Here is a 144,179-nt window from a genome sequence, read left to right as displayed (position 1 = left end):
AACGAACCACACATCATTACCAAAAAGAATGCATGTCTCACTGCATGGTATATTATTAAGAAATGCATCAAAATAGAAGCTAAAACAAAGTTTTTCAAGGTCTGGAGAAATTGTTTTCTATCACGAAAATTTATGCAGAAAATTTCATATATTCATATTAATTTATAAGAAAAATCAAATTCCAAGTAGAAAAATTGTAAAATGTATACGTGTAGTATTTTAGGATTTACATAATGCATGCATAGGCAGCTGGTTTTATCTGTGTATAATTTCATATATGTCATTACATCTTTTAAATAAACTTTGTGAAACAACCAAAATTTGAATACAATATTTAATTGAACTTTTTTGAAATATTAGATCCATTGAAGTCATGCTTATTCAAAATATACAACTATGGCAAGTTTTATTTATTTGTAAACTTCTTGAAGTTGTTTGAAGCAAACCTTAGCCTAATGTGGATAAGAAGGTACTCTTAATATGGATGAATCATGTGTTTTTTAGCTCAAAACCAGTTGGGTTTGAACCATTCACTCCCACTAGGATCTCTCAATCTCTTCTATTGTGCAATGGGTTAAAACAAATGTGCGTTAGCTTGTCATAAACACATGGAATTGTTTAGTCAAGCAAGTCCTGTTTTTGCTGCATTCCACACGATCAATATTTTTTAGATTCTCAACTAAAGCTCTATAGGATTTATTTGAGCACCAAATATATATGAAATTATGAAACTACGTAATACAACCGTCTACATAATGCCTTCCGACAAAAATTCAAACCATGATTATGAAGTTAGAATAGCAAGACAATATGACTTCATACCTGCCTGGGCCCTTTTGTTGAGAAAGCATAATGTTGGCTTAAAAGGAGAACTCCACATCCTGTTCTCCTTTTTTTTAGAAAAAATCTTTATAAATTTTGGCATAAGTCCCATAGATAGCTTAAGGGTAGTGATAAGTAATTTGATGGGCCACACTGTACAATGCAAGTTTGTTCTTACCATGAAGCTAGGATTCCAACCCCAACTATCATTTTTATATTGTTCATTGCCTTTCATTGGTTCTTGGTATTTAATAATACTTAGCATTGCTATTCATAATTTGCAGTTTATATCTAAACTAAACTCAGATCTAAGAATGTCCCTTTATGCACTGCAGCAATGGTCCTTTAGTTCAATGCATTTTTCTTGAAACCAGCACACCGGCACATCCCTTGCCATGGAAGTATATTTAAATACGTTCCTTAAGATAATTTATTTCCCATCTTATTGCTGTAAAAATTATTTGCCCTAATAATTTGGATGAATTTACAAAATAAAGGATAATAGTGAATTAATTTTCCAATTTCTGAAATAGAGATTAGAGAGGGATGATTAGATATTAAAGATTGAGAGTAAAATTGAGATAAAGGGGACTATCCATATTATTTTTGTGTAACAATTTTTTTTGTGAGTCAAATAAATTCCATCTATTGGCAAATTTAACAGGCCCACAAGAACACCCTCCGCCCACCCCAAAAGAAAAAAAAGCCCTGGCACTCTTTTTAATATATGTATGTATGAGCACTTGTTCTTAAATAGTTAAGTCTGAAACTAAATCAACAAAGTTATTTCATACGTATAGAGTCTGATGTATCCTTCATTTTATCACAACATTGTGATGGTTTAACGTTGATTTTCATAGAAAGAGTCAAACATTATTTCTATGGCCTGGCCCTTCTGACGGGGCATGTGCTATACCATGCTGTCCTAGTGCCTCATGTGCATGGGTATTGGTTACCAAGGTTTTAAATTGGTATATGCTGTTGCAGTACTGCCCTGGCACTATCGACATAGCATGTGCTGTACCATTCCATCCTGGTGCTTGGCATTCTTGGGTATTGGTTCCCTTGCATCTGGGTTGGGCATTCAGCCAAGCCACATGCTTGTTTGGCACTGGCATAGTCCATGTTGTCTAGGGGATTGGCGTCCAATCTTGAGGTTATTATCTGGACATTGCCCAAAGTTAGTAAAGGTTTTTCATTACCTAACTACCATTGTAGCAAAATGATAAGCATATATTTCTGCGCAACCAATACCCACTAACTAGTTACATTTGAAGAGGAGAAATATTGTAAATCGTAACAATAGTTGGCGCCATTTGAAACTTCCATCGTTAGCACCTTTGTTTTTTGTGAGATATATTAGTAGATCTCATTTAATGTGTTGATAATTCACGAGTTTTTTTGGAGGGCAAGCCCACAACTTTCTAATCACGTAGAATGAGGAACAAAATGACAATAGTGCATCTCATTATTTTTAATGCAGGAAGAAAATCATTGGGTTCCTGTGTTCTGCAGCTTAAGTAAAGCTGCTTTTACTGACCATTTGGGTGACATGTGCATTACTTCTATCCATGGTCTATAGCTCATCTCATTGTTTTTAATGCAAGTTGCAGAGTTAAGGGAAACTAGTGGTTTCTACTTTTGTGTGGAAATATGTGCATATCTAGGGCCAGATAGGAGATGTGTTTCAAGGTTTCACATTATGGTAGGAGATTTAGCCTGGTTTGCTGGGTAAGCGAATACTGTATTCTCGGTTATTTGGAATTCTGTATTTCATGTTATTAAAGATGCTTGTTCTGCCAATTACCAGATGGAGAACTTATTTCCAACCTTAGGTTACCCTTGAGTATCTTCTTGCAAAGGTCACTGTTTCGACCATAAAGTCCACTTCCTATTTGTGTATGTAGCAAGTCATTTGGTTCTAGCCACAGATTTTAATTGGTTATCGGTTAGACCCTGTTGAGGTCTCCACTTCTACATGTATGTCAACAAGAATTCTTTAAGCAATTCTTCGGATTCATCATCCATTTCTTTGAGCATATTTTAGCAAAAACATACATTCTTTTTTTTTGTTGTTGTTGTCTTTAAGAACTTCTACATCTACTTAGTTGACCATGAAATTTTTATTTATTGAACTAGTTGTTAATCAGGGAAATTGGAGAATAAACTGGAAAGCGGGTTTCTTGCATATAGCACCCTGTATTATCACATATTTGTGATAAACATGCTCCCTTATTTGTATTTATATAATGACTTAGAAAAATCTATAAGAATTCAAATAAAATACCCTTTCTGGTAGAACCATTTTTAAATTACTGGAAATTTAATTGTTGGCTATGGTTTAAACAAGTATGGGCATAATAATACAGTTTTACCCCTTTCCTTACATATATAAATTAACCTGCTTTTATTGTACTTATGTAAATTCAAATCCTACATGGTATTATATGAAAATCCAAGGTTTATATGTAATTTTCCTTGATAAAAATCATGCCACGTAAGTTGGAGCAAGGGTAAAATGCCTTTTTGCACATGGGTCATAGGTAAATTCTGTGTAATTAGAGATGGAGCTGGTAGAAGGTGGTTTTTTTTTTGAGTTATTATGCATTTTCCAGGGTTATGCTGGGAACATGGATAAGGGTGTTTCCTGTAAATGTGATAACTAGGTGTGTTGTGTTGTATGCAAGAAACTCAACATAAGAGCATTGCTTGATTTGTTTTGTCATAAATAGGTTTTGTTTTTCAAGAGGATATGTACACAAAAAAATCCTTATGGGGTTTTTGTGTACATATTCTTGTAAACATTAGAATTTGCATGAATATCCTTTCAAAAGTGATATTTGTATATATACTTTCATAAAATACTTATTTGTGTGTATACCCTTCTATTTTCTTGTTTTTACACATATACCCATGTCATCTAACATCATTAAGAAATTAGCACTTTTAAAATTGAACTGATCGAAATATCCTCAATGGGTACATATGCAAAAAGAGACATTCATGAGAGGGTATACATGCAAATAGCAATTTTGCAACTATTTATGTAATTTTATATATTTAGGAGGGTATATATGCTAAAAAAATCTTTAGGTTTTTTATGTGAATACCCTCTTAAATATTGGATTTGTATGAATGTCCTTTCAAAATTGATATTTGCATGCAATACCCTCACTATATATTGTTTTGGCATGAATATCTTTGACATAGCAGTTCAGTTGATGTCATTAGTCTAAATTATATTTATTTAAATTAAAAATTAATTAAAATTATGAAATTACTTTTTTTTTATTTTAAAAGTGGATAATAGGTTAACAGTCTCATTGGAAACTTAGAGTGCGTTTGGTTACACTTTTTGATTTTTGATTTTTCAAAAGTACTTTTTATTTTTATTTTTTGATTTTTGTTATTGAGTAAAAGCAAAAAAGCAAAAAGTATGTTTGATAACTACGTCGCTATAAAGCAAAAAACAACGTTTAGGGATGGTAGGTGAAGAGCTTGACGAGGGAGAAGGGTTTGGGAAGGAAGAGAGAAGGGGGTGGGGAGGTGAAGAGCTCGACAAGGGAGAAGGGTTCGGTTTCTTTACTTTTTGGTTTGGCGTTTTAGATGTGGGGAAGCAAAAAAAGAAGAAAAGCAAGTTTTAGAAAGAGAAAATTTTTTAGTTTGCATAGAAAGCAATTATTTTGATTTTTGCTTTTTGCTTTTCATGGTGTTACCAAATATTGCTTTTTGATTTTTGCTTTTTAAAAATCAAAAAGCAAAAAAGGTACTTTTTTAATGGCCAACCAAATGCACCCTTATCCAACGAGTTGAACTTCTCTTCCCAATAATAAAATTTTTTATTATTTAATTGTCAAATCAATCTTTTTTCGAGTAATATTTTTGTAGAAAATATCGATGAGCAATAGGGCTGAATCCAGTTCGGATATGGATTGGGCACCAGCATATCTATATCTATATTTGTTTTGTTTGACAAATACAAATATATGGATATTTTTCAAATGTAAAAATTTATATCCATATTGGTTTTAAACGGATATAGATATAATTCGGATACTGAAAGTATGGATATAATTACGAATATAACTTAGATAATTGAACTTTATGACTACATAATCAAAGATATTACTAAATAGATGATAAATCAAGTTAATAACATATTTATATGGTTGTACGATTTTCTTAAAAATATATAAGTGCTATCTAAAATTATATAGGGTTATATATATATTCGGATATTTCGATACGGATCGGATAGTTGTCTATTCATATTCATTTTTTTTTGCGAATAGTCGGATCCTCAAATTTCTGTCCATATTCAGATTGATTCGGATATGAAAATGGATTCAGATGGATAATATCTATACCACTTTCACATCTAATGCGCAAGCACTAGATGAGTCTGAGTGTTAAAACAAATTGAAATAAATAAAAATAATTATATATTTTTTTTAATGTGAATAGCCTTCTAAATATGTTAGATTGCATGAAAATCCTCGTAAAGTTGCTATTTACATGTATATCTTTATAAATATTTTTTTTGTGTGTTTACCTAAGGTATTTCAGACATTTTAATTTTAAACAACTAGTTTCTTAATGGCACTAATGGAATGAGTACATATGAAAAAAAAAATTCTAAGAAAAAAGGGCATATATGCAAAATAAGTGTTTTATGAGAGTATACGGGTAAATATAATACATGCAAATTTTAATATTTGGGGGGTTATGCACAAGAAAACTCTTACTAGTAAGAAGTGGGAGTTAGGTACTCCATAGGAATGGGACAGCTAAGCTTCATGGGATTATATTTTGCTTCCTTTCTATGGAGTGAGGCTCTGATGCCAGTGACTGGTGTAATTTTCCTTGTAACATCTGCAGAATATCCGTTACATCTGTGTTGCAACTAAGAAATTATTTTTTAATTTTTCTCATATGATGTATACTTGTCCTCTGTATAATCTGTCTCAAATGTTTAGTGTATCCTTCTTCCATTAGTTATCTCTAATTGGACAATGCTTTTGCGATGGATCTATTACTGATTCATGGTATTAAATCTTTCTCCTTGTTTGATGTATTCACAGAAGCAGCGCTACACATTGCCTGAAGATTTTATTGAGAAAAAGAGAGCTTACTTTGCAGAGATTGATTCCTTTGAACTGTCTGAGGAGGTCGTCTCAGAGAGTGAACTGGAATAGAGCCTACTTTAGAGATATCAATACCTTTGAACTGCCTGAGGAGACTCGCGAAGAGCATACTGGAATAGTAGGGGAACAGAGGCCTAGATCGGGATTCTACTTTACGGTAAGATACCAGCAGAGTGCTAACCCGGGGGAAGCATGTACGGTGATATCACCATATAAGAGGTAACTGGGGATTTTGGCAAGAATTTAGTTGCCACCCCAATGAAAAATTGACCAGTGGAGCGCTTGCCTATTGATTGTAGCTACTGTGAATTAGATTCTAGCAGCTTGCTTCACTAGAATTACTAACCTGTTCTGTGGCCGTATAAAAACAACTGATCAACTTTATTTCTTTCTAAGCTGAGTTCCATTTATTGGGCATTGCCCTAACCGGGCCTACAAGAATGTAATATATGTAACAATGATAGAAACAGATTTGTGGAAAATAGCAGAATTAGCTCCGACTGAAAAGATAGCAGAATTCAGTATCTCCAATAGAGTATGGCATGGAAGGTTAGGAAAAGTACGAAAACTATATTTTGTGTTGTGGTAAAAATGTCATGCTAAACAGAATCTCAATAATTTTTGAGGTTTGAACGTCTTGTTGACAGTCATTACGTGGTGAGATTTGTAACAAAGTTCAAGGATGCGTCCTTGTTATAAAAGCTTATCCCTTGTAGCTGCAAAAGTTTGCTCCTAATGGTCAAACATCTATTTGATAAAAAACCATCACGGATTGCCATGCAAGGGTAAGGGACCATTTGGACTCGTAGTTTGGTCATTGCTCCGGTGGGTTGCAGTCTTCTTCGGGAGCATCTGAATTGCTGGTTGCGCCATAAATGCTTATACGCTAGCATCGTCGCTGGGAGATTTGCCAGCTTTAGGACTGAAACTGATGGTGGGCTGGGATTGGAACTGAGCCCGGATGGGTCTTAGGCCTATTTAGATCAGATTTTGGATTAGGTTTGAAATAGTTTAGATTGGATTTGGAGAGTTCATTTATCTTTTGCTCGGCCCAAGCCCAAATCCAAAGTCCAATTTGTAAGAGCCCAGTTGAGTCCTCTCTCCCAGGCTTTCGTATTGCATGCACCAGGTGCAATTGGACTGAATCAAACCCTACAGTGGATAACACGTCATGCTATCCCTTGTATTTCACTAATTTTCAATTGTGCGCTATTTATTGTGCATATGCTTCAGGATTTAACCTAGTCCATTTGGACTTGTACATGCAATAATTTTTCCTTCTCCCTTCTCACAATCCTTATTGACCCAAGCCCTAGCCTCCTCAGACCTCCCTGAGGGCTCCAGTCAAGAAGGCAAGGTGGAGTGTGTCTGCTTCAGCAAGGAACTCAGTGCTCTCTAGCTTACCGCTATTGATGGCCATCGCACCACCGTCGTCATCCCCAACAACCTTGACCTCATCGACATCTTTGCCATGAACGGCGTCGACATCTCCGCCTCCGACAGCGATGGCGATAATGGCCTCTTCACCTTTATTGATAACTAACGGTGTAGAAAGTCTGGTTTAGTTTGAGGATATTCTTAAACCAAATTAGTAAATTATGGTTTGCCAATTTTACAAATCAAATCAGACTATTTTATCACTCAAATCATACCAGATCAGACCGTTGAATTATGGTTTGATCTGGTTTGATTAATGATTTGACATATTGCAATATGAAAGATGAAAAATCTTAAGAAAAAATATATTCTAGCTAAATAAAGACTGAAATTATCAGTATAGCTTTCGGATCAATATATAGCTCCAATTTCTAAAATCATCAAAGTAAAGATTACGCTTGTTGGAGAAAATTTTGCACGGGTCAGTTATATAAAAAGGCCAAGAGCCCAAGATGACTGTGTTCAATAGATCCGTCTACTGGAACCCATCGCCGACTCCTAATCAGCCACGACTCCTGTCGAGTTAGTCTTCTGCAACCGCTTGATTGACGCATGACATCCTGAGCAGATAGGTCATGACCGACGATTGCTCGATGGTGCGCTATTGCCGACATATCCTCCTCGGCCGATTATATCTGGTCGACTAGTCTTGCGCCAATAGACAGATCTCAGCCCAGTACGTCCCTATCCGATAGTGCTTTGAGGCAACTGACTCTTGGTCATCGCTGACCAATTTTTGTCTCGACAATGCTCGGTTGGCAATTTTATTCAAAACACAATACTCGTCAGGCAATAGCTGTCACTGGACTCATAAGGTAACTATAATCATCACATTCTGAATATTTCAAATGACAATCTTGTGCCCCATGAATCATGTCCTGATCATACGGGATCACGCCAACTACTTACCAACTGAAGCTCTAACTCTCCGCTATAAGAGAGACTCAAAAAGGACCTCCAAAAAGGTACATCATTATTCTTCCTCTCACATTCTCTCTTTTGTTGAATGAGAGTTCTGACTTGAGCATCGGAGGGTCCTCATCGGAGTTACCTCTGATTAGAACTTTTGTGCAGATCATGCCCCTGGGAGGCCCATCTTGCCGTCAACTCCAGCGTCTCGACACTAGATAAATTCTCGCACCAATAGATTGGTGCTTGAGGAAGGATCCTGACTCACTTGGAGGAGCGTAGATTGAGAGCACCAAGACATCATGCCCCTAAAAAGAGTTTCATTTCATCACATCAATACCACCGACTCTTGGCCGGTGGAGAGCCAAGCCAATAATTAGATGCAACCGTCGGTGACGGAGACTCTTCCACCAGCCCAGTCGACATTGGTCACAATGGACCAATTTAACCTGCTCTTCCAGTAGGTTCAAACTTTGACGGCTGCCGTTCAGGTGGTTCAAACTATTCTTGCACCTCCACCGATGGCACCGTAACCTGATCAAGCTGTCCCCGCATCCCTTTCGGCAGTGCCACCACCAAATCCGGCTTCACAACCACCGTCACCACCAGAACAACCATAGGCACTTCCGCAGAGTCTGGAGAGGAGGCAGACCCACCAGAGCTGCTTCAAAACTCAGGAACTAGGAAGGCGGCGATCTCTGAGTCTCTGATCAGGGCATGATTCAACCCCTGATCGGTGATCTCTGTAGCATTTCGAGGCTTGCACTGCCTGTGACCTTGCTATTGAAAGATGATTTTGGGAGATCGATGAGTGGATCATTGCGATTCGCCACACACTCTCGGCACCTTATGATGGGTTCAATAATGACCCTCCCTTTACTCCAAGGATTATGCAGGAGCCTCTCCTTTGGCATTTCAAGATTCTATAGTTTGAGATCTACGATGGGATCATCGATCTCGTCGATCATCTTGAAACTTTTAGAACGGCGATGCTCCTCCATAGAGCGATCAATGCCATCTTTGGTCAAGCTTTCTCCACTACTCCACTGCAAGAATTCAGACTGTGAGCTAATAGTCCACATGCCATCGCTAATAACCTCGTCGTTATTAATTTCATTATAACAGTCAATCTGAAAAAATTTGATCGTTAAATATCCTTATCAGTGATGGAAACTCTAGCTGTCGCTAATAAGCTATTAGCGACGGCTTTAACAACAAAATTTTTTCATCGCTAATTATTTTTTAAATTAAAATTTTAAAAAAATATTAAAAAAATATTAGTGATGATATTTTCGTGGCTAATGCTGTCTCTATTTTTTAATTTTTAAATTAAATAATTTTTTAAAAAAATATATTAGCAACAACATTATCGCCGCTAATGTCGTCGCTAATAAGTGTTAGCGATGACATTTTTCGTCACTAATACCGTTGTTAATAATTAATTTTATTTTTTTTAAAATTAATAATAATATTTTTTAAAATTTATTTTAATTAATCATAATGAATTATAGTTTCTAATACCTATTATAATTAAAATACAAAGATAATATAACAATCAAAAATTTAAAACTAATTATATTATATTAAAAATATAAATTATATAATTTTTTTATAAGCAATATCAAAAAAAATATAATACATCAAAAAAAAAAAGATTCGATCCTTGTTGTCATCCGCCTCCTCCTCTTGCTCCTCTCTAGCAGCTGGTGGATAAGAGCCAGATGTCCCAGCATCCTGTAATGAAAAAAATAAAATAATATTAGTAAGTTTCGATATGGAGGCGTATCTTTTGATACGGAGACATATCTTTCGGTATACTCTTTTGATTCTTGAACAGATTATTTCTATACATTTCATTCGATGATACAGAGCTATAAACACCTCGATCCATCAATTGGATGATTAGATTGAATTCGTAGCTCCAAGATCTCCTTTTCAGACTCAAACCTAAATATATGAAGCTTCTAAATATGAAAACTTAAAATAAGTAAAAGAATTTAGTAATATAATTACCTGATATAATGGTTGGGATGACGAGCCCAGTCGATCGTGTAGCTACGATTCTCGAAGAAGCTCCATGATCGTATCACGGATGGCATCCAGGAGGCTCTAAGATCGCTGGCTCAGAACCTTTGCACGACCTCCTCCATGTGCACATCGCTTCAGGTCTGAGACGTCAAGGTCTATGAGGATGCCGAAGGGTATCGAGCCGATGGATGATCAAAGTTGTGGCCGAATCCTATGATCCGGCTCCTACTCACCCTCTCTGATGGTGCTGAACCATTTTTCAAGATCAAGGGGGTTGAGAAGATGGGTCATCACCATACCTCTTAGTAACGTACGTCGCATAATGCATCTGTACAGTTCAGAAATACATTAGCTTTAATATAAAAATCAGATCCTATAGCAACTTAATTAGTAAATAAAGTTTGAAGTTTTTATCGTGATTTATCGTAACATAGAATCTTAATAGTTACCGATCCTCCTAGACTGGTGTGTGGCCCGCCACAACTGCAGCTGGTCTGATGGACGACCCAGCTGCCATGTCTACAATAAGTAAATAATAAAATTAAATTAATTAAGATATGGATATAAAAAATTTTACAGTTCTAGTGAAGAGATTTGATATAAATTTCTTACTAGTCCATCAATCATAATTTGTATATCGATCGCACCGTCCGTGTGTCTGATTGGATCCTGCTGAATGGCCTGATTCTGTTAGGCCCTCTGTCACCTATTAGAGTACTCCTTACTGCTCCACTGGTTGCAGAGGGCCTATCATATGTCTATCCATATCCAGTGATCCATGAAGGACCTCCAGTCCGATGGTGAGTGAAAATCGGAGTGCTGAATAGCGTACTGCTTGAGGTAGTAGAGGCCATCATGGAGCCTCCGTGTTGCCGATCAGGAGGCATCGGTGAGGTAGGAAAAAGTCAGGAAGGAGGAGAATGAGAGAGGATTCGCGGGAAGGAGGAGAATGAGCATGGAATTTTTTTTTCTCCGATGGGTTGGGGGTATTTTTTGTCGGACTATTACTGACGACAATGCGATCGTCGGTGATACGATCGGTAAAACTCCATTTTACATGTCAGGATATCAATGACGGTAGTTTTCGCACTAATACCCATCCACCATCGCTAATACTATTAATTTTTTTAAAATATTAAATTCTAATATTAATTTTTTTTCAAAATTTTTAAAATAATATTTTTTAAAATTATTAGCAATGGTAAATTATTCCATCACTAATACCATCGCTAATACTATTAATTTTTTTAATATTAAATTTTAATATTAAATTTTTTTCTTCTTGGTTATTTTTTGGGTGGTTAAAAATTATTTTTGGATCTTATTAAATTTTTAGGCTTAATTAATTTATGGATCAAGTCCTAATTGAGTTAAATCAGATTTAATTTAGTTAGGTTTGACTTAATTTGAGATTAATTAGATTTTAATATTTCAAATAAGATTTGGATTTAAAGTCTAATTGAATTAGGTTTGACAGGATTTCGAATCGGATTAGAATTGGATTCGAATTGGATCATAGATCAAGTCCTAATTGATTTAAATCAAATTTAACTTAATTAGACATAACTTAATTTGAAGTTAATTAGATTTTATAATCTAAGTAAGATTTAAATTTAAAGTCTAATTGAATTAGATTTGATAAGATTTTGAATTAGATGCGAATTGGATTCGAATTAGATTCGAATTGAATTATTGATCAAGTTTTAATTAATTTAAATTAGATTTAATTTAAGTAGGTTTGACTTAATTTAAGACTAATTAGATTTTATAATTCAAATAAGATTTAGATTCAAAGCCTAAATGAATTAGATTTGACATGATTTTGAATTGGATTCAAATCAAATTTGAATTGGATTCAAATCAGATTTGAATTAAAAATTATTTTTTTAATTGATTTAAATCAGATTAAATTTAATTATGTTTGACTTAATTTGAGAATAATTAAGTTTTATAATCTAATTAAGATTTGGATTCAAAGTCTAATTGAATATTCGATAGAATTTTGAATTAGATTTGAATCAGATTCGAATTAGATTTGAAATGAACTCAAATTAATTTTTTTTTTCTTAATTGATTTAAATCAAATCAAATTTAATTAGATTTTATTTAATTTTAAAATAATTAAATTGTACAATTCAAGTAGAATTTAGATTTAAATCCTAATTAAATTATACTACAAGAAAACTGACTATAAGAGCTGTCGCTAATATTGCTAATCAGCGACGGAAATACCTTCGCTAGTAGTTTTCTAATTTATTTAATTAAAATTTTAAATAAATTATTAGCGATGACTTTATTATCGTTAATATCATCATTAATAATTTTTATTTTTTTAAAAAAATTATAATTAAATTTTTTAAAATCTACTTTAATTATAGTAACAAGTAATAATATTTTTTAAAATATGTTATAAATAAGATAACAATTATTTAATAAAATCATAAATATAAAATTAATTATATTATATTAAAAATATAAATTATATAATTTTAAATATATTTTCAACCATCCGTGTGCCTAATTGGATCCTGTTGGGTGGTCCGGTTCTGTCGGGCCCTCTGCCACCTACTGGAGCACTCACTGCTCCGTTTGTCTTAGAGGGCCTCCCATACGTCCGTCCGCATCCAGTGATCCCTATAGGACCTTCAGTTTGATGGTGATTGGGAACCAAAATACTCGATGGTGGACTGCCTAAGATTATGCCACCCATTTCGAATCAAAAATCAAGTCGACTCGACAGACGTGCCAACCATAAAAATTTGAAAGTTTCAGATCATATGAGCCTTCTTTTAGTGGTTCTTCTTTTCAATTCATGCACGCACCCCTTCTACCATAGTCCTTTATGGCAGGATGGCCTTTACTATGAATTTTGAAGAGTACTAGGCTACTCAAAAAATAAACTACACTACACATATCATATATGCATATAAATAAAATCAGATCTTGATTGTATTACATAAAATATCAATAAATCAAATTAATTTTATTTCTGATTTATTAGATGTCAGATTTATGTATTTATGTTCATGTCAACAACCTAGCTCTGATACCACTGAAAGTTTGCAGGTAGTTTCATGCATGTAATTTATTTATTTTTTTGAATCTTAACATAGCAGAATGAATCTTATCAAATACTTCAATCTAGCATGCATTAGATCTAATCTAAAAACTACCTAAGTAAGGATTTTATGACTTTACATAACATGCATAATCTAAAATCTAAAATCAGAAACATAGATCGTATCTATAATGTAGATTATATCTACTATGAAGTTGAGATCGGATCTCTATACCTAAGCGTGGGTCGATATACACCGAGCTGATAACCATGTATTTGTTATAAAGTTCTTCAAGGCGCACAGCAGCCGCACAAATGGGATGCTGGCTTGGGGACGGGACGCCGGCTCGGAGAGGTGACCGCAAAGTTGAGGGTGCAGGGATGGGTCCGCGAGAAGGCGATGTAGGTCGGTGTCGAGGGGTCAGGCCGGTGGGGCAGGGGCCGTAGGGTCGGGGCTACGGGGTCGAGCTGGTGGGGCAGAGGCCGCGAGGTCTGGCCAGCAGGCCGCAGGGTCGGGGTGACGGGGCTGGGGGTGGTGGGGTCGAGAGGCTGTGGGCGGTGGGGCAGGGGCTGTGAGGTCGAACCGGCGGGCTCAAGGAGGCGGGGGGCGACTAGGGACTCGGGAAGGTGGGAGGTGGCTGGGGGCTTGTGGCTAGGGGCTCGGGGAGGCGGGAGGCGGTTGGCAGCTCGGGGAGGCGGGAGGCCGGTGGGGGCTCACGACCAGGGGCTCAAGAAGGTGAGGGCAGTCGGGGGCTTGGGGAGGCGACTGGGTGCTTGTGGCTGGGGGCTCGAGGATGTAGGAGGCAGCCGAGGGCTCAAGAAGGTGGGAGGCGACCAGGGGTTCGGGGAGGCGGGAGGCGGCTTGGTGCTCACGGTCGAGGGCTCGAGGAGGTGGGTCGGGGAGGTGGGAGGCGGCCAAGGGCTCGTAGTTGGGAGCTCGGGGAGGCAGGAGGTGGTCGGGGGCTTGAGGAGGCGGGTCGGGTGCTTGGGGAGGCGGCTGGGGGCTTGGAGAGGCAGAAGGCGGTCGGGGGCTCGGGGAGTCGGGAGGCAGCCTGGGGCTCGGGGAGGTGGTCGGGTGCTCGTGGTCGGGGCTCTGGGAGGCGGGAGGTGACCGGGTGCTTATGGTCGGAGGCTCGAGGGGGTGGAGGCAGGAGAAAGAGGGGGTGGGGGAAAACGAGAGGGGGTGGGAGGGCGTGTAGAAAAAAAATGAGGGCGCACGAGGGAAGAAATTTTTTTTTTTTTTTTGGATAGACTATTATTGATGGTATTTTTCATCGTTAATGCCACTACTAATACTATTAACGAACGGCATTCCCATCTCTAATACCATCACTAATAGTTTTTAATTTTTTTTAAAAAATTATATTTAAATTTTTAAAAATCTATTGTAATCATAATAATATATAAACTACTACTATACAATACATGACAACAGTTGCTCAACCACTGCGATAGACCTATAGCAGTGGTTATTACGCAACCGCTATTATAGAGGAAAAATATAATTTTTTTATTTTTTTTAAATATGATATAATTTTAAAATTATCTTTACTATTTTTTATCTAAATAATTATCATTAGAGTATTGTAATAAAAAACTATCTCGATCCGATAGCCCTAGCTATGTCGATCAATAAAATTTAATTTTGATGGTCACAAACGATCGCATGATGATATGATGGATAGAGACTACCGATGGATTCAAAAATTTATAACAATAATTTTGATGATATTTATAGCATTCTATCAAAATTTTACTTCAATCGGATATCATTATCATGTTCAATTTAGTACGGAATGATTTCGACTGTTAAATAAAAAGTGAGTGATCAAAAGGCTAAATGACGTTCGATTAAAATAATTTTTTAGATAAATAATTTTTATTATTATTTTAATTATTTATACGATGGTGATTATTAATCTAAACTATACGTATATGAATCATCGATGTTAAGCAGATCTTACAAAAGCACAAGTATAATAACTTAAGGAATTTAAGAATGAGTATCAAGGGATATATAGTTTTAGATGGTTCATATATGTACGGTTTGAACTTTACGATTACAATTGTATAAATGATCAAAATAGTGGTAAAGATCATTTATCTAAAAAATTATCTGGTAATCGAATATCATTTGGCCTTTTGATCACTTATTTTTTATTTAACGGTCCAAATCATCCCATGCTAAATTGACCATGATATTGATATCCGATTGAATTAAAATTTTGATAGTGTGTTACAATTATCATCAAGATTATTGTTGTAAGTTTTAGACCTACCGATGATTTTTATCTATCAGACTATCACACAGTCATTCATGACCATCGAATCAAATTTTATTGATCAACATAGCTAGGACTATCAGATCGAGGTGATCTTTTGTGATGATATTTTAATGATAATTATTTAGATAATGAATGATAAAGATAAACTTAAATTTTAAAATTATATCATATTCTGATATATCTTAAATTTACCGCAAGCGCACGGTGTACAATATAGCACATCCGACGAGTACGAATCGATCCCATAAGAAATTGAATTTTAAACTGTATTCAGATACTTGCTCAGGCGAGCTTCAAAAAAAAATAAGAGAGATTGTTTGTTGAATTACAAACTACTAAAGCAGTAAACTAATCAAATATAAAAGATAAATTATCTAAAAGATCTAGGATTTTTAAATCTACTAGACCAATGAATTAGAGAGCCTTCATATGGTTTCTCTTATAATGTCTCTTGATTAAGGTGTAAAACATGAATAAGCATAGATCATGAAGAGATTTAACTTAACTATGATCCATCAAGCATTTTATTTTCATCCTAATTAAGAGACTCTTCCTTTCTTCATTTCTCTTGTGTTGTCCAAGTATAGGTTATGAAGGGATTCTGACCCAACTATAACCTATCAAGATTTTCATAAGAAAAGAGAAGAAATGGTTTAAAAAATTGTGAGCCTTCTACCAATCATCCACTTTTGCGTCGAACCAAATATGGACTATGAAAAAATTCTGACCCAACGATAGCCCATCAAGTCTCTTGACAAGAGAGATGAAGGGAGAAAGATTCTAAAATTACAAATTTGAAAAGAAAAATTTAAAGAAAAAAGCTTCTATTCATGGTTTAGCTTTATCGTAAACCCCAGAGGGATTACTTAGTCAGACATAGTTGATTTGAAGCTCAAAAAAAAATTAAAATAAAATCTAATTCTACTTGCTGAAATTTAACTTGCAAAAATTAAAAATTATAAAACTAAAAGATACAGAAACTTAAACTATCTTATTTCAAAAAATTAAAATTATAAAAAAATAACTGATTTATTGCTGAATAAAAATTTTGATTATAAAAATTTTTAACTCCTAAGCCATTAATAAAGCTTGGACTTAGAACAGAAAATAAAATTTCTTACAGAACCTAGCTTCTCTCCCTCTTCTAGCTTGGGACCAACCTCCCCCTGGCTAACTCTCCTTCTCGTGTGTTGGAAGGGTGGAAGAAAGTGAGAACAATGTTGCTAAAAAATTTAAAAGGTGGATATGTCTGCCTGTCACACAGACCTCCTACAAGAATTATGGAGTGGAGAGAGATATCTTCAATAAGAAGGTGTAGAGGTTTTTTTATAGGTATGGGTAGAAAAATTTTTTTTAGTTTTTTTAGATGTGGGACTAAAAGAAAGAATACATCCTAAGAGAATAGATGGTTGAGATTGGAGTGATAAGGAGGTTTGGATGGATGGGATCAAGGGAGAGGATGGCGTGAATAATTTTTTCTTTTCTATGTTGTGCATCCGCTCGCTGCTTCTTCCGCATCGCGCCCGCAGTCCAGACATGTCCGTGTGAGACCGTTCTGCTTCTAGTTCATATCCATGCTCTAAAACTTATTCAAATGCTCGGACCAAAGCCAACGTGCGCCAGCTGCCTTCCACTCTCTTCCCTGTGTATTAAATGCTCATGAGCCCACCATCTTCTGGCTTTGAATTTAAATTCATTTTAACTTCATTTTTGGTCTAATTTGATCCTTTTAAGCCTGCAAATTGGGCTCTTCATATTGATGCATCTCTTTTCTATAAAATATACCAAAAAATATCAATTTTAAAAAAATAAAAATAATTTAATCTATAAATTAATATTTTTATAGATAAATTTTTGAGCTTATCATATTCAGAGAAAAATAGAAAAAAATTATATTCTTTGTTCAGTATTATACCGTCGTTAAGATTCTTCCTGCCATCACTAATAATTTTAATAAATATTTTTTTTTATTTTTTACAATGGTGGATGCTATCACTAATATTCTTTTTATCATCGTTAATAATTTTAATAAATATATATATATATATTTTGCAATGGTGAATTCCGTCGCTAATAGTGCCGTCGCTAATGATTATTAGTGACAGCCTTGCCATCTCTAATACCATTTCCGTCATCGCTAAAACTACTATTAGCGATGGCAAAAATACTGTTGCTAATGGCCATCGATAAAATAATTATTCATGATAAAAAGTTTACCATCGATAATACCGTCGCTAATACTTCCTATTAGCGATGGCAAAAATACTATCGCTAATGGTTGTCATTAGTATCTTAATTTTTTATAGTGCTCTAAAGGGGGTGGCTCGGTATTGGTATTCCAGCTTAAAGCCAGCTTCGATCCATTCTTTTGAAGAGTTGAGCTGGTCTTTTATTGGCCACTTCATTAGCAGTCGACAAGAGCAAAAGCGAACTGACTACCTCCATACCATCAAGCAAAAAGAGGGAGAGCCGATCCGAGCCTTTGTTAGCCGCTTTAATGTGGCAACTCTGAAGGTCCACGACCTAGATCAGTCGGTCGCAATATCCATGATGATAGATGGATTCCTGAAGAACGACCTCAAAAGGTTGTTAATAAAGACCTACCCTCAGGATTATCTCGACATATTGGCTCGGACAGAAAAATACGTCCGCACAAAGGAGGTCTTCATCAAAGATGGTACCCCTGCTAGTTCTATTATGGCAGGGAGGCAAAATAAGGAGTGCTTCCCAAGTTGAGAAGAGAGAACTTGTCAGCATTCTGGATTTTCATTCCAGAGCCAAAAAAATAGGGTCCCTCCTCAGAACCGCTGACCCTGAAATCCTCAAAGAAGGGATTGGCATGCCTCACCACCAAGGAGGTATACAAACTACACTCCATTGAACGCACTGAGGCCTCAGATGCTAATGAAAATAAGGGGATAGCTTTTGGTGTCGAGGAGGCTTCGAACATTCTCAAATAGGAGGAATCCAAATAAGTATTGTCTGTACCACGGTGACTATAGTCACGATACAGAGGAGTGTATCCAACTCCAGGATAAGATCGATGACTTTATCAAGCATGGGTGCCTTGATTGGTTTATACTTCGAAGGCGAGATCTAGAGCAGCGAGAAATACGATGGCAGAGATCCCTTCGACTGATAAAGCAGTCATAACAGACAGGGCCATAGGAAGACCAACCCCCAGTCGGCATAATCAACACCATTACTGGGGGGCATGGAGCTGGAGAACTTGGCGAAGATTAAGAGGCAGCAAAGAGGTAGAGGGCTGGAGAGCTGATAATCTTCATTGAGAAAAATACCCAAGGAATTCAGTGCTCACACAATGACGCAATTGTTGTAACCTTAAATATTGTAAATTATGATATACGCCACATCCTAATTGTTGCTCCTAGATTGATTTTGATGATTACAAAGCAGATTGAAGGGATACAAATAATTTTAAAATGAAAAAGTCCTTATGCTCTTCAAGGGCAAAATCATAATTTCACTAAAATTCTGATTTGATAGTATCATTTGATAGAACAAATGATTTGTAAACTATTGGTGAAAATTTCATTGTATTTGGACTTATATTTTTGAAGTTATGAATGTTTGAAGTGCATGAGTCGACTCATGAGTCAACTCATGGCACTATGAGCTGATTGGCACGCAAAAAATTCTCATGGCACGCTGGTTTTTTGGCTTGGCACGACCTGTGAGTCGACTCATGAGTCGACCCACAAGGCATGAGTCGACTCATGAGTCGACCTCTGCTGATTTGAACCGAAAAATCCAGAAATCAGACCGTCTGGTCTGTGCAACAGAAGTCGACTCATGAGTCGACTCCTGATGCATGAGTCGACTCATGAGTCGACCCCTGCGACGGGAAATGTCAGCAACGGCTATTTTTTTGCCCGTTTTAATTGCCATTTATGCTTCCTAAAATTGCTCTAACGGCTCTTTATCTACCTAAATTATTTTCTCTTGCTTTTAATGCTACAAAATGCTTAAAATGGTGAAAGAAATTGCAGATTAAATAGCAGATCAAACGTGAAATCAAAAATGAGAAGAACAGAAGAGAGGATCCAAAATTTGCAAGAAAAAGCCTGAGATCAACGAAAAATCCAAAAAGAAAAAGAGAGAGGATCCACAATATACCAGAGAGAGTGTGAAAGAGAAAAGCAAGAGCTTTCAAGGAGAGAATTCTTCACGCCTATTGTTTCAACCTTGATCTAGAGATCGTTCAAAGCTTTCAAGAGATCTTCAATCAACAATCAACCTCTTCTCAAGCATTCAAGCGTTCATCCACTTTGAGAAAATCCGAAAATGGGGTTCTTCATTTGAGTAAAACTTTTATTGTTATATTCGCTCATTTAAGGAGCTGTTATTGTATTAATCTGTGCTCAAAATTTTCTAACTCTTTGTGAGTTTTTGTTCTTATTTTTGGAGGATTTCCAAAACAAGGAAAGGTTGATCCGAACCTAAAATCGGAGTGTTTTGGGTTTACTTGTACCCAAAAAATAAGTGATCTAGCTTGGGATAGCTAGTGTCGGAGTTTCCGATGTTTTGTATTCGGGTTGAATACAAAGGATAGTGGATTGAAATTCCCAAGTAGGATCTTGGGGAGTGGATGTAGGTGCAAGGTTAGCACCGAACCACTATAAATCTTTGTGTTTGTGGTGTGCTTTATCGCTTCACTTTATTTCTTTATATATTCTTGCATTCCTGCTTTAGGTAATTAATATTGAATTAAAGTCTTTGTTTTGTTCTTCATAAGTAATCTGTTGGGCTTAAATTTTTTAGAAACCCAATTCACCCCCCCTCTTGGGTTGCATAGCTGGGCAATAAGTGGTATCAGAGCCGGTGCTCTAGCCCTTCTTTGATCTAATAATCAAAGAGCCAAAGATCTATGGCAACCCATGTTGGTACTTCTCTAGCCGAGGGGCAATCAACAAACCGACCTCCACTTTTCAATGGGTCTAATTACACCTATTGGAAAGCTCGGATGAAGATTTTCATACAAGCACTCGACTATGATATGTGGAGTATCATAGTGAATGGTCCTCACACACCCACCAAGATTATAGATGGTGAGGAATCAACCAAATCCGAGAAAGAATGGGATGAGGTTGACAAGAAATTGGCACAATTAAATGCCAAAGCCATGAATGTTCTTTATTGTTCACTAGATGCAAGTGAATTTAATCGCATTTCTACTTGTGCATCTGCTAAAGAAATATGGAATAGGTTAGAAGTAACTCATGAGGGAACAAATCAAGTAAAAGAGTCTAAAATAAACATGCTTGTACATAAATATGAATTGTTCAAAATAGAGCATGATGAGTCCATAACTGCTATGTTTACTCGTTTTACTGATATAATCAATGGTTTAAAGAGTCTTGGCAAATCTTATACTAACAGTGAACTTGTAAGGAAGATTCTCAGGTCACTGCCAAGAACTTGGGAAGCCAAGGTGACTGCCATCCAAGAAGCAAAGGACTTGAACACTCTACCTCTAGAAGAGCTTCTTGGATCCTTGATGACTCATGAACTTAGTATAAAGCAACATCAAGAGGATGAAGTCAAAAAGAAAAGAACCATTGCCCTCAAATCCACAACTTCGCCTGATTATGAAACGGATGACTCTGAAGATGAAGATCAGGATGAAGAGATGGCTCTCATCACCCGAAAATTTAAGAAGTTTCTAAGAAAAAGGAAACAGGGGATGAGAAAGAAATTCACAAAAGGGGATCAAAGCAAAGAAAAGGAGAAAGATCAACCCCCTATATGCTACGAGTGCAAGAAGCCAGGACATTTCAGATCCGAATGTCCACAATTGAAGAAAGGTCCAAAGAAGTTCAAAAAGAAGGCAATGATGGCGACCTGGAGTGCGAGTGATGACTCAAGCTCCGACGAGGAAACCTCAACAGAACAAGCCAACCTATGCCTGATGGCACATGAAAATGAGGTAACTTCTGAATCCACTAGTGAATTTACTTTTGAAGAATTGCATGAAGCTCTCTATGATTCAATTGAGGAATTAAAGAAACTAGGGAAGAAAAACAAAGAGCTGAAATTGAAAAATCAGTCCTTAGTGAAACAAGCTGAAAATCTTTTAATTAAAAAATTCACCTTGATTCAAGAAAATCAAAACTTAAAGGATGAAATGAACAAGCTGAAATCTATAGTAGATAAGTTCACCTTAAGTTCAAACAAACTAAATATGATCCTTGAAAATCAGAAAGCTATATATGATAAGGCTGGACTTGGTTATAAACCCCTGAAGAAATAAAAATTTCTGAAGGATATTTATGTAAATTATTCAAGTAACAAGTCTACAAATATTACTTGTTTTAAATGTGGAAGAATAGGACATAAATCATACACACGTCTTATTAACAAATATGCAAACACAAAGAAAATATGGGTTCCAAAAGGAACCATTCTGACTAACCTGAAAGGACCCAAGAAAGCTTGGATACCTAAGACAGAAACTTGACCTTTGCTTGCAGGTGTGTCTAGCATCCCAAGAAGGAAACAGAAAATGGTATCTTGATAGCGGATGCTCGAGACACATGACTGGTGATGAATCACAATTCATCACGCTTGATGCTAAGGATGGAGGGATGGTCACCTTTGGAGATAATGGCAAAGAAAAGATCATCGAGATAGGTAACATTGGTATCACTCCCTCCAAATACATTGAGAATGTTTTATTAGTTAAAGGTTTAAAGCATAACTTACTTAGCATTAGTCAATTCTGTGATAAAGGGTATAAAGTAAGTTTTGAATCATCTGTTTGTATTGTGACGAGTCCTATTAACGATGGCATTAAATTTATAGGACATAGGCATGGCAATGTTTATATGGTAGACTTGAATGATTTAACTAAATTAGACATGCATTGCCTAGTTTCCTTAAATGCTAAAATAAATGAGACTAGTTGGCTGTGGCATCGTAGACTTGCACACATTAGCATGCATTCTCTCTCAAAATTAATTAAAAAGGATTTAGTTCTCGGTTTGCCAAAACTGAATTTTGAAAAGGATAGAATTTGTTATGCATGCCAATCAGGTAAACAAACTAGAGTATCATTTAAATCCAAAAATACTGTTTCAACTTCTAGACCTTTAGAGCTCTTACATATGGATTTATTTGGACCAACTAGAACCACTAGTCTAGGAGGAAAACGATATGGATTTGTAATAATAGATGATTACTCTCGTTTTACTTGGGTTTTCTTTTTAGCTCACAAAAATGAAACTTTTCAAATTTTCACTAAATTTCATCGAAAAGTCACCAATGAAAAAGGGTTTTCAATTCAAAATATTAGAAGTGATCATGGAACAGAATTTGAAAATCATGACTTTAAAAATTTTTGTGATGAAAATGGAATTGGCCATAACTTCTCTGCTCCTAGGACACCCCAACAGAATGGGGTAGTTGAAAGGAAAAACAGAACCTTAGAAGAAATGGCCCGTACCATGCTTTGTGAAAGCAACATTCCAAGATATTTTTGGGCAGAAGCTATTAACACAGCATGTTACATTTTAAATCGTGCTTTAATTAGACAATTTTTAAAGAAAACCCCCTATGAACTGTGGAAAGGAAGAAAACCAAATATTGCATATTTTCATGTCTTTGGTTGCCGATGTTTGGTTACTCCTCCACTAGTAAAGCATTTAGAGTTTTCAACAAAAGAACTTTAGTAGTTGAGGAGTCCATACATGTTGTTTTTGATGAATCTAACGATCTTCCTTCAAGGAAGAATGAGGGTGTTGATGATGCAGATCCACTAATAGAAGGTATGAAGGAGATCACTCTGAAAGATTCAGCAACTCCAGAAGACAAGGATCAAGAAGACGAACAAAATGAAAAAGGTGAAGAAATTCAAGAACAACCCCAAGGTACAAATGACTTACCCAAGGAATGGAAGTATGTTCACAACCACCCTAAGGAGTTAATAATTGGTGATCCTATGCATGGGGTAAAAACCCGTTCTTCACTAAGAGATGCAGTTAATCATTGTGCTTTTGTATCTCATCTTGAACCTAAAACTTTTGAAGAAGCTGAAAATGATCATAATTGGATTAATGCTATGCAAGAGGAACTTAATCAATTCGAAAGAAATAATGTTTGGACCTTAGTGACAAGACCTAAAGATTATTCAATAATTGGCACAAAATGGGTCTTTAGAAACAAATTAGATGAGCATGAAAATGTAATTAGAAATAAAGCAAGACTGGTTGCTAAGGGATATAATCAAGAAGAAGGAATTGATTTTGATGAAACCTTTGCACCTGTTGCTAGATTAGAAGCCATTAGACTTCTACTTGCTTATGCTTGCTTTATGAAATTCAAACTATTTCAAATGGATGTTAAAAGTATATTTTTAAATGGATATATTTCTGAAGAAGTATATGTAGAACAACCCCCTGGATTTGAAAATCATACTTTTCCCAATCATGTCTTTAGATTAAATAAAGCTTTATATGGTCTAAAACAAGCACCTAGAGCATGGTATGAAAGGCTAAGCAAATTTCTACTAAATAATGGTTTCTCAAGAGGCAATGTAGATACAACTCTATTTATTAAAAGAAACCAAAATGATATGCTAATTATACAAATTTATGTTGATGACATAATTTTTGGGTCTACTAATGAATCCCTTTGTCAAGACTTTGCTAAGCTTATGCAGGGAGAGTTCGAGATGAGCATGATGGGAGAACTCACCTTCTTCCTCGGACTCCAAATCAAACAATCAAAAGAGGAAATCTCCATCACCCAAAGCAAGTACACCAAGGAACTACTCAAAAGATTTGGAATGGAGAACTGCAAACCAATTGGCACACCAATGAGTCCCTCAAGTAAGCTTGACAAGGATGATGAAGGTAAAAGCGTAGACTTAAAATACTATAGAGGTATGATTGGCTCATTATTATATCTAACTGCAAGTAGGCCTGATATCATGTTTAGTGTTTGCTTATGTGCTAGATATCAATCTAATCCTAAGGAATGTCATTTGAATGCTGTTAAAAGAATCCTTAGATACTTAAATGGTACACAAACTATAGGGTTATGGTACTCTAAGGACTCACAAATTAATTTGTTAGGATATTCAGATGCTGATTTTGCTGGATGTAAATTAGATAGAAAAAGCACAAGTGAAACTTGCCAATTTCTTGGAGTTAACCTAATCTCATGGTTTAGCAAGAAACAAAATTCGGTGGCACTGTCTACGGCTGAGGCCGAATACATTGCAGCCGGAAGTTGTTGTACTCAAATCTTGTGGATTAAGCAATAACTCGAAGATTTTAGAATCAAACTTAATGAAACACCAATAAAATGTGATAATACAAGTGCCATAAATCTATCTAAAAATCCAATACAACACTCAAGATCCAAACATATTGAAATAAGACATCATTTTATAAGAGAACATGTTCAAAACAAAAATATAATTTTTGAATATATTTGCACTGAAAATCAATTAGCCGATATCTTTACAAAGGCCCTTAGTGAGGATAGATTCTGTGAAATTAGGAGAAATCTAGGAATTCTAGATCCATTTGCCTAAAATTTCTCAATTTTCAAAGAATTGATTAGAGCTCAATTTTCAACATCCATCCTGGTCCCAAAAGCTCAGATTTATCACTCTAAAAACTTATCATTGAGCAAAATTCCTTCTCCCAAAATTTTAAATTTTTTGGAATTTATTTATATTTTTTCTGAATTTTTAAACTTCATGAGTCGACCCCCATGAGTCGACTCAATGGCAAACTTGTAAATCCCACAAACTTCCCACGGGCTCATTGTTTTTAAACGGGAACCCTGTTTGTGAGACGACTCATCTTATCATCGTCTTCCTTCCGAAAGCCGTTCTTTTCAACTCTTTTTTTGCTCCAAATCCAAGGATTTATCTCGAGGCAATTCTCCCTCCTTCTCTCCACCAAAAATCACCTCCTTGGAAAAGAGATTTCTCGTGCTTTCTCGCATTGCTTGGCACGGTTGGAACGTGCCCTAGCACTTCACCGAACTTTCAAAATCCACTTCTTTTCTCCACTAAAATTCCTCTTTACTCTCTTGTGATCCCTCCTCCTCTCAATTCAAGTCTTCTTGTCTGCTACTTTATTGGATATGGCTCCAAAGATGAAACTTCCCCAAAGAAGGAAATCAATCCGTGAGCCTGAGGAAATTGTCCGAAAGAAAAGGCATATTCAGTCTTCCAGTGTTCCCACTCCAGTACCTGCTCAAGGTCCCTCTCAATCCTCCATAAGCCCCAGTGTAAATCCTCTTTCTGATAGAAAAGTAGAAATCGGGAAAAATATAGATTTTCGGTTCTTTGAGAAAGAAGGCTTTACTTTTGCTACCAAGATCAAAAATCAAGGATGGGAACTCTACTGCTCCCTTAAGGAAGTCACCTATGTTGATCTAGTTAGAGAGTTCTACCAGAACCTACATTATGGAAACGGGTCAGTGACTTCAACAGTCAAGGGGATTGACATTTGCTTGGATTCTAGAATATTGGGAGATATACTTCAGTTGCCTAGTGAAGGATACTCATATATGGAACTCCCAATTAAAGAAGAATGGATCAGAATTATCTTAGGAGAAACTTTTTCAGGAAGTTTAAACAAATTGGAAGCAAAGCTATTATCCATTGAGATAAGGGTCCTGCATCAGATTGTAACAAAACTCTTCTTTCCTAGGAGTGGTAGGCATGATCTACTATCTGGCAGAGATGTATGTGTCATGTTTCATATCATCACTCAGACCCCCCTAAACCTCCCTGCACTTATGATAGAGGCCATGAGAGAAACTTTGAACAGATCCAAGGCACACTTGCCTTATGGTATGGCCCTTACTAGAGTATTTAGGAGGTTTGGAGTTAGCTGTGAAGGGGAGGCATCTACCAAGCTCTCACATGTGGATACTTTCAACCAACACAGCCTGCACCGAATGAGAATTATAAAGACTGTTGGTGGTTGGATCAAGGGCTCTGAAGAAAGAACTGAGGATAGAGCTGAAACAAGAGCTGAAGACAGAACTGAAGGCAGAGTAGAAGAAGAAGGTCCATCTTCTCCTGTACATGACTTCAGGGCAGCATCACCAGATACCCAGTTCATTCCTGATACTGAGGCTGGCCCTTCAGAGTTTACTAGGATGCCCACACCAGTGTATCAGCCAGAGAGCAGAGCACCTCATTCAGAGTTCAGACTGGCTGACGATCAGATCGAGCATATATCTCAGCGTGTGGCTTCTTTGCTGTCTAGCCAGTGGGATAGTACTTCTTTTGCACCTGGAGCCACCTCTTCTGATCAGACCATTACTCCCCACATCTCCACTGTGTTTCAGATGATTTCAGATCAGTCCATCAGGATCCAGCAGCTTGAGGATACAGTCTAGAGACTTACTGACAGAGTTCTTGACTTGCAGGGGCAAGTCCTTGCATTGGCCCATCCCAAGCCACAGGAGTCTACCATTGAGGTCACAGACCTCACTGCAGAGGCTGGCAGGCTCAGAGGAGCACTAGAAGGTGGATATGAATTACTGAGGAAAGAGATCCGAGGATCGAGTGAGCATGCTACCACCCAGTTCACTGCTCTACTTCAATCTGTTTCTAGAGCACTGAACGTACTTGATTCTATTAGACTCACCCTTTCTGTTCAGTCCCTAGCATCTCAGCGTTCTCAGCCACCCAGTTCATCTCGCTCTCCTGCTCGTGGCAGAGGCAGACGGGGTAGAGGACGCACTTCTGATCCATCATCTCCTCACCCTATATCTGATGACTCCGATCATTGACTTATCTTGATCTTTACTAGATCCTAGGTGTTAGTGTCTTGTTCTAGGATCTATACCTTGGGGCCATGTATTGACAATTAGCTGGTTGAATTTTATTTTTAAGAACTATGTATTGAAACAATTATGATATTAATGGAATCATCTTTTACCTATATTTCTACCTCTTTGTAATGATCATATTTTGGTTATATATTTTCTTCTTGTTGAAATATTGTCTTCTCCTTGTTGTTCTTTGCTGTTGATAATTGCTATATTAAGGGGGAGCAAACATCTGTGAAAAACTCTAAAGGAGAAGAAATTAAAGAATGTTTCAGAAAAAGGAAGAGTTAACTATGTTTGATGATGTCAAAAAGGGGGAGAAATTAAATAAAAATAAAAATAAAAATTAAACAAAAAAAGCAAAACCCTAAATTATGAGAAAAAGGGAGAGAAATTAAACAAAAACAAAGAATTGAAAGATTAAACCAAACTTGAGAAATTAAACAAAAATTGGAAGATTAAAAAAAAATATTGGGAAACAAATATTGGAGAAATTAAACAAAACTTTGAGAAATTTGGTATCGAAATTTGGTATCAGACAGAAATTAAACAAAAAGCCATCCATCAAAAGCAAAATCATAAGTACAATGCAAATAAGTATTTTTTTTATATGCTCTGATATATTTTAAAATTCAAACTTGCTCTGATACATCTTTTGAAATTTTATTTACCTTGATACAACTTAAGAAATTTGATTTACTATGATACACCCTAAAATTTCTTTTAACTTGCTCTGATACATGATAAAATTTGTTCTGATATAGTGTGAAATTTTCTCTGACATTTGATCTGATACAGTGTGAAATTTTCTCTGATATATTATAACATTTACTCTGATACATTATAAAATCTTTTCTGATATCATTGTAAAAATTATTTTTCTTGCTCTGATACATTGCAAAATTTATTTATCTTCTCTTGCTCTGATATATCTTAAACTCAAAATGATCTAATACCCTTTTCAAATCTTTAAGAAAATGGACAAACTATTTTTGCATTTATATTACATGCCAAAAGAATCATACTCTTTTCAAGCATAAACACCTATAATGGATTCTTTTGAAATTAATGCATTAACATAAATATTTTTGTTCAAATGTTTTGTCATCATCAAAAAGGGGGAGATTGTTGCTCCTAGATTGATTTTGATGATTACAAAGCAGATTGAAGGGATACAAATAATTTTAAAATGAAAAAGTCCTTATGCTCTTCAAGGACAAAATTATAATTTCACTAAAATCCTGATTTGATAGTATCATTTGATAGAACAAATGATTTGTAAACTATTGGTGAAAATTTCATTGTATTTGGACTTATATTTTTGAAGTTATGAAGGTTTGAAGTGCATGAGTCGACTCATGAGTCAACTCATGGCACTATAAGCTGATTGGCACGCAAAAAATTCCCATGGCACGCTGGTTTTTTGGCTTGGCACGACCTGTGAGTCGACTCATGAGTCGACCCACAAGGCATGAGTCGACTCATGAGTCGATCTCTGCTGATTTGAGCCGAAAAATCCAGAAATCAGACCGTCTGGTCTGTGCAATAGAAGTCGACTCATGAGTCGACTCCTGATGCATGAGTCGACTCATGAGTCGACCCCTGCGACAGAAAATGTCAGCAACGGCTATTTTTTTGTCCATTTTAATTGCCATTTATGCTTCCTAAAATTGCTCTAACGGCTCTTTATCTACCTAAATTATTTTCTCTTGCTTCTAATGCTACAAAATGCTTAAAATGGTGAAAGAAATTGCAGATTAAATAGCAGATCAAACGTGAAATCAAAAATGAGAAGAACAGAAGAGAGGATCCAAAATTTGCAAGAAAAAGCCTGAGATCAACGAAAAATCCAAAAAGAAAAAGAGAGAGGATCCACAATATACCAGAGAGAGTGTGAAAGAGAAAAGCAAGAGCTTTCAAGGAGAGAATTCTTCACGCCTATTGTTTCAACCTTGATCTAGAGATCGTTCAAAGCTTTCAAGAGATCTTCAATCAACAATCAACCTCTTCTCAAGCATTCAAGCGTTCATCCACTTTGAGAAAATTCGAAAAAGGGGTTCTTCATTTGAGTAAAGCTTTTATTGTTATATTCGCTCATTTAAGGAGCTGTTATTGTATTAATCTGTGCTCAAAATTTTCTAACTCTTTGTGAGTTTTTGTTCTTATTTTTGGAGGATTTCCAAAACAAGGAAAGGTTGATCCGAACATGAAATCGGAGTGTTTTGGGTTTACTTATACCCGGAAAATAAGTGATCTAGCTTGGGATAGCTAGTGTCGGAGTTTCCGACGTTTTGTATTCAGGTTGAATACAAAGGATAGTAGATTGAAATTTCCAAGTAGGATCTTGGGGAGTGGATGTAGGTGCAAGGTTAGCACCGAACCACTATAAATCCTTGTATTTGTGGTGTGCTTTATCGCTTCACTTTATTTCTTTATTATATTCTTGCATTCCTGCTTTAGGTAATTAATATTGAATTAAAGTCTTTGTTTTGTTCTTCATAAGTAATCTGTTGGGCTTAAATTTTTTAGAAACCCAATTCACCCCCCCCTCTTGGGTTGCATAGCTGGACAACACTAATCGATAATGAAAGCTCTGTCGATGTCTTGTTTTATAATGCTTTCTTAAAGATAGAGTACCGGATGATCGGTTTGGAAGGATGGACTCCCCACTTATCAAATTTATTGGAGACTCTATCTCGATTGAAGGAGTCATCATCTTACCTGTAAAGGTCAGTCAATTTTTCATCCAGTCTACTACCCACATTGATTTTCTGATCGTCCGAGCACCCTCGACCTATGACGCCATCTTCGATCGGTCAGGTCTAAATATGCTTCGAGCTGTCGGGTCCATATATCACCTGAAGATGATGTTTCCAATAGCAAATGGATTTGGAGAAGTCTGTGGAGACCAGAACTTGGCACATCATTGTTATAGCATCGTTCTCCAAAGAGGTCGGCCCATCAAATCATACTTGGTCAAGGGGTTGGATATCCACAACAAGTTGGTCGAGGAACGTGGAAAGCCTGTCGAGGATCTTGTCTCAATCCCATTGGTGGATGAAAATCTGGAGCACACGGTCCAAATCGGGTCAAATCTGGATCAGATAATGAAAGACCAGCTAACCTCCTTTTTATAGGCAAACTCGGATGTTTTTGCTTAGACACCAGCAGACATGTCAGAAATTGATCCTTCAGTAATCATGCATCGACTGAATGTGAGTCCAAACTATCGTCCCTTCAAGCAAAAAAAGAGGAGCTTTGCACTGGAGTAGCAGAAGGTAATAGCTTAAGAGGTGGACAAATTATTTCAGATAGGTTTCATCAAAGAGATGACTTATCTGGAGTGGATAGCTAATATAGTTATGGTAAAGAAAGCGAATAAAAAATGATGAATCTGTATTGATTTTACTGACCTGAACAAGATCTATCCAAAAGATAGCTACCTCCTACTAAGGATCGATTAGCTGGTCGACGTCATATCGGGTCATGAACTTTTATTCTTTATGGATGCCTTCTCCGGCTATAACCAAATTTGTATGATACCTATAGATGAGGACAGGACATCTTTCATTACTGAGTGAGATTTTTTTTGTTATAGGATCATGCCCTTTGGTCTGAAAAATATAGGTGCAACATATCAGTACCTTGTGAACAAAGTTTTCAAGGATCAGATCGGATGCAATATAGAAGTATACGTGGATGACATGCTCGTCAAGAGCTAATCTATGAGAATCCACATTAATGATCTTAAAGAAGCCTTTGCCATCCTGCGAAAATACAAGATAAAGTTGAACCCAGCCAAGTGTTCTTTCGAGGTCACTTTCGAAAAGTTCTTAGGCTTCATGGTCTCCAGCCAAGGAATAAAGGCCAATCTAGAGAAGATTAAGGTTGTGCAGTAGATGACTCATGCTAGGACAATCAAGGAGGTATAGCACCTCATAGGGAAAGTCGCTGTCTTGAATCTCTTTGTTTCAAGATCAATTGAGCGGTGTTTGCCCTTCTTCCAAGTCCTGAAGTAATCGAAAAAATTTTAGTAGTCCGAGGAATACCAAAAGGCTTTCGTGGATCTTAAGAACTATCTTAGCTCTGCTCCACTACTCGATAAGCCTGACCTCGATGAAGAATTATATTTATATCTTATAGTTTTGCTTGTTGCTATGAGCACAGTGCTAGTCCAAGGGTGGAATAAAATTCAAAGATCAGTCTACTACATCAGCCAAATCTTAAGGGATGTAGAGACAAGATATTCAAAGTTAAAAAAGCTGGCTTATACACTCCTCATCGTAGCTCGAAAGCTGACTATACTTTCAAGCTCACACCATCATCCTCCTGATTGATCAACTAATAAAAGACATCTTCATTGGCCCAACACATTCGGACGGATCTCAAAGTGGGCAGTTGATCTCTCAGAATTTGACATCCAGTACCGACTCCAACCATCCATCAAAGCTCAGATCTTGACCGACTTTATGATCGAATGCACCACTCCAGACGAACCAGCTAGGTAAAAAGAGGCATAGCTGCATGTCCCAACTGATGAAGGCCCTTCGGAAGCTAATGGTGATTCTTAGGCAATGTACATGGACGGCTCATCCAACTCTATAGGATCTGGGGTAGGGTTGATCCTCACGAGTCCAAAAGGAGCGATAGTCGAGTACGCCTTGTACTTCGAGTTTTCGACAGCAAAAAATAAGACTGAGTATGAAGCCTCACCCGTAGGGCTTTGAATAGTCAAGGAGATGGAAATACTTAATTTAAAGGCTTTTAGTGACTCGCGGTTAGTTGTCGGGCATATTTAAGGTCATTATGAAGCCCAGAGGGATAACATGATCCAATATCTCTAGAAGATCAAAAACTTGGCGTCTGCATTTAATAAGTTTGAAATTCTGCAAGCACCAAGTGCGAAAAATTTGAGGGCAGACCTATTGTCTAAATTAGCGACATCATCATCAACTGAGTTACCTAGGACAACTTTTTTTATGGTGATGGATCAATCGAGTATTGAGGAGCCGATGATCGTATTGTAGATTGATGAGGAGCCCTCTTGGATTGATCTGTTGGTCGGCTATCTTAGAGACAGAATATTGCCTGCAGATTGAAAGAAAGCTCGAAAGATCAAGTATCAGTCATCTAATTATCTCCTTCACAAAAAAAAAATTTATATAAGAGGTCCTATTTATTGCCTCTCCTAAAATGTCTACGACCATCTGAAATCGATTATGCGCTCAGGAAAGTACATGAAGGTATTTACGAAAGTCATATTGGCAAGAGAGTACTGGCCTATAAACTCCTCAAACAGGATTACTACTGGCTGACCATGCAGAAAGATTCTGAAGATTATATGCGATAGTGTGATAAGTGCCAAAGAAATTTCAACATACAACGACTGTCTGCCGTGCCGATCACTTCTATTTGCGCCCTTTGGCCATTTATGCAGTAGGGGATGGATATCCTTAGCTCTTTCCCACAGGCATCGGGTCAGCGTAAATTTTTGCTCGTTGTCATAGACTACTTCACTAAATGGGTAAAAGCCAAACCACTGGTCCGGATTATAGAAGTAAGGATAGTAGACTTCGTCTGAAAGTCGATCATATGTCGGTTCGACCTATCTCTAGTATTGATCATCGATAATGGCCACCAATTCACAGGGGTTAAGTTTGAGAAATTCTATGAGGAGCATGGGATATCACACCACCTTACTTCCATCGTCCATCCTCAAGCCAATGGTGAAGCCGAGGTAACAAATTGCACTATTTTGTAAGGGCTAAAGATAAGGTTGGACAAAACCAATGGGTCTTAGGCCGACAAACTCCATCATATACTTTGGTCATACAGGATGATGCCAAGAGTTCCAATAGGAGAAACTCCTTGCAGCTTGGCTTTTGGGATAGAAGCAGTAATACCCATTGAGATTGGAGTTCCATCGACTCGTATTGAGAATTTTGATGAGCAGGCCAACTTGAAAAGGTTGCGTGCTAACCTAGATCTACTCAAAGAAGCCAAAGAGAGGACGCACGTCCGTATGGTGGCTTATCAGCATAAGATTGTCTGGTATTACAACAACAAAGTTCGAAACAAAATCTTCATGGTCGATGATCTGATCCAACGTAAGGTGAAGAAATCACAACTTGGAGAGTCAGGCAAACTGGCCTCAAACTGAGAGGGCCCATACCAAGTGGATGAGGTCATCAAGCCAGGAACCTACTGACTAAAATAGCTGAATGGGACAGTACTCTCCTGATCATAAAATTTGGAGAACTTCTGAATCTACTACCAGTAATATATCATATGACTCTCCTCAATAAATTTTTTTTTTCTAAAAACAATAGTCTCTTATCTGCTCATTAAAAAATAAGACAGTCTTTAGTCAGCTTAATCATTACAAATATAAGATAGCCTTTGATCGATTTAGTCATTGCAAACATAAGACGGCCTTTGATCGGCTTAATCATTGAAGACGTAAGACAGCCTATGATTGGCTTTGTCTACTGAAATCAAAAGATAGCTTCTAATCAGTATAGTCAATTGAAGGAGCCATTGATTGACTTTAGATTTGAACATGATGATCTCTAATCGACCTAAAGAAAGGATAATCATCAAGCAGGAACAAACATACACCTACGACACACAAGGAAGAGGCAAACTAACTTTTTATTAAAATATATACAAAAAGTGGTGCCTTAAGCACCACCCCCCTCCAAAAAAAAGAGAAAAGAAGGGAAGAAAAAGGCAAAAGGGGCTCAATCCTCATTCGAAGAAAAAGCCTCCACCTTCTCGTCACTGTTCCTGAGGAGGAGGTAGTGGAGGTCCAGCTGCGGCATCATCTGCCATAGGTGGGCCTTATAGTCTTTGAACCCGAGGACAAGGTGGTAGTGGCGATATCGATGGCATCCTTCTTGAACATCGTAGAGGCCTTGTAGTCTTTGATGCAGTGCTCCCAGATGGCGTAGGGGTTCCTCCTGGCTTGGGGGGCACCCTCACCTTTAGAGGATGGCGAAGATCGCAAGATGGACGACATCGTGTGAGAGGAGGACTACCCGAGCCCCCTCGCCTCCGTCTCAATGGCCCTCCTCTCCTTGACCCGATCCTTGATAGCTTTCTTGGATGGCATCATAAGGACAAGAAAAAAGAAGAGTACTTATAGAAGCTACGGGAAAGAAGGTGAAAGGTGAAGTCCTATCGGCCATCAACCTCTATATATAGGCACCAGCTTCCACACCAGCATCCACATCAACTATCAATCAAATGCAGCCACCCTTCGAACCATAAATGGCACGTCTTTCCAACTCTAGAAGTAATTCAAGCGACGCTTCATGAACCAGAATACCACCACATGGCATGCTCTCACAAGCCTGACATCCTTCCCGAAATATTACTCTATTGAAAAAAGTGGCAGCCATAATTCCCCACAGCCTTCATGCACTCTGGTCAAATTTGACTTAAATATGTTGGAAATTATGAAATGTTGGAGGATCATCCACAATGAATGCATGGGAGACCCGATGGAAAAGGTACTGAGAAGTCCTCATCTGAAACAAGAGGTCTTCCAAGCAAAGGTCGACAACGACAAATGACATCGCACAACAAAGAAAAGGATGACACAAGTTGAGCATTTGCTATTGTGTATACATAACTTATTATGATTACAGAACTAACATCATCTCAAGAAGATGATGTCAGAGAACGTTATATTTAACTATGACGAGCTCCAGTCTCTAAAGCTTTGTCGGATACCTTTACACAAATCTCCTTGCCATCGGAGCTGAGCTTACAAATCTCAAACCCCCTGGACCTGCCCTAGGGAGCGAAAGGTTTCGCATCACCGTCTAAAGAAAAATTAAAGAGGTCGAGCCTTGGGAAGGCCATCTTAATCCGGTTCCGGCATGTCCAGAATCCAGCCGTATAGCCTGCATTGAACATGCACTGGACTATGTCATTTGGAGATGTGAGATCACCCAATCCATATCCGACCAGGCCTCGGGTTCTCGTGCTTGTCCGCCGATTTTTTCTTGGCCTACATTCAGCGACCACATTGTTCAAGTGCTCAAGCTTAGAGATTTTCTCTTGGGCAACATGGAGTTCCTTCTAGAACTGTGCCATATGATCGGCGAAACGTCTTTTCACCTCTTTGGCAGTAGTCTCTGACAACTCCAGTTTTAAAATCCTGTTCCAAAACCAGCGAAGTCAAAATTGAAAGTCCTGCTGCTTGACAGCAGTGGCCCAGATGGTGTCCTCTATGAGCTTGGATAGTCTTGTGGACTCAGCCGCCAATCGAGCTTTTTCAATAAAATATGTCATGACACTCCGATGGTTGATCGTCCTCAATCGATCAACTTCTGTCGAGGCCTTGTCTAGGGCTTTCCTGATCTTTGACAATTTCTTCTTTCGGACAGCAACCTTCTTATTTAATTTTTTAATGCTCATTTTAAGATCACCTAAATGGGACTTGATCCTTGTTATAGATGCCTCCGATAAAATCTTGGCAATAGGAACTGAAGAGGTACACCTGACAAGAGCGCACGAACATAATTGGACAAACGAAAGAAAAGCGACACAAATTTAGGAAGATGAAATGTTGTGTCATTAATAACTACTTCCTTACAAAGATAGAGAAAAAGTATAGGTTTCATTTTTCGACCTCGTCTTGAAGATGGAAAGAGTTAGGCGCAACTCTTGAAGGACCTTTTAACATCCTCAACCTAAGGAAGACAGATGTACTCCCTTCGTCTGACTAAAGTCAGACTTGAGAGTAGGGAAGCATGTGTTGGAAGAAATTTTGCATGGGCCGATTACATGAAAAGGCTCAGAATCCAAGATGACTGTACTCAACAGATCCATCTACTATAACCCATCACCGACTCATGATCGCCGCGGCTCCCACTAGTTAATCTTCTGCAACCACCTGATCAACACCTCGTATCTCGAATAGACAAGTCATGGCCGATAATTGCTCGACGGTGGGCTATTACCAACGTATCCTCCTTGGCCGATCATATCTGGCCGACTAGCCTCGTGCCAATAGACAGATCTCGGCCCGATACATCCCTATCCGATGGCACTTTGAGGCAATCGACTGCTGGTTATCGCCGATCAATCCTTGTCTCGACAATACTCGTTTGGTAATTTTATTCAAAATACAACATCCGTCAGGCAACAGTTGACATTAGATTGATAAGATAACTACAACTACCGTATCCCGAATATCTTGAGCGACAATCTCGTACTCTACGAATCACGTCTTGATCATACGGGATCGCGTCAACTACTTGTCAACTGAAGTTCTAACTCTCCGCTATAAGAGAGACTCAAAGAGGACTCCCAAAAAGGTATGCCATTATTCAGCTGTCTCTCATGCTTTTCTTTCTGTTGAAGAAGTGTTCTGATTTGAGCGTCGGAGGATTCTTACTGGAGTCATCTTCGATTAGGACTTTTATGCAGCTCATGCCCTTGGAAGGCCCATCTTACCGTCAACTCTAGCATCCCAGCGCCAGACGAATTCTCGCACCAACAACGTCTATAACCAACCAAAAGCTAGACTCAATTCTAGAGTTTATATGTTAGTATATATGTACACACACATATTATGATTTATGGTTTGATCTGATTTAATATTTTTATAAAATCAGAATAGACGGTTAAACTATTTTTTATGAAAATCATAAACCAAACTAGGTCATTTTAGTTTTCAAATCAGACCATATAAATAAAAATAGTTTGATCTGGTTCAATTTAACGGTTTCAACCATTTAGTGAACATCCCTATCGGCAACCTCCTTTTTCCTTTTATCATCTTTGCCGATCTTTTCTTCCTCTTCTGCCATGCTCAAGGGGCCTGGAGGCAGCCCAGGGGGCTTCGGTGGCCTTATGGACTTTGACCGCTCCAAATCTAAATTTTAAAAGATTTCGGAGTCACCTTCGCTGATGTCGCTAATGCCAACCTCCTGGAGGTCATCATCATTGCCGGAGACCCAATAGTCATTGTTGTTGTGGCAGAAATGAGTTAGAACTTTTTTTAAAATTTTTTAAAAAAAGAAAATCTGATTGGATTGGCCTAATTGGGTTTGGACTAGGCTCAAATGAGGTTCGGATCCGATTTTTTCAAAAATTTTTAAACTTAAGTCTAGCTTGAAGCCCCCAAAAAAAAAAAAATCGAGTTGAGCTCGGATAAGAATATGGCCTGGCCCGGCCTAACCCACTTCCTGCCCTATTGAGGGCGGCCTAAGATTAGCTCGACCGACATTAGAATTTTTATTGATTTCAGCATGGATTTATAATTGGAGGAGACCTATCATTTGGTGGGTCTTGCATAAGTCTAAGAGACTATAATTTGTCAGATCAAAATGGATCAATTCTAGATTTATCTGACAGGGTTCAATTTACAAGATCCATCGATTCCCAATCTGGTTGTTTAAGAGGTGTGACACATGGATCTTAACTTCAGGTATGGTCCGTGCAAAAGCCAGGCCATGTTTGGGTCAGATCTGGGTCATGCGAGTCCATTGAGCATCTGGAAGCCCGTGTAGTGGCTCTAATTCAAATATTTTCCTATCGTCAAATTGGAGGCGAAGACTTTCTTGTAGTACTCTTGGCCTCATGCCCTCAGATGTCAAATGACTTAGCATGCGAATACTCCAATTCTCACGGCTGACTAATCCTTAATGCGGGCAAGGCCAACCTAAAATAAGTATCTAGGAAGAATAAAGTTCACTAGGTAACTTGAAACCTCTCGCATTATGGGGGCCCCGCATTGCAATTATGACTATTGAAATTTGTCTCAAGATCTATACTTTGATTACGCACGCATAAATTTCACTCGGTGAATCCTTTATGAAGTGGGATGGGCGGATTGTATTGCTTGAACGAGAAAATGAGTGATCCATACCGACCCAACAGGTTGCCGACGCTCGGGCCCACTCTTAAATTTGTGAGCCTGGCTTAAAATACGGATGTGTTTGGTTCGGAATTAGAATGAATTAGAATCAGAATCAAATGAATATATTTTTTGATATATTTTATCTATAATCGAAATCAGAATCAGAATTAAAATAAAATTTAAATACTAAAAAAAAATATTGATTAGATTTTAGAGAATTTGGTCATTTTCATATCATCAAAATCAGAATAGAAATAGAAATCTTCCTAATCAAACAGCTATCATAGAAGTCATTCATTTTTATTTCCATTCCCAGTCCAACTCTCTCCACCAAATTTGCTCTAAACATAGGCTTTGTTGAATTAAAAAAGATTGAAAAAACAGCAGACATGATCCTAGTTGATGGTCATTCGATAATGAGGATTCGTGAAGCCAACCTTAATTAATGGGGACAAGATTGAGCGGCTATGTATCGGATGGCATAAACCCAAAGTTGTTTGATCCATCGCCCCTCAACGTGACATAGAAGAGGTTGGTGAGAACGGGAACCTAAGACGTCTGAGGTTGAGGTCAGATAAGAGTCAATAAAAGGGAAACATGAAGAGATACAATTAATAGTCAATCCACTGTATATAAAGAGCTTTTCATGCATGTGATAACGTTTTGCACTTTAATGCATGTCAAAGCTCAGAACAAATCTTCCTTGGTTTTTCTTTTCTTTTTTCCTTTGCATGAAAACCAATCTTCCTTGGTTACTTGCATGGGGGATAACTAATCTCCAACATCAGAATGGAAGAAAAAATTTAAGTAATCTTATTTGAAAACAAATACCGCTGTCAACAATCGTAAGAAGGTTCGAAGTTTGGGGGAATGCAAACATTACTCATAGTGACATACAGCTAGCACGAGTGAAAAAGCGGCGCCTAATTCCAAGTGGCTTAGTCTCCCAAATCAACCACCCCCAATTCCAGAATAATTTATGTATTCCTATTACTTTGCATGCCCCTCCCTTCTGATATAATAATTCAAGCAACAATGACACTGGAACAGTATGTAATTTAGAATTAGCTAGAATAACTAATTAAGCCTGCAGAATACAATTTAAACGACAGGATCTAAAGAGGTAGCCATGAATCAATGTCTAACTAGAGACTAGTAAATTTGTTGACCAAGGAGATTTCTGGTCATTTTTGTTGGAGCTAGACTTACCAACGTCATCCATTGATGCACATGCGATAATTGATCGGGAAAATATTCTATATACAGCACCTTCTAGATACTCATATGTGCAAATATAATAATCTATTATGATTTTCTAATAGATCTACTGATTAGAAAAGTAAGATCTTTACCATTAAAAGCAACTTCTATCACACAAGAAACCATCTTTACATGTTTATGATAGAAACCTTTACGTGTGTTTTAAGTATGGAATGTAGTGAGATGAATACGACCACGTAATTCTTATTAGTAGTGGTTCAGGTTAAGTCGTTCAAACTAGTGTTCAAACTTCACCCATAGCATGGAAATCTTTTGCTCAGTAGTAGTTCGTATGTAAAGTTGTTCAGGATTGATATAAATCAGTAGTGGTATTCAAGCTCCACGAAATTTTCAAGCCGTGAAATGTTTCTTATAACCCATGAAATTATTAATATGTTTAGTTTAAATTAGTCTCCAAAGGAGAAAATACCAGTTCAAACTTCTCTCAAAAGCGGCTCTAAAATTTTGAAATTAAATTATTTTTTCAAATCGGAATTGGAATTTTTTTTTCATGAACATATTCTTCTGATCACATCTGTTTTTCCGTTTCTAAAGACAAAAATAAGGAGGAATTCCAACTAAAGGGCTCAAATAGATCAGCCTTTTTAGTGTGAGAATGTTATTATTGTTTTTTTTTTTTTTTTTTTCTGAAAGGAAGGGAGGCTGTAAAAAGGAACAGCCATCTGTCATTAATTGTTAACTGAAGCTATTTACAGGGGGTGGGTTTACAGAGAGAGAAAAGACTATATGGAAGGGCCTGTCTTTAACCCAAGAAAGGAGAATGTTATCATTGTTGCCGAGACCTAATTAAATATCGCGGACTGAATCATTGGCCTCTTGTTGCCACCTTAATAATACTTGACCATGTCTTCTAATCACTTCGAGTTATACACCACTTTTTTTTTTTGGTAGAGAGTTGTACACCACATTCATGGACAGAGAACGTTTGAAGCCAACCACCCGTCTGCCTCCTCCCTCCACTTTAAGTAAGATGCAAGCAAACGACGTGGAAAAATCAACTTCTCTCTCTCTCTTCTCGTTTTTTATTTCTTGTTGGACCAGTTCGATGTCTTGGACTTCTTAGCAGTATAATAATGTGGTTATCATAGAACAGTTTTTTTTTTATATTTTTGATGAAACCGGAAGGGTTAACCACCCATTTGTTTATTGATTGTTAGGATTCTTATATGCAAGAAAGTTACAGGTTGGTTTTAAATACACATAACCGTTATTACCCAAAAAAAAAAACACATAGCCGTCCGCACCAGTGCGAGTTAATTAGATCAAACGCAAGAGATCGGAGTGAAAAAAAAAAAGGGAAACAACAAAGGGAGACGAGGCTTGGTGAAGAATGACAGCGTAAAACTCGGCAAGATTCCGGAACTAAAGGGTCGTGAAATGCTGTTCAAATATATATAGCGCCTTGAGAAGAACTTGCACTGGTGCCTGGTATTTTCCAAGGTGGCAAGAAGTCCAGCTACGAAGCAAGAATAGGCGCTGTTGCACGACTAATTCTTCCTGATAACCTTGCGTCCAATCTAAATGCACGATTATTCTTTTTCTATCCGAAGATTCCAGCAGATTGTTGATAGAAAGATAGTTCCAGCCCAGCTTCATATTGCTTTCTTTTGGATGCTTTTCCGCCAGCTGGTCCAAATCTCCTCCAGATTTTCCTTTCTATCATTAAATAGATACTGACCGAATGGTTAGATATGAAGTAGATGTCGTGTGGGGAGTGATTGGTGGAATAGGATATGGCTGGTCTTGCGGGCAAAACAATCCATCACACCCTCGCTCTCAGTTCAACAAGAGGTCAAAAATGGCGTCACGTAATAATCGAAAGGTGATGGTAGCCTTGATTGCCACCCATCAAGGAGTGACCTGCAGCGTAGTAGTAGACTCACTTATTCTAGAAGGAACGCCGCGAGGTTATGATTACTGTGTTTAATTAGTATTTAACTATTTTTGTAAATCTGCAAATATTAATTAATTACTATGTGAAAGTGTTAACTAGCCTTTCCTGGAATTAATGTTGGCTGGCTTTTCTGGCCTACCTTTACATCAAAAAAAAAAAAAAAAAAAAAAAGAAGGCTTTTCCAGGAACGTGGATTAGTCCATGTAATAATTAATGAATGCAAGTTGGCATTCATTAGGAAGTGCACGTTCATGAACACATGCACAAAAGTTCACAAAGCTGGATGTCGTCAAATTCTTTTTGATGAACAGAGCTGGAGGTCGAATTGATAGGTGTAATTTATGTTCACTGCACCATCAAAGATGATATTCGCATTGGGTCTGAGCATGAAGCATGGTGGACTTTTGTCATCGCTATCCTTTTCAAGAAAATAAAGGAAGAATGAGTTCACTGTATCATTTTCAGAGTAGAAATTTGATTTTTCTACTCCATTGGTAACCTGCACCCCTAATACATTGTTGGTCTACTACTTATTCTTTCCAGGAAAAAAATTGTCGGGCTTAATGAAACTGAACGATCCTGTCCTTCGTTTGGCGTGTTCATGATCGGTGAAAATCGACAAAAAGATCATGATCTTGGGGGAGATTTTTTTTGACTTTTATTATTGTATATGTCGATAAGAAGTTAGGTAGTTTATGACTTTTCATTGTGGAACATTGTTGTCGTTGTATAGGAATTTTAGCTCTAAGCACCAGGTCTCCATGCAACCAAATTTGGAGTCAAATGACTCGGTTATGGTAAATGTCTTCGGAAAAGTTAGTTAAACTGGGAAAATAATAAAATGCTTTGCAATGGCAGCACGAAACACGGACAGATGAGCACATGACTTCAAAAATTAAACTGTGAGATCAAGATCTTTCGAAGATTGAGGTTAGCCGGAAAAAAATCTACAAGCATGTATATGTCCCATTTGTATAAAATAAAACTTTTCTGGATTTTTTTTTTTTTGGGTAGATCTCATCTCACTTGAGGTTGTTTTGGCTAGTGTACTTTATAAGAAAGCACCTATTAGCAAAGATTAGGATTTAAGCTGTCTACTAATCTAAAGTAGTTTTTTTTTTTTTTGGTTTTTGATGCCTCACCCAATTTTATTCAGTAGTAGAAAAAACAAAAGGAGCAGACGAAGGAGAGAAATAAACTAGAGGGGGTCACTGTGGGTTACAGAAGTTGAAAGCCCTTGATGTGGATGATCTTTCAGAGTATGAAACGAAGAACAAAACCCAAGCAAAAACGGAGTCCAAAACAAGCCCCAAAGATTAAACATCACCGGTGACAGAGACTCTTTTGAAGGCTGTAAGAAGGAGAGTGGACAAGAAAGATGCCCTTTCTCTCTCCTGTCTCGCATATCAGGGGGAAGGTCCTACACTGTACCTTTATTTTTGTGTGAAGAGCGTGGCTAAATCTATGACACTGGAATTGATATCCCAACAAACAACAACACAATCCAATTTCCCTTTAGTTTACAATTTTTGAGTCACAATCTTATTTCCCTTCTACGTGTTTACTTCTTAAGCAAGACATTGTTGGTACATGGATCTTAATTGGTCTGGAGAGCAGTGGAACACCTGCCGTTGCAAGTTTGTCCAAAGAACCATTTGATCTGTCCAAGGTCAAGTAACTTTATTGCTCAATTGTGGTCAGGCTGGGACTTATCTGGATTAGGTTTATGTTGCGTTTATAGCCAATAAAACTTGGGTAAACTGGTCAGCACCTACTCCAAAAGTTTGAGAGAGGACTTGAGGAAAAATAGAAGAAATGGACAGCCTAAATAAGATGATAGGAGGAAAATGGAACTGGAGGGATCTTTCAAGTTACTGATCTCATAATCTCAAAAAATTTAGACCATTTCTCGATTCGTGCATGAGACATCTCTAATAATAATAATAATCATCTCAGAAATTTTAGAAAATCTGAATTTGCTCATATTGATGGGTTCCAGTATTTCGAGAAGCTTGAGAATGCGGGAGCAAAGACCTCCATCAGTTACTCCAACCTTCTTCATTTCTCCACTTGGTAATTTTCAGATGATGGAAATACTTTATAGATGGAACCATTAGGCACTTGAGGAGTTGACTGAGTTCCTCAAGCCTCCACGTATTTTCCTTACATTTTCCCCTTCATCTCCAAGTTAGGCAATAAATTATTCTGTAGATGTAACCTACTGCTAGTAGCATGCATTCATTCCCGTGTGTTGCTTTTATGTGACCCTTTGAGAAGGCCTTTTTTTTAACAATTCTACAGGGGGAGTTCAAGAACACCAGCATAACATCAAATTATCAATATAAGTCGCACAATTGAGTCACAAGAGCACTGCCCCGGTCTAATTAATCCCCACAAGACAACTAGCTTTGAGCAAGTCAAGCAAAGAAAATTCCAATTGAAGAAAGCTCATAACTAAGATGTTGTGCACGTATAAGATTTATATCTTCTGTCTTTAAGAGCCTCCATTGTCAAACAAAGAAGGATTCAAAAGTGTAGAATAGTTCTCATGTTGCAAGGTTCATCTAGTTGGGAATTAGTTCTTCCAAAAGAAAATAGCTTTATTAGTCAATACTTAGATGCATACTAATGAAAAGAATGCGCAGTTTGTCTTATCTGCATGTATTTAAAGCCATTGACCAATGAAGGATGATTAAGTGACAAAAGCTTGTAGCAGCCTAATTGCAAGCATGAATCATCTTTCTGTCCCTTTCTTAGAAGTTCAAACCTCACCATCTCATAAAACGTATTAATGAATTCAAACAGGGATGATCAATTGTTTGTTTCCCTTTTCAACTTTCTCTACCGAAAACATACTAAACTAACCCGTATGTTTTGACTAGACAAATTAAATAGAGTTGGATATCTACTAAAGAAGAACAAAGACTGCCTACTCCCAAAGTTGCTAAAGTAATTCGTAGGGGTGGAGGTGGGGTGGAGGTTGGGCAGGCAATTTAAGTAGTTTTCATTTGTTTGTGTCACATCATTTCCAAAGGCAAAAAGACAGACAACTGAATCTTTTTTTGATTACAAGGGTGTTAGTCTGCCCCTAATGCATATGGCCTTCACAAATGATCATGCTTATCTAGACACCAACCCTGTTACCTCAGAGTTGTTTGTGAGGGTTGTGTGAGCAAATTTCTATAGCATTGTGTGTCCTTTTTATCTTTCTAGCTAAGCATTGTTTCAGATCTTTCTTCCCCATATTAGAAGAGGTTATTTATGATTTTTAATATGCTGAGACACTCTAGAATAAACTAGAAAATTCCAGCTTTTCCAGATTTCTAGCATCTCCTGTTTCCTGCCTTACAAGAGTTTTACTCTTGTAACAATTAAATCCGACTAATATGAGTTCAACAGCCAGGTTTTCCATGTCTGAATATATATCCTCATCTAATGAAGCAACATGCCCTTAATTATCCTTAAAAGGACTTTTGCTTTTTCTTCTTTTTAATGAAAAAAAGGGAAGAAAAACAATATCAACCAATAAAAGTTAAAAAATGTTGTTATTGTTGTTAATGCAAAAAAGGTTATTACTGTAGAACTTGTTTTTTGAGTTTGTTAGAAAACTGCTCCCCATGTACTTAAAGCACTGGCATGGCAAGTGACCGTATTCGTATTCGTATTCGTATTCCTCTTTTTTTGTCTTTCTCCTTTTTTTTATGGTCTCCCTCCTTTTCTTTTTCTTTTTTTTTTTCTCATCTTTTCCAAGAGAACAGAAATATCTTCTTTTCTTTTTAAGACAATGGACAACAACATCTTGCAAGCTGGCGCATCTTTTAATTTTCCACAGTGGATGGTTGGTCTATCACTTCATCCCAAATAATTATGCCATGATGCTTCCAAAGAAAAGAAAACACTTCCTTTTGAGGAGAAAATACACACGTCTTGTTCTCTTTTTAATGTCTATATACCTAATGTCTGTGTTTTTTGTGAGATAGGGAACCACAAAGCTTATAGGGTGTTATTTATTTGTCATCTATTATTTATTTGCTAAGAAGCATCATATTATTATCATCACATAAAACAATGTGGCAAAACATCAACCCCTGCTTTTCAGTGCATTTTTTTTTTCTTTATATAAACTGTATTTCAATTGCACAGGATATGTACGTCGCACATCACATTGCATGTTACAAGCACCAAATTCTCCAGTATTACTCCACTATAATGAAAGTATACCCCTTAGAAGTGTGCATCAAGTGACACTACAATATAGTATGAATTAGGTTTCCTCACGATTCTTCAGGACAAGACATCCCAACTAATCTCTCTTGTGGCATTTACCTTCACTATTTATTTTGAACCCTTGCTCTTATCCTAACAACTCATGAGACACCAATTACTAAGAGCAATCCTACGATAACTCAAAAAAAAAAACTACTCAAAATGGTCACTCATTGCATCAATCGCACAAGGGACCAATGGCACTACACCAACCAATTAAGTGATTTTTTGAGTTACTTAAGCGTGTTCTAATTAATAAAAGTATTAGATATTCTTCAACACCACAAAAACCACCATCTGGAGATGGTCCAACACTACTTTTGGCCACCTATCAGAAGAGACCTCTCCACCACAAGAAAAGCAAATAGGCTTCATCCGAGCCGACGCTCCCGTTGACAGTTCCACCCCCAGAAGCCTAACTCCAGTTGATGATGGACCCTTTCAAGGCCAACAGCCGACCATCTATGTTGTTCTACGTTGATTCCATATCTACTACCCAGTGAGTGCATGCAAACAAGTCTTGAGGGATTAGGTAAGTTGGACATCAAGTTAATGATCCTGCCAAGATCCAATCAAGCCCCACACCCTCACACTTCTATATAATGGGCCTAGTACTTGGCATGGCCTTCCTCAAGCCTAGCACGCTCCTATCCTTCCAATGGCTTTCTCCTCCACATTAACCTTGGCTCCTCTAGCACTCGTTCTTCTCCTCCTTGGGAGCACCTCAGCCCAGCTCTCCACTAACTTCTATGCATCATCTTGTCCCCAAGTCTTCAGCGCTGTGAAACCCGTCGTTCAGGCTGCAATAGCGAAGGAGCAGCGCATGGGTGCCTCTCTTCTTCGCCTCTTCTTCCATGATTGCTTTGTCCAAGTAGTCATCTCACCCTTCCTAATATGTATCACTTAGCCTGCTTTCCTTTTTTTTTGGGTTTCCAATGCCTTAACTTTTTGAGTAAGCTCTTTTAGAACTTTATACCAAGTATGTTACACCTTTGTTATAGGGTTGCGATGGATCCATACTATTGGATGACACACCCACTTTCATGGGGGAGAAGACTGCAGTACCAAATAACAACTCGGTGAGGGGTTTCGACGTGGTGGACAATATAAAGGCCGCAGTGGAGAAGGTTTGCCCCGGTGTTGTTTCGTGCGCTGATATCTTGGCCATCACTTCGAGGGACTCGGTGGTCATTGTGAGTGCCGATCCATCCACTGTTCTTTTGGTCTTGTTCATTAACATAGTCTTTTGATTAACTAAATAAGAGAGCTTGTCTTGCAGCTTGGAGGACCAAACTGGGATGTGAAGTTGGGGAGGAGGGATTCAACGACAGCAAGCTTTTCTGGAGCTAACAACAACATCCCTCCTCCTAACTCCAGCCTCAGCAATCTCATCTCTAAATTTGCAGCTCAGGGTCTTTCCACAAAGGACATGGTTGCTCTCTCTGGTATGAAAACCAAATCATCAAAGTCATTCACACATTACAAGATTAAATAATGCAAACGTATTGTTATGCATTTTAATCAATATGGTTGGCTGTAGCACAATGTTCTCTCCCCCAGAGTTTCCCTCCCCAATTAAGGAATGAGTGGGGCGATCACCTTGACTTTGTGTCGTAGGAGAAAGAGACATGAAAAAATGTTTCTAATTTAAAGTTCATAACCTACCAACATTTGTTGCCGTATGTGATTAATTGACTTTTCTTCTATTCTTTTCCATTTTGGCAAGATATATGTCCCCTATATTACTTTTCCAATTGTTTATTGGAGAGTATAATACCGGCTAACTACGATCCTCTACTCTGTATGGACCACACCGTAGAGTACTATACATCTCTTAAGGGTCGCTATCAAAAGATGAACAATCATTACATGCTTGTGGATCATTTTATTTGATGACCATCTATCTTCTAATGACTTGTTACCGTTCTAGCATATCCTGACCATGTGGAATTCTAAAACTTTTACTTGAAGTAATAGTGTGTAGGTTACGTGTCAGCTACCAGCATCACACAAATGTCTCATATGAACTGACACCATCTGCATCAATGACATCTCTAAAACGTGACATGTAATTGAAAAAGAAGAGACACGCTCCACGTCCATTCAAAAAAAAAAGGAGACATGCTCCACATAAGAAGGTACAACATCAATTTAAACGGGTAGCAGCATGAAGTTGATATCCAGGTCGTATGTAATTACCTGCTACCTTAATAATAAATTATGCAAGTATTAGTGGTCCTACATTGTGCTATGGACAAAATAAGCAATACAATGATCAAATTAACTTATCCAATAAAAAAAACAGTCAAATTAACTTAATTCCAAGACTGGTAAGTTAATCTCATGGTTAATGACCATGTACATATCTTAATCATATTCTAGTTTCTTAAGAATCCTAATTATATTTCTGCAGGTGGCCACACCATTGGGCAAGCACGGTGCCTCAACTTTAGAGCCCACATATACAATGACACCGATATAGATAGTTCCTTTGCCAAGACAAGGCAGATGAATTGCCCGAGCACCTCCGGCTCCGGTGACAACAACTTGGCACCTCTAGATCTCCAGACTCCGACATGCTTCGACAACGATTATTATAAGAATCTCATCAACAAGAAGGGCCTCCTCCACTCAGACCAAGAGCTGTTCAATGGTGGATCCACCGACTCCCAAGTTATGACTTACAGCAATAACCCTAGCACGTTCAACTCTGACTTTGTCACCGGCATGATCAACATGGGAGATATTACCCCCCTCACAGGAAGCAGTGGTCAGATTAGGAAGAATTGCAGGAAGGTTAACTAAGGGGGACCAGTGGCACTTATGAATGGTTATACCACCTATATTAGAAAATGATAGCAGGAAAGGCGTTTAAAGTCATGAGATTGGCTCTATTTTTTATTTGAAAACTACTGTTGTATTTCATATCTTTGTGTTTGCTTTCGTCTATCGTGTATTAAAAGTTCCACTTTGTTGGTCAGGTGTGTATTAAGACACTGGTTATCGAAGCATAAGATATTGATTGTTGAGTTATAAAAATTAATCAAAGTTATTACTAGTCTCGATGTCTCACCATCTGAATCAATAAGCTTTCGAATAAATTCATTCCTTGAATGAGTGTTGAGCAATATACCTGAATTGCTAAGCTTCCGAGGGGTGGTCCGGCCCGTTAGTGATTTATTTTATTGACTTTACTTATTTTATTTATATTTTTTTATATAGCTTTTGGGGTATACAAGGGAGGCAGGACCTTAGGGAAAGAAAAATACAGAAGAGGAAAAGGGGTCCCGTAGGCATCAACGGCCAAAATCAAAACAGGGGCAGGTTAGCTTCTGCATCACAATAAACCTCACCATCTGAGCCTTGATTCGCCGCCGGTTGATTCCTATCTAAAGATAGGTATGGCTTTGAATGGTAGCAGAGTTTTTCCGAACTGCCAGGTATCTTTCAACAAGAGATTGAAACTGGGAGCATTAAGTATAACCATTAACCCAATTGATTTGAGTCTCCCTCCACCCAAATTTGTGAAACTTTGAACCAGATAACAGCAGGGCATAAGCCCTCCGATACAGCTCTCAATTCAATGTCAGGCATATTGAAGAAAAAAACCTCGTGATGGCAATAGACCAGATATGGGTCAGATAGATCATTATCTATAACCATTCCATATTTGCCTTAAGGCAAGGCAAGGCAAGATAAGATGAATAGAGTCTCAAAGCCGGATGGGACGATTAGAGTTAAACAAGACAGGTCAGATAAAATTACAAAATCAATTTTGTTCTTTCTTTTGCGCTAGAGAGGAAATTTATTGAAAAACAAATATGTATCTAGATTGGGTTCGGAGTCCAACATTAATCTATTCCTGGTCGGTTTTTGGAGTACCCAATGGGATGGAATAAATTGCCATATCTAGAAATACCAGCTGCATAGATAAGCCTGCCTATATGATCTCTAATTAGGAATCTTCTAACATAGTTGGGGAAGTTAGACTCTGTAAGCTTTGAAACTGATTAAGAATCCACGCGGTTTGGTGAGCTTTGAGAGCAAAGGGACGGAGCCTGGGTTGCCTCCAGCCTATTGGAAAATGACATGGCCTTCCGTTGAAAAACTTCTGAACTTCTCAAAAGTTGGGGAGTGAGTACATGATATTAAATAACGACAGAAAGGTTAAAATCTATATCAAGTGACTTATCGATGAAATCATCCAAAGAAGATGCCATGAAGCTGACACCAAGCTCTATTGTTTCTTTGCTGACTTCTTTTTTTATTTTAGTTTCCTCCTTTGGTTTTGGGTTCTGATGAAATTGCTGAGCTCTAAGATCAACTACACCAGCAATATTAATAACACCCGGTCAAATTAGGTACAGCCATTTGGTCATCTTTTGGATTGAAAAAAAGCTTTAAAATAGTTTCATATGATCACCAAAAAAGATATCTGGAAAGCATATTCAGTGCAACAGGTTCTGGTGCAGATCTATTAAGATACAAACCCACCATTAGACCTTTCCCTTGGCTCGTTCTGAGTGCATGGTTAGGTAACCATGAACCATATGACCGACCATTAAACATGGTCAACAAGAATAAATTCCATACATATATATGGATTTATCATGTCCATTTCTTTGATTTGACTAGTGATTCACCAGTCTTTCTGCCAACCAGAATAAAAAAAACAAACTATTGTAACACACGCTGGTTGCTAACTCCTTTATTAACAATATCAGAACAATAGAATAGCTTCCAAATGCTCCCTGATTGGCTGTTGTGATAGAATAACATCCATTGTTTGACTAGTCCAGCTTTAATTAATTTTTTGTGGAATGAAATAATGGCTCCTATAATGGTCGTTGTCAGCCGTTATAGTTGAATTACAGGCAAAACTCTATAGCTCAATGACACGAGTTATATAAGAAACCCAGTGAAGAAAAAGAAATGGGAAAACAAAAGAAGCAGGACTTCTATAATCTATTGGTCAAGTAACAGCTTAACAAAATTTCTTGTGCTCTGGGCCACAAATGGATGGGCTTCTTATCAAGCTATCCAATATTTTTGTCTAATATGGACTCGGCCAGGCTATGCTCAAGTCTCAAACATCAAATCCAAAACCAATGGATAGTCAGGGAATTAAGAGTTATTGTCCATGGATCCAGTCCAGCCCAAAGCCAACCAATGACTTAGGTCAACCATATGCTAACTCTTTAAGCACTAAAACCTAAATATGATGGCAGTTAGAAAATCTACCAACAACCATCGTATGATACTCCCTGTAACAAGACTTAACAAGGGTGCATCATACTGTACCATACTGTGGTATTTCAAATATTCAAAAACCAAAATAGATACAGGGGTGCGTACCATACCAACATGGCCGGAACACCATGACCCGACAAAGGAGTAGGAGGGCAAGGTTATAAGTTTAGGAAATCATTGAAAAATTGAAGAAGAATGTGAAAAACAAAAGGATGGCTTTAAAGCCAGAACGTATCAACAGAAGATATAGTTAGGTACAAAAAAAGGGGCATAAAATTTGCACAATCTTTCACTCAATACAAAGTTAGAGTGTATCTTTACATGCATGTGAAATACTCATTAAAATTTCCTTAACCTATTGCATCATCACAATTGGAATTATTTAACATGACCACATAACCCACTGCATTTTAATATAGCAAACTTCTGGTCCCCAATGATTGAGAAATGTTTTTTAGCTTCTGACTGAAGCAGAGTTATTGACTCTAGAAAAACACTCATAATTATATGTATTTCTTAAACTTCTAAAAATTCTAATTCTGACAGAGTGCTCTTGCATCTCTTAAAGTTACCTTTCTAGGATTTTCTGTTCACATCTCTTACAACCATATATAGAAAAAAGTGGCATATTTTGGATATAAAATGGGTTTGGTGCTCAAAATAAATGATCTCCATTAGAGATTTTTGCAATATCACCATTCATATGAAGCTCATAACTTGTTTCCCTAGAACACAGAATGCAATCCATTTTTAAGAAAGATATTGACAGTGAGTGAGATTATATACTGGCTTCTCCTTGAACTATCAAATTTAAATTATGGAATTGGGTAGGCCCTTTGCAGCACATACGAATTAAGCTGGCACAAGAACAGATGTTAGCTTATTGGGTTGCAGTCAATTTAGGTTCACTTCTTTTTATACATTTTATAAAACAAAAGGCAAGGCAAGTGCTCCAATAGTAATAAACAATTCATATACTCTGAAATGTGGACATTAGCAGCAGAGATCCTATCTAAAATAAACACATTTTATATGTGCGTTTCTCATATTAACTTGGTCTTAATTAACAGGTATATAAGGCAGGACATTTTAGTTGTCTATGCCAAGTCGATATAACATGCGAGAGATTGTCTTTGCATCTAGATGCTTCTCTTATTCTATATCCATTTTAACTAAATAAAAACAACACTACCTGTGCTGTTAACATGACTCTCAGATTTGGCTTGGATGGGACACATGCTCCTGTTCTCACATGGACTAACCAAAAATTGCCATCTGCAGCTCAAAAAAGCAATAAGATATAGAGTAGATACAAGAGATAGCGACATTATGAACTAAGCATGCAACTTGTATTTGTAACTCTAAATGTTAAACCGTGCTGAATTAAACTCAATGATATAATGATGCAGGTACTGCAACAGCTTGCAGCCCTTGGCCATAAATCAGGAAGGAGAACTGAAAAGAAATATCTGGATTTCTACTCTTTACTAGATAATGACGAATGACACTCTAATTGGGATGCCAAAAGTTGGGGGAAGACAAGAAGAAGAAAAAAGAAAATAAAATAAAAGAAAAACCTCAAAAGAAAGCGCACTTATGTTCATTTTTAATCTACTAAATATTTTGCAACCGCATCTATATATTGTTACACTTCCACCAAAAAAATAAAAGAAATCCATCTATATATTGCTAAATCTTCTGGTCTGACCAGATTGACCATAGTCAGGTTACAGCTAAGTCATGCAATCGTGCCTGGACCTCATGCACCACAAAAGCAGCACGTGTTATCCATAGCAGTCTACTTGAGCTTAATGAAAAATTCAACTGTTATTCTACTCTCATCCAGGTTTGGTACATCATTTAGTTGCAACTGTAGTCCTGAATTCCTATTCTAACTGCGTTGCTGACATCTCGAAAAGCTGACCAGCACTAAAATAACATTGGCAGCAGATGAGATGAAGATGGGTTGTATTCAGAAATTATGCATTTGATCATTCCTCTGCAGCAAAAAAAAAAAAAGACGAAAAAAGAAACTACATATATGATCATAACCATAGGAAAAACAAAGGCTGTTTCTTTTTTCTGCACTTGCAAAAAGATCATTTCCAAGAGGCAATGTTTTCCACTGCCATTTGCTTTCTATCACCTTGGATAACTTTTGAAGCAAATGTTTCATAATAAAAGATAGGTTCCACGACATTAGAGATGATACACCCATTTCTCTAACCAAATGAACAAAGTGAAAACATTTATTCACACACATTTTAGATACTAAGTTAAAAAGAAACAACTTAACAATATTGTAAGTAAAAAGACCATCATATTTGATTTGCATAATTGCATGGCCCATCAACATTTCATTCAGTTCAGGAAATGCAATATATCACAGGGTCAAATTGCAGGCACACCTTTTGCTTATCTAAAAACGGATGGCAGAAAGGACGAAATTGAGTCATCAAAAGGCAAAGGAAACAAAGTAACTAAGATGCTGGAAGAAATTATAGATTTTCAGTGCTTCAGTATACCTAAGTGTAGTAGCAGAATCTGCATGATGGAGGATACAGTAATGGAGCTGGACTACTTCAAAAATGAAAAAAAAAAAAGGATAATGAGCTAGACAACTTACAGATCCTGATGTTCCTCTTTGTGCTTATACTCACAGGTCTAATGTGGCTACAGTCATTGTTAAACAGAAGTCAAATGAGAAAAATACCAGGTCACTTAGGTTGGCCACTAATAGGACAGAGCTTCATCTTTGCATCAGAGTTTTCAAGCCCGCCTAACAGTAATAGTTTCATAAAAAAGAGACACCGTAGGTCAGTACTTGCTAAGAAGATCTCCATCACTTCTAATAACATATTTATTCACATTTCATTGTTTTTTTTTTTTGTTTCTTTATTTTTTATTTTTTTTACTTCTCTGGTTGTGGCCTGAAACCAGGTATGATAAGGTGTCCAAAACGAGTATCTTGGAAGATTCACTGTCTTCGTGATTGGGAGAGAAGCAAGCAAGATACTTTTGTCCAGAAAAGATGTAGTAGTGAGGTTGGCATTATATATATATATGTACAGGGAAGCAAGTTTTGGGGCTCACAACCTTACTACAAACATATGGAGAAGAACGGGAAAAATTAAGGAGACTGATTGCTGATCCACTTTCACTTGATGCCCTTAACGAACGCTTCCAATTCATCAATAACTGACCATAGAGATATTGGATGGATAAGCTGGAACAGTTTTTGTCCTTGAGGAGACATGCATGGTGTGCAGAGATACATTGCACAAGGTTAACCTTTTTTAAGTTTCCAGACCTCATTAATGGCATATAACTTTGGATGATGCATTCACTTGCCACTTAGAAATCCAGGATTTACATTCCATTGCAGTTTTAAGGTACTACCCAAAAACAATCAAATGTATGCACCTTCTGCCAAATAGCCTTATTATGCATGGCCAATCAGTTATGATTGAACATACTAATGTTCTGGAACCATAAGAGGTGCTTCACTGATCAAAATGTAGCCAAAATAGCCTTTCTATGGGGTTTAACATGGTTGGTGGTCCCAGGTTCAATTGTTTTATTAATCAAGGAAAAGAATAAATAATGGCATGGCACAGTGAGATGTTACCCGAAATTTCAGAAAAATAACAAAATGGCAATGTCATATTTAAGACAGCATCTCAGCAGCATTTTGAGATTACATGTGAAAATAGTCATATATGACTAGTAAGCAGCAAGATACCTAACATTCCTGACCACTATTTCAAACAAATTAGCTTTTAACAACAGCTTTTGACTGGAACGAGCTTGGAACAGAATGTACTCCATGTTGGATGCAACAACATCCATAATAAGGATGGAAAGGCTATCCATGATGTTTTTTTATAGTCTCTCCTCAAAAGATGTTACAAGTAGATAGCAGAACAAGATAAGGATGATAAACTTACAGGTTTGCAGATGAAAGACAATATCTTGACACTTCTTGTTGAAGGTCATGATGCTACAACTGCAGCTCTTATATGGCTCATCAAATTCATAGGAGAAAACCCTACTGTTTTGCAAATTCTCAGAGTAACAAACTCAGTTATTTTTGAATATTAATAATATTAACATAAAATTGCTGATACAAGTATCTTTTTTCTTTTTTTTTGGCAGGAAAAGCACAGGGTTATTCAAGGAAGGAGTAACAAAGCATGGAACCTTACCAGGTATGAAGTCAATAATATGCCCTATACCAACAAAGTCAGCAGTCTATACTATACAATTACAACATAACCATCAGCAAAAATGCAGGTGTCAAGACTCTGCTGCAAGGCTCAGGTTATTAATGGAACTCTTCGGAAGGCAACAGTCTTACCCTGGTTTTCTAGGAAAGAAGCTCAGGACTTCTAAATTGATGGTGTGGATCCACAGACTTCAACTTAAGCTTCACCAATTCTATAAGTGTGTTTGGGGCTAATGCTAGTTTATTTTGATATGGTAGGGTACAGAATTAAGCAAGGCTGGCCAGCTAATTTGGATGTGTTCCTATTCCACCATGATCCAAAGGTTTTCAAAGATCCTGAAAAGTTTTGATCCATCAAGATTTAATGCGAATTCATGACCAACTGCAAAATTCTTTTTTTTTTCCTTTTGTCATGTTGCTTGCAGATGGCTTATGATGTCTGAGTGCAGAAAGCCAGAAACCCTTGAAAACATTGAACTTCCTGGGTTTTGGTAGTGGGCCACACATATGCCCTGAGATCTGTGCCTTTATCCATCACCTAGCATGCAGATACACATAAAGGTGACTATGAACAAAAGATATCTGCCATTTTATCTAAAGAATTACTTTAATATGGATACTGTGATTGCAGGAGGAGACCTCTAGAGAATGATGACCACCTCCAGCAATTAGTTGTTTGAATGCACAAAGCCAAACATCCTAAGTAGTAGAACCACTGTACAATTCTTGCAATATCTATTTCCAAGTAAAATATATACATTACAAATAACACATACTTGCATAAGCAAGAGGTGTTTTGGTTACCAAAAAGCTGCATGTCTCAATAAACATGCATAAATATAAAACAATGTTGTACAGTTTTAAATTTTGATGTTTCAGCTTTCCTGCTTGTTTGGTAAATCTAGATAACTGCATACTGGTTTCCATTATATTGTCCTATTTTTGGGATGAAAGAGGCCTGACTTCATTAAAGACATATTTTCTAAGATAAGCAGCGGGATGTATCTAAAACTAAAGAAATGGCATTCACAATTATTTTGGCATCATATTCACCGAGTAGTAATTGTTAGTTTTCTTTCCATTTAGCAATGTAGTTTCGTATGCAAAAATAATTTCTTTATTGGTCACGACTAGCACTGATTTATCAATTTAAACTTTGTGAAATACATTAGACGGATTTCAGATGACCCTTAAATGAAATATATAAAGATTACTAAATGTTATAATAAATCATTTGTCATGGTTATGACTGTAGTTAATAATCATTGCCCATACAAATTGGAACAATCACATGCTGAAAATTCCTAAGATATTTCCTTCTATTGCCTTGCTTTTCCATTGACTCCATATCGTCCAAATATTTATTTATTTATTTAGAAGGTTGTAGCAGGCTTGTACATATCATCCAAATATGACATTTATTATTTACCTTTTCAACTCCTTATGGCATTATCTGAAATTGATTAAAAAAAAAACATTTGGAATTTTTTGCCAAAATCTAAAATATAGGTCATCACGAAAAGAAATCATACACGAGATGCAACGTATCAATTCGACACGCATAATATTCGAAAAAAAAAAAATTTCACAGAAAGGAAACAGAAGTAAGCACTCCAGAACATCGACAGAAAAATGGGAAAAACGTGAAACCTAGCAGAAACTAGGACTTATATTTTACCATTTTCCCTCTTTGGCCCATGCATTAAAAAATGAAAATAGAATCCGCCATATTCTACTCATTAAGAAAGCTTGTCTATAACATCAAATCTACGGTAAAAATTTGAAAAGAGTGAAGGAAGGAGAACGTACAGATTTTACGAAAGTCAAACAAATTTGCTCGTCCACTGCTTGCGATGCCGTCTCTGACGATGGAGGCCTTTGCCCTAAAACTCACTTTTTTACGCACCGGACATAGCCGTTGCTTGCATGCACCAGGTGCAATTGGACCGCGCAAATCCCACGGTGGATAACACGCCACGCGAACCCTTTATTTCACCGACTCTGGATTGCGCGCTCTCCACCGTGCATGTGCTCCAGGATTTTTCATGGTTCACTTGCACCTGATGCATGCAATAATTTCTCATGAAGTAAACGATGGGCTTTGATTTTAATTGGGTTAAATTATTGATCTCAGAAGATTAAACCCAATTTGATGATTAGATCTATATGGTGCTGAATTGAGTTTGGCTCGATGAAATATAGTTTAATGATTTGAGTTCCACTCCGACACTAGACTGGACCTGGACCCTCCAAGCAATCATGATTCGGGAGGGTCTGGATCGAGATAATTAGACCGGCAAGATGGACATCAACCCAACTTACACAATACTTCTAATAGCCACCAAAGTGCAGGAAGGTTAGTTATGATAAGAAAAATGATCCCTAAGATTTGCAATTGTATCTACGATGTTAGGATTTGACGCCTCGAGATTCAGCCCACATTGAGCCCACAGCGAGGTTCGCGGCGAAAAACGGAGTCCAACGAGACCAAGATCACCTGAAACGGAGTTCGGATGGAAGAGATACGAGCTTTTGAAGTCGGCACGAGAATCGAGGCGGTGGGGGACCGCCGGCCACCGGCGGCGAGAGGCAGCGGCACGGCCGCAGGCGGCGGCGCGCGGGACGCGCGTCCCAGGCCCGCGTGGGACGCGGGACCTAGGCCCACGCGGGACGCGGGACCCAGGCCTGCTGGCCCCTTGCCCCGGTCCACCGTGGATCGGGTGGTCCACGACGCGGCCTGTGGACCGCGTGGGTGTTTCCCACGCATTTCTCGCGGTCCACGGCACTATTCCGTGGACCGGAGCGCGATCCAACGGTCCAGGTGGCTTCCGGTCTTGATCCGACGGTCCAGGGGGTTTTTTGGCTTTGTTTAGGACTCCTAATCCTTCTCTAATCAAGGTTTAAAGTCCGATTAACCCTTTAAAAGGGCTGTGCGTGAAACAGAGAAGTGAGTGCTCGGGTTTTCTAGCCGCCGTACGAACCAGAGGAGAGAGAGAGGCGTGAGGCGCTGTGAGAGAAGGAGCAGGAGGCTCCTGGACAGCGGTCGCCAGGCTCTTCAGGGGTTCAGGGGGTCTCCAAGAGAGAGAGAGCTTTTGTGAGGGGAACTTCATGTGAGAGAGAATTGGGTGTACAAGGGTTGAGGGTGAGGTCTCCTCTTGTAAAATTTTCTTTTCATAGTGAAGTTTGCATGCCCCGTGGAGGCGAGTCCTTTTGTGGCTGATCCACGTATTTTGATTGTTTTTCCTTTTGTTTTGTTTCTTCTTTCTTCCTGCTGCATCGCGTGGTACTGAAAGGATCTTGGGAGGTGGTGTCCTGGCCAGACATCCACCCAACAAGTGGAATCAGAGCAGGGACGCAGATTGCAGTGGTGGTGAGCAAGACTGAAGATGGAGAAAACAGGAACAATCAAGATGGAGATCAACAAGTTTGATGGTAAGAGCAATTTCTCCTTGTGGCAGGCAAGGGTGAAGGACGTGCTCATCCAACAGGGGTTGATCGATGCTCTCTTATACGATGAGAAGCCGACCACCATGGAGGTGCGGGATTGAAAACGGCTACAGATGCAGGCGGTGAGTACCATCCGTATGTACCTGGCGGATGAGGTGGTGATCCATGTGCTGAGCGAGACTTCCCCGACGGTGCTGTGGTCGAAGCTCGAGGAGTTGTACATGGCGAAGTCTCTCACCAACACACTTTTCCTCTGGAGGCAGTTTTACCAACTGCGGATGACTGAGGGACAGAGCGTGCAGGAGCATCTGAGCCACTTCCAGAAGATCCTCACCGACCTTCTCAGCGTTGGCGAGAACGTTGAGGAGAAGACCAGGGCGCTGGTTTTGCTGGCGTCGCTTCCTTCTTCGTACGAGTCCTTGGTGACTGCTCTTCTAGTGGGGAAGAGCACTATCAAGATGGACGAGGTCACCGCGGCGATACTCCAGAACGAGGTTCTCAGGAGGGAGAACCCAGCTTCGAGCTCAGGTGGTGATAGCTCAGCTTTGGTGGCTTCTGGAGGTACAGGAGGCGGTAGACGGAGCGACAGGAGATTGCAACGAGGGCGGTCTAAGTCCAGGAGGGACTTGAGCAAAACTAGGTGTTACCGGTGTGAAGAGTTGGGGCATCTAGCCAGAGATTGCCCTCAACTGAAAAATCGGACGGTGGCTGCTGTAGCGACGGCCGACAGCGATTCAGATGGAGATGTCCTGGAGATATCTGATGAGGTATCTACTTCTTCCCAGCAGTGGATATTAGATTCTGCATGCCCCTATCATGTGTGTTGCAGAGAGGAGCAGTTTGACTCCCTGGAGAACAGTGAGGGCACTGTATATCTGCCGGATGGATCGAGCTGTGCGATCAGAGGCATTGGGACGGTCAACTGGAGGACACATGACGGTGCAGCGAGGAGATTGGGGGAGGTCCGATACATACCCGATTTCAGGCGGAATCTTATCTCACTTAGCAGACTGGATTCGAGAGGCTACAGGATGGTAGCTGGTGGAGGAATCCTGAGGGTGCTACGCGGCGATAGGATTGTGCTGGAGGGGAAGAAGGGGAGCAGAGGACATTATTACCTGGCAGGGAGCCCAGTGCGAGGTGGAGCATCGGGAGCCAGGTGGAGCCCAGAGCGAGGTGGAGCTCCAGGAGGTGGATCGGGCACGAGACAGGAGACTCGGGAGGACGAGAGACGACGTCGCAAGGTAAGATTCCTATTGTGGCAGGATGATGCCCCGAGCAGGTCTCAGGTCAGGAGGAGCACAGCATACGACGAAGATGGGATCGAGCAGCCTAGCTCGACTCCCATGTTTGCCCATCCATGATCAGCAGGCGATTGCCCCAGGGCATAGGGGCGAGGAGATCCAGAAGCTCTCGGAGTTTGGAGGAGGCCGAATATCGAGTCGAGGTGGAGATTGTTAGGATTTGATGCCTCGAGATTCAGCCCACATTGAGCCCACAGCGAGGTTCGCGGCGAAAAACGGAGTCCAACGAGACCAAGATGACCTGAAACGGAGCTCAGATGGAGGAGATACGAGCTTTTGAAGTTGGCACGAGAATCGAGGTGGCGGGGGACCGCCGGCCACCGGCGGCGGGCAGCAGCGGCGCGGCCGCAGGCGGCGGCGCGCGGGATGCACGTCCCAGGCCCGCGTGGGATGCGGGACCCAGGCCCAGGCGGGATGCGGGACCCAGGCCTGCGCGGGACGCGCGACCCAGGCCCAGGCCCGCGCGGGACGCGCGACCCAGGCCTGCTGGCCCCTTGCCCCGGTCCACCGTGGATCGGATGGTCCACAACGCGGCCTGTGGACCGCATGGGCGTTTCCCACGCGTTTCTCGCAGTCCACGGCACTATTCCGTGGACCGGAGTGTGATCCAACGGCTCAGGTGGCTTCCGGTCTTGATCCGACGGTCCAGGGGTTTTTTGGCTTTGTTTAGGACTCCTAATCCTTCTCTAATTAAGGTTTAAATTCTGATTAACCCTTTAAAAGGGTTGTGCGTGAAACAGAGAAGTGAGTGCTCGGGTTTTCTCGCCGCCGTACGAACCAGAGGAGAGAGAGAGGCGTGAGGCGCTGTGAGAGAAGGAGCAGGAGGCTCCTGGACAGCAGTCGCCAGGCTCTTCAGGGGTTCAGGGGGTCTCCAAGAGAGAGAGAGCTTTTGTGAGGGGAACTTCATGTGAGAGAGAATTGGGTGTACAAGGGTTGAGGGTGAGGTCTCCTCTTGTAAAATTTTCTTTTCATAGTGAAGTTTGCATGCCCCGTGGAGGCGAGTCCTTTTGTGGCTGATCCACGTATTTTGATTGTTTTTCCTTTTGTTTTGTTTCTTCTTTCTTTCTGCTGCATCGTGTGGTACTGAAAGGATCTTGGGAGGTGGTGTCCTTACCAGACATCCACCCAACATACGAGGGGAAGCTTGAGCAAATTGTGCTTCTCAGGAACTCTGGACCTTTTGCAAGTACGAAGGGAATCGGTCATGTTTGGAGAAAAGGGAGCTCGTGAAGATATCTATATGGGTGGGGATGATTTTGCCTAAATAAATGGGAGTGGGATGAGAAAGAGTGAATTATTCAACAAGGCCCTAACACACTTTAAAGGATAATTTTCAAAAAAAAAAAAAAACTCTATCAGATGCAATGTTTATCATCCAATTATTGCTAGGACAAGAAAAAACTACATTCAATGGAGTTTGCGCTTATATATCTCAAAAGTAGTCTGTCCCTGTAGAATAATGGACTTGATTGTGACTCTGATAGTCTGAAAGAGTTTCAAAAGTAGTCGCATTGTGGATAAAATGGTCAGATATATATTGTGTCAAAAAAAATTGCCATTGTCTCAATAATGATATGAAATTATATGCATGATGTTGGGCAGCAATAAGATTATCGATTCACATTTGGGTTGTATGCAAACCTCATTTAACAAAACCTGTCAGATATGTTTTTTTTTTTTCTTGTGCACTATCGCGTTAGTTACTGAGATCAAATACGGGGGTGGATGCTGCATACAAACTACTTTTGGAATATCTTATTCATTGACAGGGATATGAAGCTGGCGCCCACGCTCAATCACCGTAAGAGCCATTGAAGCTACGCAATTCTAAAATTTTGATATAAAATTATCTTAACTCTTGGGCTAAAACCTCTTTCTACATATTGGAAATATGAGCATGAGCTAGGCATTGCATGTTTGTGCTGGAGAATTCATAGCTCAGCTGCCAAGCCAATTCACATCTTTGGAAAATGAAGATACAACGATAAGAATAAACCACATCCCTCCTAATTCAATGATCAATATCAAACCCACATTAAGTAGAAGATATCTATTGGTCAACATATATGGAATCATAAAATATGCAATTAATTTATTTATATCCATCTAATGATATAAAGTAGTGTTGGGAAGGACCCCTCATAAGTGCGGAATACGGATCCCCCGTCCAAAATCGCTAACACAGATGACGATATTGATACCGCAACAAAAAAAAAAGATAAAAGTACGACACAATCAAATACGTGGATCAGCCCAAGGCCTATTTTTACGGGATATGCAAGCTTCACTATGAAAGAAAATAAATATTAAAGGAGATTACACATTCTCAACTTTCATAAATTTCTCTCTTTCAACAAGAAGTACTCACCCCTTACAATACTTTCAAAGAACCTCAAGAAGGACTCTCTTGCAGCTGTCTGTGCTCCATAGCCGCTACATCTTTCTCTCAGCCCGTGTATCCCTTTTCATAGGGCCTCAAAACTATTTTGGATCAAAATCAGATTTATATCAAGACTCAAGAAACCACTGTAAACTCCCATGGCTATCCAATCGCACCTGCAATCTCTCCTGACACTCAGATCGTACAAAAACACCTCTGGACCGTGCATGGACCGTTCCTTGCGTGAACCATGGCCTCTTCATGCTTGCCGCATGTTGCGCATGCACGTGAGCCGTGTGAAAATGCATTTGGACCATGGTGGTCCACAGGGAGCGTGTGGACCACATCTCCTCCCGTGGTCTATGGTGGACCGCATCATGGATTGCGTGTGAGCGCGCTTGCACACGCTTGGGCCACGCGTGCTGTAGCAGGCCTGGGTTTCCGTGGGCTACACGCTATAGGCCTTTTCATCTATCGGTCTTGTCCGTCTTGGGCCTGCATCCGTGGGCTTCTCCGCGTCTGAGCTTCGCTATAGTGGATCGAAATCGAGACGTCAAAAATTCAACAATCTCCACTTTGACTCGATATTCGGCATTCACATAACTTTGAGAGCTTCTGTATAATCTCGCCCTCATGTCCTGGGACAAATACCTGGCTGTTCATGAATGGATAAATATGGGAGTCGAGCTAGGTTACTCAATCTCATTTCCATCACATGTTATGACCTATCTGATTGAGACCTGCTCGGAGTAACCTGCTCGGAGTAGCCTCCTGTGGCAGTACGAACTTTATCCTGCAACGTCATTTGTCATTCTTCTGAATCTCCCATCTCATACCCAATCTATCTATATCTGGAGCTCTACCTTGCTCTAAGCTCCCACTAGCTCTTAAAGCTCTACCTTGCGTTGAGCTCTTTGTTAAGAGATAATGTCCTCCATACCTTTTTCTTTTCATCACAATCCTACTGTCATGTATGACCTTCAAGATTCCATCCTCAGCTCTCCACCTGTAGCTGCTTGAATCTAATCTGTTTAGTGAAATTAGATTATTCTTAAAATTGGATATATATCAGATCTTACTCAACTTTTTCTCACTGCTCCATCATGTGTTTGTAAACTGACCATCCCGATGTCCTTGATCGCATAGCTCGATCCATCTGACAAATGAATAGTATCCTCACTATTCTCTAGAAAATCAAACAGCTCTTCTCTGCAACAAACGTGATGCGAACATACAGAATTTAAAATCTACTGTAGAAAAAAGTAGATACCTCATTAGTCACCAGAAGAACATCAATACTCACTACAATAAAATAGGTTATTAGCGATGAAATATTTATCGCTAATTATTCGTCATAATTAATCGCATCATTGATAATATTTGCGATGAAAAAAATATTTCATCGCTAATAAACGATATTTACGATGAATAATTTTCATCATTAAAATATTTTCATCAAAAAAATTAAATCATAAAAAAAGTATTTGCGATGAATTATAACATCGCTAAAAAATAAAATATTAATAGTGAAGAAAATTTTTTCATCGTTATTAATTTAATTAAAATATTTTTTAAAATAAAATTTTTAAAATTTTTAGCGACAAAAAATTTTCGTCGCAAAAAATATTTTTTACAATAAAAATTTTTCATCACTATTAATTTAATAAAAAAAATTTAAAAAAATAAAATTAAATAATATTAGTGATGAAAATCTTACGTCATAAATAAGATAATTTTTGATAAAAATTTTCATTGCTAATAATTATTTACGATGAATAATTTTTCATCGCTATTAATTATATGTAAAATTTTAATAATTTTTTATTTATTAAAAAATTAAATTATTATATTAAAATATTTTTGATGACCAATATTTTATCAAAAATAATTCCATCACTAATAATTTAATTATATTTTTAAAAAAATAATATATGAATATATTTTTTTAATTTATATCTATAATATTTTTTATAAATAAAAAAATTAAAATAAAAAATTTACACAATAAATAGATAAATAAATTTTATTATTTTATTATATTAAATTAAAATTATAAAAGATTTTAAATAAAAATAAAAAATTACTTAAAGAAGCCATCAAGTGTCAGCATCTGGAAAACGAGCTGGAGAAGAGGAGCGCTCGAAAGAGCTCGGACCGACCTGTTACTGCTTCATCAGCTGTATCGTTTGCTCCATCTGCACCATCTACTCCATCATCTGGATCTGGAGCTGCTGATACTCGTCGACGCATGCAGCCAACTCCTGAGCTCACTGCTCAGCCTGTCTCTACACCTCCATCAGTCGAGCCTCGCACATAGAATGGATGTCTACCCTAGATAAGTATGACGATGAGGGAGCAGTGATCTCATACCATAGACCTCTAATATTACAGGATCTCGTACCAAGTACTTGATCACAGATCTCATCATCTGTGGGTACGATCGAGCCCTCAGAGATAGACTGAGATCTCATATCTATCATACAGTCTTGAAAATTAAAGTTATAGTTATTTTAATTTTACAATAAAAATCAGACTGTGAATGAAAAAAATAATTAAAAAAACTTACAAAGAGATCTTAACTCTCTGTCGTCCACTCTCCTAACCATCACTGGTGGGTCCGCTGGTAGATATCGATCCTATCAGGAAGCTCGTCACTCTCAGCATCTCTCTACAATTTAAGAATTAATTAAAAATTTTTTAAATAACTACAGAATTATATACTAATTAAAAATTTAAAATTACCTACCATGTACTCCATGTGATGAGCGAACGACCTCGAACTCTCACAATGCGGTATGGTCAGACTCATCCGATTTGCAATGTTTTGAGTATATCTTCTCTGTACAGTTACCAATCAAATTAGTAGATAATAAATTTAATTTAAGAATAAATAATTCAATCATTGAACTCTAAAAAAATAAAAAGTTTGGATGTATAACCTGATATGCCGGATCCTCGTAATACCGGCATATGATGGTCTAATCATCCATAGTGATGCTGTCATAGAGCTGCTGACGTGTTGCCTCCTCCCTATGATCCTGCACCATATAGTACCAATGCTGATGCATGTGATGGCGATAATCTCTGAAATGCAATGATAAATGAGTGTCCATGGCTCGCCTCACACAATCCTCTTCAAAATTAATGATGTTAAATACACCCTGTCAATAACAAATATTAGAAGAATACTATACAAATTAAATATTCATAATATAATTTTTTTTACCTGTAAGTGGGTGTAAAAAATTTCTCTCCGAGCTGGTAGAACGTGACGTCAATCGAAGAGCATCACGAGGATATAACTGCGGCATATTATGCCCAGCTCAGTCTGTCATGGCTCGCACCATCCTCTAATGGGTCTGGTATAGCTGGCTGGTATCTCGATTTGGAGACGCTGTCCCGGATGCTCGCGTCTCCAATGCTCTAAAGCAAAATTCTTCGATGGACCTCGTCCTTGCCTCACTACCGATGAAGACTGGCCTGAAACAACAATAAATAAATTATTAGTATGATCCAAATAAAAGAATCAAATTTTATTATTTTAAAAATATAATAATACACTCACTGGGACCCACCTCACTGAGACCCACCTCACTGGGACCCACCAGTGCAGGACCCTCTAACAGTGGAGCCAGTGCAGCAATGGAGATCGGTGAAGGCATCTCAACCTCTGAAGTAGATTGTGAACGCGAATGTCATCGTCTGTCTCCTGATGCCATATCAGCAATAATTGAGATATAAATAAATATAATATTGAATAATAATAATAATAATTAAATAATATTCTAATAAATATAATTATATCGCATACATTATTGTAAGAGAAGATTGAACGAAGAATATAAATCTACTCATCAATATTCGTATCTTCCTCAATGTGTAGATCCTCCTCTGAATCACAGTAATCGATATATGTATCGTCTTCTATCTCATCGTCATTTATGAACTGATCGTCACCCTCCGACTCATCAAGATTAAATACAAAATCAACTTCAACTTCGTTGGACGGCAGATCAGCCCTATTCAAAGGTGCCATTATTAGTTCTTCCTCAACTAAAAGCTCGGCTAATGTTTGTTCCTCTTGCTGAAAAATTTCTTCTTCATGTAAATTCAAATTTTTCATCCATCTCTAATCAGATTAGTATGTCATATATGCCTCTATGTATTATTTTTTGTACAACATACCAATTATCTCGATACTTTAGATCCTTCAAGTATATTATTTTTGTGAAAATTTCAACAGCATCTCCCTATGGTTCTCCAAGTATACAATGTGAATATAATGCCTACGCACCCTATCCACTATATACTCGAAGAACAATAGACAGATAATTACTGAATACCACATAATGAAATAAAATATCAACTATTAATAACAACAATATTATTACTTTTTCAAAAAGTCTGAATATGGGACATCCAAGATTCGATCTCGATGAAGATCGATTCTTGAATGGAAATCTATAGCTCAATGCAATTTAACTACCATTTTTGAACAAACATTCGAAGATGGATTTCTAATTTATCAAAAAAGAATAACTTTGTATTGAAATTTTTTCATCAAAAATTTCAATAGAGTTTTCTCTAAAATAAAAATATTTTTTATATTTATAATTTCAGCAGCATACAAAATAGCACATAAAATAATTAAATTGTAACAAGTAACAGCAACGTGTATTGTGTTAGTGAAAATAAATAATTAATTAAATAATAAAATAATTTCAGCTGTAATATTAAAAAATATTATACAATAAATATAATTAATCAAATAATTAACCAAATAATATGCATCGCCCCATCGCCGTCGGCCCCGACCCCATCCCCGTCGGCCCAGCCCCATCCCCGACGGCCCCCCGTGCCGCCGGCCCCAGCCCGACTCGACCCAGACCCATTAGCCCTGGCCCCGTCCATGTTGGCTCGACCCCATCCTTGCCGGCCATGGCCCGACTCGGACTCATCCCCGTGGCCCTAGCCCTACCCAAAACCGACCCGACCCGATCCGGCCTGACCCACCCCAGCCCGGCTAGACCCGACCCGACCCATCGGACCGGCCCAGCCCCGTCCCAGTCCCCATCCCCATCAGCCCCCTCCACGCCGGCCCGACCCGGCCCAGCCCGCCCCATCCCCATCCCCGTCGGCCCTAGCCCCGACCCCATCCCCGTCGGTCTGGCCCCATCCCTGCTAGCTATGGCCCGTCTTGGACCCATCCCTGCAGGCCCCAGCCCAATCCGGACTCGAGCAGACCCGGCCCAGCCCGGTCCGGCCCGCCCCAGCCTCATCTCCACCGGCTCGGCCCCATCCATGCCGGCCTGACCAGGCCCACCCATCCACCTCGACCCGACCCAGCCCGCCGCCTCCCCGTCCCCGTCTTGATCGGCCCCGGCCCTGTCCACATCGGCCCGACCTAGCCCTACTCGACCCACTCATCCATGCCAGCCCGACCCGGCCACGGCACCATCCACGTCAGCCCAGTGGCCCGACAAAAGACCAAAATAAAAAATGATTACCGGCAGCAGATGCAGGCACCGCCGGCCCGGCACCATCCCCACCGGTGTCTCCCCCATCCCCAACGGCCCACCGGTGGCTCGAGAACACACCAAAAAAAAAAGACAGCTTACCTTATCGACGGACGGTGACTGCGACGGTGATGGCGACGGCGACGGAGGATGGCAACGGCGGCGAACACGGCGGCCAGGAGAGGGGGCAAAGCAGAGAGGGGGATGCAGGGGGAGCGCACGAAACTGGAGTGGGGGGCATCGGGGAAGAAAATGGATTTCAGATGGGACTTGACGGGATGTGACATATTAGCGACAAGAATTTTCACCGCTAATAACAAATTTTTTTCGCTAATAATTTCAAGAAAAAAATAATTTATGACGAAACAAAAAAATTTCGCCGCTAATAATCTTATTAACGACGAAAATGATTTTCATCGTTAATACTTTCCACCAAAAAAAAATCTCGCTGAAAAAAATTTTCCCCCACAAAAATATTATTTGCGACGAAAGAAAAAATTCCATCGTTAATTACTTTATTAGCGGTGGAAAAGCTATTTTATTGCTAATAATTACTGAAAAAAAATATTTTTTAAAAAAATTTGTGACGAAAAAAGCATGAGCAATGTGATGCTTTCATAGAAAAATAATATATATATACATATATATAATATATATAATAATCTAAAATCTCGTTCAAAAGACTTATCAGATCCTGCTAAATTGATGTGTAGATATATTTATATATATTATATATAAATATAAGTGCATGGCTATTTTGATATTATAAAAAATAATTAATTTATTTATTAAAGTAGATGCACAATCATTACTGCTCCTACAAAATACATAGCTTTGTTTACAATTTTATTGTAAATTACTAATCTTCTAAAAGTTGCATGCAATTATTGGAATATTTTAGTACAAATAACTCTACTCGTTAGAGATAAAATACTCAATTTAAAATGAATCATAATTTAAGTCAATTATTGATAAGAATCATAAAGGGTTCAATTCATATTATTATACCAAAAAATTTAATAATGTAGAAGATTCTTCTCCTTGTACTATATTAATATTTATTTTTTTTTATAGAGAAATAATATCATGTTTATTTTTATAAATATACAACTCGTCTCACCTCAACTCAACTAAGCTATGATCCCAAACTCATTAAGATCAAGTATATAAATTATTTTTTTTTATTTCACTTGATTTAGAGACATTAAATATCAATTCTTTTCTTACCACTTCATCTATATATTGTTTGGTGTATCTCTTTATTTTTATATATAAATCACTTATTTGTACGAACGTATATATACTTTGACCTGTATTCTATATATCTGAAGTATCTAAAATTATCTTTCTCTAAACTTTATCTTAATTGATGTTATCTTTATTTTTTTATGAATAATTTTATTTTAATTTTATTTTTTTTATATTACTACATATTCATCTTAATATTGTACATACTTTTTTTGTGTACATATTATTTTTTAAAAACTATCTAATATTTATTTTTATCAATATAAAAAAATTTACTATAATATATCTAAACATCCTTCAATAACAAAGTTTTTTAAAGTTTTTAAAATTTTTTAAATATTAGTGATGAAATTTTTCATCGTAAAAAAAGGCATTAGCGATGGAAATCCTATTTTTCATCGCTAATAGTCTAGTTTTTGAAATTTAAATTTTTTTATTTTTTAAATATTGATGATGAAAAGTATTGATCGTAAATAAGCAACGATTTTATGATAGATATTCGATTTAATATCGTAAATAGTGGATTATTTATGATAAAAAAATTTTATCATAAATTATCTTTTATTTTTAAATTTTTATAATAGGTATATTAGCAACAGAAATTCATGCTTTCATCACAAATGCGCTTGATGATTTACGATAAAAATTTTTACATTGCTAATAGTATCATTTTTTAAAATTAAAAATTTTTATTTTTTACATATTAGCGACGATAAATATTTGTCATAAATAATCAGTGATTTTTTGATGGAAAACAAAAGTTCTATCGCAAATAATAGATTATTTATGATGTAAATTTATTCATCATAAATATTATAATTTTTAATTTTTTTTATTATTTATAACAAAAAATTTTATTGTAAATAGTAGACTATTGACAATGAAAAATGACTTTCCATCGTTAATACTCAGTATTTAGGATATAATATTTTTATCATAAATAATCTATAATTTTTAATTTTTTAATTTTTTTTTCACATATTAGTGATGACAAACTTTCATCGTAAATAATGGGGTATTTACGATAAAAATTTAATTTTTATCGTCAATACTCTATTATTTATGATGTAATATTTTTATCATAAATAAATTTTAATTTTTAAATTTTTAAATTTTTTTCAAATATTAGTGATGAAAATTTTTTATTATAAATAACTAGTATTTATGATGAAAAATGAGGTTTGATCATAAATATTTATATTATTTACGATGAAGCTATTTTCGTCATGAATATTTAAAAATTTAAAATTAAAATAAATATTTTATTATTTAAGATGATTAATTTTGTCACAAATAATAGATATTTATGATAAAAAAATTTCATCTAAATATAAAGCTATTTACGATGAAAACTAATTTTCGTCATAAATATTTTATTATTAGCGATGAATTTAAATTTTCATCGTAAATAGTCTTATTGACAATGAAAATATTTTCATCGTCAATAAATTCATCGTAAAATTTTTTTTTCTTGTAGTGACTATCTTCTGTATTGCTACCTTGGACTGCCATCACCGCATTAGCCTTCGTCCGATCTTTGAGCTGTGGACAATCTCTGACTCGATATCCTAACTTATTACATTTGTAGCATCTGATCTTACTCGAGTCTCTCATCTCGGACTTGGACCATCCATCTTGCGATCTTTTGCCGCTTCATCTTCTGTCACCACCACCTCCAGTCATCGCCAAAATCGAGTCACCATCAGAACTCGAGGCTCAATTCTTCCGTCTGAGAATTTTATTTTGAAGAAGTACAAAAGTAACCTCATCTATCTTGATGATGCTCTTTTTCATAAAAAGAGCAGTTACTAAAGACTCAAAAGGAGGAAGCGACGAAAGTAAGACCAACACCCTAATTTTCTCCTCAACCTTTTCACCAATACTGAGGAGTTCGATGAGGATCTTTTAGAAGTTACTGAGATGCTCCTGCATGCTCTGTCCCTTACTCATCTGTAGCTGGTAGAACTGCTTCTAGAGGAAGAGAGCATTGGTGAGTAACTTCATTATATAAATCTCCTTGAACTTCATCCACATCACCAGCAGAGAAGTATCGCTAAGTACATGGATTATCACATCATCCGTCAAGTATAAGCGGATTGTACATACTGTATGCATCTGGAGCCGCCTCCAGTCTTTTTTCTCCATGGTAGCCAGCTTCTTCTCACATAAGAGAGCATTGATCAATCCTTGTTGAATGAGTACATTCTTCACCTTCACTTGCCATAGAGAGATATTATTTTTCTTATTATACCTGTTGATCTCCATCTTAATTAGGCATGTCTTCTCCATCTTCTTCAATCTTAATCAACACCATCGTAATCTGGATAATTATGTGTTTTAATATCAATTATTGGGAAGGATCTCTCATGAGTATGGAATACGGATCCTCCACCAAGATCGCTAACACAGGTGACGATATCGATATCGCAACAGAAAAGAAAAAAATGATAAAAATAGGATACAATCAAATACGTGGATCAGCCTAAAGCCTATCTCCATGGGGCATGCAAGTTTTACTATGAAAGAAAATAAATACAAAAGAAGATTACACACTTTCAACTCTCATAAACTTCTCTCTTTTAACAAGAAGCACTCACCTCTTATAATGCTCTCAAAGAACCCCAAGAAGGACTCTCTGGCCGCTCTTTATACTCCACAGCTGCTACATCTTTCTCTCAGTCCATGCATCCCTTTTTATAGAGCCACAAAACTACTCTGGATCAAAATCAAAGTTATATCATAACTCAACAAATCCTTGTAAGCTCCCATAGCAATCCAATCGCGCCCGCAAACTCTCCTGACCGTCAGATTGCGCAAAACCACCTCTGGACCATGAGTGGACCATGCCTAATATGAATCATGGACTCTTCATACGCTCGTTTGCACATGCTGGAGCCACATGAAAATGCATTTGGACTGCGGTGGACCGGTGGTCCACGGGGAGCACGTGGACCGCATCTCCTTCTGCAGTCCACAGTGGACCGCATCACGCATTGCATGGACGCACACTTGGACCATGCGCACCCACGTTGGCCTAGCGCGTAGTAGGCCTTGCCTAGGCTGTCATGCTACTGGCTTTGTTAGGCTGCGTGCACTACAGTGGGCCTGAACCCTCGCAGGCCAGGCCTGCAGGTCTTCACATTTACTGGCCTTGTCCGCTTTAGACCTGCATCCATGGGCTTCTCCATGTCTGAACTTCACTATAATGGATCGAATTCGAGATATCAAAAACCCAATAAGTAGTTTATTCGATTAGCAAATATTATCACATCCTTATATTACCTTACCTTGCAGTGAATCTTTCTAAGTTCTATTTCACAAATCTTCTGAAATTACTAGTTAGTGGGAGGAGTGCAAATTATGTTGGCGTGGGCGCACATATATAGGCTAAATTAAGAATGGAAGCCTTATAACTAGGCCGTTGAGATGGCCGAGTTGGTCTAAGGCGCCAGATTAAGGTTCTGGTCTGAAAGAGCGTGGGTTCAAATCCCACTCTCAACAAATACTTTTTCTCCCCCAAAAATTAGATAAGTTAACGTAGTTTGTTCCAAAATTTATTCATTTTCAAACTTCAAGTTTTTTCCAAAAATTAATTCAGTCTTTTCTCAAAAAAAAAAAAAAACTCAAAATAATACTAGTAGGCTAGTGTTTATTAAAATCTAATACGAATTTTGTTGTCCAATTTAATTCAAAACTTCATGTAAAATTAGTCCAAGGAATAACACTACTATTTTTTTTTTGACCATGTTCACTTTATTTTTTCTTTGTGATTGTTCCTGGCATTTTTAAGTTAAACCCTTATCTTGTTTGAACACTCCAAAATATTAGTAAGATCCTTTTTATATGAATCAGATTATTCTTTTAGTTAAAAGAAAGAAGTTGCAAGTTTTTTATTATTCTCTAAAGGTCTACTCTCTATATTAAGTTGGATTTTTTTTTTCTAGTTAGAAATGGATGAAAATTTTATTTATTATTGTTTTTTTATGTTAGTGAAGTTTAGTCTTGATTAGTTTGTACTCTTCCCCAAATTAAAAGAGAAAAAAATTATAAAAATAGCAAAAATATTTAAAAATGCTAGTTTTAGATATAAGTTAGTTCTTGACTCATAGATTAATTATGTCTTCAATCACATTGCCAAATTCCTATTTGATTTGATGCTATAGCTTTCAAAATTTCAATAGCCGATGAACTTCTGAATGTTATTGATTTTGTTCTCAGAGTTTATATATAATTATTTATAATAGTCAAAATGATCTATATCGAATTTGATAATTTTTTTGAATTAACAAAAGCGTTGATCATCCAAATCACTGTCAACTTAATCCATTAAAAATGTTTTAGCTACCCATCTACAAGATAAAGTTCTTGCTTGAAATTTTTGCTGTGAAACTAATCATACTTGCTCACCACAAAAAAAAAAGAAATAACATTGTATGAGTTGAGATTTTTGCATAGGAGAAAGGAATTTGTATTGATACTAGTAGGCTAGTGTTTATTAAAATCTAATACGAATTTTGTTGTCCAATTTAATTCAAAACTTCATATAAAATTAGTCCAAGGAATAACACTACTTTTTTTTTTTGACCATGTTCACTTTATTTTTTCTTTGTGATTGTTCCTGGCATTTTTAAGTTAAACCCTTATCTTGTTTGAACACTCCAAAATATTAGTAAGATCCTTTTTATATGAATCAGATTATTCTTTTAGTTAAAAGAAAGAAGTTGCAAGTTTTTTATTATTCTCTAAAGGTCTACTCTCTATATTAAGTTGGATTTTTTTTTTTCTAGTTAGAAATGGATGAAAATTTTATTTATTATTATTTTTTTATGTTAGTGAAGTTTAGTCTCGATTAGTTTGTACTCTTCTCCAAATTAAAAGAGAAAAAAATTATAAAAATAACAAAAATATTTAAAAATGCTAGTTTTAGATATAAGTTTGATCTTGACTCATAGATTAATTATGTCTTCAATCACATTGCCAAATTCCTATTTGATTTGATGCTATAGCTTTCAAAATTTCAATAGCCGATGAACTTCTGAATGTTATTGATTTTGTTCCCGAAGTCTATATATAATTATTTATAATAGTCAAAATGATCTATATCAAATTTGATAATTTTTTGAATTAACAAAAGCGTTGATCATCCAAATCACTGTCAACTTAATCCCTTAAAAATGTTTTAGCTACCCATCTACAAAATAAAGTTCTTGCTTGAAATTTTTGCAGTGAAACTAATCATACTTGCTCACCACAAAAAAAAAAAAGAAATAACATTGTATGAGTTGAGATTTTTGCACAGGAGAGAGGAATTTGTATTGATACTTTTTTAGGAGTCCGGCTTTAGAACTAATACTGCTTTCACATTGACCAAATAAGTAAACTACACTATTTGGTGATCAATGAAAGCGTTACCAACCTATAGTCCATCAAGAAAGTCCGAACAACCAGTCTTATTTTTTATTTTTTATTTTTTTTAAAAAAAATCTCGCTTAACAACCCTCCTTTAAAACTCTATCATAAACTTGGTCGCATGAAGATGGAGTTGAGATTTTAACCAGGAGAAAAAAGAATTTGTTATAATACTTTATAAGATATTGGCTGTATAATTAACTATTGTTTTCGGAATTAGAGTTGAGTAACGACAAACTATGATGCGACCACTTCAAGCAACCACGACGGTAGACCAAATCCCGTCACATCCATGGAAGTACCTCTTCTCAAAAATAAACAAAGAACAACAGGGGAGGGGAGAAAAAAAAAAAAACAAAAGAAAAGTTGGGAGATTGTGAAGTCATGCAGTTCCCAATAAAAACTGTAGTGCTGTCAAGTGTTTCTTCTTCCCCCCACCACCCTGGTAGAACTCTGCACGCTAAGGAAACCTTCCTTGGTTTTAGTAATAAATTAGCTGGCAAGATCATTGACCACCCAACCATGGAACCCCCCCCCCCCCCCTCTCTCTCTTTCTCTCTCTCGGGAATCAATCCCCTTCTTATCAAAAAAAGAAAAGGAAAAAAAAAAAAAAAAAACTTTTCTCCCGAGAGATTACCCACAGATGAATTATAATAGTAATAATCAAAAAACTTTGATCATATGCTTTGCTGCTTGCCACCAATCCATATAGAGTCAAAGTAGAGGATGGAATTTCTGCTTTAATTGGTTTCTTTGAGTGGGTTTATATACAAGAACTGTATTCTTAACACTGCATCTTTTGTTTTGATAAGAACAAACGAGCTATAATTACATGTAAGAGCGTTCATCGGGCAAAAAGAACAGAAATCCACAGCATAGCATGCAGTTGTACCCAAATAAATTACCGCAGCAGCAGTATTTGATATGTAATGGAACAGTAATATATAGAGCAAAAGCAACATTCTATAGCTACGAAATAGTATGTGGCCAACTAACTTCTCTGATGAACATCTCAAGCAAAACCATTGTCTGGGGGACACATGATAAAGTCCGGGTCAGCTTTTTTTGTTTTCTTTTCTTTTGGCAATAGAAGTCGGGATCCCAGTAGCCGTTTTTTATTGCTGTTCATCCACATGACCGATTCTCAAGTTTCTTTTCCCAGCTTACATGGGGAAACAAATCACTCGTACTTTTTGTCCCCCCCAGCTTTAAGTGCCGAGGTGGGTAGCTCAAGTGCACAGACAAACATGTGAGGAAGCCACTAGTTCAGTTAACCAGATCGTACGCGTGCAAGGAGTCCAAATATCCGTCTCTTAACTTTAAGCAAGGGAGAAGCAAGAGGGAAAAAAAAGTTCTTCTCAAAAACTTCATTCCATGGCTAGCTCTACTCTATGTATGACAAGATCTGCACTCAATATTTGGGAGTTTATGGTGTTATCTTCTCAATGATCACAGAAAAATAGTTAAAATGGCTTTTGGTGCATCCAAAAGCCATCTTCTATTTGGTTTAAAACCAGATCCACACGATACATCCTCTTTAAACAGTATGTGTTTCCTCTCAGAAAAAAAAGTTTGTGCTTTGTCCAACCAAAAGATGACTACAGACCAAAGTGTCACACACAAAATTCCACAAACAAACAAGACTTAGAGTAGTATAGAACTTGATCATCCATATGAAACCTTGGAAGAAGGCAAAGAGATAAAAGATAATCAAAATTATTGATCAACAAATTTTGGGTATGGACTTTGGAACATCAAGTAGTGCTTGAATTTAAAGAAAAGGAATTTTTTATTTAAAAAAAAAAAAAAAAACCCCAACAAACCAATATTGCTTTCCTCCTTTATTCCACTTTGTTCATGACTTACAAAATTTTTTGAAAGCTTCTCAGCCAAAGAATGTGACATTTTCATTTGGGTTGATGGAGCTGTAGTCAGCCGAGGAGATCGAAAGGAGGGGTGGTGTAAATGGAAGAGGAAGAAGCAGAAGAAGCCGGACGAGGAGGTGGAGTTGGGATTGGTGGTGGTGCAGCGACCGGCACATCGACAGAGTGTGCAAGCAAAGCAGCATGAGATGTTGGGAGGACACGAACACTAGCTTGCCTACTCTTATGCTTCAAGATCTCAGCTCTTACCACTTGAAGCTCCACCTCTAAGGCCTGAACTTGTTGCTGCAAGTCTGAAACTGCCCCCATGCATCCATACACTGGGTCTCTTAGCCTCATGTTCGCCTCGTAGACAAGGCTATTGGCAGCATCAGCTCTCTGGGCCTCAGGAACCTCCTGATTATATGTAAAGAAAATATGTGCATCACGAGAACTCCATCGTATATGATTTAAAATGGAGAAGATAATTATAAAGGATGGAAGATTTTGAGGAGGGTGGAAATAATATACCAATAGCATCTTGGAGACGTTGCTTGCACCGAAGACCTTATGCACTGACGCAAACTTTTGGGGCTCATGAGGTGGGAAATAAGGAGAGAAGGGACACTCTTGAGCACACCGCCGCCTCAAGAGCTTGCAAGCGGCACAAGGGGTTATGGTATTTAGGGTTCCCACTGGGCCTAGTCGCCTTCCCATCCGATCGGTGGTGACATCAGTTTCTCTCTTGATCTTCTTGCCAACCTCGTCAAATCTCTCCCTGACGGGCATATGTACAACAAATAAAGGAAAAATTTCTCAGAGTGAGGAAAAATTAATGTTTGCATCTACATGCACCAGGGTAATTAGGGTTTTGGTGCATTCGATGAATAGCAGAAAGCCAGAAAAGCATGATTGAGATTTCTAATGTTCCTTTTCTATGAAGCATGTGAAACAAGGTTGGGGATTTTGTGTTATTTAAAAACAACTCATTAATTTTTTTCGGATCTTAAATCCAAGATAAGAATCTAAAGAATATATGTATTGTGTTGCAGCTAAAAATACTGATGGATTTTTCTTGCATTCTTGAAGAGTATTTAATTTACTTTTTCCTACTCCTTACCTTTCTGTGGACATTCAGGCATGCTCCTTGGCAATGGAGATGGAGCTCGGAATTGGAATGAGAGGGTGGAGGGGGGGGGGGTTTGGGAAGAGAAAGAGGAAGAGGCAGATGCGAAAGTAGAAAGACGGAATATGAAGAAAGGAAAGAGTGCTTAAAAGGCAAGATAAAAAAAAAGGAAGGTGGTCCTGAGCTTATATCATAGATAAATACAAAAAGGGAAGAGAACAATAAGAAGATGGTGAAAACAAGGAATGGTGAGTTTGGTTTGGTTGCCGCTGCTGATGTACAAGGACTGGATCATTGGAGAGAAAAGAAGCTTGTAATTGTGGGGGAGCTATGAAAAGGCTTGGAACATCACTCACGGAGAGAGAGAGGCTCTTCTTGTTCCGTGATGCCAGCTCTGGCATTGCTTGCTCACGTGGACTGCCTTCAGATGTTGACTTTTGTGAGGAATCAAAGGAAAGGTCTTGGCTACCTTGGGATAATGGATTAAGATTTTGAAAGGTCTGTCGCATCTTGAGGTCCATTTTTAGGGTTAACTTAACACCAAACACTAGAGATTAGGCAGGGAGAATTTCCCATAAATGGGCAAGGAAACAAAGAATCTGCAATTTACTTATGCATGAACCGTACACAGAGCTCATGGTTATCACTAATTGTAATGTTAATTACTGGTAGTTTGATGTCTATGTCAAAGAAATCGTCATCAGGAACTGTTGCAGAATCTGACCAAAAACAATGTTCTCATTAGGTTCGGTTTGTATCTTCTGGGTGAAAGGATGATTCTCCTTCTTTCATGACATCAACCATTGGATTGCATAATGTTTGCTTCAAAATATGTACAGATAGATGGAAGAAAAAGATTGAAGTACTTTGAAATATATGTACAGTACGATCTGATGATCGATATTATGAAAAAATATTGATCACTCTTATGTGCGAAATATACAACCCAAACCCTGTTGTCATTACCAAATGTTTGTGATTGAGGGTAAGAGGATGCAGCTAAGAGACATCTGTATTTCTCAAAGAAGAGATAGATAGAATATAAAGAGAGAGAGAGAGGGGGTATGCCTGTACATAGTGGGAGAATTTTGATTAAATCTTAAATGATGTTAAAACAAAAATGAATTAATTGGGTGTATTTATATACAATTTGACTCCATGAAGATTTTGCTTTAGTGATTGTGAAGAACACAATCATGCAAACAAGAGGGGCCAATGTAGGCATGTCTAATATTTTGTAACTATTGCATCCAATATTGTTGAATGGTTTTAAGGGCATGAATAGAAGGTTTTTTTTATCTCACTTACTGTTATGCATACTCCAAACCCCTTACTCGGGTCGACCACGTGACGCGGCTACTTGGATGCTAGAGTAGGCCTTAGAGATCATGTAAGACTTATTAAATGACTCTATTATTCGAACTCCATGCTCTAACATATTCAATATTACGCATCCTGCAACTCTATAAGGAAAGAGAGAATTGAGGTTATAAACTTTACAATCCAGTGAGAATCCAATCACATAAACACTTATATAATAATATAATTTAAAAATAATGATTCAACAATAACAGAGAATCATAAGTCACAAAATCTTGTGTCAGACATATAATATAACTCAATAGTCATATAGATATATGTCATGAATTATATATTATAAGAAATCCATCATAAATATCACCAATGGTTTCATATGATTTATCATTTATATTCACTAACATATTCCACATCAATAGTTGTCTTTCGGTTTGGACTAATTATGGTCATACTTCGATGTAAACTATAAACCATACTTTGACCTACGGTAGCAAGTTAGAATATCCATACTTCGATTTGCGGTAGCAAATCTAGATATTCATGCTTCGGCCTACGGTAACAAATCAGGGTGTCATGATTCGACCCATGATTCAATTTCATAAAAAAATCAGACATCATATTTCCATCAATCAAAATAGTAAACATATGATGCATGTATAATAAAGAATCATATATCCAAATAGAGCCAAAATCATCATGTATGGTACAAAAATATATGTATAGATGATTATGTAAAATGATTCTTACTTTTATCATTTTTAGACTCAAACACAATAATCGATCAACTCCTGAACTATGAACTCTGGATCAAGATGTTCTGCTTGACATCTTGTATATATAGATAATTGCATCTTTACATAATCAAAACGAAACATAAAAAGCATAGATAATTATGGATAGTAGAAAATCACGTTAAATGATCCTCACACTATAGGTTTAAAATCTCCTTCAAGATTAACTAGTCAATCTGAGTGTACCTAGCATTTGGATCTTCTATTGGTCTATAGGATTTATAGAGAGAAATCTATAAAGAGAGAAAATTATTCAGAGAAAAACTATAGGGAGAAAGAACTATAGAGAAAAAAAGTCATTAGGGAAAGAAAGGGGATTATTTATTATTTTATTTTTGTTTTTCTCTTTTGTTTTTTCTTGTTTCCTCCTTTTGTCATGAAAAATAAAGAAAGAAGAGTTGAGGCCGACTACGCACCTTCATGGCCTTGACCCTCAGTGGCAGTGACCCTGACGGCTTTGATGGGGGTTGACTCTAGCCTCAACAATCAAAGCAAAATTCTATCCAGCGATGACAACCGCTCCAGTGGAAGAAAAAGAAAAAAAAAAGACAGGATAGGTCTGATCTCCTATGAAATCTAGTGGTTGATGGCTAAATCTGGCCGTCAAAGGCTTTATGAGGTTTGAAAAAGAGAAGAGGAAAGAGAGTAGAAGATTGTTCCTTCAACTTCGATGGTCAATTAACGATAGCTCGCCAGCAATACTTGACGGAAAGAATTCAATATTCTCCATGATTTTGCTGGCGATTGGATAGAAAATTTGGACGATGCATAGAGGAAGAGGATTGGGAGATTTAGAGATGGAAGTCCTGGAATCCTTGCTGGAGTTCAATTGGCTCTAGGATTTCTTTTCGGATCGAATTTGGAAGAGGAGATGGACTCCATCGGAAGTCCTCTTCCATCTCACATGCTCGGCGCACGATGAGGTTCCAAATATTTGTTTTCTGCTTTAAGATTTATGTTGAGGGAAAAAAAGGCCTGGGACTCTTACAAGCTCTAAAGTTTATTCCAGATCTAACTGGCAACCTTTTTTTTTTTTTAGAAACAAGACCTAACTGGCAACTTTGAAGCTGACCATGTTAAGCAGATGATCTAGGGACTACTACATGATAGTAAATCCTACACAATTGCCACGAGAACACATGAGGATGCATGATGCAAGTAATTCAGCAGAGTTGTATGGCTTCACATTAGCTTTTGAAAGCCATTAATTACACACTGGATTTTTTCCTTTTTTTTCGGTGTTTGAGAAAAGATTAGGCAAAGCCCAATCTGCGTACTTGCTTAATTTAAATGATACAGTCTGTCTTGGGGGGTGACAGATGGAGAATCTTATTGTTGATCTTGCAGATATATACATTCCCAGAACTCTCTTCGTCGACGTTTATTTTCATGTGAGATATTACTGTGGCGTATCACCAGATAATGATTACCCCCTTTTAAGAAAAGATTGGGCAAGAATGGAGTAATTTCACACAAATAATTATATTTCACTTCTTCAGCGAATTGTACCACATTGTCACCAATGTTTTTTCTTTAGATAAAACATGATAATTATTTGCCACTACTCATAAGGTTTGAATCCAAGAACTCTCGTTGACAAAGATGGGGTGCCAAATACTTGAGCTACCAGCTAGTGGCACCCATTTGTTTCATTTCATCTTCCCTGCTTTTCCAGCATAGAAGAGCTCAAGAAACAAAAACGTATTTCATGGTTCACCCCCTATAATTACTGAATGAGGGTGATCAGATCATTGCCCAGGATATTTGATGTTGCACCATCTCAGCTGCTTTCTTTCGAAACCTTTTTCAAAAGTAGTTGCTGAAAGCTTTAGTAGTGTCATTTGAGAAGCGATACTATAAGAATTTAAAAGCAAGAAAGCAGCACTTTAAGAGGCTACATAAGTAACTTCTGACTTCTTTTGTGAAATTGCTTCACATCTTTCAAAATATGGTGAGTTCATCAATGAAAGATAGTTATGCAAATATTTGGTCAACAAGTTGGTTGTTCCAGTTTGTTTCCACTCACACAATCTACAGGTCATGGGCTAAGGTGATCAGTTTCCCCCGACTTTGTTTCCCTGCTAAGAGTTTTCTCTTGGGTTCTAACTATGGATCAAATGGGCCGGGACTGGGCCTGGGCCAAGACAAACAATGTGCACTTGAGAACCCAGCTGGATTAATTTAAAACTTTTGATTGGTTGGAAACCAATAAATATAAAATTGAACCACGAGATGGCTCATTTTCATCTTTTTATTCAACTAATACAAATATAGATATTTTATATAGTTCCTATCTTATTAGCATAAAATCCCAACAATTTGGAATCTATTTGTCAAGATCTAAGTCATCAGAAAATTGGACCAATCGATCATGCCAAGAACGTGCTAGGCGAGGCTAGTCAAGCCCCTCAAGTGATGGTAAGAGTTTTAAACTCAACCATGGTAGTTGGAATGTGGGACCCAACGAAAAATTCCCTTCCCCAATTTTTGTGGCTCTTGCATGGGTTTCAGACGGCCATGTTGGTCGTTTTTAATTCTATTTCATTTTCGAAACAAGCCATGGTTGGCCAAATGCCTGGTAGGTCACGAGAATTGCCGAGGACCACTTGAAATGGCATTAATGTCGAGGAGCCCAACTACCACCTGCTCAAATAGCAAGTCTTCCGTGAGAGTAACTACGAATAACTAATGATTCTTGGAGGACACGATGGAGATGGAGATGAAGATGGAGATGAAAATAGAGAGTAGATTAGATGTACATTGATTTTTTTTTTTTTTTCACGCATCATGCGAGGGATTTACATTGTATCTTTCAATACGAAAAAAAAAATGATAAATTTGTTCGCATATAATAGATTAAATATATATTGATTTTTTTTTTATACATTGTATCTTTCAATATGGTGATTGATGCACACAAAGGATCTCATCCGTCTATGCAAACGAGCGATGATTGACACGCACGAAGGACCCCACCCCTTTTTTTTTTTTTTTTTTTTTGAACCCCCCAACCCCCCTCCTTTTTTCTTATTCCACCCGACCCCTCTTTGCGGTGATTAGGTGGTTATGTGATGTTTATCTAAACTGTATAAATAGCATTTTAACTCATATGCATAAACATGCGCGACGATGTGACCGCCATCATTTGTCACATTGTCATTAAAATTTTAATATTAAAAAAATAAAAATTGATAAATCATGAAGATATTTGAATAATTTAGATAAACATCACATAACCACTCAATCACTACTCGTGATGATTGGATCATACATGGGGAAGGGGGTGGGGAAAATAATCTGTGTGCTCCAATTACTATCCGTTCGCATATGCCAATGAATTTACTATAAATTTTTTTTACAAAATATGATTGATCTTTTTTTGCAACGTGAACTATTTGATCGTGTTTAGCATAATTTTCAAAACATCACGAATCTCTTCCATATATCTACAGAATAGATCACGGAACTAATTAACATCATACTTTGAAAGTTATATAAAATATAATCCGCTTGTTCGTGCTGCAAAGAAAGATCAATCATGAGCTCGCTCAAAAAGTACAATTGTGAATCCTCATGCTAGATATATGCAATTGAGCAAATTTTTGGCGTTGCCTGAGTGTAGCACATATATATACATCTAATAGTTATTGCACTCTGTACGCCTAGGCTGAGGGGATAGGAGGATAAAATTCTACTGTCAGCTTTTTGTTTTTTTGCCATTAATTGGAATTCATCGTTCTAATCTTTTGTTTGCCAAATTGTCGGGTACTGCCCCTTTTATGAGTACCTACTTTGTCTCAAGGTCAGTGTGAGAGAAGATTGCATAGAAATTAGAACGCACCGATGTACTACCGCCCATCGGCCCCCTTATACATGTTCTTTCTTTTCTGCCGAAATGGTGGTTGGGTTGGACTATTGTTTCAGTTTGCTCATGGGACCCAATTACTCCTCTCTCTCTCTCACACACACACACACGCACACAAACACACACACACACACTCTCTCTCTATTTAATGATTTTATTTTGCTTTTTTCTTTCTATTTGCCATTTAATATCCTAAATATAGCTGGAATAATTTAAAAAATAACTTAGGCAGTCTCTACTTCTCTTGTTTCTTCATCTAGAACATGGTATATACTCAATTTTTTAGAAGAAAATGTCAAATTTTATCTTATTACATTCATGAAATGAAGAAAGGATCTATGTACACAAAAGAAAAAGTTACTCGAATACAGAAATTTTGTCACATATTTTTATATGAACAAAGCACTTTCTAAAGAAACACAATTCGTTAATTTTTTGTTGATGGAAAATGTCAGCCTTCCATGGAGCAGTGCCGCATGAGCATAAAATTTTGCAGAGGATTTGGCCAATCCTCTCTCCTGCCGACATAGAGTTTACCATTACGGTGGCCTGGCATGGAGCCCCTTCTTTTTCTAGGCTAAAAAAAAAATTTATCGATGAATAGGATTTTCATATCAAACCAGACAGATTAGCTCATCAGACAGATTTTGAAAATTTAGTTACAAAACTACGGTTCGTAGAGCATTTGATACTTGCTACATACTCCCTACACCTTTACCACCCAATGGCACAATGTGGTTCTTGATGTAAAGTGTGTATAAAGATGAGAAACATCAAAGTTCAAACATGATGTAAAAAGCTCCATTTCTTCATGTTCTCTCCCTTTCTTCTTCCTTGCTGTTCATTTTGAGCAAAAGGAGAAGAGGAAGTTCTCAAATCCTCAACTCTCATATTAGATATATACTCATGAGGAAGCTGCACCCTCTCAGTCTCCATTCTTATCAGAAAAAAAAAAAAAGAAGAAGAGGAAGCTGCACCCATGTTTCATTTCTTTTCTTGACGCTGAAAAATCCTCAACCATACTTTTAATATCTGAAGCCCATATAAAAGCTATAAAATGGACGGTTCCAATAAGTCAATTCTATTTAAAAAACTACCAAGTGGACATGACAAATCGAATCAGTTTGTTATAATATCCACGTACACAGCATTTCACATCAATTAAGCTTGAAAATAATGACATAATTATTAATTTCTCGTTCTAGCAACATAAGTACACAAAGTTCACATAGTACTATAACATATTACACTCCATTGCTTTCATTAAACACCACCAAAAGCCTATTATTAAACACTTAATGGGGAAGCTCCTGTCTTAATACAGATCCGAACTGAACTCCATTCCATTTCACATATTGTAAGTATGCAATTACAGGAAGAAGAGAGATGATAATGGCAATAAAAAGAGAAAGCTTGCCATGCTTAATTAAATTCATACAAACAGTGCCCATTTATTCTGAATATACTAAGGTGGATGAGATGTTCTACCACAAACGTGGACACCCTGAACAAGAAGACCTCTATGAGCAATGCCATGGCTAGATCAATGTCTAATGACTCATGACATTTTTTCCTTTCCGATTACGATGAAATAGTAACCTTGGAATCTGTCGCACCTGAAAGCACAAGATCGACCTCGGTCGCTCTTTGTCATAGTCCTCATAGTCCCTTCTTGAAGAGAATGATGACCGTGAGCGCAAGAATAGTCTACGTTGACGAGAAACTGAAGACTCAAATTGAGAAGAGCAGGATGATGATGATGACAGTGATGAGGATGACATCGGTGGCGATGCCAGGTGAGTTTTCCTTGGAGTAAGCCTGAGGAATAAGGTGGTGATGAGGCTAAGCCTTGAGGACGGCTTCTTTTTCTTGGTGGCCTTGGACTTCATGGTATTGAAGTGGGAGGAAGGAGGAGGGGTGAGGGGAGGGAGGGTGGCGGTGGCTACGGCAGCCTTCGGTGTGCCCGGTTCAGACTCCCACAAGAAGGGCACCGATCCTGGTGCCACCCCATAGTAGACCCTGAAGGAAGGGTTGGCCAAGGAGCTCTCCTTGGAGAGGAGCCTTGAATAGAACTTGTCATCTTGCTTGATACGGAGGGGGCTTTGGGGACGACTTGAGGTATTGGAGAGCATCTCTTGGCCTTGATGGGCAGGGTGGTAGAAGATGAAGAAAGACTATGAACCTCAAGACAATTAGTAAATGCCGCCTCCTTTGTTTTGCCATAAAGTGTGGCCTTGTGGGGCTCCGGTTGTTTGAGATATACTTAATAAGGTGCACATGCTGGACTTGGATCTTGGGTACTTGGAATTAAATGTTGGTTTTGTTTTTGTTTTTTTCTCAAGGGTTTGTAACGAGGGATAATATATAATAATGGTTTATTAATGAAGCTTGTTAGTTAAGTATGGCTAAATTTATCTTAGTATGATCAGTGACCCACTACTTTAAAAAAAATTGACCCCCTAACTGCATCAAAGTGGAAAGCTCTAATTTCCGAAACTCAGGGCGAGGAATGACAGTTGGACAAATTATGAAATTCTAACTACCTTGGCAAGACTAGTTCAGAGTTCTACTATAGATTGTGATATGGTGGGGTGTTGGAGATTGCCAAGCTCATTGGCTAGGTTGGAGCATATTGATGTATAATGACGACATCTTGATGGCAGTGTTTTTAGCTTCTGACACAAACTGAGGGAATTGGGAATGGAGATGATCTTGGTACAAGGCAGCTGTCAGAAAATATGATGTTGACAAAAAGAATAGTGACGTGGATACAAGAATGTCTTTGCTCTTTTTGAGAGAATCATCATCTTTTTGATTGTTGTTCCCACTTTTTTTTATTTTTAAGGAAAGGCAAAACCAGCTCCTTTACAAAGAGATTGTGAAGGAAGCAAAGCCTCCTCAAATAGGATTGTTGTGGTAACCTTGGCTTGTGCTCATCTCGATCGACATGACGAATCTATACCACAACTCTGACAAATAGTGTATGAATGTTGCTTGGATCCTTTGTACCCAATCACATATCAGTCATGTTGATAATAGCCGCCATGACCCCAGTGCAGGCAATTGAACAATGAGAACATGGATCAAACAAAAGCCATCAATCCAGTGGCGACGTGCAAAACGGCAGTCATGGTTAACCATCAAGTAGGGGGCTTTGTGATGATATCCTTTGGTGTCAAGTTTTAGGGACTAAGGCTGGCCTTTAGAAAGTGTTGCTAGACAAGTGGTCTTTACTTGACATAAAAACTCTCACAGACGGTATGTTTCTATCCTCGTATTCCTATGAACTATTAATCTATTACCTAGATGCGCGTCATCATAATTTGTTTACAACTTTGATCCAAAGTAGCCAATGAATAGATAGATCCATGTACTTTATTAAATTTACTCAAAAGTCGCAATGTTTGGAGTTTAATTTCCTAAGCAGACATCCTTCAAAAAAAAAAAAAAAAAAAAGGAAAATTTCATAACATCAAGTCAACTTAAACACCATGTGATCTACAGAATAAAAATTTATTCATATGTAATGGTTGGATCTGGCATCCAAAGGTCAATATACGAGGAAACTCCATGGAGATTGTTAGGTTGCTACCAGAAACAACCAAGTCAATGAAACATCGTTATATGTTACGGATAACATACATCAAAGAGTATAATTTATGTCACTTTTTTTTTCGTCCCTTTTTTTTTTTTTTTGTTGTTGTTGTATCATGCTTTCTTAGGTATGTACTACATATCGACATTCATTACATTAAAATTTGTTGTACGTTGGTATAATGTCTGAAACGCCAATAGGCAACGCACAACATGTAATTCTCTAGATGCTCTGAAATTTTTGATCTCAGGATGCAACTAATTCTCAGAACTATCTAATGGTAACAATCTAAAGCGCTCACTCAAGTTGGCAAAGCACCTTTAAGGTTACTTCCAAGGCAAATGGTTTTTCTTTCCGCATAGCAAGCATGTTCTGAAGCCAAAATAAAGCAAGGTCCAATGTGACTTTGGGGCAAGGTATGATGTGAACTTAAAGGTTCATACTTTCTTACTACCAACCTTCTGAATAGGGGTTGATGTATTCACCATCTAGTCTGAACGATTGCAGGAACACAATGCAATAATGAAGGATCAAACTTTCCTTTAAAATGATACACCAGACAAAGATCGATCTTGCTTTCTTCTATAACAAAGAAAAAGGATAATCCAAGAGAGATCAGGTCATAATGCCATGGTAAAGTAATCTTTGGCAAAAGCATAATGGTTGCTTTGCTTAAAAAAATAGCATGATGGTTGCATCCCTCCTTCAAGTGGTGGAAATTTCAGATTTGAAACTTTCAGAGGTGCTTCTCCCAAGTATTTTGACATGAGCCCACCAGTTTGGTAATCACAGAGTTTATTGCACTCCTACTAGGGCCATATACATGGCATCTTTCAATAGAAGTCTCCATGATGGGCAAGATAAAATATTAATGTCTTCAAAAAAATTAAAAGAAAAGAGGGTTGATAGAAGAAAGAAACCTCTAGCATGCAGGATGATTAGGTCACACTTGTGACAATTAATATAAGCATATAATATGCTTCTTAGAATTCAATTAAGTGGTTGAGTAGCTAATCATGTTTTCTTGGCTACGCGCATTAGTGCTTTATATCTGGGACCAATCAACAAAAAATATTATTCCATGCAGATATGCATCAGAGAATCTATCAATTAGTGCTTCTCTTGTGGTTTCAATTACAACCACTTTTTCTGCCTTCAATGTGGCCATCGCCTACCTTTTCAGCTATGGGGAATTATAGCCCTCTAACTTGATTGTGACCACCTGAGTAATTTCTGTCTCAGATGTTCCGATTAAACAAAAGCAGCTCAACTTCATTGAGCTAATTGAGGACCTCTGCATGTTCTTTTCCATCAAAAGTTCTAGGAAATTGCCCTAAATGGAAATATCGAACCACTATAGAAACATATTCTGTGAACAGGGCAATCAGGCATTCATGGGGCCATGACCACCACAATTTCAAATCTCAAATAGAATATTGTCTTTAAAGGATTCAGATCTCTCTAAAGAAAAACTTGTTAAGAGACATCTTTGTTTTAGTGCAATATAGAAACAAAGATGGACATTAGAGTATACTTAGAATTTGAAAGATCATGCTGGAAAGAACTATCAAAACAAGAAGGAAAGAGAAAAGGTTGTGCTGGAAATTATAATTGGGATGGTAAACCACCAAAATCTTAGACTTCCCGAGCAGCAGTGCATTAATCACCATATAGGAAAACTTTCCTTTGGTCTGCACATAAAGTGGTGTTAATCCAAAATTGCTAATTGAATTAGCATAGCAAAATATCATTTCTTGGCACCTCAATTAATGTTATATTCTAAACAGGAGCTTAGCTTCTTTACCCTCCCCCCCCAAAAAAAAGAAAAAGAAGTAAGCACAGGATCCTAGCTTTTAATGCAAGGTTTGAAGCAATGATCTATATAAGTCTAAAAGTTGGTCCTATAACACCACAAAAGCAAAAGTATCACATGGCATGTTTTCATTCTCTTTTTTCTAAAGATTAGGAGAGGCTAATCCTCCCCTCTCTATCTTTATTCCTACCCCACCTTTTGAGGATTCCAACTAGAATCAAAACCTCAACTCCTTAACCAAGTAGCAAGAAACGGTATCATCCAAACTAAGGATGTGTTTGGTTTGCAAGTAGAATTGGAACCAGAATTCATTGGAGTGGGAATCGAAATGACTATATTCCCTGATGAGTTTGGTTTAAAGAATCACCAGCCTTCCATTCATTGATGATGCACTCCTGCTCCATGCTGGTAAGAAAAACAGTATCTTGGTAGTTAAGGCAATCATGTTAATTTTTGAAGAGGCTTCTAGTCTAAAGATTAACTTTCATAAAAATTCAATTTTTGCCTTAACATGGATGACTTAGAAGCTTCTATTTTGCTCATTGGATGAATTTCTTGAAAGAAATCTTCTCCTTCAAATACTTAGGGCTTTCTCTCTACGAGAAAAAGGTTCCAAAGCATTGTTGGCTACCTCTTATTGAAAAGATCAATGCAAGGTTAGCTTCTTGGAAAGAAAGATTACCCTCCTAGGGTGGTAGATTAAATTTGGTTAATTTAATGTTGTCTGCTTTGCCTTTTTATTACATGTCAATTTTCAAATTGCCAAAATAAATTATTAACAAAATTGAGAATATTTAAAGAGCCTTTTTGTGGAAAGGTAAAATACTCCATGAGTAGATTCCATTGCTTGGTTAATTGCGATTCAATGTACAGATCTAAAGAACAAGGTGGTTTGGATATGAAGAACTTAGAACAAAGAAACTCTGCTTTGCTTGCCAAATAGGCATAGAAATTTCTTAAGAGTTCTGATAACTTGTGTACCATCAAATTCAAAGAGCTTATTATAGAAGAAGCAAGTTTGGTATGAGATCAAAAAAATCCCTATCCATATTGTCTCCAATTTGGAGAGATATCTACAAACAAAGTGCTATCTTTTAGAATGGTTTATCCTTCAAGTTGGGAAAAGGGAGGAATATCAATTTTGAGAAAATTCTTAGATTGATTCTTTACCTTTATGTTTACTCCTTGTTGGTTTGTATGACAAGGCAATTAAGCAGCATGCTGCCGTTGGCTCATTTTGGAGTGGGAGATCTCTATCTTAGAGGATTGCTATGAGAGGACCTATGGCAAGAGATAAGATTATATAACTTCGAGAGTTGAATAAAATCTTTTCAAGTGTTAGACCTTCTCGGTTATTTGACACTCAAAAATAGAAGTTAAATCTCGATAGTGGCTTTTTAGTTGACTCTTTTTATTTCTTCATGGACAATAAGCTATCCCTTTCGAAAAGCTATTTGGATATTGGAGATTCTGGAGAAGGTCCACATTTTCTAATGGTTGCCTTTGCACATCAAGCTTCATATCAGCGATGTGCTTGCAAAGAAGGGTTGGCAGGGAATGTTAGGTGTTCTCCATGTGGTAGTAACTCTGAAAATTCCTATCATTTGTTCATTAGGTGCTCATTCCTAAAGAGTATCTGATTCACTATCAAATCTCTACTTAAATTAAATGGATGATCTTCCAACTTGCAAGATCTCTGGTTAAAATGGAGGATCAAAAACAAGAAGCAATTGGTTGGTAGGTGGTGTTCAACTCCTAGCTGCCATTTTGTGATGGAATATGAAGAGAATGGAATAGGAGAATATTCTTGAGCAAATTTTCTTCATTTCATTCTATCTTGTTCAAGTTTTTGATGATTTACCGTAGCTGAAAATATATTTATAGCAAGAGAAGGGAGGATCATGACATGCTGTGATGGAAACTGACTGATCTCGCATTTTTTATGGAGCATTCATTTGGTATTGGTTCATTTTGTTTCTTCCCATTTTGCTTTCCTATAGGTTATTTTTCCTTGATTTGTAGACATTTTCAGGCCTAAATAAAAGTCAGGGGTTGATCTTTCAGCCTCCATTTCTTTCAAAAAAGAGTTTGGTTCATAATTTGAATCGTAAAGTCAATTAAATAAAGGAGTTTTTTAAGAAGGTATTTTTGAAAATTCAATTTTTAAAATTAATCTAAGAGAAAAGTCCGGATTAAACCTGAGGGCTTGGGGATTCCCATTCCCTCATGTAATGGGAATAGGCAGGGAACCTTCCATCAATGCACTTTGAAGACTCCTTGGTCGCTATGCCATGTTGCCACCCTGAAAGTTAAACTAATTATTTCTGGCATGATATGGCTTTGTCATATTTTTTACTGTTAAAAGCTGTACCATGCTATGCATGAATAATAATGTAAAAAATGAAGGCCAAAGCATTTGCATGCATGTCATTATTGCTGGTTATTACTCAACTTTACCCCCTGTCAAATCTGATAATTTATCAGTGAAAATATGAGAACTTTTTTTAATGAAAGGACTTTCTCTTAAAATCTTTTTCCGGATACTTACACAAGAAGTGGTTTTATTAACGAAGAATCTAGATTCTTAATAGCGTTAGAATTATAAAAAAATAAAATAATACTGCAGAAAGATGACCTTTCCAAGACCATTGAGAAAAAGATATCTCCAAATCTCAATTATCTTTTGATTTAGACTTTATACACCGTGACTTATAGAATGAATTCTCACTTCTATTGTGATCCTAACTTATTTAATTTGTATGGTGAATGGTAGAATGATTTTTTTTTTTTTTTGATTTTGAATTGTTTAAATACGAAGAAGATGGCAGTGACTATCGGACCGGTTCCCCGGACCTGGTCCATCTAATAATTTCTCTGGGCCATATCACCGTATGTGTAATTTATCCTACAATTGAGGGTATTTTGGGTAATTCATCACACAACCACACGGTACGCCCTCGCTCGTGAGTTGCGAAGCGAGACAAACTTTAGGCAAGTTCACGGGCATCGCATCAATGTTACTAATACACTCTATACATCCACATAAAAATTCATATGCGGTAACCACAGATTAAGAGCGTAGCCGGTCAAAGCCAGCGACGGCCAGACTTGACGCCCTATTTGGACGGATAGATCGTGTACCGCACTTAAAGGAAATATGAAGACGCGTGCGCATAAAAGTGGCACTTCCAAACAAAAGCTCCTCTCTTCCCCTTCCCGGTGTCTGTGGCTCTGCTACTCTTCCACTTCTACTCCGATCTCTACTTACACTCGGTAAAAAGAAGAAGAGCAGTACAGAGAACAAGAAGTAGAAGAAGGAAGAGAAGGCATTCTCGTACGAAGCGTCGGGTTCTTCTCCAATGGAGGTGGTTAGTAGTGCGGCGCCACCGGAAACCCTTGACTGCTCCTCCTCGGGGGCGGCGGCGGCGGTGGCGACGGAAGCGACGGGGGTGAGGAGATGGGAGGTCGACACGTCGACCCCCTTCGGTTCGGTGAGGGAGGCTGTGGATCGCTTCGGGAGGAGAGCCCCGTGGAAGCCACAGCTCGGGCCGGTCATCCTCCCTCCCGAGGTAAACATTAACTTAAGGTGTCCCTGCTTTTGGATTCCTTTGTACTTTGTTCTCATTTGTCGTTGGATTTTTATGTTTTTTTCCTTCTGTTCTTCGTATTTTTTGTTATCGACTTTTACGTTGTTGCTCAAATTAACGTAGTGAGGTGTGTTACAGATTTCTATGATGATGTAGATTTATTGTTTTGGAAACATATGGCTGGGTTTTGGTCTTGTAGAAAGATAAGGTGCATCAAAGAGTGATAGATTTTTTCTAGCAAAAAAAAAAAAAAGAGAGTGATACATTTTATTTTGATGGGACATGGAGTGCTTGTATAGTGAATTGCGATGCAGACCAACCCTTTAAAGAGTTCATGAAGGCAGTAGAACCAGAAGATGGGGCCATGTAGAATGAATTATGACAAGTTGATATTTTGAATTGAAGTATAAGTTTGAACATCTACTGACTAGGATTGCTTTTGATTTATTTTTGTAGTTATGTTGAAGTTGGAGACATTTATTGATTTGTTTATTTCTATAAACTTATCATTGGTGGCAAGATAATGGAAATTCAGCAACTTTGAGCAAAACGAAAAAACAAAATAGAGGGAAAAAACCTGCCACATCATGCTACACTCTGCATGCATTCCGCACATCCATTTTTCTTGATGCCAATAGACCAAGCAACAGCTAATGCTTGATTAGCTCTTGTCCAGTGGCATTGATATGATTTTTTAGGTCAAAAGGATAGAAGGAACTTGCAAACTTGTGTTGTTCGTGTATCGGTGTCCAAGTCCCATTTGGGCCATAATTTTATATATATATATATATATATATATATATATATGTTGTTTTTCCAAAACGAATGCAGATTTAAAGTAAAGAAAGCCAGCACAAAAAAGGAAAAGTGAAGGAAAATAAAAATCAGGACATGAAATGAGGCTATTAATTATTGTGTTTTGCTTTTACTGAAACTTGTCCATCTGTCCAGGGGGTAATCAAAACTTTACCAAGAGAAACCAAAATAGGTTATTTTTAGCATGATTTGATTAAAACTTGAAGATGGAGTCAGTTTCGAATAGATTATTACCAAAATCTGTCCATTTCCATTGAAGCATTTTAGTTCCCAGTGTATGTAAATGACCATGAATAAAACAAGTGACATGATATTTTGGTAGCTGAAATACGGAATGACAATATTATTTTAAGTTGATGGTGTGAATTATTGAACCACTTTAAATACCCAACCTTGATGGAAGATGAGCAAATGAAAAGATGCCATATATGGCAGGAGTGCAAAAAAGTATTATGGCAAGAATAGATAGTTGAAGCCTTTAAAAGGCTATAGTTTTAATATGCTGAACTGAGCTATGTTGGAGGAATGATGTTCTTATTTTTTAAGTTGGGGGTTTCTCAAGGCAGAGAAGAAGGAAATTTGTTGATATACATAGCTGACCACTTGCTGTAGGCATGATAAACAAAAGGTTGGTGTACATAGTTGACCACATGATGTAGACATGATAAACAAAAGGTATGACTTAAGCCTCAAGAAATTGATTATTAAGAAGGTTATAATTTGGGCAACTGAGACTGCAAGGTGATAATAACAGGAAGTGGTCACTCAAGCTAAGAATGTGGATATCTAGTAGAGGGTACAGCTAAAAGTTGGCACTTGGGCAATCTGTTGAAATGCATCGAGGCAAGGGCAATCATAAGCAAGAAATGTGATGAAAATTTAGGTGCATTATGAAAACGAGTACTACTAAGTGAAGTTAAAATGCACAATGATAAAGATGGTGATTGTCAAGACTCAAGACCTAGGTTTGATAGCTCAAGAAACTTATGGAGCAAAATGGGTCATTGACTCGGAAAAAGAGAACGTTAGTCATGCAAGATGTGCTCAGGCGAAAAGACGTGAGAAAGGTTCAGAGATGTTGTGGGAACCACAACTGCCAAGCATGATCATCCCTGTAACCCATAAATCTTTGAGCTATGTTAGATGATACATCAGTTTTAAATGAAAACATGTATGGTTTCAGATATGCCCACTAGAAATTAACCAAGGGGGCATAAAATATTGGACACCTTTGTCTGTCTTAGATAATAAATTGTAGCCTTCCATTTCGTTGTCTTTTGTGTCCTCTGAAAATTGCTTGGCTATCATCATGTAGTCTTTCAGGTTTGCCTAACTCAGTTATCTTATAATTCTTCAAACATGAAGGTATCTTCTTAACTAACCAAAAGAAAAGAAGGAACAAAAAAAAAATGCAACCTATGACTTGTGATGGCAGGATTTCGTTAGCATGATTAGTTGATTCGCCTTATGAGTTTATATGTATTCTAATTAGATACATTGTAGCTACAAGTTTATGCCAGTTGCAGTTCTTTCATTATTTTTGTTTTTACAATTTCTGATGTTCTGCACAAGCAACGCTGACTTTGTGCCTTTTTCCTTTTTCGTTGTCTTTTAAGGAGCATATTTTTCTCCAGTTGAAGGCTTGTATGCTTCCTTCCTTTGTTCAAATGACTGCATAGATGCTTTGATAGTGGCTCCAACATCTTGGTTGTGGTTTCAACAAACACATTTTTCCTGCATATATTGTTGGTGCATGTATGTGTTTAAATCGGTTCTCTTGATATATTAAGCTAAATGTCTTCTCTGGACTTCATTGTTGTCAGGATCTTGAGCTTATGAAAGTGGAGGAGCAGACTGTAAAGTTAGAGATGGATCTTATTGTGAAGGAAAGAGAAACATTTAATGTGTTGAAAGAACTTGAAATGACGAAAAGGATTGTGGATGGCTTAAAATTGAGATTACAGAAAGAAGCCTCGGAGGCCACTAAAATTCCTGACAAATATTCAGATAGTATTAAGGTACATCCACTTCAAGATACTGAAGAAAAATGGCCCATATATTCTGAGAACCTTGTAGATTCGGTAGGTCAAAATATAGGTACAAAGCAATCTCCAGGATTAATTTTAATGAAATTGAAGCAGGCAAAGTTCAATCTGAACAGGACTACTAGTGGTTTTGCTGGAACACGATCTTCCATAGAAAAGCTAAAGAGGGAAATAAGGGAGGAGAAACATTTGCTTGAGAAAACCCGTGAAAGATTGAATTCAAATACCGATAAGGTCTCATGCCTAGAAGAAGATCTAAATAAGACAGTGAAGGCACTGCAATTATTTAAAGATGCAAAGAATAAACATTGTGAAAAACCTTCAGACACATTGAGTCGGATCAAAGAACTTAGTTCTGAGAAGGAGAAGTTTAAAAGGATGACAGAAGCTGCCAAATCTGAAATTTCAGGATTGACTGCTGAAATCGAACAAACAAAGTCAAGAATAAAGACTGCCGAGGTCAGGGGTCTTGTAGCCAGGAAGATGGAAGAGGCAGCCAAATCAGCGGAAGCTGTTATCCTTAAGGAAGTCAAAACCTTGACAGACAGTAAGCATTCAGCTGTGCTTCTTCAAAATTCTTCTGAAGTCACAGTTCCAGTTGAGGAATATGCTATGCTAATTCGCAAGGCTAAAGAGGCTGATCAAAATTCGAGAATGAAAATTGAAGCTGCTATGCTTGAGGTAGAAGGAGCAAAGCAGTCTAAACTGGAACTACTAGAAAAGGTGGATGAAGCTTTAGCAGATGTTGAAACCAGTAGGAAGGCACTAGAAGACGCCCTAAGGAGGGAAGAGGCTGCAAACAGAGAGAAGCTTGCTGTTGAAGAAGTTTTTCGGAGATGGAGGTCTGAACATGGTCAAAAGAGGCGCTCTGTGATTAACTCTACAAAATTCAAGAACTACTCTTCGACTCCCTATAGAAGAGGCTCGCAGTTGCTTGATGTGAATGGCTTGAGTTTGGTTACTGGTGGGTCAAGAAGCGTGCTAGGGCCGACATTGTCTATCGGCCAAATACTGAGCAGGAAGCTGATGGGCCCTGAAGATTTTGAAATGCATGTAACTGAGAAATTCAAAGGAAAGACTAAGGTTTCTCTGGGTCAAATTCTAAGCAAAAAACATGATTTTTTATCTTCTCCAAGGATAGATGATGGTATCGCTTGCAAAAATTTCTCTACAAAGAGGAGGAAGTTTGGTTTTGCTGGTTTCTCACTTCTCTTGGTGAAAAAAAATAAAAATAAAAAGAAGAAGCAGGCTTGGAATCCTCAACTAAGCTATAATGTCGAGCACAAGTAGCTATTTGTGGCTTCAGCTTTTTCAGAACAACTATTTCTGAGACCAACAATTTAATCTTATTGCTTTTGTTCTCTGTAGATTGCAACTTAGCTTCAGTGCTTGTAGGTCTGAACTTCTGTGTAAATCTCATGCTCAGTATATATATATATATATATATATATATATATATGTAGAAGTTGGTACTTGGACTGTGAAAAGCAAAACCAGTTTCTTGCTCATACGACTTGGAACAAAATGATGGTCTTCTTTTAGTTAGAGGCGGCTACTTTCATGAACAGTTAATACTACTGCAAATGCTTTCAGAATAAACTAGTGAAATTGCATGATAACACTAGTTGAATGGAGTTGATCTTAGAGAATATTTTTGGTAGTACTCATAAAAGTTGAAATTTTTGAGGATCATCTATAAAATATTGATATAGGGCCTGGCAAGTTACGTAATATTCTTGGTTTTAATGGTGGATAAGAGTGTTTTTTCACCCTGCAAAATTTGTTCTGAACATATAATAGTGTTCAAAGGGTTCTGTTTTGCGTTTCTTATATTTTCTGCTTCTTCTCTGTGAGATTGGTAGACTATTTAGGAAGCAGACAGTTTGAAAGATAGTCAACTTTCTTTTTTATTTTTTTTGGGTCGGGGGTTTAAAAATGGACACCTTTATTTTCATGACGAGGAAAATGACATTTAAAGTGCCCACCTACTTCAGGTGTCGGGAGTCCCCAGCCAGGATCGCGTACAAGTTTGTTTGCCGGAAACTGAGGCGCTTAAATGAGCGTCTATGCGCGTTTATCCGTTGAGACGGCAACAAGTGTTGTGCTCGTCTTGGAGCGGGACAAGATAGATAGAGTTAGATGATGGATGAGATGTATAAATTATAAAAAATATTTTTTATATAAATTAAATAAATAAAAAATATAAAAATAAATTTAAGTATTTCATATAATATTAAAATAAATTAAAAAATTAAAATATATTAAATTAAATTATCGACAATACTATAGATATAATAAATAAAAATATTGTCTGCAAGAAGTCAAATGTTACGTAAATTAAGAAAAGCAATCCATTTAAAATAATAGATAAATAAGTATGATGACACGTGATTTTTCACATGTTCATTTTTTTCCATGAATGGGACGAATAGGATAAACAATGGAAAAGAGATTTATGAGAAGTTCTACATATATAAATAAAATTCAGGATTGAGTCTATTATTACCTGCATCTTTTGTGAATCCATTACTAAAAAGATAAAACCTGACACGATAGGATTGGATTGGGTCAAATATGCAATATGATAGAGTAAATTGCCATCCTTAATATAGAAAATTGAAATTTTTTTTAATTGCAAAAATAACTATTTTGCAAATCTTTTAGGAATATCTTGGTTTAAAATTTCATCTTTCTTTAGTTAATGAAAGGCAAAATCATAGTGTTGGAAATTAAAACATATTAACTGTATAGTCTATGGACCTTAGAATGTTGAATATCTTTCCTTTTCTCACTCATTCCAAAGTCAAATTTTGGGGGTAGACTTGGATCCATCTGCAGTTGTGCCAAGCATTGCCATTTTGAAGTTAAATATGGTATTTAATTGTCCTTGGGCGTAAATGAAAGGGTAAATTAGAAGGAAAAGCAAAATTCAGATTGGTGGTAAGGCATGCTCGGAGGTATTTACAAGATAAAATTGGATATTTTCCAAAACAGTAGTCCGCGTCGATATGTCCGAGTGGTTAAGGAGACAGACTTGAAATCTGTTGGGCTACGCCCGCGCAGGTTCGAACCCTGCTGTCGACGCTTTAATTTTCAAATTTTTCTTTCTGATTTTTTTGTTTTTATTTTTTTAATTTTCAATTTTTTTTTCTAATTTCTTTCTTTCTGATTTTTTATTTTTATTTTTTTGATCTACAATTTTTTTTAATTTTTTTTTTCAAAAAAAATATTGTTCGCATTATACAATAAGTGACCGAGCATAACAACGGACGAAGATTCTTTACTTAGAAACGGATGAATTCTTTATATAGCAACGGATGATAACCTTGTTTTTTTTTTTTTTTTCTTTATTTATTTATTTTTTTTAAAAAAAAACTTCGTTAGTATATAATAAGTGATCAGGAGTAACAACGGACGAAGATCCTTCATGTAGAAACGAATGATAACCTTGTTCGTTTTCGTTTATTTAGGCCCACAATTATTGACCCAGGGACCCAGCCCGGCCCATGTCTCCATCGTCTCTCTCCTCGGGTCCTGGCCCATGTCTCCATCGTCTCTCTCCTCTCTCCTCGCAAAATTCCAAATTTTAGCGAGACTGAAAGACCGTACAGGAAAGGCGATGTTGATATAACCCCTCCTCCCAACCTCCCATTCCCCCATCCCCAAACATTCGCTTCTCTTCTCACCTTTATTCCTCTGTTCTCAGGTATTTTCTTCTGCTCTTTCCCTTTTCCCTTAAATCGTTTTCCGGTGATCCGAAATTTGGGTCTCTTTTCTTAATTTGTTTGTTCCACCTTGTGGAATCGGATGCGTTCATTTGGTATTTCTTGATTTATTTCGTCTTGTGGATCTCGGTCAGACACCCGTGGAGGAGCGGATTAGGGTTTGGGAATTAGGGTTTATATTTGTCATCATGTGTGGATTTAATTGACTTTTGGGGTTGATAATTCGTGGACTGCTAACTTTGTCCTGATTGCTTCTTCTAATGGAAATTTGGTCTATTACTTCTGTTTCATGATGCGGGTTTAGAAACTTCTTGTTTCTTGATGCTATCTTGGACATGTATTACTTAAGGGTAGCCCTTGGGATCCCAGTTTTTGATATTAGTATGTGTAGGTTTGTTGTGATTTGGTGTCATAAATTTGTTATAAGAGTCAAGATCGAATCTTGATTTATGTGCAACAAGTTAATCAAGTTGCGCTTTTTTTAGCGACACGAAAGAGGAGGGATGTTAATTTTAGTTGCACATCAGATGGTTTATAGGCTCATTCAAATTAGAAAAGTGAGTCCTTTTTATAAGTAAGCTCAGTGTGCACCCTGGGTTGGATTTATTGTCCATTATGCAGACACGGGCTTGGATAGAGCAGCAGACACGGGCTTGGATGGATGCTCTTCTATTATCTCAGGATGGCATCGTATGGAGTATAACCCTATACGACCTCAAGGAATTGAGAACTGAGACTGGGGGACATAATGATGTTATAACCATGGCGGTGAAGAGAAAGGAATCCCAGGATTAATATGTGTAGATTCAGGAAACAATATATTAGTACTAGTTAAATGCTGTATCTGAATAAAGAAGAGAAGTGGGATATTTCAGGTGCTGGATATGACTATTCTACCCCACTTCCAGCTAATATTTAGTAGCACATGCTCACATAAACGTTCAACACCCACTGCATGAGGTTATAATTGGTGGAATACCGGTCCTTATTAATATCATCAGTCAGTTTCAAAGAGAGATGCATCATAATTAGGCTTCTAATAAATTTATTGTCCATTATATGGCACATCATTCTTCTGCATTTTTCTTTTATGGGTGTAAGAAGCACTTAAATGTATCTTTTCTTTCTTCCCTGATCAGTCTTTGTGAAGATAGTTTTCAAGAAAAAGGTTTCTATAGTGAATGGTCGCAAGTAGTGATGAAGTTTAATTAGCAGCAGCTTAAACATTATGCCAACATGTGCACTATAAGTTGTGTTCAAGCATTGTTCATATTCCTGCATTTTGTATGCAGGAGGAATTTGTCAAAGTTTCTTTATGAGACTGACCTCTTTGCTATACAATTGGTAGATGCACTCATCCCATGGCTTTGTTAAAATTATTTTTTTAAAAAAGTATGAACCAACTGCCCGCATTGTACATTCTCTCAGAAATTGTACTATTGGAGCTTCTTGTCAGAAAAGCTTTTGCTTGTGTCATTCCAAGGCCGTTCTAAACATATTCATGTAGTATGACTGATACTATCATCTCAGATATGGTGTTGTTTCTTTCTTTTGTTCACTTAACAGGATGTATTGCCTTATTATGTCACTTAAGGTTTCTTAGACAACAAATTAAATCTAAAATGTTTTAAGGAGCCATCGTGGTTTAACTGAATTGTAATAAATTTAATGAACACATGTCATAGGTTTGGGTTTAGGGTTCGTAATTGTTCTTTGTGGTAGCAGTAGTAATTTTTATAGAGTTATGATAAGTTTGATCAATTCCAGTAGCTGGAGGACTGCATGATAGCCGTTACTAAGGTTATGGTAAAGTTGTGTAACAGGTGCCATGGGCTTGAGAAAAGGGTTTTTGTTTCTTCTCATACTGGTTGTTAGCTGGTCAAATGCAGATGCCAGGAGTTTGGTGACCTTTGATGTTGCAGGTATTGCATGATGCATTTTCTTTTTTATTTCCTTTTTATATTCTTTTGTTGCCTTTATCTTTATTTTAATTTTGATGGTCAAAATATTCTGCATAGCCATGAAGAGTTATTATTTTGTTTCACAGGCTGTTCTAAACTTGTGGTATGGACGTAAACATAGTCTAATGTATCTATCTATTGTTGCATTTATGCTATTCAGCTCATTGACAGTGTTCAATCCTTTTTGCATCAACTTTTGATAACTTGTGGGATATAGCTTGTCGCCTTGTCCTTTGCTATTAAGGTTCATTTGGTTAGGGGTCCTTTGGCATGGGAAAATAAAGTCCATATCAGATTATCCTGTTTGGTATGAAAAGAGGTTGGTAAAGTAAATGGTGGGTCCCATGCCTATTTTACTGAGAGAGAAGGTAAAATAAATACCACCAGGAGGGTGGTATTTTTTTCTTGCCAGATTACCAAGTGGTGGTAATTTAAAATTGCTATTCCTTGATGGAAGTTCCCCCACCCTTTTCATTGAAACCCACAAATATCTTTTTGTTAATATTGTCTATCCCGTAACAGTCCCTATTCAGAACATAACATCCAGCTGACCATTTACTTAATAAGAAATTGAAAATACTAAAATTTATTTATAATAAGAAATACATTTTCTACTATATGTATAATAAATTTAAAAATATTTATTAACTCATGCAAATATATTTCAATATTTGAAATGGTCCATATTGACAACCTACATGTAAGTAGGCTATAAATAGCCAACAAATGGACTGAACAAAAAAATATCATTACTTGAATTGTTTATTAAGGACATTGTTGGAAATTTGGCAGTATTTTCATATAAGATTACCTCCAACCAAATATAGTAATTTTTTTTCAGTGCCATTTTCTGGAGTAATTTCTCTGCAACCAAATGCGGTAAAATTTATTTTTCAGTTTGTTTTTTCCTGCAATCATTTTACCAGATAAATGATTTCCGGGTATGATAACATGATCCAATGCCTTTTAATTTGGAAGCCATAATGACATCTAGTTTTTCTATAATTATTTTGAGATTTTATCATAGGTGAGCCATGAGTTGCTTTTTGTCTCCCTTTTTTAACCTTTATTTAAAGTTTACTTGTAATTTAATGTTTTTGCATTAAGTGTAGCTTGAAGTGAATAGTGGTTGAGTCATGGTTACGACAAATATTTTTTTCCCAAACTGTAGATCTTTTCTATTGTCATTCGTATACTTTTTCAATATAGCACCATTTTTATGCAATACAATTAGTATATGTAAATTGCAAATTTAGGGCCTACTCATTGGGGGTAAAAAGTTTACCTGAAAGCCTATATTTTCTTGGATAGCGTTTCCCATGCAACATTTAGATAGGAAAATAATTTATCCATACCCTTTTATGCATTGGGAAGTAGCTCTGAAATCTGCTACTTATGTTCTGTTGCATTACTGCTTTCCTGGTTATGTTGCTAAGATCTATCTATATTTTCTATAATTCCCTTTGTCTGTATGTATATAATATTTATAATAATATATAAATAATAAAATATATATTATAGTACTTATTGTTATATAAATTTTATTATATATTATATTATATATGTTATATAATATATAATGTTATTTATAATATATAAATAATTAAAATATATATTATAATATTTATTGTTATATAAATTTTATTATATATTATATTATTTTATATATGTTATATAATATATAATATTATAATAAATAATGTATTATCTAATAATAATATTTTAGGGCTAAGGGTATTTTAAGAATAAAATAAGAAGGTTATTTTACTAACAAATGGGAAAATGACATCCATCACTTACATGGATAAGACTTCCCCGCATGGGAAAATAACTCATCCACTAGAGAAACATGAGAACATGGGTAAGTTGGTCAATAAAAATGTTGATTAACTTTCTCATGATATTTATCTACCAAAAAATGGGCCCGTAAATTTTTATATAGATTCCCTCATTTATACCTATGTAAGCTGTAGGGTTGCATCCCCCATGGTTCCCCTAGGACTTGCAAGGAGTCTAAGCAACGTTCTTTGAACCAGGATCAGAGAGGGTACCGTCTGGTGACCGATTTGGCATGGCATGGATCTATATCGTGCTGTTTGGGGCATACCAATATAGGGAGAGTCGAAGAGGGAGGAAGAGAGAGGGAGAGGGAGAGGGAGGGGGAGAGAGAGGATTCGAAAGCTCATCAAAACAGGGATCCCTTGTTTCATTTCGAAACAAGGGATCCCTAATTGTTTTTGCTGATTTCAATTTGAAATTGGAAGAAAAAAATTGGCTTATGTTTCAAATGGATGGAATGAATCGAACCGGTAACCAGCTGGTTCGGCACGGTTCAATGGACCTTCAGTCTAAACAAGAGGGAGGAATCAGAAATTAGATATATAGATTTATGCTAGTCTTCAGGGAACAGAGACATGATTTTATTTTCTAATTACTATATGATGTTCTGGTCTATATAACAATATTGGTCTTCTGATAATCCTTGTTTCTAGCTTTAACAAGTGATTGTGTTATTATATGTACCAATATGTTGAACAGCCTTGTAATCCTCATGTTCAAATGAAACCTGCATTTATGGTAAAAGTAAAATAGACACCAAAAGATTTGCTTGAAGTGAAAGGTTAACTGTTCACTTCATTTCAGAATTGATAATTCGTTCTTGTGAATTCTGGCACATGTATATGGTAGCTCAGCCCAAAAGTCAATGTTTGTCTGGGATTTCAATCATGTAATTCCAATTGATAGTGGAGGATTTTGCTTTCCAGTTCAGAATAAATGTGCTGCCTGGACTCCATAGATGTTTGCTAGGTGGAATTGAGGGTAGTGATCGTGCTAGTTGCTTCATTAAAACGGCCACCTATATCATATTTTAGTGTTGACCAGCTTACCATCTGTATATGAATCAAGTTTTTCAGTTTTGTTGTTGAATTTCTATTTTGTAATTATACCTATGACTCTTAGTAATTAGAAATTGTTCACTATTATGTGCAGCCTTCCCAATCTAGAATATCGTAAATAGCTGAGATCAACTTTTATGGAAAATACTTTCAGAGTTCATCCGTAACTAGTTAATTGATGTTGTAATTTTATTTAGGAAAAATTACGGTGACATCCCTTGAACTTTGATCATTTATACTTGGATCTCAAAAGAAAAAAATTTCAAATGGACCCTAAAACTTTAAAACATTTGCAAAGAGGTCCAGTTGTCTGTCTCTGTTAGACAACGTTATGATGTGAGGGTGATCTGAGAGATTAAAGTTTATGAAATACCATAAGTGCTCTTTCCAAAAGTTCTTTGGTTTTGGCGCGAAGTGGAGTGGAGAGAAAGAAGAGTCACGTGGCTTAAGTGACTATCTTCTTCCATCTTGCTTTCTTTCAGTATGTGCTTTGTATTCTATGCCTCATCAGGCACAGTGAAGGAGACGACGGAGTAAAGAAGAGGGAGGAAGAATAATAAAGCGGAGGAAGAAAAAAGAAGATAGGGTGGAGGATAGAAAGAAAGATAAACTGAAGGGAAAGAGAGGAATCTGGAACCAATGGATTTTTACGGCTTCGGATTCCATCCTTGATCCATTTCTCGCGTGCTTTGCAATCCTTGATCTCAAGTGTGGGCTCTAGGAGTTAGTGGGTGTGTTCTCGAATGCCACAAAAATTAATAAGCTTGGTGGGGCTCTCCTCCATGTTTGCTTCCTCTCTCTCATTCTCTCTCTATTTGTGTCTCTGTTTTTTTGTGTGCTATCAAATATAGCAACAATAGGAGAAGGAAAGAAGAAGAGATCAAGGAGAAATAGAGAAGAGAAGACATGGGGAAAGGAGGGCTGAGGGGTGCTCTCTAAGGAGATGAGTTGGATAGGGGTGGGATTGGCGAGGACGACATGGGAGGAGTCGAAGAATCTGTGGAGAATTGTTGCATTGGCCATTTTTAGCATGAACGTCATCACCCAAGCTTTTGCCAGCCACCTGAGCGGCCTTGAGCTAGCTGCCATGTCCATTGCCAACACCATCGTTAGCTTCAACTTTGGCTTTATGGTATCCCATCCATTCCTTTCCTCTTCCTTTAGAATCTCACTACCCCTGTTTTCCATCCATCTTCAACTTTCCTTTTTTTAAAAGATGCTCTGGAGTTTTTTTTTTCCTCTGAATTGCTTTCTCATTCAATGACTTCGAGGGAAATTAGGAAGGGGGTCCATTGAATTAAGCTCCTGTACAATTCTTTCATTTGACAATTTAATGTTTATGACTTCCTGCTCACCTAGCTTACAAAATAATACCCTAGCCCATTTTGACTTGTTTATTGGGTTCTTCAAGTGCAGTCATGTTGTATGTATCATGATGAACCTCTTCCTTGCTGATTCTTGCAATTCACCAAGGATCCGAAGGTGGATGTGAATGAATTTCACTAAGCGATTATGACATGTTTTATGTAAGTCTTTGATATTTGAAGGAAAAACAAAAAAAAAAAAGAAGAGACAGCTCCATGCCATCAATCCCTAGTCATAGCTTCAAGTTGAGCAAGGCAAGTTGTCGAAATCCTCCTCGCACTCCACTTTTTCCATGTAAGTCATCCCACTTCTATCTTGTTAATTATCTTTAGTTAAACCTGGATGGGGTGTGGGACATGGAATACAGAGCACGATGCAAGATTGTGGCGTGTATATGGTGACCTTTTAACTAATTGGTCAAGCCACTTATTTTGATCAACTCTTTGAAAATTAGTTGATACATGTGCACTAAGGATATTTTAGTCATTTCATCTTTCCTATTAATGCTGGAGGCCGGAGACAGATGGCTGGGCCTCTTTGAAACTTTTTAAAGTATTGGGGTCCGTTTGAAACTTTTTTCTTTTGGGATCCAAGTGTAAATGGGTCAAAGTTCAAGGGGTGTCGCTGTACTTTTCCTTTTTATTTACTAATATGGGTAGTCCTACAAAAGATTTTTCTTGTATCATTTTTTTCTTTTTTTAAAATATTAGGACTTTCTGCTGTATTGAGTATCATACAATCTGATCAAGGGAATCATAAAAGGTGTCTATGTCATCGTTAATTTGAATGTTGGTGATAACCTTTGTGAGACAGCAATTGTTAAATTAGATTGCTGTATTTGGATAAAATTGTTTGCAACTAATATGAAGGTTGTGGCAAGGAGGCTTATATTGAACTTCAGAACATATTGAACCATAACGATGACCATAACCATTCAGCCTTCCCAAATTTCGGAACCTATTCAACCAAACCAAGGTATAATAAATGCAATAGTAGCACAAATATTTATGTTGATAAAATTATACTAGTTTCTATTCCTAGCACATCTTTGTGTTATTAGAGTATGTGAAAATATGTAGAGATCTTTCCATGGAATTATTTGGTGATTGCAAAATATTAATGAGACTAAATATTACTAGCTTGGTAGTAAAACTGGTTCCTGTGTTTCAGGCAAAGGAGATTGTATGTGTACAATTTTTTAGGTGCAAATGAAATTGATGAAATTAACCGGTATATGCACAAGAACTGCTTATTCTTGTTGTTGTTAAAATTTTTTGATTTATTTCTGGTACTTCACCCATCAAAATCCTTTTTTTAATCATGCAAGGGTCAGAGCTCAGCTTGGTTGGCCTTGCAACCCTATTTCTGCTTAATTAATGTTTCCCCACTATTCTGCACTTGTTACCTTATTGCAGAAATTAAATTATGTTAAGCTGGTAAAAGTTGTAGAGCTGATGATTATTTTCCATTGTTTGTAGTTTCCCCAATAGTCTTTGAGACACCAAGACAGGAGAATAAAATTTCTGAAGCAGTCCTAAGGGATGACCAACTGTGCACACTTTGTGAAAATTTTACTGCACAGGCTGCCAATTTTCTTGGTGAAAACAAGACTCAAACTACAATAATCAAGACCCTTCACCAAGCATGTTCCCAGCTGCAGCCTTTTGAACAGCAGGCAATCTTTACCTTATATATTTGACAATTAGCTGATTGATGCTTGATAAGGATCCTAGTCCATGTAAAAGTCATTCAATGCATGACCATTATGAGTAAATCCTTTGTGCTTTATGTATTTTTCTGGCAGTGTATTTTGCTGGTGGACTATTATGCATCTCTTTTCTTCGTTGAAATTGATAAAATACGTCCAGAGGAGTTCTGCAGAAAGGTGAATCTCTGTGGGAAAATGGTTTCTGTCAATCTGCAAAAGAGTGAGGAGACATGCACACTCTGCCATCATGTTGTTGATGAGATAATCACCAAGTTGAAAGATCCTGATGCACAGGTAATAACCTCCTTGTGTTGCTAACTTTGTAGCTCCATAATCAATTTCTCACTAGCCTTTCAAAACCAGCCTATTGAGTAGTTGCTCTCTTCCTTTTTCTTAAAAGAAAGATGGGAAATCTTTTATCAAAAAAAAGAAGGATGGGAAACACATTAGAAAATTTTATTGTGCGGCTGCTCTTAATATTTAGAATTAGAAAATGTCAAGAATGGTGGTAGGCATATCAAACGCAAAATCTCGTCCTCTTCTTCTGCTGGTTGAACAATATTCTGAGATATTGTCCAGCTCTTTCATCTCATAATACGGTGCATATTCCTTTTTTATTTTTTTAATTGGCAGATGGCTGGCATTATCTCAAGTAGAGCTTCTAATTTTTGTCATTTTTCTTTAGGCTGTTCAACAGTTCTTTTGTCTTCTTCTAAATTCTCCTAATTCACCTTCTTTTGTTTCTCATCCTACCTATATTTCAAATTGAAGATTTTGTTGTTTGTTATGCAAATTATTTGGTTTACTTTACGAAGCTTTGGCAGTAGTATGTGTTTGCTTGGTGTCTACCATTTTTCCTGTCATACAAGATGATTTGGAAACTTAGTCTTGAATTTTTACTCTCTGTAAAGATATCTAGTGTTTTATAATATGTGTAATTCTGATCATTTCTTTGTGCAAACTGACAGTTTGAGATAATTGAAACGCTTATGAAGGAATGCAACAAGATGGACAATTATGCTCAGAAGGTTAGCTTCAGCTTCTATTTGATACTTGATAACTTTATTTTTCTTATAAAAAAAAAAGAAATCAGAAAAAAATGCATGAGCTTGGGTATCTGAATAAATTGAACATCAGTAGATGTTAGTTGGAGGTTGTTGGAAAAGTGTATGATAATGCTGTAAACAATGGAATGTCCATAGTTGGTAGTAGCCCTGGTGGTCACCATCTTCACATTAGGTCATCTTTGTTTGTATGCAGGTGTTAGAAGTGTTTGAACTTGAGTTCATGTTGTTTGTTTTGGAGGACGACAGATGCAAGAAAAGAAAGTTTTAGGCATTGAAATTGTCCATAAATTATTTAAGGGCAGTTATCATTCAGGTGGTGCTTAGACAAACCCATTTGTGAGAAGAGAATGAGTGGAAGGTTATTAAAGCAGCATGCATGCCTTGCTTGCCCACATAGAACTTCACTTTGGAGCCCCCTAGGTCAAAGTCTAGTTTAGTTATTTGCTGCAAAGGGTTCGTTTGGTTTGGAGGAAGTACTGTTCATGGAAAATGCTTGTTTCATGTGTTTTCTAGGGTTCCAAATCACTTTGGTTTTTGGGGGGGCGGGCAGAGACATTTATTCTTGGAGACATGTTAGGAGAACCTCTCAGGTTAGGACACGTTCAAAAGTTTGTAACTCGGAACCTTCTCCAAGTGGAAAGGGGTGCAATATCTGGGCCCTAAATCCAATTTGCAGGCATCTTTACATTTCACCCAAGTATTGTGGATCAACTTCCTAAAGTTTGATATTGCATAGTAACTTGCTGGGTTTGATATCAAGGTGTAACTCTTTTGAGTTGGATTTTGCAATCAACTAATTGGAGAAGTGGGGCTGAGCATGGGTCGGGTTCGGTCGGATTGAGAGAAAAATTTTATTCGACCGAATCCAATCGGATTGAAGAAAACCCGGACCATTTATCATGTATAAACCGTTTGAAACCGAAGTGAATGGTTTGTAGTTGGTTCGGGTGGGTTGCGTTGGTCTGGATTTCAATGTTGACCTAATGTTGATTTTAAGTCCAATATTGACCCATTTAAGTTTATTTACTTTTTTTTTATCAATTTAATGCAAAAAAGGCTTAAGCCTTTAGAATGAAGTCTAAACAAAGTATTGAAGTCTAAATGACGCCGTCCCAAAATGAAAGTGAGTTTATGAAATACTAAATCGGTTGGGTTCGGTTTCATACGGATTAGAAGTATAGAAACCGAATCCGACCGTAAATAATCGATTTTTTACAAATCTCAATCCGATTCTATCTGATTTATATCTTTCAACTGACCGAAATCGATGTTTATTGATTGGAGTGGGTGGGTTTCTTCAAATTTTGGTTATTTGCTCAGCCCTATGGAGAAGTTTTATTTATTTCTTCCTCTCTTTAAACAGTGCAAGGAGCTGGTCTTTCGCTATGGCCCACTGATCCTGGTCAATGGTGAGAAGTTTCTTGAGACTACTGATGTCTGTGCCTCCATCCGTGCTTGTGATGCCAACCAAGTAAATATTGTTGAACATGGATTACTGGTGGAGACATCCTTGAATGAAGCATGAATCTATAGACATCCTTGATGCAGGAAGGTATATAAAATTAACAGAATGAGAGAGGAATGCAAGCAAAAATCAAATGAAAGGGGTTCTGGAAGTGGGGAAGGGAGTGTATTTCAAATGACATCTTATTGTTGTATTCATAATTATCCATCGCTATGTTCATATGCCATACTATACTTTGTGTGATCTGCCAGTGGTTGGAACAAGGCTGCTTGTTTCTTGTGCTCTATTCAGGTTGTGAAATATGTAATGCACTTGCTAGCTTTGTTATTTGCGGGATGTGGATATCTGGGTCCGCCGGTTCATCCAAGTGGCTTGCTTTTGGATTGGCTGAAGTTTTTTATTTTTATATATATTTTTTTCAAATCATATCCTGTGATTTTACCAACTAGTCGACACCCTCATCCTACTAGATGTGTTAAAATTTAACTTGGTGGTAGTAACTTTTTTTTTTTTTTTTTTCTTTGAGATTGATACTGATCTCTTTGAGTCGTAAAGTGTGAGTGAATGATGGACTTGTTGGTGAATCCCATGCAATTTTGCATGAGTAAGAGAAGTTACCGGCTACCTAGAGATCCCTGGCAAGCTAAAGGACGGTGGTTCCTCTTGCGGGCAAGATAATTTAACAGAATATGCTAGGACAAGAGCTCGACTTACTTGGGAAGCCAGAGGTCGATTACGTGTGTTGGCAAAAGGCGGTAAACGATCGGGGGGAGAAACAGAAAATACGCCATGAAGAAAAGCAGATTTGGAGAGAGAAAATTAAGAAAAGTCAACGCGAAGACACCAGATGAAATGGACTAAAAGGAAAAGTGATGCAACCTGCCTCTTCCACTTCTCTCAAAAAGAAAAATTCGATGCCAGAATAACTTCGCTGTGTGTGTATTTAATTGATTTCTATAATCTAATACAGAGAATTAATTGAAATTAACATTGAATTCCTACTCAAAATCAGCATCTTGGGTCTTGCCCTTTGTCAAAGAAAAGGAAAGAACGGTGAAGACAGCAGCTTTTAACGGCAGGCAGGGTGTGGGGTGGGGACGGGTGGGCATCTTTCCTTTTTAACTTAGTTGTTGATGGGTCTGTCAGCTCATTGTCCGATTCATTCGGAATATTTGAACCATTTTCGGTTAGGCTCGCTGTTCGTTTCATTCAAAATATTCGAGCCATTTTCAAGGCATGTTCGACTCGTTTGTTAAATTATAGAATCAAATACAAACAGAATTTTTAAAGTCGATATTTTAACGATCCAAATTAGAACAAGTCTTTGTTTGAATCGATAAAAATTTGATAAAATAAATAAATATATTATATATTATATATATATTTATATATTATATTAATATATTTATTTTTTTATAAATTTTTAATATATTTTTTAATATATATAATGTATACCGTATATTATAGCATTATGTACATAAGTCTTAATAATCACTGTCGGATCATTGATCCACTGGCTAAAAAAGGTGTGTTCGATCTCAAACAGAGTTTCTTTGAATATACACGAACCGAACACGAGCGTGTTCGATCATTTATACTTTATACGAGCCAAACTTGAGTCTAATTCGAACATAACGAGCTTAACAAACTCGATTCTGAATAGAGTTCTCTCGAATACATTTGAATTTGAATCGAACTTGAACTAAATAATAGTTCGAAACAGTCGATCTCGGACAATGATGTATTCGGTCGTGTCCGATTCATTAACAGCTCTTATTGCTGGAGCTTTTTTTGCTCTGACAATGCACCTTTTAGAGTTTTTCTTTGTTAAGAATATCGAGAAAGAGGCTTATTCATTGTGAAACGAGTGCAAAATGAAAGCATCCTTGATAGAGGTCGCTTGAAACTTGCTGCAAGAAAGGTCGTCCAACATTGACCGTCTAAAGCCATAATTGGTAACCTCATCGACCAAGAAGTTCGAGTCCATAATCAAATTGAATGGGTAAAAACACAATTGGAGTGGATTCTTTGTTTTCTAGAAGATACCGAGTCCCAATGGAGAAAGAGGGACGACAGAGCGATAAACTGGGTAAGGCAGTTCGGAGACGTAGCTAAGTGAGTGGAGGACATCGCCGATATGCTCAAGTTCAAAGCTGAGAAGCGACGCCAATGTAAAGGCTTTATAGGTTCCGTTGTAAGGCATGCACGCATCATAAGTGATTTGATCATTCATGATAAACCGATGTCGACACAAAGTGGAGAAAGAAGTAGAGTGATCGAAAGAAAGAGGGGATGGATCCCAAAATTATGATAAGTGTTACTCGAGTTCCTCCCTTCAAGGGATGGGCCTTAACCCCTATTGAATACAAGCAAGCCCAAAGATTTTGATAAAACTTCATGATTGGACGGCTATGCACCAACTTTCGAAAAGACTGCCCTAAAGGATAGGACTTTTTTCTCTTACCAAGAGAGATCCATGGAGCGGTAAGATATTTAGACTGTTTGTGAACCTTACAATTTTGCTATCTGAATAGTTGGACTGAAAAGGGCCGGAAGAGAAAAAACGAATTCCGAACCCCTTGTTGAGGGAGCCGACCAATAGAATGGGACCTGAAATTAGAGAGGGATTTTCTCGACTAGCTGAGAGTCTTTCACTTTTTTAGGGCGATAGAATGGTCACATTTGCAGAGCTAACTGGATGAAAATAAAGAAGAATATCATACTGTTCTCTACTTATTTTGATGAGGATATGAATGTTATTGTAAAGACTCAGACATATATCTATTCCCATGTCAACTACATATTGGATAAATCTTGGATACTTGTACAGGACCATTAAACCAAAATAATACTTTTTGGCTAGTCTTTTTGGATGAGATCTTGGATTGTTATATACGACGGTTAATATAAACTTGAGAATACTGCAGCATGGATCCATTTGGATTAACAATGGACTAATTGTGGGCTTAAATAGAGGACTATGTGAAGACTAGTGCATGTATGTGTATAGTCCCACATTGATTATGCATTAGATAAATCTAGGATCAAAATTAGCGGACTCGGTACTAGAATCCATACCGACCGGCTGGCAGTATAGATTGGTATGGATCCATACCAGATCGATGCGAACCGACACAAGAAAAGAAACAGAACCAGGAGGAGGAAAAGAGAAAAAGAGAGAGAAAGGGGGAAAAAAAGAAAAGAAAGGAGGGGAAGGAGTCGGAAGGACCGCCAGACAGCCTCCAGTTGGCTGCTGTGGTCATCGAATGGACGGTCCATGCGTGCGGCACCGCGAGCATAAAACAGGAACAATGTTTCACATCTTTTTTGATAAAAAATTAGAATTTTTGCTTTTTAAAAAAAATTCACAAAAATAAAGCTAGTAAACCGATTGTCGACTTCATTGTTTTTAATTTTTTTTAAAAAAATCTATTAAAAAATAAAGTTGGCAAATGGTTTGCGCACCGGCTTCATTGTTCATCTCCATTTTTTAAAAAAGACCGATGCATGAACAGGGGCTATCGCCTCAATTCCACATCCACGACTCTATCCGCACTGTTTTCACCGCCTGGTGGCCATGATGACAGCCTGAAAACCTCTGGTAGCCCCTCTGCCGTTCGGTCCTTCCTTCGATAAGTCACTCCTTCCTCTCTCTCTCTCTCTTTCTCTCTCATTTAACAGTCTTATCGGACGAGCCAAGCCGTGAAGGCTTCTGCGGCCCTCCGATGGCCGTAGCTGGCCACTATCGGCCTCCAATGACGTCTTCCTCTCTCTCCCTTTCCTCCTCTATCTCTCTTCCTCTCTTTCTCTCTCTTTTTTCCTCGGTGCCGGCGTGTGCCGCTTTCCAAGTTGGAACCATCCTAATTCTCCACCGATCCGATTCGGGACGATTCTGAAAATTTTTTCTGAGATATTTATATAGGGTCAGAAAACTCAAATGATTTCTTCCGACTAGATTTTTTTTTTTTTTTTGATGAGGTCTTGGATTGATGCACTCATTGGCTTCGGGGATAATAATGAATAGTTTGTATTAGAAATAATAACTTTAATACGCCTTCTCAAGTTAGTATATATAAATCTGTCACATTCAACTTATCTAGCAAATAAAAAGATCGGTTACGTTCCAAAGTCTTGGTAAAAAATGCCAGCATGCTGGTAATTATTTCAAAAAAACTTGATCTGGATTGTGCCTGCTTGTAGTTTTTTTTTGAACGGCATGATAATCTATTTTGATGTATGTTGATTGTTCATTGAATACAAAGTTGGTCACAATATGAAGTGCTGCTTGAAAAATAAACACTAAGAGAATGATAGAAGAATAAGAAAGAGGGGTTGATTGATCAAGAAAAAATCCACTCTCATACCATGAAAAGTTTGCATTAGAAATAAGATTGAAATTGCTAGTTATGTTCATGGCACTTGGATGTTTTATATACAAGTTGAGCCTCTTGGTTTAGGATTAGTATAATATAATATAATAATAAAATCTCATGATTATAGGAAAGATACTAGAGATCTAACGTAGTATAATATATTGATATACCAAGATTCTGCATACAATATATGGTAGTTGTGATATCCAAAATTTCATAATGGGTGAGATTTTGATAACTTTAATAAATAAGAACCGAATAAATAAGAAGTACTTGATCCAACACATAAAAGACGTACTATAATTTGGATGGTGCCCACGAATGGTCTTAGCAAAACCACATTTACAAGGAGTTTATTGGAGTCCTCAAATTCAAAAGCATTTTGACATGCTTCCTTGGGTATCTTTTTCTCAAGATCACAAAACCATCGAGCTGTTAAAAGGCTCTGGAGATCAGAAGGACGATTTACAAAGTACAGGGAAAGAAGCGAAACGTCGATTCTATGACTTATTGTAAGAAAGGAACTATTTGGTAGTAATGAATGATATATGGACAACAGAGGCATGGATCCTAAACTTTTTAAATGCAAAGGATGGCTAATCCAACAGAAGAGTTGGAGGATTTAGCTCGATGGCTTGCAGGAACATGCGGCGTTCTCTGTCTCTTCCACCAGTGTTGCTTAGAGGACTTTTGTCAAGAAGAGACCAGACTCGTGCTGCATGTTTAGAGTTGGCCGGGAGAACGCAAAGGCACGGGAGACGACCCATGATCCGCCGCATCATTACTTTCAAGTCATGTTATGTTTCTTTTACCATGCTTGTTTTCCAGAGGACCCTACGATATTTACATCAAAATTAATTAGGCTGTGGGTTGCCAGGGGTTTTATACCACAGAAAACCAAACTTGCGATGGAAGAAACAAGTAGATGTTACGTAAATTAATTGGTCCGCAGATGCATGCTCCAAGCTGCAGATAGTGTGAATTTAGCTCATGATTGGACTAAGAAGATACACACAGACGGTTTACTGCATGACTAATTAATCTTATCTTGTGGTCCTCCATTGTGGCGTCTACGGAGAACTTGCTACCTTTTGCCATGCCTAGGTGTATTGTCCGGCTATAATTTATATGACCAATATCTAAAAGGATATTTGGTTCCCAATCAGAATCGAAATCAGAATGAGTATTGAAATTGATTAGAATCAGATTCGGAATAGCCAAATCCTCTGAAGTATTTGGTTCGTGATAAGAATTAAAATCGAAATAAAAATTTAAATCTTTAAGAGAGAGTAAGGATTGAGTTTTAGATAAATTGGACCATTCACGTTCTATCCCAAAATCGGAATCAAAATGAGACTCTTCCCAACTAAATCAGTAAACTGGTAGAATAGGAGTTATTCGTTTTCATTCTGATTTCAGATCCTAACTCTTCTCAATCAAACATCCCTTAAATAGATTAAAGTTGTTGTAGGTGGTAGATGTGAAAATTGAGGAGGTTGACGGAGGAAATGAAGGAGATGATACACTATGTTGCTCTTCGACCTATTTCTGGCCAATAGCTGTTCTAATTTGAGGTGACAACACTTGCATATCTATATTGGGAGGCCCCTTTTTCAAGTCATTAATTTGGGTAGGTAGGTAACTTCCCTATAACTATATCAAGGAGAGAAGAATGTACAGAAGAGAGAGGATTATCATGCCTTTTTAAGAAGGCTTTACCATCGAGAGATGGCCTCATTTCCTACTCAAATTCCTATGAATTTCTGAAAATTTAGCAGAACCAAGAGGTTGCCAACTAATAAAAGAACTAGTAGCCTCTGCAAGACTGCCGAAATGGAAGCTTTCTTCTTTAAATACTCTGTGATTTCTCTCCAACCATAATGGCGAACAGATCGGGAACATACATGGTTACATATGTCATGAACAGAATACTCATGATGATTTCCAGATACCATAAAACCAAAGCCATACGGTTTAAATTTTTATTCTACTTTTGTGTTCCATGTACACAAACAGTTCAAGGCACCAACTTGTTTTGTATGATCTTTGCTTCATGTTATGCATGAATACGATACATCTTGATGGCTGGTGGTTCAAAGTTGCTTCCATCATCCGTTTGCTTCTCCGAGTTGTCCTAATGATTATTATTACTGTTGCACATGTATATCATAGTTTATAAGTTTGCAGTTTTTGGACCGTAGCTGGTACGCTTGCAGTTGTTGTAGCTTATAAGTTTGCGGCCCTTGGGCCATAGCTGATACACTTGCGATTGCTAGACCTCACGATTTTGTCCTTTGAATTTTAATCCAAAAGATGCTTCTTGAGGGAGAGAGGGTCTCGTATCTCATATAAGATAGAATATACCTGACTCATAATCGATGTGGGACTAAACCCCTCACAACAGTAGCCTCCAAAATCAGAGGGACTCTATCTTATTGGAGGGCCCTTTAGCACCATTTATTTGCAGTCAGGAGGACTCTTGGGATTTAGCCGACTATCTCTCTTCCTCGCCTTCCAACCGACTAAGTGTGTGATAATTGATTCTTTCTCATCTCTGCACTGACCGACTTGGATCAACGGGTCTTGTCCTAGTTGGCATTCAACCGACTAAGATTGACGGGATTTGACTATCAGCTGAAGACGATGAATCTAATCAAGTCGGTGTCTAGCTGACTAGGTCCGACACATAATCGACGGCTGGCCGATGACTATTCGACATATATAGTCAGTATTTGACTGATTTGATTCTACATGGGACCACAACAAATCGGCGTATGACCGACGATTTATTCGGAGCCATACCGACAATCTAAATTTTGTACGACGGTTATTTGATACATGCATTAATTACACGCGAATGTGGAGTGCAATATTCGCCTATGAGTGCGGCCCATTATTCAACTTTTATAGTAGTTAATGAGCTAACCATCCACTAAATTTTTTAACTCTCACGTTCTGAGTATTCAGGAACAGGGGTTACACAGTAACGATTTTTCTTTGTCTATATAAACTGATAAGCAGTGAGAGACTGGGGATTAACCCTCCACAATAATTACGTTCTTCATGCTATATAAAATATTTCATTTTACAAAAATATCTGTTGATGCAATGATCAAGCCTATTTGGTATCAAATATGTTTTTCCCATGCACAAACTATGCAATTTTCCTTTTTTTTGGTTGTTTCACCGGGACTCATTAATTAGAAGCTGAAACCCTTCAAGGTGGCCTTTTTTTTTCCCTTTCTAATTTTGTGCTTCATTTTATTGGAATTATTATGCAATGTCCTATAAGAAGTTTATTAATAGTGTTTTTGAGCAAATAATTTGATTTGAATTCGGGTGCCTAACTCCAGCCATTGAGCTAGCCTATCACAATATTTTTTTATTTGTAAATATTATTTTAATCAAGATTTTAAATTTTATGAGATAAAGATATCTTGATATTTTTAGAGAATAGGATGTCCCACTTTTCTATCCCGTTTAGGTGTGATTTCAATCATACAACTTGTTAGATATCTTTTATCTTTTTCCTCTTCTTTTTATTTCTTTTTTTTTTATTTCTATTTTTTTTTAATCATTTTTTTTTCTCTTTTTTCTCCCTTCTCTTCTTTCTTTCATTCTCTTCATTTTTCTTTCTTTCCCCTTTTCTCTATCTCCTTTTCTTTCTTCCTTGTTCATTTGTCCTCACAAGAATGACTTTCGAAATACTAATGACGTGTTTTCTCATAAAAATTGGATAGGATGGTAGAGACATCTCCTATCTCATTAGGATATAAAATCTTAATCTTGATTTTAACATATATTCACAAAAAGACCAGATGTTTCTCTGACTTTTGAATTCTCAGCTGTTCGATAAAATGATTTACATCTAAAATACATATGAGACATCAAGCTTTGTCATTCTCAGCCACACATATTGACGTACAGATGCATGAACATAACAATGCTAGAAATGATGCAGTGAGCAACCATTCACAATGGCTATGGCATTAGGTTTTAGAAATATGTCCATATGTTATCAATATCATCCTTCATCATGCTAACATACCTAGTGACAGCTGAGGTCCCACTAAGACAATCTGCATACCTCATTTCCGTGAAATGCAGTTCCATAGATCCCTTCTTGGCTCTAGAGACAAACTGTTACTGTTAATGGGGATACAACCAAGGTTTTCACTTGGGACAAAAAGATAATGGATGATGATCCAACATCAATAAATCACTTTAGATTTTTTAAGCATTTTTTTACTATCTTAACTACCTTTGTCAAAAAAAAAAAAAAAAATTATCTATAAATCTTTGAATAAATCCAAAATTAATTTTAAATCTCTTGACTTTTCAAGTTGAATAAATTTTTTTTGAAATACTAAGAAGTTATTTTTAGATCCCTGCGGTCCACACAGATTGGTTATACAGATCTATGTTCAGGTTAGATAGATTTATGTTTAAGTTACGCAGGTTTATGTTCAGATTACGTAGGTTATCTAGTTTCAATATCTGGTTATGCATATTCACGTTCAGGTATACAAGCATGTATCTTGGTTACACAGAAATAACTTCTTAGCATTTCAAGAATTTTTTATTCAACTTAAAAAATTTAGAGACTTAAAAATAATTTCAGATCCATCTAGGAATCTATAAATAATTTAAAATAAGATCCAAAATAATTTATGTTAAATACTGAGATTACTCATTGAATTTCTGATAGTAGATTTATAATAAAAAAAATTATGATTATTTTAGAAGAAATAATATAAAAGATATGATAAAATTAGAACAGTTATTATATGACGTATTAAACGTCATTGTTTTATTCTATTGACAGGACTGCTCTATCTTGTTGGTCAGATTATCTTGCCAACACCATTAATTCAGTGAACAAAAAATAAAAATAAAAATAAAAATCATGCTTATAGGTGAGATTTCGCTTTGACCTCCCAATTCTCGGCAAAGGCTCCCCACAAAGTCGTCAACCACTGCCGACTTAAGGCGAAGTCGGCAACCACAAAACCGGCTTAAATTAAATAAATTTGTAAGGAACGACGACGACGGTGATGGTTCGACTTATTTCGGAGGTCGGAGCATCCGATTCCCATCTCTCCCTCTCATCGACGTTTGGAAGAAGAAAAAATGGGGATGAGATCTCGCATGGAGGCGATCATCTCTTCGATCGTCCTCGTCCATCCCCACGAGATCTCGGCTCTGATCCACTCCGCCTCCTGCTTCTTCTTCGTAATTCCTCTCCCCAAAATCCACCCCCAATTGAATTCCCCGTTCTTTTTTTCTCAACTAATCGAAGTTTTTTGCAATAATTTTGCAGATCTTGAGCGCCTACTTTGTCATCCTTCCGCTTCGGGACGAAGGGGCGATATCTTTGGGACTGAACAATCTTCCCGGTCTCTTTGTGGGTTCTCTTCTCCTGACGCTCGTCGCTGCTCCGCTGTCAACCTTAATCTTTTCGCTCCCCAATCTCTCTAAAGCTAGGGTACGACAAAAGACTCTTTTTCCTGCTTTTTTTTTTCTTTTAACCTTCTCTTGATGTAAAAGATTTTCTTTTTCCTTTTCATATGCGTGTTTTCTTTTGTTTCTTTGTTGATATTTGGTTTGTTATGATAAAAAACCAAGCAGTCTCTGGAAGAATGAACAACTAATGAGAGAAGGGTGTCAAAGTTTAATCAGCTTTGTCATTCTGTGTACAAAAGTTGGAGAGGGTTAAAAGAGGAATAAAGGATAAAACTAAATCCCAGCACGTTTACTCTGGCTAAATGGAGACGATTAGAAAGTGTTCTTTCCGAGCTAATCTTTTGTCTTTGTTTTTGGTATTGATTTATTGTAAAATTGGGATCAAAGAAAGGCCGATCTGATAAAGTTGCAGGAAGTTGGGACACCTAAGAAGTCTTTGGTGTATGCTCAACAAATTTATAGGTTTTAAGGATATATATTTGGATAAGGGGAAATCATAAAGTAGAATAGCATACAGATAATTAACTATAAATCCGTTTGATGAAATTGCAGTGTGATAGCTAGTGATATGGGCGTCAGAAAGCCTGGGATCATATAGAGTTGCATGTAAAGATGGATTTCTGGAGTGGATGTGGCATGCAAGGTAGAAGACTCTTTGAATAGTGGTGATGGAGTTTAACTTGAATTCTGCAGTCTTGATCAATGACAATTTAGGCAATGTATTGTCCATGTTGGAAGGCTTTCCCCTTTTTTCTCCTTAGTTTCTTTTGTCATCTCATTTATATGGCTGCAGGTAAATTGCAGCTTAGTAATCCAAAGAATTAAAAGTTTGGTAATTTAAGAAATAATTGCTCACATCTGAACAGGCAACTTGAGAGAATTTAGTTCTGCTCAAACTTAAAATTAGAATGTTGCAACTTCCATCAGCATTCTAAGGATTTTCTTTATGTTTTTTTAAGGATCAATTGTTAGATATCAATGTCATGAAAATAATAAGGCAAATTTGGTCTTTGTGCGGAGGTAGCTAACTTTTGATTGCACTCTAGTTAAAAAGAAAAACATGTATAATTTTTTTATTGTTTTCGTGCATCACATAAGTTAAAGATGTCACAGTGTCCTTGTTTCTACAAAGTAAAATTGTTGACTCACCTTGGTGAGACTGACACCAGTTGTTTGTCTGCCAATATACATCAATACAAGGTAGCATTTGATTAGCAGGTGTTGTGCTTAACCAATTGATTTTGGAGATGGCTGAGTTCAGTCAATAAATTTTCATGTTTGATAATAAACTCTCAAGTGTTCTGCCGTATATTTTTGATTCAAAGTTTTGTATCACTTGCTGAAGCGTACCTTTATATAGTCAAAATAATGGGAAAAAAAAACAGCACTTGCTGTCATCTTAATTGTTTTTGACTGCCTTGGTGTTCCCAATTAATACATGTTCTCAACTTTCAGGCTTTGGTTTTGATACACAGATTTTTTAGTGTATCCCTTCTTGTATTCTTCATTCTTTGGCATGCCTCATCGTCTTCACAACTACGTTCTGTCTCCAAGGTAAGAAGCAGCAACTGTATAATTAGGCATTTAAGCCATATGCTGTTGTGGATCACATTTCTGTTGCTAATTCTGGCATGCCGGACCACATTTCCTTGTTTAGGTCTCTGATCCTCATTCACCCTCATCTGAAAATGGAAAAGAAAACATCAGCTCAGATAGTCCTAGCAATTCTGCGGGATGGGGTAACCATGGTTGGTTTTATATTGTGGTCCGAATAAGCTTGTTTCTATGGGTATGATTGTTACAATGACCCATGTAATGCTTGTCTTGTTAATAGCTGAAGACAATATTTTGAATGGAGGTTTTCTTGATTTCTGAAGGTTGCATTGCTTAATCTTGTTACAATTTCATCAACTTGGGCACGAATAATTGATGTCATGGACAGTGAGGTATTTATGCAAATAAAGTGCAATCAAGTTGCAATAACATTTATAATCTTTAATTTCTATTAGTGTTCAGTCAGGCTCAAGATTGTTTGGCTTCATTGGTGCTGGTGCTACACTTGGTCAGCTCTTTGGCTCATTGTTTGCGGCAAGCATGGCTTGGCTAGGATCATGTATGTACACCTTTTACAAGAAAAGACAGGGTTCACGATACCATTATATACCTCCTGACTTTGCTATTTCATGTATTACTTTTTATCAACATCTGATGTCCTCTTAGTTCTGCTCCTGTTTTCTGCTCTCTTAATGGAGCTTGCTGCACAGTCATCTAAAGGAATCAGCCATGATGCACACCATGATCCTGTGGAGTTATCCACCACCGGGTATCAAGTAACTTTTTTTTTTTTTGCTTTTCTGCATTGAATGAACTTTCAAATTAACAAGCAGTATTATTTCTCATTAATGCAAACATTTTGATCAGTTTTTTTCCCTTTCTAAGTTCACATCACATGTTGGACCCTGTAGACTCTAAAATTCATGTGTATTTAAGCATGTGAATCAGAAATCAATGAAGCGTTTGCTTCAAATCTTTAAGCTTGTGAATTCCTTTTATAGCTCTATTTTTTTTAAGAAAAGAAAGCTTCTTTTTTTATGCACATAACTAAGAAAAGAATCAGGGACTATTCATAAAGCATTAATTTGTGTAAAGAATAAATGATATGGTCAATGGGTACATAGAAAGTCTTAACTAGAATCACCCATAAGTTGGGTTTAGTATATTTTAGTGGGAATGTAGAAGAGTTTTGGCTGCACCAAGTAGATCACACATATTTCATCTCATATGGCTCCATCAAACTACATGCACGTATTTAATCCTTGCTGCAATTGGACATATCTTCAAAGAAACACAAATAGAGTAAGGCATGAAAAGAAAGTTAACACAAAAGGAGGAAAATAGAGGCGACTGAAGAGATGGCCTGGGTTAGAATTTGAAGATCCTTAGGGTGAGGAGAGTCAGGTGGAAAGTCTGGGGATTCACGCAGAGAAGCCTAATTGATATGGTATGCAATTCCATGTCACTTAGGTTCCCCTTCCATATGCAACGAACTTTATTTTTTGATAAGATTATGCAAGCCTAATTCCTCTCACCATGTAATATACATGTCATATTTGACATCTACAGAAGATACAACTGGCAAAAAGTATGGTTTTCTTTGTATTCTTTAGTCTTACGGAAGTATTTTGTTGCAAAGTGGTTGACATGGATATAAACCTAAGAAGGAACTAAGGAGAGAATATTAAAAAAATATAGAAGAACTTGTACAAATGTTTACGTGTATATACTAATTGATTGTATTTACTAGAACCACCATAGTAATAATGTTCAATTCTTTGCTTGCCAAGGATGCTGTGGCTTATGTAGGAGATTCCAAAATGGAATCATTTCAGCTTACAAATTTATCATTACAGAGTTTAGTTAGTTTAGATACCATGAAGTACCACATATGAAGCTTTGTTCAAAGATACAATTAGAGATCCAAATTAGTAAACTTCCATCGAGATACCCCCTCTGGTTTATCTTAATTTGTTGCATTTTATGTCTGGATCAACATGTTCATACAAACTTGTGCAGTCATATTGACTCTGATTTCTAGTTAGCATGGTCATGGTGTTTTTGATTTTTTTATTCATATTCATTACTGACCTCTAGGTTTTTTTATTGTTATTCAATGCATCTACTGTCATACTTTCATTAACGCATTCATCTATTTTTAAGTAGAGAAGATATTCAAGATCAACATACTGATTCCAAAGAAGAGATGTCTGCCCTTGTAGAGTCTTCTCCAAAATCACCTGCTCATTCAGTGAAACCTCAGCTTTTTGTCGTGTTGGAAGGGCTTTGGCTGATAATTTCATCAACTTATCTCCTCTATCTGTCTTTATTTCTGTGGCTGAGTGCAGTTGTGTCTTCCTTCTTCTATTTTCAGGTTTGCTATTACATGATTTTAAGATATTAGTTTAAATATTTTCATATATGTTGTTAAATTATGTTCTCATAATATTTGTCTAGTACATGCTCTAGTTTTTCTAGAACGTTAATTATAAGTCCACTGAGATTTTTTTTTGCCCTTTCTTCACTTTTATTGTCTAGATTTTTCGATTTGAGTCAGGTTTTATGAATTAAATGAAAAAATTTGCTTTTCTTCATCATTACTGGTTCTTGATTAAGAGCATGTGTTAAGGCTGAAGAATAGCATGATTTATGTGACGATAAGCTTTTAAGTATGGTCCATATTGATGCATACCAGGCATACTATACCGTACTGATATCAAACCCGTACGTGGTATAAGGGGTGTACTGAGTATCAGTACATTGAACCGACCCGGTACTAGGCATATTGACATTGTACCAAGATGGTACTATTTCGGTTCCAGTATCAATATTGCAAATCTTGCTTTTAAGATTTGGATGGTGTAAGTATGATATATGGTGACATATTCTTTCTTCCTTATCTCTTTCCTTTTAATTTCTCTTTGAAGGTGTGATTTGCATAATCTATATCAATTTAGTGTAGAACAAGCTGCAATTATTATAGTAAAGATTGACATTCCTTAATAGAATAATTGTTTGGGCTCTAATGCATTGGAAAATCGAAGCTCTCATAGTTCAAGGTTGAGTTTTCTGTCACAGCAAATTGATTCAAGCTAAAAAGAGTCATATATATATATATATATATATATATATATATATATATATATATATATATATATATATATATATATTATCTATATCATATTCAAAGTTAGTAAACGAGCAAAATTAAGATGGTCCATGGAGATTGTAGTTTGGAATTCCTTTAGTAATTGCCTTAAGCTTATAATTTTTTGGGAATTTGTTTTCCAACAGGAAAGATGAGTTTTGGTTTCCTTGAGCTACTGGGTGTAAAGTATGGTCTGTTAGAAGTTGTAGTTAATCATTGGAATGGTGAGGAAATGCTGAAAGTAAGATTGCAGTGTGATTGCATCTGTACATATAGGGCTTTATGGAGCCCATACTGACAATTGCTTATTGAATGAAAGAGCATTTAAAGTCTCCCTCCCTCCCTCCCTCCCCCCCCCCCTCTCTCTCTGTGTGTGTGTGTGTGTGTGACACAGATGCACAATCTATATGTATGATATTATTCTTTCTTCTTCCTTATGTTTATACTTTCCTCTTCTTTCTTGTTTTTATTCTCATTCACCCCTTTCTTCTTTCATAACCTGTCTTGCTTTCTGATATTTTTTTCTCATTTGTTTCTCCATCTTCTATCTTCCTGTAGAAGAGAACCTTCTATTAATGTCTTTTTCCTCTCATACTAGCCAAGAACTCTTATTCTGTTTTCTTGGCCATTGATGATATTGAAATATCAAAAACATGGAGGCACTTGAGTGAGTCCTTAATGTCCTTTTCTCCACTTTTGTTGAACGAGTTATTTATTTCTTGCTTTACTGTATCAACAAATTATTCACCTATGATTAACATCACAACTAACGTACATGATATATCATCACATTCATCTATTTGCTTTTTTTTTTTTTTTTTTTTTAAATGGCTGCAAACGAGCCAAGCTGAGCCAAGTGGTAGTCTTCTCAGGCTCAGCTGGCTATATGAAAGGGTTAATCTAGCTCAGATCAAGCTTGGGCCAAGCGTAACAGAAGTTCATTGTTGGCTTTTATGAGGCCTCAGCCAAGCTCGAATGAGCTTCTTACAAGCCAGGCCAAGCTCCTATATATTTTTGCAAACCTTTAACATTCATGCTCATCTCATTTATGAGTTTGAGCTGGGCTAGTTTCCTAGCTGAATAGAACCTAAACAAGCTTCTACCAAAGCGGATCTCAAGCTTTCATGAACAGCTCAGACTACCTTTTTCCTTCTCCACCATAGATCATGGAAAACCATTCTGCAGTAATTAGTTGTATCAAACTCCTAGTCCCTGGACACCTGTTAATCATAAAAAATGGTAGAAAAAAGTCTTTGTAAGTATATGTGAATGGGTGGATGGAAGCAGTAATTTGAAGTAGATATCGTGAACATGTGGACCAATATAACTACCTATGTGTGAAATGTTTCTGCAATCATGTTATACAGGAAATTATGAACACCAGTGAAAAATTGGATTGCTTGAATGTGATGTCTTGTGGCATAATACTGATTTTGGGGCTTCCTGTCTTCATGTTATTAACAGTTTGAGTACTGCTTCTTTCTCAATCTCTTTTTAAATAGCCAAAGAATTGCTTAACCCTAAAGTCATTTGGAAACATTAAGAATTATTGATAGTATTCCCTATATTGTTATGTATTTGGTTACTTTATACTAAAATATGTGGTCATAAGTTATCTAATTCTTTTGTCTTGTTGGCAATGGCAGAAGGTAACAATAATTGCCACGACTGTCACAAGCCCTCTTGCTAGAAGAAGATCTTTTGCACTTATAAACAGCTTCATTGCTGTTTTTATTCTTGCTGGACAACTTACTTTAACGGTATGCTATTTATGCCTGGGGCATTTCCAAGATTCAGTTTCTTTTTCTTGTTGGATGTGTTTAAACTGAATATTATCTAGCTTTTGGAACTGGCTTAGTACAGAATAATGAGCCTGCTTGTACATTTGAATTTGATAGTATTAATTTAATGTTGTGAATTTTAAAAAATTGTGTGCCATTATTTTTCTAGAGTTCATTCTTAGTTTCAGTTGCATATACAAAATGAGTGATTAAGGTTGGGTCTGGGCCAGAGTAATATTTTTATTAACCTATTGTAAGATTGTCTTTATGGGCAAGAAATTAGCATTGAGTCTCCTTTTAAATGGATGAAGCGAAAGCAGCTATATTGACCTTGTCGTCTCCTTTCTGTTGACCCTTATGGTATTCCTAAGATGGAGTGGTTAAGCATGCGAGGATACTCTGATTGATCTTTTTTGCCTTGCAGAGCATATTATAGATATCAAAACTAACCTATTAGGGAAATCTTTGATGTTCCCTTTCTCTTCAGCGACCAACCATATAAGCAAGTTACCATCTCTTTGTTGTCAGCTCTCCATTTCAAGCACCTTCTTCACTTTGATATCCCTATGTTGGTAAGAATTTGGGCATACCGGTTGGTACATGTGGAAACTTAAGAGAAGGGAGTCAATGGCAAATAGTATATATTTGCACCACAATGCCCAGATATTGATAGACATGCAAGGAATGCTGTTTGCTTTATAAAATTAGGATATTGAAATGAGTTTTCATATTGCTTACTTTGCATTGTATGATGCAAAATAACATACAAATCTTTTAAAATGAAGATTTTGCTAAAGCTACATATATATGCTTTTCAATAGCAACCAAGGTAGAAGTGGCACCATATGTAAACCTTGTGTTTTTGCTGACTACTAGTGGTGGTTTCACTAGAAGATGTGAAACTACTCTAGCTGGATCTGACAAAACCATATATATTATAAAGTATTCCTTGTGTATCTGATATCTATTTATGGAAAATTGGTACCATATAGTGTCGACTTTATAGAGCTACTGAAGCATCACAGCATGTCACTGCTCCATTTCAAGCCTTTAGCATACTAAAATGGACCAAAACCATTAGAATCATCCTGTTTCATTTTGGTTGACACTGTAACAGAATGTCAGGAAAAATGGCACTAGAGCAATGATAGGTTCTTTGCGTTCTTAGGAATTGAGAATTCACAAATCTATATATTTAGCTTTTTCAGGTGTTTCAAGTTGTAAAAACTTGGCTCTCCTTTATTGTTTTGGTGAATGTTCTGGCATATTTTTGGATATATTTAATGTTTACCTTTTTTCCTCTGATACTAGTTCTATTAGTATAAAGGCCAAAGGCTAGGTCTGTTCCTAGTCCACTCCTCCCAGGACCCCAGATTGCTGGGACCATAACTGGTAATGGCTTAAAAAAAATAGCTATATTAGCAGAAAAGCTTTACTGCCATTTTTTTTCATCCATAATGCTATAACAGAAGTAGTAGATGAAGTGGCACTTTAGAAATTTGGATCAAACAGCTTGTCAAATTAAATTTACAAAATTTTGATCTATGTCGTCTTGGTGGGTGGAAAAGAAAGCTAGGTCACTTATTTGAGTCAATCAATAAAACCAAGTTGCAAGATTTGCAACTTCTTCACTGGTTATGATTGTATAAGTGCTCAACATAGGGCTGAATTGTGTGGATACTGTTGGTTTTGAGAAAGCATGTGACATGAAGTTGGAGGATTTTGTCTTTTGCTCAAAAGAATGAGTTTTGAAGGAATTAATTCATTGGATGAGGACTTGGATCAGTAAATGCAAACATGGTGGATCTTGTTTTCTGCTCAAAAGAAAGGAATGAATTGGTTGGACGAGGATTGCATCAATGATCCGAATTTGTGAGTTCCTGATGAAGATTCACGTGTCATGGTTACAAAATGAAATCTGTCTGTAGGATTTTTTTTTTTTTTTTAATAAACTAAGTAGTTATTTATCAGCCTCACAGAAAGTTAATCCCCAAAATGAAGAATTATGTATTCATGGTCTATGTTCAAAAAAATGCAACTTATTGATTAGTGAGAGCTGGTACTTACACTAGATAACACACACTATGACCCTGTTTTGATTCTGGTGGTCCAGATGATACCGTGGATGTCTCATAGTCAGAAGCAAAGTCAGCAGTCCAGAGGGAAAAAATTGCCTGATCTAAGAGAACTATAAAATTTGACATCCCTGAATTTTAGAGATACCATAACTCACCTTTTTTTTGGTATGAATTTATTTTCCTAAAAATTCTGGGTTTTGGGATGGCCGGCTTCTCCTAATCCCATGTACTCCAATCCTCGAGAGGTATCCGATGGGTACTGGAAACATGCATCCAAACGGGCCCATGTGTGTAGACCATGATAAGATCCAAAGATAACCTGACATTCTTTCCTGGTGTACCCCTTGAACTAATGGAAGATAAAGGCTTGCTCTTTCTCATTTTCTGATTGAACTGTTTGCAGTACTGTATAAAAATTATTTAATGTTTTTGTCTATTAAGTACTTTAAAAATGCACGTTAATTGAACAGCTTATGGAAACTCAAGGTTTGCATGGTTTGCAGTGCAGAATCTTGATGAACTTGGATAAGTTAGCCTATTACAGTCACTACGTAGTGACAGGGGAGTGATGTTTTATTTTCTTGACATCTTCTGAAATATTTTTCTTACAAAACAGGGTCGCATTCTTACTGTTGCTGGTGTTACTGTTGCTATTTGCTCAGCACCATTCGTCGCAATTTCAAATATGGTTGCTCTGGCTGTATGGCCAACATGGATTGCAGTCACTGTCTCTGAGACTATTAGAAAGGTATGGATTGTAAATAATCATTTCGTTGGACCTGCACAAATTGACAATCCTTTGCCATCTAAAAATCTTCCTAGCAATTGTTTGTTGACATATTAAACAAAATTGTCGTTTCATCAGACCAGTCACCTTTACTATAAGAGGCTTTGCTTCAAGGTTTCAAGTATGGACCTGTACCCGTCAGTGCATGATGCATAGTGTGCCGACCCATTATCATGGCCCATTACACCCCTGTGGCAACACATGGTACAGGTGCTCAGTGACTTCAACAGCATACCATGGGTCGGTTGAGGGGTGTAGTGACCCATACCGGGAAGCTATGGGGACAAGGTCCTATATCGAGACAAAATGTGTCTCTGTATGCCAATAGACCATTTCAACTACCTACTTCCCATAGCATTACTCTGTTTGATCTTGACGAGTAAAATATCTGTTTCATTTATAAATTCACATTCCTCATGGCAAGTTTTATTTTGCTCCCAAATCTGCCAAGTTGATGCTGCTCTTGATTACCTTGGTAGTTAATAAATGAATAATCTGATCAATCAGCCAGCAATACTTTCTACTTGCGAGGATTTACAGATATACCACAGATTTTTGTTGACAGTTGTAGTTACTAATTTCAGAGAGAACTTCATGGTGTTAACCATGACCAAAAGGCCAAGTCCCATCTGTGTGAAAACTTTGTATGGATGCTGAACCAGAATAGGTTAAATCATCACACTTGGAATTACCTTCTTCAAAAAGCAACCACTACTTCAATCAAGGTTATACGTACCAGATTGTACTGGTCCGTATCAAGTGTTTTGTACTGTCCATACCATGAATTGCTTTAAAATGCAGTTTAGCACCTTTGTACATATATACAATGCTGAGCCAAATTAGCGGGATGTATCAAAATTCTTTCCAGTTGTCTTCCCATATTATCATGTTGAGTTCATTATTTAAGCGAAAAGATGTTTAATGTAGATTGCGGTTTAAGTTTCATATGTATTACTTTCCAATAATTAACAACCTTTTCCATGAAAAATTGATATATAAGTTTGATGATTTGATAAGTGACCTAAATGAGATTATTTGCTTATATGATTTTTGATGCCCTGCAGGTAACCACATATGTTGTAACAAGACCAGGAAGGGAACTGTTATTCACTGTTGTCTCACAGGATGAAAAGTACAAAGCCAAGGTAATAGTTGTATCTTTCCGTTAAATGTTTTTGTTCTTTAGAAATAAGATAAATGATGGTACGGAATAAAATAACCTAAAGTACATGCAGTCCATGATTCCCTATTTGGATACCCTTCTATGGTTGAATCTAGATGTTAGAAGGTAGTGGCCGGGACATGGAAATGGAAGCATGGGAGCACTTCAAAGTGAAAGGGGAAGTATGGGGATGGTTTGGAAAGAGGTTTGACACCAGAAATTAGCAATCTGTTATTTTAAAACATGAATGACATGCATAAAACATAAATTTTTGAAAATCAAGAACTCGTTCACTGCAGCTGGTCATCTCTCTAAAAATGCAAAGTGATTTCTGCACAATTTACCAAGGATAGCATGGAAGATTCTCAACTTTAAGATCATATTCAATTTAGTACCATGTAGAATTTAAACAGAGGGCAAATGAATGAAGAAGAGGCATGAGAGGGAGGAGTAGAGAATTTATCAGGCTGGAACATATGGTTGTATCTGATCCATGGAGTTCCCACTATTTTAGTAGGATCATTCTTGTGACCTATGGGTAAATTACTGAGGCAGTTCTATTGTCATGGTTTGAATTGCACTGAGATAGGTGCATTGTCTGGATTAAATAGCAGGAAACAGTAAGGAATCTAGTCTGCTCTTCTGCAGTTTTATTCTTTCTGGAAGTTGTACAATTGTATTTGTATCTTAGTGAGCTTTTGTTATTATTCCATTATAAATGTACAATTGTATTTGTATCTCAGTGAGCTTTTGTTATATTACATTATAACTGTACAATTGTATTTGTATCTCAGTGAGCTTTTTTCTGTTATTATCACATTATAATTATGTTGCTGCAGGTATGCATAGATGTTATAGTTCAAAGACTCGGTGATGCAACTGCAGCTGGAATATACAAGTTGCTCTTTGGCAACCTTAACAACCATACATCTGCAGTATCTCTCTATGCACTGCCAGTACGTTCTTTTCTACAATCTCTAATATAGATTATAGTTCTAGTGTGCAGTGATGAATGTATGGCACCTTGAGGGTTGGGCAAGCCTTCTTCTCTGTCTTGGTTAGCCCACAAACATAGTTACCGTACCAACATTACTGTTTTGTTGGTGATTTTTGTTTGAAGTGGGCCATAATGGGATTTTTGCATTTCTTAGGAGTCGTTCATTAAAAATCCAAATGTTGCTTGTAGTAGATTATGGTTTGCTTTGATGTGCCATTGTACCAATTGGATGTCAGTTGGAGCCATTGATGTACCATCCTAGGCGGCTTCTTCCTATAACAATGGTAAATGGAATTCTCCATTGAATGAAACAATACACCTTTCCAAGTTGTAAATATCTGATCTTAGAACTTGACTCGGAACCCACCTATATTGATACATTAATTTGAACTGTTATTTGAAAATAGTTTTAAGAGCAGCCATACAATGACTTTAGCCATCTGAACTGGATTAGCTCTTGAGACAATATCTGATCAGAAGGTTGTAATCCAATCTGCATGAAATTATGTCTGTAGAGGATGCAAGCAGTGATATTTTAACTGAATGGTCCGTTCATTTATATGCTGCCGATCACCAAGGAGACTTGGTCCGCTGGTTTACCCCTCTCCACAGCTCGGTTGTTGGTGCGAGGTTTTGGGTTTGAAATTGGAAGGTTATGTTCTCGGCTGGGAGAAAAAAAATAAAACATTTATAAAGGTTACCTTGTCTATGGAGGTTGTGTTTTGGGAGGACAAGAAAATTAACATTGTAAAGAAAACTAAAGGAAAATAATGAGGAAAGACTTGCAGATACATATCATATTTATGAAATCAGATGGTCATAGTTTTGGCTAGACTGAATCATTTTGTTTTGATTTCAGCTATGTATCTTGTGGTTAGCCACAGCATTTCATCTGGGACAGCGCCAAACAAAACTTGCTAAGCTACAGGCTGTTTCTACACCTTAAATTTCTTTAGAAAGGCCAAACAGGTACACTCAGCATTCTTTTTAATTACATCTTTGTCCATATATTGATGAATCAGTGAATAATTTCCCTGAAATTTTTTGGTAGACCACTTGGCATAGTGAAAAATGACATACACTGCTTAGATGAAGGAAGACAAACAGCTAGGAGCAGGAATACTAGAAAATTGATGTTGATTTGTGCGCCAGCAAGTCACTTGTTATATACTATTGAAGTTTCTTCTGCCATTGTATATTTCACACATGATCCAAGGACTTCATACATGATCCAAGGCTGCTCTTTCCACAATCCATCAACTAGGTCCACCTTTGTCGGGCAATTGTGTTGGTTGGCATCAATTGAGCTTTTCCTGTAAGTACCTCTGGTTTGTTTGCATGTGCGGATATCCAGAGGGTAAATGATCTTGACCTCTCCGTAAATGAATTCTTTGTTATGTGACCATCAGGTATTTCTTTTGCCTGTTTTAGAATTAAAATATTAGGTCTGGATCGGAGATATTGTACCAAATGATGCAACTGGATTCTCAATGGCTTAGTTTGTATTGTCAAATATGATATGTTATTATCCTCACAGGCCGTGATAATTAAGTGGGCAGTTCAATTTGAGAGGCAAGATGTATGCTTATGTATCTGACTATGGCTTATATATCTGACCATCATGTTTTAGGGTGACATGATGTTAATATTTTAAATTCTCTTCCAAGGATTCAAATTTCTGTGAGTTTTCAAGGGAAAAAGAAGGTGCGGATGGAAATGGTTAAACATCGACGGATGTGATGGTTTGGGTTCTGGACAAAACACGTTGGTTCCAAATAATGAGTTCCATACTCATGTGACAACCTCGTCAGGTTTTGTGCATACCTATGTTTGATTGTCTCTATTTTTCTTTCTTCATGAAAACAATCTCTTTTTGTTTGTTATTCTGGGTTAAGCACCGCAAGAACAGCCTGAGGTTTACATTACACTCAGGCAGCCTTTTATCTCAATTGGAAGATGTAAGATGTGTCAGCTGACATAACTGCATATTCAGGCTCTCGCCAGCGATTGTACTGCAAAACTTCTATTGTAACTACTGTTTGTATACTTGCTCGATCCCTCTGTAATTCAGTATGGATTGGGTGGAGTACGACATGCACACCAGAACCATGCCGGCACAGGGAAGTGAGAGGGGATATGAGGGGGACATGGTAGCATTATTTTTCTTTTCCCCTCTCATGAAGGATTGAGTAATGCCGAGTTGATAATTAATTGGTTGTGAAATTTTGCTTAATTTTTGAGAGTTCAACAAGACTGTTACATTGTTGATCTCATTTGATGGATGAAAACATGTTCATTGTTCTGTCGTCGGGTGGGAAGATTCTATGCAAATATTTTTCCTTTTCTTTCTTTCGGCTGGTGGCTTATATTTGATTAATCATAATCTTGGCTTTCAGGTTTCTGGAAAACATTAGTAGGGGTCCATTTGGCAATATCTTTGATCCAGCAGGATCTGCAGGGAAAATAGCGCGGAAAAGGGGAGAGAGGGAAGTAGTAGGAGAGAAAGATCATTCAGTCTTCACAAACCCACCCACCATGATCACATGAGGATATTGTCAGATAGGCGCCGAGGAGAGTAACTTGGTGGGTATCTTCCTAATTCCAATTAGTTGCCAGCGTGCAGCTGGAGGAAAACCTGGCGAACTTACCACTTCGTTAATTACCGAAACTGATGGAAACAGCGTTTATGAACAATCAGCCAGTTTAAAAGCGAAAATTTAAGCACCCACATCAATGTAGTTTAGACGGGATTGCATCTGCGCATCTGCATTAAGCTTATATAATGATAAAACGTTATTTGATGAAAGCAAATGTCACTGAAGGGAAGAATAGACTGCCGGCCTGTAAATCCTTTAAAATCTGATTTTGATCTCTTTATTAAACTTGTAGATAAATCCCCTAAATTGGGTCTTGGGCCTGCACCTTGTCAGTTAGCAGCCGCGCATCCTAACTTTTTTCATGTTAAATTGACATCGCATCCCCATGAGAAACCTATGTTGTGTGTGACAGGAAGAACGAATTTTTCTTTCTTCAGTACTCATTCTTATTGAAGACAACCATTCACTTCTTCTAAAGCATAATTGAAGACTAGGAACTCTGGTTAGCACTTCAATCTTGGCGTTGCTTATCACTTGCGAGGCTGGTATGATGGTGATGGAAATGGCCCCAACCCTGATAGAAGACCATAAAATTCATCTCATTCTCTGCTAGAATAATTAAGAATAATGTGTCCTTGTAAGACATTAATATGGGAGATGACTCATCGATTTTATTTAAGAAATGTGTTTCTAATTCTGTGGCCGGCAAAGAACCTGTATGAGCTTTGCACCTATTAATTACTAGCACCGAGCATGCGACATGGATGCAAGGAGAAGTATATATGGATGGCCGTGAATTATCATCCAGGTGTAATTAAAATATTTTTATTAATTATCTAATCAACAAAATAATTATCATCCAGGTGACATCTTTCTTCTACTAACATGAGTGAAGAGGGTAAGAAAGATATTATAAAATTATACAAATAAAAATTTCTAAAAATCGGGATTCTTGAATCCCTGCAATGGAGAGAATCCTGAATAGAGGGAAAAGAAGGTGCTTTTGGTGACTCTCTCCCTTGTTTTTGGTTTTGAATTTATTTTTTTTGTTCAATCATGCGCATGTTCTTTTGCTTGTATCTATTAAAAAGTAGAATTGAGCATGTGATTTATGTGTGAGAAAACTTGGAGTGGGGAAAGCCAATAAAGAAAATGTCTTTGATAGAGGCTGCCCATCTCTTTTTTTGGAAAAGCGCGGAAGATTTTGAATAGACTTGGATTTTATTGTAAACATGTTTTCAACCATAAGGAGAAATGTGGCCAATGAGGTAAGCCTCCTTGGCATGGCTAGTAGGAGATTTTCGTTATGTAATAAAATAGATAGGAGTATGCAAAGAGAGTGGAGACTTGTAAATACACACTCAATTTTATACTATATACTTTTTTTTCCCTTCTCTCTCTTTTTTTTGGTGCATCCTTCGCTTGCTTTAAAAAAAAAAAAATTAATGAGGAGGAGGAGGTAAAAAAGACTTTTTGTTCAGTCTAAACAACATGTTCCTAATGCACTTGCAACATGCAATTCTTAATAGGGTTGTTTGGTATAATTCGTGGGATCACCATAACCTCATCACAAATAATTCCAATACTTGATTCTTTGGCCACCATAATTTCGTCACAAATGATTCAAATATTTGGGCTCTTTGGCATCACTAGTTTTTTGAGCAACAAAAAAACATGAGAAAAATTATGATGTCTTTTTTGGCCGAAAAAGCATAGGGGAGTGATGTTGGTTATAGGATTTGAAAATTTTTGCTGTTGCATCTTGTTATTTTCACTCTTTTTTTGAAAATAATAAATTTTGCCAACAAAAGTTTCAAAAATTTTTCAAGCTTTTTTTTTTTTTAAAAAGAAAGGTTTTATCACGTATGTCTTTCAGTTTTATTCATTTTTCGTTCCAGATATTTTGATAACAGAAATGGAAAACAAAAGCAACACAAACTGGCCCTCAGCTTTTTGGTTGATGTGTATTGTGGCCTAAAAGCAGGTGGTTGGATGGCAGGCCCGCAGTGGTCGTGTGGAGCAGCGCCAGCTCCCAGTCCCTCTCACTTTAAGTTTGTGGTGCTTGTTGAGTGGAGTTGCCGTTGTTAAGGGGCCCAAGATGTGGACGGGACAATGGCAACCTTCTGCATTAAACCACCACCACCAAACCCCTGTTCCAGATTCACTTGAGATCTTGATCTCAAATTAAATGCTTGAGTCCATTATTATTCTTGTTGTTCACAAAGTTTGGCACTTCCAGATGTGTGAATGTAAAGGTGGATAATGTAGAGTATTTTGTACCATTGGAAAGTTACTATTATCTAAGTCCTTCCATGTAGAAGAAACAAATTATCTTAGTCAATGAATAAGATAGTTTTTTTCATCAAAGAAAACAGTGAAAAAGATAGGATTTGGATCGACTTTGTAGAACCAAATCCATAAACGAGCTTTCCTCCATAACGATCTTAAAGAATCTTAGTCCCCTCAAAAATGAAATAATACAAAACTGTTATTTGTGTTAGAAATAACCTCTTACTTGTAACCATTAGCCATGCCCGTCATTTAGGTGTCAGCTATTTAACACTCCAGAACAAGTGTACCATCAAAAATGGAAAAAAAAAAAAAAACACCTTCAATGTGCTAGTGTTGGCAATAATGCACTGATGACGATGACATGTTGCATTATATGTATTTGATGGACATCATTGGGCCACAAATCCTGGCTAAGAAATTCTTCTTAATATGATGATGGTGATGACAATGATGACGACGATGACATATGATCAAGGTGATAAAATGAAGAAAGAAAAGTAGTACAAGTAGTTGGTGTAGTTGCAACACCGAGACCAAGTTATGGCATTTTGCATGTATGCATGTTATTCAGTCTTAGGTCTGCCTTCTTAAGATAAGAGTTGAAGGGTTCTTAATCAATTTTGAGCTGATTTTATTTTTTTAAATTGGATCATAGGATTATTCTCAACTCATAATTTTCTTTTTATTGTTCTTGAATTTCTGAAAGGATGTTTCTGATGACCAATATATTTCTTCAATCATTTGGAATTTTGAGCATGTGTCAGTGCATTAGCACTTTATTGATTGGTTGGTTATTTCTTCTGAGTCTCCATTAAAGTATTCGAGAATATCTGAACTACATTTTATAAAGAAATTCTAAGCTACGATATCTTTAAATGTCTTTCTCTATGAAAATATCTAAAAACACAAATAAAATAGAAGAACGAAGAAAAGATCATATGGTTAATTGATCCATCCATGAAACCAATGCCTCAAAAAGAGAGTACACCGTTTTTTGATGATGCATGACAAGGGATGTGGTGAATTAACAGCAAAACAAAATGGCAAGCACTATTGCTTTCATGTATCCCGCTGTGTTCCAAACATGCTGTGCATAAATCTTTGGCCACAAGGCCTGAAATCCAGCATTAGATTTTATTCTCCTCCTGCAAATCCGGGTATGTTGGTTGAATGCCATCAGCAAGTTTTGTTTGCTTTCCAACCCATTTGAATGATGATTAGCAAGGGTCTTCTTTGCCAGCCAGAATTAAGACTACTTTGTTCCTTTCTTCCTAAAGATGATAAGATCTTTCAACCATTGCATGAATGCAAGATCAAAATGAGACAAACTAGATGCATGAATTTTTCTATGTTGATTTATAAGAACTTTCCAAATCTAATGTGACCTTTTGCTTAGATATCCTTTTTCGATCGGTCCGGCTCGATATGATTATGTCACTCAAAAACTAGAGCTTAACTCTAATTATTGCTCAGCAACGTCAACTTACAAGACAGGGTCACATGAGCATGATTAGGTTGGCTGTTGAATCACTAAAGTTTTGTTGCTGAATTTACTCAATTGAATCTCTGAAAAATACATTGCTTTAAACACTAGAGGGCCTTGAGAAGAAATTAAGACTTGAAGAGATCAGCACTACAATATTTGGGCGGTTAGAGCTTTATTCATTTTAGGTTACCCTATATACATTCCTTTAACTAATAAATTAAGCATATATATTTATTTAAATTGTGCTGTTCAATATTTATGATCTATTGTGATGAACATCTTTTACTTTTTGAGTGAGATTTCTGAGTTCTAGGAGCATTGGGTTTTTACTATTTCTCCTAAAAATATGGATGCAAGTGGTTTTTTTAGAGAACGGGAAGGAGAATTGTTGCGGATGAAATTCGTCTCGGGTCGGAGGCATTGGAGCATGATGAAGTCGGTGAGTCAACAATGATCGGATTTGTAAGAAAAATTTTTATCGGAGCCACTTTCGATGGGAATCCTCCGATGCTCAAGTCAGACTTCTCACAATAAAAGAAGAAGAACGAGTATTTTTTGAGAATAGAAGACGTACCTTAGGATTCCCGTTTTACCTCTATTTATATTGAGAGGCTGGAGCCATAAGAGAACATGTGCTGGAGCCGTGGGAGAACATGATCAGTCAAAAAAGTTTTTATCTATTAAATATTCTCAAAAATTGTACCTAGCAATATTACTTCATAGCGTGTGGGAAGCCGTCCGTATTAATAGCATAGGCTGATAGGTAGCGGCAGGAGGGCATGGAGAGCTTGCCCTTCTCATGATTACCTCCACTAATTAATAGAGAGACGTGATGGGCCATAAAAAGAGCCTCCCACAATCATCATGACTGGCTATTAGTAAGTATTTGGAGGTCATCCAAGATAGATCAGTAAATGAGAGAGCTTCGGGCCGTCCACAAATGACTTTGGCATGGCCGAAGTCAATATAATTGGGGGCCATGGGGTTGCCATGGGTGGCCTCAGAATTGCTCGAGGTATTCAGAAAAGGAATCTTGAACTCATAGATCCAGCAAGGCCTAAAATTTTTGAAGGCCATGCACACAAGGAGGGAGTTACAGTTCTTGTGAGTGCAAGTAAGGGCAAGTTCTTTTCCTTTCTTGTTGCTGTCTTTTCTTTTTTCATGGCTCCGTCTTCTTATCTTTTTTTATCCTATTGTGATGCCTCATAAGAGGAAAAAATAAACAGAAGGAAAATAATCAATGCCTTCATCAATGTCTTCATCAATGCCTTTATCAAATGCTCAGGCATGTGGGTAATGGATAACACCATTCGCAGACCCTCCATCCCATGTCTTCGACTGACATGAACATATCCTCTATAGAATATTTATTTTTTTTTAATATTTTATTATAATCACTGACGTGACGTATGATTAGGAGTAAGACTTGATCAACGATCTTCGAGGAAGAATCCTGAATCATGGTATCTTTTAGATCTATGCCTGATGAAACATCAATCAGTCACGAATCGATCGCCTGGTGTCTGATGAAGATTGGTCACACCGTCCCTTTTTATCCCGTCAAGATTTCGTACGATGGGCACTAAACTTTTTTTTTTATTGAATATTTTTAAAATTTATGTATGATTTTTAGATTATCTTAAAATTGAAAAGTGTTATTGTCTTGAGGATATATCCATTAATTATATAGACAGAGAATCAAGTAATTAAAAATGGAAAAGAAGATTTGGCTTCTCTTGAACCTCTTTGATATAGTTGAAGTGTCACTTTCAACATATGCCCTCCTATTTTCTGATCTGAATCGGTGTTAGGCTCAGAAAGTACAGGTCAATAGTTTGCTTCCGAAGATGTGAGTCATAGCTTAAGTTTTTGATCAACATAATGTACTTATCGTACGGTTTGGCCATTTTATAATAAGTAGCCTTGGTTTTTCCCCTAGATTTGATGTTTGTTGGGACCTTTGTTAGGTCTATTGCCCCATTATTTCTCATGAGTGGCCTAGGTTTTCGCTCCTCAGGCTTTAATGATTGATATGACCCATGCTGTCCATATAATTATTTAATTTATGAGGGAGTATGTGGGTGGGAGTCTGCCGTCAACTTTAATAGACATAGAAAGAGGCCAGTCCTGATGCAATTGGTTCCATATATCAGTTGAGAGTGAAGATCACTGGCCGAAGTGCGGTGGTCATGGATGGTCTGAGAGTCGATGTATGAATTGGAGGTTGATGCATAAGTTAGTGGTCGTCGCTGGAAATGCTCTCGGCAGTCGCGAGACTCATAGTTCGAAGTGCGTGACCGACATGCGATCCGAAAAGGTTCTGCACATGGGACTATACCTTCTGCGTAGAAAATATATATATATATATATATATATTTTTTATTTATGATAAGATAAATTTTTATGATATCTATAATTTATCTAGAAAAAAATATTAAAATAAATTATAAATCTTTCTGATTAAAAATATAATTTTTTAATTAAAAAAAATAAATTTATATAATTTTTAAATTATAGATTTTTCTGATTAAGAATGCAATCTTCTAGTTAGAAGAAAATATGTTTGTATAATTTTTAAATTATAAATCTCTCGGATTAGAAATGTAATCTTCTAATTAGAAAAAAATATATTTATATAATTTTTAAATTGAGCTCCTAAAAATTAATAAAAAGGATCCTTTTGATCCTAGAGAAAGGATTTCTTCTTCCTCTGAAATCCTCGTCTTCACCTTCTCTTCTATTTTTTTTATTTTTCAACATGGTATCAGAGCTCTCTGTTCCATGAATACGCTCTATTCCGTCTCATCTCAATCCTACATCTTGAGCCTCCATCGCTACCACTGCCGTCTCCACAGCCGTTACCGTCAACACCGCAGCCGACGCTTCCGACGCTGCTGTCACGATCGCTACTGTATCTCAAATCTTCTATGGATCCGGCGTCTACCACACCCTGCCATCGCCACCGCTGTTGCTGCTTCCGCTGCCGTCGCTGCCATCACCGCCACTGTTGCTGCTTCCGCCACTGCCGTCGATGCCACCGATGTTGCTATTGCCGTCAACGCCACCGCCGTATCCACCCATGAACCACGGGATTGAGAACGGAAGCTGCTGACCCCCTTCTCATTTGGAGCATCTTTTTTGGGAGTTTCTGAATATTATCGAGGTGTCTTTCATGCAAGTAGATATTCGACATTTTTTATTCGTCATCTGAGTTTATCTCAGATCATTGGTGAGAAAAATTCAAATACCTTTTCCTCCCTCAAAATTGTTCTTGTTTACTTGATCATTTAAGTATTTTGTTTTGACAATGGGTGATAAAAATCCTTTAACCATGGAGGATTTAGAAAAGTTAATGGTTAGGATGATGGAATCTCGTACCTCGAGTAGTGAGTTTTCAAAGATCACCCTAAAAACTAATCCGGTCAAATTGGATGGGCCGGGTACCTACTTGAGTTGGACGCGACATGTTCGTCTAATTTTAGAGTCTCACAATCTTGAGGGGTTTATAAGTGGTACTGCAAAAAGGCTAGAAGGAGATGAGATAGCTGTTAGATAGTGAAATTCTAATAACTCTCGAGTGGTAGCATGGCTCCTTGCCTCTATGGTACCAAGTGTTGCTCATACGGTTGAGGCACTGACGAATGCTTATGAATTATGGCAGACTGTAGCCATAACTTATTCCTTCTTCCTCTGAAATCCTCGTCTTCACCTTCTCTTCTATTTTTTTCTATTTTTCAATACTTTTGCTACCAAACGAGCCTTGTACCGTTCAACAGTACCCTCAAGTATCTGCTTAACTGTAAAAATTCATTTGCATCCCACAGTTTGTTTACCAGCTGGCAAAGATACAAGTTCCCATGTATTATTTTTTTCTAGTACTCGCATTTTCTCAAGCATGACGGCTTTCCACTTGGGATCTTTCTTAGCAACCTTCCAGTTCTTGGGTATGGAGATAGATGACAAAAAAGCTATAAAACTTTGATAAGATGGAGAAAGAGACTCATAGGATACAAAGTTAGTGATGTTATGTTTGTACCCCACTCCATCCTTAAGTCGAGCAGGAATACCAGCATGACGAGTAGGCTTACGTAAAACAATAGGAACATTTAGACCATCATTATCTAATGTAAAATGAATGGGAGGTACAGAAGAATTATCATTCGTCGTAGAAGATGAAACCGTCGGGACAGGAGAGGAAGATCTGGAGACTAGAGAATGCGTAATAGGCTTTGAGAGAGGAGATGAATCAGATGAAACTGAAGTAATAGGCTGTGAGAGAGTCTCAGATGTAGTTTTAGATGCTTCTCCTTGAGTGTCAGAACTAGCATTAATAGAAATAAATTCTTCCTGAGTATCAGATCCACCATTTGTACCAACATCCATAGTAATAGGACTCCCTCCAAAGAACTCCCCCTCTCGACCAGTTCCCGAGATGACGGGAGAGGAAGAGGACACAGAAGATATATAGAATGGCTCAGACTCCCGAAATGTTACATCCATGCTGATAAACAACTTTCGCTCAATCGGACACCAATATTTGTACCCTTTTTGAGTAGAGGAATAACCAACAAAAATGCTCTTGAGGGCACGAGCGTCAAGCTTGCCAATTGATGGTCGATGATCCCGAATGAAACAAACACAGCCAAATACCTTGAGAGAAATTATGAAAGAATTAGTTCCTTGCAGGCATTCAAGATGTGTCTTATAGTCCAAAGTTCGAAGTGGCATTCGGTTAATTAGATACGCTGCAGTTAACACTGCTTCTCCCTATAAGAACTTAGAAATATTCATACAAAACATCAAACATCTTGTCATTTCAAGAAGGTGTCTATTCTTTCTTTCAGTAACTCCATTTTGAGCCAATATGTCAACACAAGTTGTGTTGCCCAGCTATGCAACCCAAGAGGAGGGGGGGTGAATTGGGTTTCTAAAAATTTTAAGCTTAACTTATGACTTATGAGAAGTGTTTGACAAAGCTAAATAAATAGGGAGAGTAGAATTAATTCAAGGCTAATAGCAAGAGCAAGAATGCAAGAGAATAATGAAGAGATAAAGAAAAGCAATTAGACACACACCAAACAAAAGGATTTATAGTGGTTCGGTGCCAACCTTGCACCTACATCCACTCTCCAAGCTTCTACTTGAGAATTTCAATCCACTAATCTTGTATTCAACCCGAATCAAACATCGAAAACTCCGACTCTAGCTATCCCAAGCTAGTCTACTTATTTTTCGGGTACAAGCCAACCCAATACACTCCGATTCTAGGTTCGGATCAACCTTCCCTTGTTTTGGAACCCTTCCAAAACAAAAACAATAACTCAAAATGAGAGTAACAATCAATAGCACAAATAAGTACAAAGAAAGCTCCTTTAATGAGCGAATATGACTTTAAATACACTTTACTCAAGAGAAGAAGACCCTTTTTGGATTTTCTCAAGGTGGTTGGAGACTTGAATGTGCACTTGAGAAGTTGGTGAGCTTGGATTAAAGGCTTCTTGAATGCTTTGAATGAGCTCTTGCTTAGGGCTGAAAAGTTAGCTTGAAATCTCTTTTTCAAAATCTCTCTACTTGAATGCTCTTCTTGATTCCCACCTTTTTGTCCCTTTTATAGCTTTAAGAAATAGTGAAAATCATTCTAGACTGAAAAAGAGCCGTTAGACTGCATTAAATGAGTATTAAAAGTATTTAAAACGGGTTAAAAACTAGCCGTTGCGGAAAAATTCCGTCACAGGGGTCGACTCATGAGTCGACTCATGCCTAGGGGTCGACTCATGGGTCGACCTCTGTGAAAAAATATCACAGAATCGAACGGGATCCATGGTTCTGTAAAACTGACAAAAAGACCCACAGAGGTCGACTCATGAGTCGACTCATGCCTTGGGGGTCGACTCATGGGTCGACTCACAGGGTGTGCCAAATCTGTGCCGGCCAGAAATTTCAGCGTGCCAGTCATCTCATATGCCATGAGTCGACTCATGGGTCGACTCATGATTTTCAATCATGCATATCTTTCAAAATACAAGTCCAAAATCAATAAAATTTTTATCATTGGATCACAAATTTTTTGTTCTATCATTTGATACTATCAAATCAGGATTTTGGTAAAATTATAATTTTACCCCTGAAGAGCAATAAGACTTATTCAAGTGAGAAATATTAGTACCCCTTCAACTGCTTTGTAATCATCAAAATCAATCTAAGGAGCAACAAGTTGTTTGATGTATAATACCATTATTATGCGTATACTTCTCAAATTCTTTATTAAGATACTTTGTCCCATTATCAGAGCGAAAAATCTTAAGAGTTGCTTCATATTGAGTACCAATCATTTTATGAAAATCTCTAAATGACTGAAACACTTCATTCTTATTTTTCAATAGATAAACCCAAGTGCAACGACTAAAATAATCAATAAAAATGATGAACCACCGATGATCAGAAATAGTGGTGGTCCCATAGGATCCCCATACATCAGAATAAACTACCTCAAACATTGCTTTACTACGCAGGCCTGAGCCTGGATAAGTACTTCTAGTGTATTTAGCTAGTTCACAGGCATCACATACAAGCTTCTCTTTATTATATGATTCAAAAATAGTTAGAAACATACGAGCTAAGAGAGTAAATGGAAGATGACTAAGACTGCTGTGCTGAAGCAACAGGTCTTCCTCTTATGAAGATGAAACTATCAAACTGATTTCTGAGTAGCCTCTGGACACTCCTCCCTCCAAATAGTAGAGCCCATTACGCATTATGCCAGTCCCAAGTTTCCTCCCTGTCTTTGGCTCTTGAAAGACATAATGTATTTTGAAAAAAGTTACGGCACAATCAAGATCATTCGTAATAGCACTAATGGA

General features: G+C 37.2%; 7 protein-coding genes, 1 long non-coding RNA gene and 2 other non-coding genes across 21 annotated transcripts in view; 7 read left to right on the top strand and 3 right to left on the bottom strand.

The window, feature by feature from the left end:
- Positions 1–6,473, top strand: part of LOC105045941 (uncharacterized) — a 9,325-nt gene extending 2,852 nt beyond the window's left edge. For all 3 annotated transcript variants that reach the window (XM_073258434.1, XM_010924386.4, XM_010924387.4), the window contains one exon: positions 5,904–6,473. Coding sequence is in view for 1 of the 3 variants with exons in the window: in XM_010924387.4 (XP_010922689.1) it covers positions 5,904–6,017 (114 nt within the window). In the remaining 2 variants the exon portion in view is untranslated. The remainder of the gene's footprint in view (positions 1–5,903) is intronic.
- A 39,956-nt stretch (positions 6,474–46,429) lies between these two features.
- Positions 46,430–48,875, top strand: LOC105045942 (peroxidase 4). Its single transcript, XM_010924389.2, has 4 exons — positions 46,430–46,688; positions 46,819–47,010; positions 47,097–47,262; positions 48,231–48,875. The coding sequence occupies exons 1-4, from the start codon at positions 46,476–46,478 to the stop codon at positions 48,620–48,622; spliced, it is 963 nt and encodes a 320-aa protein (XP_010922691.1). The 5' UTR covers positions 46,430–46,475; the 3' UTR covers positions 48,623–48,875.
- Positions 48,876–52,026: 3,151 nt separating this feature from the next.
- On the bottom strand, positions 52,027–57,413 carry LOC114914208 (uncharacterized). 2 transcript variants are annotated; one of them, XR_012141651.1, is made up of 2 exons: positions 57,102–57,413; positions 52,027–55,830 (listed from the first exon to the last, which is right to left on the bottom strand). It is a non-coding gene; the product is annotated as an uncharacterized lncRNA (long non-coding RNA). The 2 variants fall into 2 exon arrangements; XR_012141652.1 differs by having other exon boundaries at positions 52,027–55,115.
- Positions 57,414–72,607: 15,194 nt separating this feature from the next.
- On the top strand, positions 72,608–72,688 carry TRNAL-AAG (transfer RNA leucine (anticodon AAG)). Its single transcript has one exon. It is a non-coding gene; the product is annotated as a tRNA-Leu (tRNA).
- Positions 72,689–76,158: 3,470 nt separating this feature from the next.
- Positions 76,159–77,930, bottom strand: LOC105045944 (LOB domain-containing protein 15). The gene is given in 4 exon segments (XM_010924391.3): positions 76,159–76,556; positions 76,558–76,875; positions 76,990–77,236; positions 77,579–77,930. Coding segments are annotated over 4 exon segments (654 nt in total). The 5' UTR covers positions 77,593–77,930; the 3' UTR covers positions 76,159–76,481.
- Positions 77,931–85,107: 7,177 nt separating this feature from the next.
- On the bottom strand, positions 85,108–85,689 carry LOC105045945 (uncharacterized). Its single transcript, XM_010924392.3, has one exon. The coding sequence runs from the start codon at positions 85,687–85,689 to the stop codon at positions 85,108–85,110; it is 582 nt and encodes a 193-aa protein (XP_010922694.1).
- A 6,452-nt stretch (positions 85,690–92,141) lies between these two features.
- LOC105045946 (WEB family protein At2g38370) lies at positions 92,142–96,867 on the top strand. The gene is made up of 2 exons (XM_010924393.3): positions 92,142–92,534; positions 95,192–96,867. Exons 1-2 carry the CDS (start codon positions 92,325–92,327, stop codon positions 96,701–96,703), a joined length of 1,722 nt encoding a protein of 573 aa, XP_010922695.1. The 5' UTR covers positions 92,142–92,324; the 3' UTR covers positions 96,704–96,867.
- Positions 96,868–98,415: 1,548 nt separating this feature from the next.
- Positions 98,416–98,497, top strand: TRNAS-UGA (transfer RNA serine (anticodon UGA)). Its single transcript has one exon. It is a non-coding gene; the product is annotated as a tRNA-Ser (tRNA).
- Positions 98,498–98,974: 477 nt separating this feature from the next.
- Positions 98,975–109,928, top strand: LOC105045947 (uncharacterized). The gene is made up of 6 exons (XM_010924394.4): positions 98,975–99,119; positions 100,962–101,060; positions 106,840–107,036; positions 107,166–107,363; positions 108,038–108,097; positions 109,500–109,928. Exons 2-6 carry the CDS (start codon positions 100,967–100,969, stop codon positions 109,659–109,661), a joined length of 711 nt encoding a protein of 236 aa, XP_010922696.1. The 5' UTR covers positions 98,975–99,119; positions 100,962–100,966; the 3' UTR covers positions 109,662–109,928.
- A 9,095-nt stretch (positions 109,929–119,023) lies between these two features.
- LOC105045949 (uncharacterized) lies at positions 119,024–132,508 on the top strand. Of its 9 annotated transcripts, none has more exons than XM_010924397.3 (14): positions 119,024–119,206; positions 119,295–119,459; positions 120,893–120,991; positions 121,095–121,226; positions 121,315–121,383; positions 121,454–121,550; positions 121,658–121,760; positions 123,158–123,365; positions 125,786–125,899; positions 128,615–128,746; positions 129,850–129,930; positions 130,787–130,903; positions 131,804–131,913; positions 131,996–132,508. In XM_010924397.3, the coding sequence occupies exons 1-13, from the start codon at positions 119,105–119,107 to the stop codon at positions 131,888–131,890; spliced, it is 1,506 nt and encodes a 501-aa protein (XP_010922699.1). In that variant the 5' UTR covers positions 119,024–119,104; the 3' UTR covers positions 131,891–131,913; positions 131,996–132,508. The 9 variants fall into 9 exon arrangements, with proteins under 9 accessions (XP_010922699.1, XP_010922698.1, XP_029120589.1 ...); XM_010924396.3 differs by having other exon boundaries at positions 123,155–123,365; XM_029264756.2 differs by having other exon boundaries at positions 121,447–121,550; positions 121,702–121,767.
- Positions 132,509–144,179: the final 11,671 nt, after the last annotated feature.

Source organism: Elaeis guineensis, chromosome 5 (genome assembly GCF_000442705.2).
Source record: "Elaeis guineensis isolate ETL-2024a chromosome 5, EG11, whole genome shotgun sequence".
Taxonomy (NCBI): Eukaryota; Viridiplantae; Streptophyta; class Magnoliopsida; order Arecales; family Arecaceae; genus Elaeis; species Elaeis guineensis.
This window is presented reverse-complemented; position numbering and strand designations above follow the sequence as displayed.

Excerpts from the sequence above, each read along its gene's own strand:
- LOC105045946 (XM_010924393.3), top strand. The coding sequence starts at position 92,325 with ATGGAGGTGGTTAGTAGTGCGGCGCCACCGGAAACCCTTGACTGCTCC. Across the intron at positions 92,535-95,191 it reads CGGTCATCCTCCCTCCCGAG|GATCTTGAGCTTATGAAAGT; the intron begins GTAAACATTAAC and ends CATTGTTGTCAG.
- LOC105045947 (XM_010924394.4), top strand. The coding sequence starts at position 100,967 with ATGGGCTTGAGAAAAGGGTTTTTGTTTCTTCTCATACTGGTTGTTAGC. Across the intron at positions 107,037-107,165 it reads TGCAGCCTTTTGAACAGCAG|TGTATTTTGCTGGTGGACTA; the intron begins GCAATCTTTACC and ends TTTTTCTGGCAG. Across the intron at positions 108,098-109,499 it reads TGGACAATTATGCTCAGAAG|TGCAAGGAGCTGGTCTTTCG; the intron begins GTTAGCTTCAGC and ends CTCTTTAAACAG.
- LOC105045949 (XM_010924396.3), top strand. The coding sequence starts at position 119,105 with ATGGGGATGAGATCTCGCATGGAGGCGATCATCTCTTCGATCGTCCTC. Across the intron at positions 121,761-123,154 it reads GTGGAGTTATCCACCACCGG|TAGAGAAGATATTCAAGATC; the intron begins GTATCAAGTAAC and ends TCTATTTTTAAG. Across the intron at positions 128,747-129,849 it reads TCTCTGAGACTATTAGAAAG|GTAACCACATATGTTGTAAC; the intron begins GTATGGATTGTA and ends GATGCCCTGCAG.
- LOC105045942 (XM_010924389.2), top strand. The coding sequence starts at position 46,476 with ATGGCTTTCTCCTCCACATTAACCTTGGCTCCTCTAGCACTCGTTCTT. Across the intron at positions 46,689-46,818 it reads TCCATGATTGCTTTGTCCAA|GGTTGCGATGGATCCATACT; the intron begins GTAGTCATCTCA and ends CCTTTGTTATAG. Across the intron at positions 47,011-47,096 it reads CGAGGGACTCGGTGGTCATT|CTTGGAGGACCAAACTGGGA; the intron begins GTGAGTGCCGAT and ends CTTGTCTTGCAG.
- LOC105045945 (XM_010924392.3), bottom strand. The coding sequence starts at position 85,689 with ATGCTCTCCAATACCTCAAGTCGTCCCCAAAGCCCCCTCCGTATCAAG.